Below are 144,179 nucleotides of genomic sequence, written 5' to 3' on the forward strand. Positions count from 1 at the left end.
GAACACTGGCCTCTGTATAGTCTATGTGAGAAAGCTGAAGGGATATGGCATATGGCATAATTTAGCTGCCTGAGGTGAGAGAGAAGAGACATAGCAGTTTGAGCTGCTGCTGCTGCTGCTGCTGCTGAGTCACTTCAGTCTTGTCTGACTCTGTGTGACCCCATGGACTGCAGCCTACCAGGCTCCTCCACCCGTGGGATTCTCCAGGCAAGAGTACTGGAGTGGGGTGCCATTGCCTTCTCCAGTGTGAGCTAAAATTCACTGTAGCCACATTAGCTTAACATAGCTAGTAGTAGAAAATAGTTTTCCTACACCTTCTCTTTGGTAAAGGAAAAGGTACACTGTTCAACCAATGACCCAGTTGATTTGAGCTGCCAGAGGAAATGACTAATCTCCTGTGTTAAGGGTCTATGGGATCCTGACATTCTCCAGAGGCCTGGAGCTACTAAAAACAAAGAAGTGGGTTATACTATCACAAGATTGAGAGGTCTGCTTTCTCTAGCCAAGTTTATTGAGAGGATCAACTCCTTTACAACTCTGAGTTTAGTTCAGTTCACTCACTCAGGCGTGTCCAACTCTTTTGGAACTCCATGAATTGCAGCACGTCAGGCCTCCCTGTCCATCACCAACTACCAAAGTTTACCCAAACTCATGTCCATTGACTTGGTGATGCCATAGAACCATCTCATCCTCTGTTGTCCCCTCTTCTCCTCCCCTCAATATTTCCCAGCATCAGGGTCTTTTCAAATAATTCTGCTCTTCGCATCAGGTGGCCAGAGTATTGGAATTTCAGCTTCATCATCAGTCCTTCGGATGAACACCCAGGACTGATCTCCTTTATGATGGACTGGTTGGATCTCCTTGCAGTCCAAGGGACTCTCAAGAGTTTTATCCAACACCACAGTTCAAAAGCATCAATTTTTCAGCGCTCAGTTTTCTTTATAGTCCAACTCTCACATCCATATATGACTAATGGAAAAACCGTAGCCTTGACTAGACAGATCTTTGTTGGCAAAGTAATGTCTCTGCTCTTTAATATGTTATCTAGGTTGGTCATAACTTTCCTTCCAAGGAGTAAGTGTCTTTTAATTTCATGGCTGCAATCACCTTCTGCAGTTATTCTGGAGCCCCAAAAATAAAGTCAGCCACTGTTTCCACTGTTTCCCCATCTATTTGCCATGAAGTGATGGGACCAGATGCCATAATCTTAGTTTTCTGAATGTTGAGCTTTAAGCCAACTTTTTCACTCTCCTCTTTCACTTTCATAAAGAGGTTCTTTAGTTCTTCACTTTCTGCCATAAGAGTGGTGTCATCTGCATATTGATATTTTTCCTGGCAACCTTGATTCCAGCTTGTGCCTCTTCCAGCCCAGCGTTTCTCATGATGTACTCTGCATATAAGTTAAATAAGCAGGGTGACAATATACAGCTTTGACGTACTCCTTTTCCTGTTTGGAACCAGTCTGTTGTTCCACGTTCAGTTCTAAATGTTGCTTCCTGACCTGTATACAGGTTTCTCAAGAGGCCGGTCAGGGGGTCTGGTATTCCCATCTCTTGAAGAGTTTTCCATAGTTTATTGTGATCCACACAGTCAAAGGCTTTGGCATAGTCAATAAAGCAGAAATAAATGTTTTGCTGGAACTCTCTTGCTTTTTCCATGATCCAGTGGATGTTGGCAATTTGATCTCTAGTTCCTCTGCCTTTTCTAAAACCAGCTTAAACATCTGGAAGTTCATGGTTCACGTATTGCTGAAGCCTGGCTTGGAGAATTTTGAGCATTATTTTACTAGCGTGTGAGATGAGTGCTATTGTGTGGTAGTTTGAGCATTCTTTGGCATTGCCTTTCTTTGGGATTGGAATGAAAACTGACCTTTTCCAGTCCTGTGACCACTGCTGAGTTTTCCAAATTTCCTGGCATATTGAGTGCAGCACTTTCACAGCATCATCTTTCAGGGTTTGGAATAGCTCAACTGGAATTCCATCACCTCCACTGGCTTTGTTCATAGTGATGTTCTCTAAGGCCCCCTTGACTTCAGATTCCAGGATGTCTGGTTCTAGGTGAGTAATCACACCACCGTGATTATCTGGGTTGTGAACATCTTTTTTGTATAGTTCTTCTGTGTATTCTTGCCACCTTTTCTTAATATCTTCTGCTTCTGTTAGGTCCATACCATTTCTGTCCTTTATGGAGCCTATCTTTGCATGAAATGTTCCCTTGGTATCTCTAATTTTCTTGAAGAGATCTCTAGTCTTTCCCAATGTATTATTTTCCTCTATTTCTTTGCGTTGATCACTGAGGAAGTCTTTCTTATCTCTCTTTGTGGCTAGTTCATGAGAATTAAAAGTAGTTTTCTATTTTTGTCTACATGCAGACATGAATGCACAAAGACAAGGAAACATGAAGAAAAGAACAATTACATTTTTTAAAAGACCCTTTCCAAGAAAGTGATCCTAAAAGTGGCCCTACTGAAATGGAGATACATGATTTACCAGACAGAGAATCTCTTTAACTATCATGAAGACGGTCAAGGTAGTTGAAGAACAACACATGAACAAAGTGGCTATTTTATTCTTTGAAGAGTACCAAACAGAAATCATGAAGTCAAAACACAATAATTGAATTGAAAATTTCTCTAGGTCAAAATAGCAGACTAAACAAATATAAGAACAAATTACAGAGTTTGAAAAAAGGATATCTGAAATAATTTAGTAAATGGAACAAAAAGAAAAAAGAGTGAAAAGTTGTACCAAAAGTCTAAGATTTATGGAAAGTACTAATATCACATGGGCCACATACGCATTCTGTGGATCACCAAAGGAGAAAATGCAAGTGATGATCTAAAAGATTTCTCAAAGAAAAACTGGCTGAAAAAATCCTCAAGTCTGTGCAAGCAACTGGACATTCAGAACTAGGAAACAAAAATATCGCAAATAAGGTGATCCCAAAGAAATCCACCACAAGGCACATTACAATCAAATTAACAGAAGTCAAAGAAAGAGCTTTTTCTTCAAGTATAGTTGATTTACAATATTATGTTAGTTTCAGGTATACAATATAGAGATTCAATATTTTATAGATTATACTTCATTTAAATCTTTATGAAAATATTGACTATATTCTCCATCTGTATAATATACCCTTGTTGTTTATTTATTTTATACATACTGTTCTGTATCTTTTAATCCCCTACTCCTATATTTCCCTTTCCTTTCCTCACTGGTAACCACTAATTTGGTCTCTGTATCTGTGAAAATGTTTCTATTCTGTAATATACATTTTTTTTCTATTTCACATATAACTGATAACATATAGAATTGATCTTTGCATTATTTCACTGAACATACTATTCTTTATGGTCAACTACATAATTGCAAACAGCAGAATTTCATTCTTTTTCATGACATATATAAAACTCAGCCATTAAATGTATATGTGTATGTATGTAAAATTCATCTGTTGATGGACACTTAGGTGACTGCCACATGTATGCTATTAAAAATAATGCTGCTATGAACACTAGCTTCATGTATTTTTTCATATTATTGTTTTTGTTTTCTTCAGATATATACCAATTGTTGGATCATATAGAAATTTTATTGTTAGTTTTTTGAAAAACCTCTGTAATTTTTTCCATAGTGGTTGCACCCGTTTGCATTCCCAGAATTGTATTAAGGTTTTCTTTTCTCCATATCCTTGCCAATTTTTGTTATTTGTGTTAGTATTCATGATAGCCATTCTAACAAGTGTGAAGTGATAATCTCATTATTATTTTGACTTACATTTCTCTGTAGCTCAGCTGGTAAAGAATCTGCCTGTAATGCAGGAGACCCCGGTTCAATTTCTGGGCTGGGAAGATTCCCTGGAGAAGGGATAGTCTACCCATTCCAGTATTCTTGGGCTTCCCTGGTGGCTCAGATGGTAAAGAATCCACCTACAATGTGGGAGACCTGGGTTTGATCCCTGGGTTAGGAAGATCCCCTGGAGGAGGTCATGGCAACCCACTCTAGTATTCTAGCCAGGAGAATCCCCATGGACAGAGGAGCCTGGCGGGCTATAGTCCATGGGTCACAAAGAGTCGAACATGACTGAGCAAATAAGCACAGCACAGCATTCCATTGTGCACATATACCACATCTTTTTTTATAAACTCAGTTCTTGATGGCCACTTTGGTTGCTTTGATTTCTTGGCATAATCTCACATTTTTCATTTTTAACCATTCTACTAGCTTATTTAAGTTGTTTGTCAACAGCATTTATCATATATTTGCCTTTACCCGTGGAATTTTCTCTTCCTATATTTCCTAAAATTCTTTCAGTCTTTTCTTTTTCAATAAAGAAGACATTTTAACATTTCTTGTATGGTTGGCTTAATACTTATCAACGCTTCTAGGTTTTGCTTGTTGGAGATATTTTTATTTCTTCTTCAATGCTGAATGATAGCTTGGCTTGGAAGAGTATCTTAGGCTATAGCTTTTTACTTTCAGCACTTTAAATATATTATACTACTTCCTCTGGCCTGCAAAGTTTCTTCAGAATAATCAGCTTATAATAGATTTATGTGGATTCCCTCATATGAAATTCCTTATTTTTCTATTGCTACCTTTAATATTCTACTGTGATCTTAAATTTTGCCATTTTAAATATTATATGTATTGGTTTGGTTCTCTTTGGGTTCATCTTATTTGAGACTCTCTGTACTTCCCAAATCTAGATATCTGTTTCCTTCTTCAGGTTCAGCAAGTGTTCAGCCATAATTTCATTAAATACGTTTTTTTTTTTTTGACCACTTTCTTGCTCTCTTCTGCTGCTAGGTCCACTAGAACACAAATGTTAGTCAACTTGATGTTGTCACAGAGCTCCCTTAAGCTACTCATATTTTTAAATTTTATTTGCATTTTTTTATTGTTTTAACTGGGCTATTTCCATTATTCTTTCATATCCACTTAAGCATTATCCTTTATCACTAATCTGCTGCTAATTCTCCTCCAGTGTATTTTTCATTTCAGTTATTATATACTTCAGTTAAGATTTTAAAATATATTTTATAGTTCCTTATTAAAGTTTCCATGGTGTTCATCTATTCCTTTCTGCACTTTAGTTAGATATCTCGTTATGATTGCTTTGAACTCTACCAGGTAAACTATTTGTTTCCTTTCCATTAGAGATTTATTGAGGTTTTTGCTGTTGTTCTTTTGTTTGAAACAAATTCTTCTAACATCTCATTTTGCTTAATTTTCTCTGTCTCTATGACAGAGAAAATTAAGGTAAAGCAATTACCTATTAGGTAAAGCAATTACCTATCCCAAGCTTGAAGGTGGTTTCTTGTGTGGGAATGTCCCTATGAAGTCTGTGAATGTCCAGTGGCTTTGCTGGGAGAACTGGATCTGAAGTGAGCATGGACTGTGTCTTCTCCTGGAGTATGAGGTCAGCCACTCCATTGGTGGGATGTAGGATGGAGTTGGTGGGACAAGAGCCAGAGCCGGGGTGAGCAACGGCTTGTCCAGTTCTCAATGGCTATCACTACCCTATCAGGTCCAGAACTGTAGCCTAAGGAGGTGGTACAGAGCCTTGAGAAACTGGGTTTCTCCTGCATTTGATGGCAGTCAGTATTTTGGGACAGGACCAAGGCCTGAGAGCTTGGGGCTATATTTCTGTGCTGGTTTTTCCCCAGTGTGCATGCCTTGGTTAGCAACTCTTTTCCCCAGTGTGGTTAGTGACTTGTTAGTGACTTTACCCCACTTTTTCCCCAGTGTGCATGCCTTGGGTAGTGACGTCTTCATGACTTTTTCCCCACTTTTCCCCCAGTGTGCTCGCCTTGGGTAGTGACTTGTTAGTGACTTTTCCCCCCACTTTTTCTCCTTTGTGCTTGCCTTGATTAGTGACTAAGTATTGGTGGAGGAGTTGGTGCCACGGCACAGAGCTGACCCTGCCCTCTCCCAATATGGAAAAGGATGTGCACTTTGGTGATAGTGTTCTCTTCCCTGGACGTAACTTCACTCCTCCTGGAGTGACTGCAGAGATATATGAGTTGACAATGGCTCAGTTGCAGGCTCAGTGTCCAAGTCACCTCCCATCCCTCCAAGTGTGCACACTTTTGTTAGCGATGGTATCCTCCCTTTTAGTGGGCAGCAACCACAGGAGCATGAGAGGCTGGGGCAGGAGCTCAGTTAGGGCTGGGGAAGAGGGGATGCTGGGATGGTAATTGCCAGCTCGATGGAGTCGCAGGCAGTTTTCAATCTGCTGCTTCCGTGAGCAGGTCTGGCACATGCTCTTCAAGAGCAAGGTCTCAGTTACTTGCAGTACTCAGGTAAATCTCCACTGGTTTTCAAGCCAGAAAGGGGGCTTATTTCCTGCTGTTAAACCCCAGGACTGGTGTGCCTAAACTCTGGCCCCAAATCCTTGCTCCTCCTGGGGCATTTTGCAGCTTGTGATGTCCCTTTCCTCTTCTCTATCCCAGGTGAGAAGTATAGATCCCATCCATATAATTTCTCTCCCCTTCCTGCCAGACTCCATACAGATCATTCTTTATAACCTTGGTTGTAGAACAGCTGTTCTGCTTTTGCCCAAGTAGATGTCAGCAAGAGTTTCTCTATATGTAGTGGTAATATGTTGTATTCCTAAGGAGGGGTGAGCTCAGCATCCTACCAACCTGCCATCTAGAGCTCCCTCCTCATTTTTGTAGTTTAGATTGTTGTAGGCAATCTCCATGCAGAGGATAAGGCTCAGGAGAAAATTTAAATTATTTTCTGGTCTTTCTGAGCATGTATCATTCCAAGTACATGCATGGGGACTTTCTCATTTTCTCTATATAGGCTTCTTGCTTTTTTTTTTTTAATATTTTACTGCATATCATTTTTTTTTTACTTTACAATATTGTATTGGTTTTGCCACACATCGAGGGGGTTCAGGATTGGGAACACGTGTACACCCGTGGCGGATGCATGTTGATGTATGGCTTCTTGCTTTTTAAAAGTCCTATCTTTAATGTCTGGCTCATGAAAGACCAAAAAGAGAAAATAATGATGACAGGGCAAAGTGTGTTGGCCTTTAAATTCCCTGGAAGTCACTTCAGCTGGATTAGGAGCAGCTTGTAGCCACGGTGGAGAGGTGCACAGACAGTGGCTGCTCCCCCTGTGCCTGCAAATCTGGTTCAGAAGCAACAATCAGTAATCAGAGCACAGACACTGGATATGGGAGGGGAAAGGTCCTACTTTCCCGACTTGGGCTCCATAAGCTCTATGGAAGCTTCTCCTGGACATTTGCATGCCTGACATCCATGGAGAAAATATTTAAATTATCCCTTGACACATCACACTGAGGATTTTTAAGGTAGCATTTTTGCCTTTAAAAAAAAATTTTAAAGCAACATCTTTTCCAGTAAAGACAGTGCAAAAATTTGTGTATTCACAAAATATTTCCTTCAAGATGTCGTTATACTGTCAGCTGCACTTTGAAGTTTAGTAATTTAAAATCTGTATGGAAGTACTAGGGGGCTTCCCTGGTGGCTGAGACACTAAAGAATCCACTACGATGCAGGTTTGATTCCTGGGTCAGGAAGAACCTCTGGAGAAGGGAATCGCAACCCACTCCAGTATTCTTGCCTGGAGAATCCCATGAAGAGAGGAGTCTGGTGGGCTATAGTCCATGAAGTTGCAAAGAGTCAGACATGACTGAGCAACTAAGCACACACAAGGAAATATTAATAGATATGAAGGTCCACAAGAACAAAAATGATTTAATTGTTCCCAGGTTCTCCAGCTCTGTTGGTTTAACTGACAAAAATCAAATAAATTTGTGTCCTATCCAATGAAACACCATTAAGCATCATAGTATTTCTAGGGTCCTATAAAAAGGAAAGCAATGTCATAGGTAGGATCTTTCATTATCCATCAGTTTACTGTCTAAATTTCTTCTTCCTAACTTGAGTTTCAAATGCCCTTAGTTATTTTATCACCTCTAGCTTCCCTCTTTCTCCCTTGTTCCAACTGTGACCATAGCATTTTCACCATTATTTCCCAATGCACTTCTACTTTATAGTCATGCACATTACAACTTTATCAAAGATTTATGGACCATGAAATACACATACAGTTCTATGTAGAAGGACAGATTTTCAGAATAAAATTTGTTTCCTACATTTCGTGACCACTTTCCACAAACAGCCTCTTATTTTTTGGCTGTGCATTGCTGAAGTATGTCCTAATGACATGATTCTGGATTCCTTTCTCACCACCCATGTTCTGTCCTTTTAATTAAAACAAACAAACAAACAAACAAAACACTTTCAAACACCTCAAATTCAGTTCTCTTAATTTTTCAGAATAAGTAACACCCTATTTGAGTCAATCATCTCAACAATATACTAGTCCAAAAGGCATTCCTTTCCCACCCAAAAAAAACCATGAAACACTTTGGCTAAACTAAAAAATAACAAAAGCAACACATAGCATGAAGGAAATTCATATATCTCTCTTGAAAAAATAACAGTCAATCTTCAAATTAAAAATATTTTCTCATAGTATGGTCTTAATGAAACAAATAGAATAGACTAAAGTGAATGTAAGTACAGAAGTCATAGACTTGAAATTAGAAGGCTAACAGTTAAGTCTAGATTTTTTTATGAAGCTGTGACATTAAATCATTAACTATTCTGAACTTCATTTTACCATCTGTGAAATAAATATATTTATATGATCTGACATGTAATAGTTTCACTGTAAAAAGTAAAAAGAAAACACTTGCCAAAAGCTAGATGCAAATATTTAGAGATGCAAACTGAATTATAGTCTAAGCCTTTATAGAAACTTCAATCTCTGGCATTTAAAGGAGGCATAGTCTTCTCAGTCAGCAAATGGAAAGACAAGAGTGAAACAGTATCTAATTCATGCTTCTGACAGCAAGTGGAGGATAAGCACAACTCCAGTAGAATAATGTTGCAATAGTGCTATCTAGTTCATTTTGATCACTGATCTCTTATTATATCAAAGGTATCTCAAATTTGATCACTTGGAGACCATTTTCTTTTTCTAGTAAAAATTAAAAGTTGGAAATGACAATAAAAAATAACAAATATACTACATATCCCTTTTAAAGTTATCAATAAACAGTTAAAAAAAATGTGAAAAAAGATTGTATGCAAATAGGGAAAAAGAAATCCCAGACTAAAAAACTGGAAATATAGTATGGAGAAAACTCAAATTTTCTTAATCATGTTAAGAGAAAAAATATATAGGAATAAGGCTGAAACTAAAAGCAATTAATCACACAGAATCTCCTTGTCCTGTAACTATATGCACAGACATTATTTCTGATCAAAACTTTCCCATTCTCAAAGTTTTTCTCAGAGCAAGCTTAACATCTTTGTTCCTCAAGCTGTAAATTAAAGGATTCATCATGGGAACCACATTGGTGTAAAAGACAGAGGATATTTTCCCATCATCCACAGACACAGAAGATGGTTTGAGATACATAAATGCACTTGATCCAAAGAACAGAGAAACAGCAATGATGTGGGAACTGCAGGTTCTGAAGGCTTTGGACCTGCCCTCTGTGGACTTGATGTGGAAGATGTTGGTGAGGATGAGACCATAAGAGACAAAGATGGTGAGACTGGGCACAATGATGTTGATGCCTCCCACAATGAACACTTCCAGCTCAATGATGTGGGTATTTGTGCATGAGAGCTGGAGCAGAGGGTGGATGTCACACAAATAATGGTTGATGGTGTTTGCATCACAGAAGGTCAGTCTCAGCATGCATGTAATAAGGGTCGTGGCATCCAAAACTGCCATCAAGTAGGAACCAAGCATAAGGCTGGAACACACTTTAGGGGACATGGCAATGTTATAAAATAATGGGTTACAGATGGCCACATAGCGATCATAGGCCATTGATGTCAGCACATAACATTCGGAAATGCCAAAAAAACTGAAAAAGTAAAGCTGGGTCATGCACCCTATGTAAGAAATAATCTTCTTCTTTGATATGATGTTAATCAGCATTTTGGGTGTAAACACAGAAGAATAACAGAGATCTATGAAGGACAAGTTAGAGAGGAAAAAGTACATGGGGGTGTGTAGGTGTGAACTCAGCCCAATAAGGATGATCAAGCTCAAATTTCCCATCACAGTGACCATATACATTACTAGAAACAGGAAGAAGAGGGGAAGCTGGAGATCTGGTTGGTCTCTTAATCCCATCAAAATAAACTGAGTCATGAAAGAGCCATTACCCAGAGCCATTCTTCCCTAAAGGAATCTGAGAGCATAGGAGAAAAGGGTCACATAGAGGAAAAACAGTTTTGCATAACATCTCCTATACAAGATAGTGTATGTGCTGGGATGACTATGAGTACCCTATCTTGCACTCATGGAACTTCCTTATCAGTATCATAGAAATGAGTTTCAGAAACTTTCCCTTATAAACTTTTTAAACTAAGTAGCAAAAAGCATTAAAAGTTAGCCTATGGAGTGAAGGGAACTACATATGCAAAGATAAGTATTAGAAAAAATTGAAGGATTATGAAAAAGAATTTTGAATGCGAACAGAATTTTTATTGCCTCTTCTCACAATTTCTTCATTCACTTGACCTTCCCCTCACCAGTAAATTTAGAGGCAGTAATCCCAAAAGCCTAATGCTCATCTGCAATGCAGATAAGACTTTACAGGGTAGGAACCAAGAAGATTATCTCTACATTAAAAAAAAAAAAGGCAGTGGTGGGGGGAGGGGACCACAGTCTAAGAGGGGTTAAGTTAATTCACCATGTCACAAAGTAAAACTTATAAATCTAGAAGAATGAATGTTCCATCCATGGAGAGGGAACTTAATGATAAACTGCATCACCTGTGTCCCTTAGTAATTTTAACATTCCCTGCTCTCTCTTCAAACAGATTTTCTGGCAAGATTCAGCTGAATCTCAGGACAGCAAAAACAGGAAATGAACTATCATATCAGAGGTCCTCATTCTCCATCTCCAACAAAGGAAACATGAATATAAATGGAGTTCAGAAACTCACCCTCTTTTAAGACAGAATATCCCCAGGGTTTCTTCTGATTGTTTTTAATCCCCCTAGTCCTTGAAGGGTAATTTCAGGTTCTGAGGCTTTGATTTCTTTGATTCTAACAAAATGTCACCTGTAATTAATTTCTGATATGCCCTCGAAAGCTTTCCTGAACTACAGATCATAATCTTGATTATGATTTTGAGTCCTATCAAACTGCAAAAAACAATAAACAGCCTCTATTATTATCATTTTAGCCATACAGTAAGCCATAAAATATTTAATGTGAGTGTAATGGTATAACACACTCAGTTATAGATGGCAGCAGCTTGTTCAGTCTCTTCCCCAGGGAACAGTTTCTACATGTAATAGGAACTAAGGGGATTGTATTTAAAATCCTTATAGACTCAATCTTTTACTCAAGTTTTCCCTTCACTGTAGAGATTTTCATCATCCAAGGAAGACCCAAAATTAACTTTCATTTCCCATCAGCAAGATGGCAAAACAGGAAATGCTAGAATCTCCTTCTCTGCGTGAACACATGGACTCAAAAGCAATTTATGTACAGATTCCCTTTGTAAGAAATCCAAAACTAGGTTAAGAGGATCCTGCACACAGTTCAAGTATGATACCAGTCATGTTGAATCTATTAAAAAAATTCAAGATACATCTTGCCATGTAGCTATGGTGGTTCAGAACCATGTGACTGGGACAAAATCACCAGTTCCCAGATTCTCCCTAGGAAGAGAAAGAGGTGCACAATACATCCAAAGCCCCAGCTTTCCTAGGGGCCATCCACAAGATTGACTTCTGTATAGCCTGTGTCAGAAAACTGAAGGGACATGGGATATGACAGACTTTAGCTACCTGAGGTAAGAGAAGAGAGATAGCAGTTTGGTCTAGAATTCACTATAAACCCTCCCCCTGACTTAACACAGCTAGCAGAATACATTTTTCCTACAGCTTCTCCTTGGTGAAGGAAAAGATACCTGGGGGCTGCTTGAGGAATTGATCCTAGTCTCCTTTGTTTTAGGAGCCTGATGGGACCCTGACATTCTCTAGATACCTGGGAGCTTCTAAAAAAAGGCAAGTGGATTGTACTATCACCAGATTGAGAGGCCCACTTTTTCTAGCCAGGCTTATTAATGTCAGTCTTCTCCAGTACAAGGCCAGTTCATGAAGAGTAAAATATGTTGGTAGTTTGCCTATGTGCAGACACGAACACAGAAAGTCAAGGAAAAAGGAAAGGAAGTCCAATTAACACACCCCTGCCCTTTACAAGAAAGTGACACTACAAAGTGGCCCTAATGAAATTAAAATATACGATTTACCTGAGAAAGGGTTCATTTAACTGTCATAAAGATGCTCACTCTAGTCTCCTGTAAAGCAGGAGACACAGGTTCGATTCCTGGGTCGGAAAGATCCTCTGGAGAAGGAAATGGCAGCCCACTCCACTATTCTTGCCTGGAGAATCCCATGGACAGAGGTGCCTGGCAGGCTACAGTCAATGGGATCGCAAAAATGAGAAATGACTTAGAGACTAAACCACCACCTAGTCACAGAATAATACATGAACAAAGTGAGAATTTCAGCCTTAAAGAGTAACACACAGAAATAATGAATCAAAAAGCACAATAATTGCACTGAAAAATTCACTAGATGGTCAAAGCAGAAGATTAAATAAAGGAAAGGACTGTATAATTTGAAAAAAGGACATTTGATATAATTTAGTAAATGGAGCAAAAATAAAATAAAACATACTGTTGAAACTCTAAGGAATTTATGGGAAGTATCACATGGACCATATAGGCACTACCAAGATCCCAGAAGGACAAAAATATGAGAAATGATCTAAAAGCTTTCTCAAAGAAAAACTGACTAAAAAGTCCCCAAATCTGTCAAAGGATATGGATATCCAGAACCAGGACACAATAAGGATATCAAATACAATAATTTCAAAGACATCCACAGCCAGACACATTACAATCAAGTTACCAGAAGTCAGACAGGAAAAAAAAAAATTTTTTTCCTGAAATATAGTCGATTTACAGTATTACATTAATTTCAGGTATACAAATATAAATGATTCAATTTTTTTATAGATTATACTCCACTTGAAGCTATTATAAAACATTGGCTACATTCTTCACCTGTATAATATATCCTGGTTGTTTATTCATTTTATACATACTGGTCTATATCTCTTTAATCACCTGCTCCTGCATTGACCCTCACTGCTTTCCTCTCCCCACCAGTATCAATACTTTGGGCTCTGTATCTGTGAGATTGTTTCTGTTTGGTTATATTCATTTTTTCTTTTATTTTTTATATTCCACATTTAAGTGATAACATACAGTATTATATTTCTTTGTCTTATTTCACTAAATATAATATTCTCTTCTGCTGCTGCTGCTGCTAAGTCGCTTCAGTCGTGTCCGACTCTGTGCGACCCCAGAGACGGCAGCCCACCAGGCTTCCCCGTCCCTGGGATTCTCCAGGCAAGAACACTAGAGTGGGTTGCCATTTCCTTCTCCAATGCATGAAAGTAAAAAGTGAAAGTGAAGTCCCTCAGTCCTGGCCGACTCCTAGCGACCCCATAGACTGCAACCTACCAGGCTCCTCCATCCATGGGATTTTCCAGGCAAGAGTACTGGAGTGGGTTGCCATTGCCTTCTCACATAATATTCTCTAGGAACAATCATATATTTGCAAATGGCAGAATCCCATTCTTTTTAATGGCTGGGTAACATAGTGTACCTGGGATTCCCAGGTGGTGCTAGTGGTAAACAACCTGCCTTTCAATTTAGGAAACATAAGAGACATGGGTTTGATCTCTAGGTTTGGAAGATCCCTTGGAGCAGGGCACAGCAACCCACTCCAGTATTCTTGCCTGGAGAATCCCATGTACAGTGGAGCTAGGCAGGCTACAGTTCATAGGGTTGCAAAGAGTCGGACATGACCAAAGCAACTTTGCACCTATACATGCAATATACTGAACATATCACTGACCATTAAATATGTATATAATATATTTTTAATCTATTTAATCTTTGTTACTGAAAATAATTTTGCTATGAACACTCAGTGACATTAATCTTTTCTGACTACTCTTTTCACTTTCTTCAGATATGTACCCAATTTTGGGGTCATATGGTAGTTTTATTTTTAGTTTATTCAGGAACCTCTATACTTTTTTCCATAGTGGTTCCCCCTTTATATTCCCTCCAGCAGTGTACAGGGGGGTTTCCTTTTCTCCACATTCTAACAACATCTGATATTTGTGGGGGTTTTTTGACCCCTTTAAAAAGTGTGAAGTAATATCTCATTGTTCTGATTTGCATTTAAAAAGTATGAAGTAATATCTTCTAAAAAGTATGAAGTAATATCTCATTGTTCTGATTTGCATTTCTCTAATAATTAGTGATGGTTGAGCATCTTCTCATGTGTCTGTTGTTACCTGTGTATCTTCTTTGGAAAATTGTCTATTCAGTTCTTTTGTCCATTTTTTGATTGGGTTGTTTGGGGTTTTTTTGATACTGAGTTGCATGAGCTGTTTATATATTTTGGATATTAACTCCTTTTGGTTATATCATTTGCAAATTTATCTCCCATTTGGTAGATAGCTTTTTCATTTTGTTGATGATCTTTACAGTGCAAAACCTTTTAACTTTAATTAGGTCCCATTCATTCATTTTTGCTTTTATTTCTTTTGCCTTACGAGACAAATTCAAAAAAATAAAAATAAAAAGGTTTATGCAGGAAGAGATTTCCATATGTTATCTAGGAGTTTTATGGTTTTAGATCTTACACTTAGGCCTTTAAATAATTTTCAGCTTATCTTTCTATGTAGTGTGAGGAAATGTTCATCAGTTCAGTCACTCAGTCTTGTCCGACTCTTTGTGACCCCATGAATTGCAGTACACCAGGCCTCCCTGTCCATCACCAACTCCTGGAGTTCACTCAGACTCACACCTATTGAGTCAGTGATGCCATCCAGCCATCTCATCCTCTGTCATCCCCTTCTCCTCCTGCCCCCAATCCCTCCCAGCATCAGAGTCTTTTCCAATGAGTCAACTCTTTGCATGAGGTGGCCAAAGTACTGGATCTTCAGCTTTAGCATCATTCCTTCCAAAGAACACCCAGGACTGATCTCCTTCAGAATGGACTGGTTGGATCTCCTTGCAGTCCAAGGGACTCTCAAGAGTCTTCTCCAACATCACAGTTCAAAAGCATGAATTCTTCGGTGCTCAGCTTTCTTCACAGTCCAACTCTCACATCTATACATGATTACTGGAAAAACCATAGCCTTGACTAGATGGACCTTTGTTGGCAAAGTAATGTCTCTGCTTTTGAATATACTATCTAGAAGTAAGCATCTTTTAATTTCATGGCTGCAATCACCATCTGCAGTGATTTTCAAGCCTAAAAAAATGAAGTCTGACACTGTTTCCACTGTTTCCCCATCTGTTTGCCATGAAGTGATGGGACCAGATGCCATGATCTTCGTTTTCTGAATGTTGAGCTTTAAGCCAACTTTTTCACTCTCCACTTTCACTTTCATCAAGAGGCTTTTGAGTTCCTCTTCACTTTCTGCCATAAAGGTGGTGTCATCTGCATATCTGAGGTGATTGATATTTCTCCTGGCAATCTTGATTCCAGCTTGTGCTTCTTCCAGCCCAGCATTTCTCATGATGTACTCTGCATAGAAGTTAAATAAGCAGGGTGACAATATACAGTCTTGACATACTCCTTTTCCTGTTTGGAACCAGTCTGTTGTTCCATGTCCAGTTCTAACTGTTGCTTCCTGACCTGCATATAGGTTTCTCAAGAGGCAGGTCAGGTGCTCTGGTATTCCCATCTCTTTCAGAATTTTCCACAGTTTATTGTGATCCACACAGTCAAAGACTTTGGCATAGTCAATAAAGCAGAAATAGATGTTTTTCTGGAACTGTTCATATCTCATTGTTTTATATCCATCTGTCCACTTCTCCCAGAACCACTTACTGAAGGGACTGTCATATCTTCACTGTATATTTGTATCTCCTTTGTCACAGATTAATGGATCAAAGGAATGTGGGTTTATTTCTTAATTACCTATTCTGTTCCACTTATCTATTATTTGTTTTTTGTGCCTGGGCCATGCTGTTTTGATTGTTGTAGCTTTATGGTATAATCTGAAGTCTGGGCATGTGATACATCCACCTTTGTTATTTTTTTCTCAATATTGCTTTGGATAATTGGGGTCTCCTGTGATTCCATATAAATTTTAGGATGATGAGTTCTACTTTTGTTGGAAATGCCATGGGTATTTTCTTAGGAATTGCATTAAAACTGTAGATTGCTACAGACTTTTAACAATATTGATTCTTCCAATCCATAAACACAGGATATCTTTCAATTTAATTGTTTTAAAATTTTCAGAGTATAGGTTTTTCACTTCTTTGACTAAGTAAGTTTATTCTTAGGTATTTTATTCATTTTGATGCATCATTAAACAAGACTGTTTTCCTGCTATCTCTTCCTGATAGTTCATTATTACTGTACAGAAAAATAGCATATTTCAGTATATCAACCTTATATCCTTCAATGATACTGAATTTGTTTATTAGTTCTAATAGTTTTTTTGGTGGAGACATTAGGTTTTTTTTATATATAGTATTATGTCAAATGCAAAGAGGGACAATGTTACTTCTTCCCTTCCAATTTGGGTGATTTTATTTCTTTTTCTTGTATGATTGCTGTGGCTAGGACCTGCAATACTATGTAAAATAGAAATGGTGAGAGTGGGCATCCATATCTTGTTCCTGACTTTAAAGGAAAGTCTTTCAGTTTTTCATTGTTGAATACGATGGTATCTGTGGGTTTCTCATACATGGCCTTTATTAACTTATATTTTCTCTATACAAACATTGATAAGAAATTTTATCATGATTGGATGTTGCTGCTGCTGCTGCTGCTAGGTCGCTTCAGTCGTGTCCGATTCTGTGTGACCCCAGAGATGGCAGCCCACCAGGCTCCCGCATCCCTGGGATTCTCCAAGCAAGAACACTGGAGGGGATTGCCTTTGCCTTCTCCAGATTGGATGTTAAATTTCATCAAAAATGTTTGCATCTATGTTGATATCATTTGATTTTTATTCTTCCTTTTCTTAATGTTCAGTTCAGTTCAGTCGCTCAGTCGTGTCCGACTCTTTGCGACCCCATGAATTGCAGCAGGCCAGGCCTTTCTGTCCATCACCAACTCCTGGAGTTCACTCAGACTCACGTCCATCAAGTCAGTGATGCCATCCAGCCATCTCATCCTCTGTCATCCCCTTCTTCTCCTGCCCCCAATCCCTCCCAGCATCAGAGTCTCTTCCAATGAGTCAACTCTTCGCATGAGGTGGCCAAAGTACTGGAGTTTCAGCTTTAGCATCATTCCTTCCAAAGAAATTCCAGGGCTGATCTCCTTCAGAATGGACTGGTTGGATCTCCTTGCAGTCCAAGGGACTCTCAAGAGTCTTCTCTAACACCACAGTTCTTAATATAATGCAACCCATTAACTGATTTCTGGATATTGAATCATCCTTGCAGTCCTGGAATTAATCCCACTTGGTCATGATTTATGATCCATTGCTTTAGTTTAAGAATATTTTGTTGAATATTTTTTGGATCTATATTACTCAGAAACATTGGCCTGTAATATTCTTTTTCTTGTAGTGTCTTCCCATGGTTTTGGAATTGGGAGATGCTGGCCTTGTTGAATGAACCTGGGAGTGTTCCCTGTTCTTCAATATTTTGGAATAGTTTGAGAAGTTAGGTATTAGCTCTTCTTTATATGCTTGATAGAACCCCCATTTGAATCTGTCCAATCCTAAACTTTTTTCCTTTTTTCCTGGCATTTTTTTTAAATTACAAATTCAAAATTAGCAATCAGTTGGTTCAGATTGCCTCTTTCTTCCTGATTCAGTCTCCAGAGTTTGTATGCTTCAAAATGTTGTCCATTTTTCTAGGCTGCTGAATTGCTAGCATATAACTGCTTTTTGTATATATACCTTTATGATTTGGGGTATCTCTGTTGTTGGTTGTTATTTCTATTTCATTTTCTCATTTTACTTGGATGCTCTCTCTTTTTTTCTTGATGAGCCTGGGTAAAAGTTTATTAAATTTTTTATCTTTTAAAAAAACAACTCTTGGTTTCATTGCTTTTTATATATTTTTATAAAATATATAATTTTTATATATTTTATAAAATTTATATATTTTTATAAAATATTATATATATTTTTATAAAATATATAATTTATTTATATATTTTATAAAAAATCTAATTTATTTAGTCTCTGAATTTTATTATTTCCTTCCTTCCACTGACTTTGAACTTTATTTGTTCTTTTTTTCTAATTTCTAGGTTGTGGTCTGAGATTCTTCTTCATTTTAAGGCATACGTGTATAGCTATAAACTTACCCCCTTAGAACTGCTTTTGGTATATCCAAAGAATGCAAAAAAAAAAGTTGCATTTTTATTTGCATTTGTCTCAAAGTATTTTCTGATTTCCTATTTTATTTATTCTTTGACCCATTAGGTTTTTTAGTAGCAGGTTGTTTAGCCTACATGTGTTTGTGGTTTTCCCATTTTTCTTCCTGTAGTTTCATACTGGGGAGCTCGAAATAGATGTTTGATATAATTTTTATCCTCTTAAATTTGTTAAGATTTGTCCTGAGGCTTAGTATGTGATGTATCCTGGAGAAAGTTCCATAGGTACTTGAAGATAGGGTGTGACTTCCCCTGAAGTGTGATGGCAGCCACTGCATTGGTGGGATGTAGGACTGGAGTTGGTGGGGTTAGAGCCAGAGCCAGGGGTGAGCAAGAGCTTCAGTTCTCAGTGGCTTTCACCACCCTATCAGGGGCAGGGTGCAGCCTGAGTTGCTGGGAAAAAAAGCCTTGAGAAACTGGGTTTCTCCTGTCTGTATGGCAGCCTCTGATTTATTCTGGGACAGGACCAAGCCCTGAGAACTTGGGGCTGTGCTTCTGGGCTGGTTTCTCTTTTTCCCCAGTGTGTATGTCTCAGTGAGATTCTGGGCAGGACTGGGGGGTTGGTGCCATACCACTGAACTGGCCCTGCTCCCTCCTAAGTACACAGAGGGATGTACACTCTGCTAATAATGTTCCCTTCTCTGGAGCTAACTTCACTCCAGCTGGAGTGTGTGCAGAGACATATGAGTTGACAATGGCTCAGTTGCAGGACCAGTGTCCAAGTCATCTCTGTTGTGTCTAACAGTGCACACTTTCTTTAGCAATGGTGGCCTCCCAATTAGTGGGCAGCAGCCACAGGAACAAGAGGGACTGGAGCAGAAGCTCAGTTAAGGCTTGATAGGAGTGTTGGAGTGGTCCCTACCAGCTGCCCAGAGTCCCAGGCAGTTTTCAGTCTGCTGTCTCCATGCTGTGACTGCTGATGAACAGTTCTGGTGCATACCCTTCAAGAGCAGTGTCTCAGTTTCTTACAAATTCAGGTAAACCTCCACTGGTTGTCAAACCAGATAAAGCAGCTCATTTTCCTGTTAAACCCCAGGGCTGGTGTGCCTAAAATCTGGACCGAAATCTTTCCTCCTCTAGGAGGATTTCCCAGCCTGTGATATCCCCTTCTTCTTCTCTGTCCCAGGCTAGGGGTATGTGCTCTGACCTGATGACTTCCCTCCCCTTCCTGCAGAGTCCATGTGGATCATTCATTACAGCCTTGGTTGTAGAACAGCTGTTCTGCTCTCAGATCAGATCAGTCGCTCAGTCGTGTCTGACTCTTTGCGAGCCCATGAATCGCAGCACGCCAGGCATCCCTGTCGATCTTGCTAGTGCCTAGGTTAATATCAGCAAGAGGCTCCATATGTAGTTGTACTTTGGTGTGTTCCTAAAGAGGAGTGAGCTTAGCATCCTGCCACTCCACCATTTTGATCTCCTTTCTTGTTTTTTATACTTTCAATTGTTAAAGGCTACCTCTGTGTGGAAGATGAGGCTTAGGTAAAAATTTAGGTTCTTCACTGTCTTTCTGAGTCTGCCTTATGTACAAGCATGGTATACAGCATGGGGACTTTCTAATTATCTCTGGATGTGCTTCTTGCTTTTTAAAAGCCTTGGTCTTTGTGTCTGACTCCCACAAGACAAAAAAGAGAAAAATAAAGATGAGAAGGATAAAGGGTTCAGTTCAGTCGCTCAGTCATGTCCGACTCTTTGCGACCCCATGAATCGCAGCACGCCAGGCCTCCCTGTCCATCACCAACTCCCGAAGTTCACTCAGACTCAGGTCCATCGAGTCAGCGATGCCATCCAGCCATCTCCTCCTCTGTTGTCACCTTCTCCTCCTGCCCCCAATCCTTCCCAACATCAGAGTCTTTTCCAACAAGTCAACTCTTCGCATGAGGTGGCCAAAGTACTGGAGTTTCAGCTTTAGTATCATTCCTTCCAAAGAACACCCAGGACTGATCTCCTTCAGAATGGACTGGTTGGATCTCCTTGCAGTCCAAGGGACTCTCAAGAGTCTTCTCCAACACCACAATTCAAAAGCATCAACCCAGCAATCCCACTGCTGGGCATACACACTGAGGAAACCAGAATTGAAAGAGACACATGTACCCCAATGTTCATCGCAGCACTGTTTATAATAGCCAGGACATGGAAGCAACCTAGATGTCCATCAGCAGATGAATGGATAAGAAAGCTGTGGTATGTATACACAATGGAATATTACGCAGTCATTAAAAAGAATACATATGAATCAGTTCTGATGAGGTGGATGAAACTGGAGCCTATTATACAGAGTGAAGTAAGCCAGAAAGAAAAACACCAATACAGTATACTAATGCATATATATGGAATTTAGGAAGATGGTAACGATAACCCTGTATGAGAGACCACAAAAGAGACACAGATGTATAGAACAGTCTTTTGGACTCTGTGGGAGAGGGAAAGGGTGGGATGATTTGGGAGAATGGCATTGAAACATGTATAATATCATATATGAAATGAATCACCAGTCCAGGTTCGATGCATGATACTGGATGCTTGGGGCTGGTGCACTGGGACGACCCAGAGGGATGGTATGGGGAGGCAGGAGGGAGGGGGGTTCAGAATGGGGAACACGTGTATACCTGTGGTGGATTCATGTTGATGTATGGCAAAACCAATACAATATTGTAAAGTAATTAACCTTCAATTAAAATAAATAAATTTATATTTTAAAAAAAGCATTAATTCTTCTGCGCTCAGCTTTCTTCACAGTCCAACTCTCACATCCATACGTGATCACTGGAAAAACCATAGCCTTGACTAGATGGACCTTTGTTGGCAAAGTAATGTTTCTCCTTTTAAATATGCTCTCTAGGTTGGTCATAACTTTTCTTCCAAGGAGTAAGCATCTTTTAATTTCATGGTACTGGCCTTTAAATCCCCTGGAAATCACTTCAGCTGTATCAGGAGAGAATTATAGCCATGGTGGGGAGGTGAACCAACAATGGCTGCTTCCCCTGTGTCTGCATGTCTGATTCAGAAGCAACAATTAGTAATCAGGGAACAGACATGAGATATTTGAGGGGAAAAGCCCTATTTTCTCACTCAGGCTACTGTAAGCTTTGTGGAAGCTTCTCCTGAACATGTGCATGCCTACCAGCCATGCAGAAAATATTTACATTATCTTTTGACACATTATACTGAGGACTTTTAAGATAGAACATTTAACTAAGAAAAATAATAGTTCAGCATCCTTTTCATTAAAGATAGGGCCAAAATTTGTGTATTCACAAAATATTTCTTTCAAGATGTCATTATACTGCCAGCTGAACTTTGAGGTTTAGTAACTTAAAATATTTATGGAAGTACACAAAATCAAGAGTGATTTAGTTGTTCCCAGGGCCTTAAGCTCTGTTTGCTTAACTTTGTTAAGTATCAAATAACTTAAGCTGGTGTCCTTCCAGAGAAACCCTGTGATAATGGATTAGGTAGTCACTCCTTTCTCAAGGGGATCTTCTCAAACCAGGGACTGAACCTAGTCTCTTGCACTGGCAGGCAGATTCTTTACCCTCTGAGACATCAGGGAAGCCTGAAACCCTGTGAGCTCTGAATGTTTCTAGGACCTTCCAGAAAGAAGAGGAGAGTAACAGGTAGGGGCTTTAATTATCCACCATTTTACTCTCTAAATTTAATCTTTCTAACTTGAATTCAAATTATTCTTTTTTTTTTTTTTCAAATTATTCTTAACTATTTTATTACTTGTAGCTGCTGCCTTCTTTCTACCTGGTTCCAAATGTGACCACAGTGTTTTCACCATCATTTTCCCAAAGCAGTACTAATTTACAGTCACGTACTTTATAGTTTTACCAAAAATGTGAAGACATTTACAGTCCTATACAGAAAGGATACAGTTTCAGAATAAAATTTTCCCTAAGCCTCATGAACACTTCTTACACATGGTCTCTTTTTTGTTGACCATGTGCCTTGCTGAGATCTGTCCTAATGACATGATTCTGGGCTCCTTTCTCACCCAGGTCCTATTCTTTTAATAACAGATACTTTCAAACATCCCAAATTCAGTTTTCTTAATTTTGCATAAAAAGTAACCTCCTAGTTTGAGTCAATCATCTCACCAATATATGAGCCCAAAATGCCTTCCTTTCCCAACCAAAGAAACCAGTGGAACTCTTTGCTAAACAAGCAAGCGTCAACAAAAAGTTAACACATGGCATGAAAGAAATTCTGTAATAAATAATAGTCAAGCTACAAGTTTAAAATATTTTCTCAAAGTACAGTCTTACTGAAACTTATAGAACAGAATGAATTTGATATAAGCAGTTTACAAATTAGTAGACTTGAAATGAGAAGGCTAACAGTTTAGTCTAAATTTTTTTTTTTAAAGCTGTGACTTTAAATCATTAACCGTTCTGAACTTCTGTTTTTTACTCCAATATGGTTCCTTTGCTGAATCCCTTAATCTACAGTTTGAGGAACAAAGATGTTAAACTTGCTCTGAGAAAAACCCTGTCTAGATGGTTTTGATCAGGTTTTACTATTGATGAAATAAATATATTTATATGATGTGGGTGTACTGGTTTAACTGCACAAAAGTAAAAAGAAAATACTTGCCAAAAACTTGATTTAAAATATTTACAGACATAAAATGAATTATAGTCAAAGCTGTTTTAGAAACTTCAGTATCTGGCATTTAAAGGAAACATTTTTTCATAGTCAGAGAATGGATACATGGGAATAGAAATCAGAGATTAGGATGCATGCTTCTAAAAGCAAGTGGCAGATAAGCACAACTCCAATGAAACAGTGCTACTCTAGTGTTATCTAGGTGATTTTCTTCATTTGTTGCTCATTATATCAGAGGTATCTCAAGTTTAAGCACTTGAAGACCATTTTCTTTTTCCAGTAAAAACTAAAGTTTTAAATCACAAAAAAAGCACAGATAACATTTCTAATTTAATGTTATTATTAAATAGGAAAAATGGGGGAGGGGTAGGATATTGTGTAAATAGTTAGAAAAAAGAAGTTCCAGATAGAAAAATTGGAAGCAAATTATTGAGAAAGGGCACACATTTTCTTAATCCTTTTATTTAAAAAAAAGGACAATAAGGCTGAAACTAAAGATATTTAATTAATTTTTAATTAACACAGAATCTCCTTGTCATATCAATAACTGCACAGAAGCATACTCTCTGATCAAAACCATCTAGACAGGGTTTTTCTCAGAGCAAGTTTAACATCTTTGTTCCTCAAACTGTAGATTAAGGGATTCAGCAAAGGAACCATACTGGAGTAAAAAACAGAAGAGATTTTTCCTTCGTCCATAGACACAGCAGAAGATGGTTTGAGATACACAAATGCACTTGATCCAAAGAAGAGAGAAACAGCAATGACGTGGGAACTGCAGGTGCCAAAGGCTTTGGATCTGCCCTCTTTGGAGCTGATTTGAAGATGTTGGAGAGGATGAAAACATAAGAGACAAAGATGGTGATACTGGGCACAATGGCATTGAACCCTGCTGTAATGAAATCTACCAGCTCATTGACGTAGGTGCTTGTGCAGGAGAGCTTGAGCAGAGGCATGATATCACACATATAATGGTTGATGGTGTTTGCCTCACAGAAGGTCAGTCTCAGCATGCATTCAGTGAGAACCATGGCACCAGCAAATGCCATGAAGTATGAAACAAGCATAAGGCTGGAACACACTTTAGGGGACATGGCAACATTATACAAAAGTGGGTTACAGATGGCCACATAGCGATCATAGGCCATTGAGGTCAGCACATAGCATTCCGAAATGACAAAAAATTTAAGAAAATAGAGCTGGGTCATTCACCCCATGTAAGAAATAATATTCTTCTTTGATATGACGTTAATCAGCATTTTGGGTGTAAACAGAGAAGAGTAACACAGATCTATGAAGGGCAAGTTAAAGAGGAAAAAGTACATAGGAGTATATAAGTGTGAATTCAGCCCAATAAGGATTAACAAGCCCAAATTTCCCATCACAGTGACCATATACATTACTAGAAAGAGGAAGAAGAGTGGGAGCTGGAGATCTGGTTGGTCTGTTAATCCCAACAAAATGAACTGAGTCACGGAAGAGCCATTTCCTGGAGCCATTCTTCTCTAAGTAAATCTGTGAGCACAGGAGAAAAGGTTGACATAGAGGAAAAACAGCTTTTCTCACAGCAATTCTTCTCGCATAGTGATGTTTGCACAGGGAATGACTAAAACTATCCAAAACTTGACCCATAGAATTTCTTTACCATTACCATGGAGATGCGAAACAAGAGTTTTCCCTTCTAAGGTGTTATAAACTAAGCAGCAAAAAATCACCAAAGTTTAACCTACAGAGTGAAGGGAACAGCTGCCATATGCAAACATAACTGTTGTGGGGGGGAAGGGGGTGGGGGAGGGAAAAGAAGTTTGAACAAGACAGAATTTTCCTTCTCTCATCTCACCATTTCTTCTTCATGCACTTGGACCCACCCCTCACAAGTAAATTTAACCCTGTGGACCAGAGTCCACTAGGCTCCTCTGTCCATGGGGATTCTCCAGGCAAGAATACTGGAGTGGGTTGCCATTCCCTCCTTCAGAGGATCTTCCCAAACCAGGGATCGAACCACTATCTCTCAGTCTCCTGCATTGACAGGCAGGTTCTTCACCACTAATGCCACCTGGGAAGCCCAAAATTGAAGGCAGCAACCCTCATAGCCTAATGCTTTTCTCTAATGAAGATTAAATCTGATGGAGTAGGAGTCAAAGAAACTGTCTTATATAAGATGCTTGGTCTTCATCTCAAACAAAGAAAGGACAAATATAAATGGAATTCAGAAACTCACCCTCCATAATCCAGAAAATCCAAATTCTTTCTTATTAGTTCTATACCCCTGATACAGGAAGGTCAATTTCAGATTCATAGGCTTTGGTTTCTTTGATTCTAAGAAAATGCCACATGCAATTAATCTCTGATATTTCCTGGAAAGTATATTCAAAATTATAGATCATCATCTTGGGTAGTTTCCACTCTATCAAGGAGCAGAAAGCAATAATGGCCTCTATTAATATCATTCTTGCCACACAGTAAGTCACAAAAGATATATTGTGAGTGTAGAGGTATAATGTACTCTGATATAAAAAGGGCAGCAGCTTCCTCAGTCTCTTCCCCTAGGGAACAGTTTCTGGTGTAGTAGGTAACTAAGGGGATTGTATTTACACCTAGACCACAATATGTCTTTTGTTCATTATACAATCAATATTTGATTCAAGTTTTTCCTTCACTGCAGAGATTGTTAACCCTCCAAGGACAAGCCAAAATTGACAACCATTTCCCATTAGCGACATGCAGAAGACCAAGCCCTAGAATCTCCTCCTCTGTATGACCACACTGATTCAAAAACAATTCCTGTACAAATTCCCTTCGTAAGAAAGCCAAAACTTAGTTAAAAGGATCCTGCACACAGTTTGAGCATGATACCAGTTATGTTGAAGTTGTTAAAAATTTCAAAATAAACTCTTGCCATATACCTATGGTGGTCCAGAAGCACATGACTGGGACAAACTTCCCCCAGTTCCCAGACCTTCCTGGGGAGAGAAAGACATGTACAACACATTCAAAGCCCCAGTTTCTCTAGGGGCTGTTCTGAAGACTGGCTTCAGGATAGCCTGTGCCAGAAAGCTTAGGGGACATAAGGTATGGCATAGTTTATCTGCCTGAGGTGAGAGAAAGAACCGAGATAGCAGTCTGGGCTAGAATTCACCTCCCCTTGGCTTAACACAGCTAGCTGTAGAAAATACTTCTCCTACAGCTTCTCCTTGATTAAGGAAAATGTGCTCTGTGCATCCAATGACCCAATTTATCTGGGGGCTGCTTGAGGAATTGACTTTAGTCTCCTTTGTTTTAAGAGCCTGATGGGATCCTGCTGCTTCTGCTGCTAAGTCGCTTCAGGCGTGTCCAACTCTGTGTGACCCCATGGACTGCAGTCCACCAGGCTCCTCTGTCCATGGAATTTTCCAGGCAAGAGTACTGGAGTGGGGTGCCCTTGCCAAATACCTGAGAGCCACTAAAAACAAAGTGGATTGTACTTTTACAAAGTTAAAGAGGTTTGCTTCTTCTAGCCAGGCTTAATGATGTGGGTCTTCTCTAGTACAAAGCGAGTTCATGAGGACTAAAACAGGTTGCTATTTGTCTATATATAGACACAAATGCAGAAAGTCAAGGTAAAATAAAGGAAAGTCCAATTACATTAAAAAAAAAAAGTCTTTCCAAAAGAGCCTAAAAAGTGGCCCTAATGAAATGGATACATGATTTACATGACAGAGATTTCATTTAACTGCCATAAAGATGCTCATTGTAGTCACAGAACAATACATGAACAAAGTGAGAAAGCGTTATGAATACCAAGCAGAACATTCTTTATGAATCTTTATGAATCCAAAAACACAATAACTGAATGGAATAATTCACTAAAAATTCAAAACAGCAGACTAAACAAACTGAGGAAAGGAGTCTAAAATTTGGAGGAAAAAAGAATTTGAAATAATTCAGTAAATGGAGGAAAAATAAAAAAGAATTAAAAATAGTGGGTAAAGTCTAAGGGATTTATGAAAAATGTCACCTGGACCATATAGGAATTATAGAGATTCAGAAGAAGAAAGTGAGAAATGAAGCAAAATGTTTCTTGAAGAAAAATTGGCTGAAAAATCCCTGCATCTGTGCAAGGAAAAGTATATCCAGAACCAGGAAACAAAAAGGATCCCAAAGAAATCACCAGAAAAACATACTTTATAATCAAGTTATAAGAAATCAAAGAGAATTTTTTTTATTGAAGTGTAGTTGATTTACAGCATGTTGTAAGTTTCAGATGCACAATATAGTGATTCAATATTTTTATAGATTATACTCCATTTAAAGCTATATTAAAATACTGACTGATTCTCCATCCATATATCTTTATTTTATACATACTGATCTGTATCTCTTAATCCCCTCCTTCCTTTACTGTCTCTCACCTCTTCCCTCTCCCCACTGATAACCACTACTTTGATCTCAGTATCTGTGAGATTGTTTTTGTCCTATTATATTAACTTTTTCCTTTTTATTTTTTATATTCCATATATAAGTGGTAACACAATATTGGTAATTCTCTGTCTGCCCTATTTCACTAAAAAATATTCTCTAGGACTAACCACATTATTGCAAATGGTGGGATTTCATTATTTTTATTGGCTGAGTTATATATTATGCATATTAATATATACATATATAGCCCAGCTTTAAAAATATTATATATGATACTTTGTCATTAAATATATATATGTGTATACATATATATACACATGTGTGTGTATATATATGTATGTATATATACATTTTTGCTGTTATTCGGTCACTAAGGGCATATCTGACTCTGCAACCCCATGGACTGCAACACACCAGGCTTCCTTGTACTTCACTATCTCACGGAGTTTGCTTAAACTCATGTCCATTGAATCAGTTATGTCATCCAACCATCTCATCCTCTGTCACTCACTTCTTCTCCTGCCCTCAATATTTTCCAGCATCAGGGTCTTTTCCAATGAGTGGGTTCTTTGTATTGGGTAGACAAAGTATTGGAGCTTCAGCCTTCCAATGAATATTCCAGGTTGATTTCCTTTAAGATCAACTGGTTTGATCTCCTTGCTGTCCAAGGGACTCTCAAGAGTCTTCTCCATTACCACAGTTAAAAAGCATCAATTCTCCTAGATCATTACCATTAAAGCTCATCACTTACTTTAGGTTCTCTTTTGATGTATATTATATGGGTTTGAACAAATTTATAATGACATATATCCACCATTATAGTATTATAAGGAGTAGTGTCATTGTCTAAGAATTAATCTGTGCTCTGCCTATGGATCCTTCTCTCCCCTGGCAACTAAGGATGTTTTTACTGTCTCCATAGTTTTGCCTTTTTCAAAATGGTATATAGTTGGAGTCATATAGTATGTAGCCTTTTCAGATTGACTTCTTTCATTTAGTAATATGAATTAAGTTTCCTCCAGTCATTTCATAGCTTGATGGCTCATTTCTTTACAGTGCTGTATAATATAACTGTCTGGATGTGCCACAGTTTATTTATCCACTCACCTTCTGAGGGGTATTTTATTAGCTTCTAGGTTTAAGGGATTATGAATAAATCTTCTATAAAGATCCATGTGCAGGTTTTTATGTGGATATAAGTTTTCAATTCATTTGGGTAAATTCCAAGAAGTGTAATTGCTGGATCTCATGGTAAAAGTAGGATCAGTTTTGTAAGAAATTGCCAAACTGACTTCCAAAGTGGCTGTACCATTCAGAATTCCCATCACCCATGAATGAGAGTTCCTGTAGTTCCACATTCTCTCCAGGACTTCATGTTGCTTATATTCCAGATTTCAGCCATTCTAATATGGTGTACTAGTATCTCATTTATTAAAAAGTATCTCATTTTATTAAATCATGATTGATTTATAATGTTCTGTTAATTTCTGTTGAATAGCAAAGTGATTCAGTTATACATATCTCTGTATATATATTCTTTTTCATATTCTTTTCCATTATAGTTTATTATAGGACAGCAACTGAAGTTCCCTGAGCTATACAGTAGGGCCTTGTCTATCCATTTCCTATATAATAGATTGCACATGCTAATACCAAACTTTCAATCTATCCATCTCCAACCACCACTCCCTTCCCCTGGCAACCATGAATTTGTTCTTTATATCTGTGTGGTTCTATTTCATTGTTGCTTTCATTTGCATTTTCTTGATGCCATATGATGTTGAGCATCTTTTCACATGCTTATTTGTCAATTGTTTATCTTTTTGGTTAGATATCTGTTAAGGTCTTTGACTCATTTATAAATAGTCTTGTTTTCTATTGTATAGCACATGGAACTCTGCTCAATGTTATGTGCCACCAGGATGGGCGGGGGGTTAGAGGGAGAATGGGAACATGTATATATGTGACTCAGTCCCTTGGCCATTCACCTGAAACTACCACAACACTGTTAACCAGCTATACGCCGATACAAAACAAAAATTTGAAAAAAATAAAGAAAGCATCAAGTACTTGGAAGGATCTAGAGAATTTTATGGTTAGTGAAATATCTCATATAGAAACATAGAATAAGGTACCAGTTATATGGGAATCTAAAATATAAAACAAACAAAGGAAAAAAAACTACAGGTGACCAGCAGGGAGAGGAGCAAGATGGGGGTACAGGATTAAGAAATAAAAATTACTATGTATAAGGCAGATAAGCAACAAGGAGTTACTTTATAGCACAGGGAATTATACAATTACCTTGTAATAATTTTAATGGAATATAATCTGTAACAATACTGAAACACTATGTTGTACACCTGAAAATAATGTTGTAAATCAACTATATTTCAATAAAAATGCATTTAAAAAATAAATTCTAGCGTGAAAAGATGTTTGTAGTTAGAAAATTATAATAAAAGAGTCTTGGACAAACCAAAAGGAGTTAATACTATATTTTGAGTGGCCTGATGTAAGATTTCAGGCACAGGAATCAAGGGAGGTAAATTGAACTGGCAAGAGAACATTTAGAATGAAAGACCTATATAGCTATCTAATCTTATCTAAATAATTTATTTCCAAAATATTTTGTATACAATATTTACATGATTCTGTGTACTCTTAAAGTATTTCTACCAAGTATTTAATTAAGAAAACTAGTACTCTTGCCTGGAAAATCCCATGGACGGAGGAGCCTGGTAGGCTGTAGTCCATGGGGTCGCTAACAGTCGGACACAACTGATTGACTTCACTTTCACTTTTCACTTTCATGCATTGGAGAAGGAAATGGCAACCCACTCCAGTATTCTTGCCTGGAGAATCCCAGGGACAGGGGAGCCTGGTGGGCTGCCGTCTATGGGATCGCACAGAGTCGGACACGACTGAAGCGACTTAGCAGCAGCAGCAGCAAGAACTCACAAAGCTATATGTCATCACAGTTTTTAATTATAGATAGGTCTATTTATACAAATAATTCTTCAAGTAAAAAGACAATCAGCAAAATCAATGACAGCACCAAATTCACTCACACTAATTTGACTAAATAAGCTATTTCAAAACTTATCTATCTCATAACGTTTAGCTAGATTTTTTACAACAAATATACATAGGGGAAAATATAGCTATAAGTACTGAATCAACTATGTTGGAAATATTTTATGACCTCAGTAGATATTAAGTCGAATGTTTAATTATTTATTAAACTATAAATGAATATTCAGGGAACATCTAGTAAGTCTGTTATGTTTGATGATAAAAAAGAAAAATAGGTATTTTCAACCTTTATCATATTAACATAATTATCTAAAAACTGAAAATATTCTTATATTTAAAGATGAATTATGATGATTTTATCTACTAGATAACATTTCCAAATAAAATCATCAAAATTCTAATGTAAATGTGTGCTTGTTTGTGGAATTTAATTTTTCTATCAGGTTTTATGAATGAAATATCAATTACTGATCAAAAATTCTCTTTTAACCTATTTTATTGAAGTGTAGTTATGTACAATATTATATGAGTTACAGATGTCCAATATAGTGATTCACAATTCTTAGAGGTTATATTCCATTTACAGTTATTATAAAAATACTGGTTATATCTCCTGTGTTGTACAATATATCCTTAAAGCTTATTTTATACATAATAGTTTATACCTCTTAATCACCTATCCTTTTATTATCTCTTTATTAATATCTCTTCCCACTTCCTTTTCCCCACAGATAAACATAAATTTGTTCTCTACATCAATGAGTCTATATCTCTTTAACTGTATTCACTAATTTTTTACAGTTTTCTGATTTCACATATAAGTAATATCATCTTTATCTTTTTTGCCTGACTTAAACCACTTAGCATAATACCCTCCAAGACCATTGATGTTGCTGTAAATGGGAATTTTTCATTCTTTTGATGGATGAGTAATATTCCATTGTATATATTTGCCACATCTTATCCCTTCAATTTGTTGATGGAGATTTAGGATACTCCCATATCATGGCAACTGTAAATAATGCTGCACTGAATATTGGGGTACAAATATCTTTTTGAATTAATGCTTTCATATTTTTAAGATATATATACAGAAGTGGAATTACTGGACATTTGGTATTTCTATTTCTAGTTTTCTGAGGTAACTCCACACTGGAAAATTCCCACTTTCAAGCTCATTCAGAAACAACTCTCCAGAAGTTCTCTCTGGCCCTTCACAGTTTTTTCTTTTCTTCCATTTTTTTCACAAGATGAACAGTGGCTGCAAAAACTGTCTCTGCAATTTTAGCTGTGTGATTCTGAGCAAGTCACAGAACTGTTTCCTCAACAAAAAAAAATCAGATAAGGAGATTTATTTTTTAGACCATTTGTAAAATTCTATAACACATTATTTTCTACCAATTTAAATTTTCCTCTAATAGAGGGAAGGAGTCAAATTTATGAACTAAAAGAGTAAATATCAACAAGACAATGTTTCTGCCAAATACTTTTGTTTTCTTTTGAAAAGTGGGAAACACATCTTTCTTTGCAAAGGGGAAGCCCTCTTACATAGTTAGACAATGAATCCTGACCTTATGTTTGATAACATACTCTGTAGTCAAATATACCACTGTGCAACTTTTAATCACAATTACAATCCACTGATAGGCAAGTTGAGAACAATTTCAATTATATTTATGACAACACATCAATTGACCAATAAACTAAAAACAGGCATTTTTATTCGTGTGAATTGAGAAAGGTAGATAGAATAGTTTAACTTATTCATTCTCAAGTACCCTCAAGAATAAAAGAATTATGGTTCAACAAATTATTCAATTTCATTATCTATTTTTTTTTAATGTGGCACCTAAAATACAGAACAGGAGCTATTACTAAAAGAAAATCCAGAAAATTTTTGGGAATTTTTACATCTTTACCATGTCCACATTTTTGTCATTACTTGTCTGTGTTGATGGAGTGGTAAGTAACGACAGCGCTGATACAGGAAAGGGCTCTAAGTAATGAAAGCAAGAAAGAAAAGAATTGGTCAGACTGCATACTACTCTATGGCGTACCTTGCATGAGCTGACACACAAGGGAAATAGGAGTGTTATCATCAGATGGGAAAGGTTATTGGTCCCTACTCTCCAAATGCTATGGGATCACTTAGGGCTGAGGATGATTCTCCAGTCAAATAGGCCCACAGTGTTACATTATGTGGCAAGAGAAGAATAGGCATCAGACATTAGACACGAATCCTGTCAAGAAGACATGAGGAAGACAAGGGAAAATGTGAAAAAAGAACGAGCAGGAAAACAAGAAAGACAACCAAGAAAAGGTGGCCTAAATGGTTTGGTTCAGTTTGTAATTCTCTTCAAGGTTTTCTTCACAGCAATTTTGACATCCTTGTTCCTGAGGCTATATGAGAGGGTTCAGCACGGGTACCACATTGGTGGAAAAGAGTGAGAAAAAGTTTCCCTCTTCCACAAACCCAGAGGATGATGGTTTGACAGTGAGCAGCCCAAATCCATAAAATAGACCAACTGTTGTAATATGGGAAAACAAGCGCTCAAGGCTTTGGATCAACCTTTAGATGATGGTATATGGAGAATATTAGAAAGAATCAAAGTGTAAGAAATAAAGATAATGAGGCTAGACACTATTACAACCGTCCCCACAACAGCAGAAACTAAAATCCTATTGGCATAAATGCCGCTGCAGGTGAGCTGTAGAAGTGGGAAGATGTCACACATGAAATGGTTGATGATGCTGGAATCACAAAAGTTCAGCCTCATCATGTACCCTGTGTGGACCATGGCTCCAGGAAACCCCATCACATACGAACCAGACATCAGCAGAGAACACACCTGAGGGGACACGGCCACTGTGGGCAGCAAGGACTTACAGATGGCCACATAGCGATCATAGGCCATGGCTGTCAACACATAGCACTCAGAGCTGACAAAAAAGCAGAAGAAAAATACCTGAGACACACATTCTGTAAAGGAGATAGCATATTCTCAAAAATAAAGCTCATTAGCATTTTGAGGGTAAAGATAGATGAGTAATGAAGATAAATAAAAGAGAGATTGAAGACAAAAAAGTACATGGGGTTGTGCAGGTGTGAATTTAGACAAATTAGATTCATTAAGCACAAATTGTCCACCACAATGATCATGTAGTTCATCAGAAACAGGAAAAACAGAGGTAGCTGGAGTTTAGGTTGTTCTGCCAATCCCATAAGGATAAACTCAGTCACAGAGGAGGCATTTTCCATATTCATTTACTACACAGTCGTGATCTGTAGGAACAGGGGCAGAAACTCAGATTCACAATGGACCTTCACGGACTTTCCCTGTTTCCCGAGTGAGAGCTGAATCTTTTTATAACCACGGCGTAGTCTAAAGAGACTCATCAAAGCATCCAAGCTACAAGACTTGTAATCACTATTCCCGCAGATTCCTCATTTTCTTCTTTCTGTCCTTACTCCTCTTGTTTGTCTCTGTGCTTAAAAAATACTGGTAGACTCCCAGTGTCTCTGCACATCATTCTTCCTCTCTTCAGGCTTTGTTCAGGATCAGGGCTGAAAAGAACAATAAATAGGTGGTGTTCCTCAGAACCCTCAATTTATACAGTCTGAAGTTTGAAAGGAATTGAGACCAAGGTGATTCAACCCTCACCTTCTATTTCCTCCATGCCTCACTGACACTGAACCGTAGGACTCCTTCTACCCTATGATCCTTAGAAGGTCAAAGTTTCTCCTAAGGAAGAAAACAGTACCCATCACTGTGGTCATCAGTCTTCAACAAGCTAAGGGAACAGGCCATAATTTTTATATGAGAATTCTCCCAGAAGGTTTTCTTCACTTGCAAGGACAATATCCACCTTCAGTTCAGCTCAGTTCAATTGCTCAGTCATGTCTGACTCTGCAACCACATGGACTGCAGAAACCCAGGCCTCCCTGTCCATCACCAAATCCCGGAGTTTACCCAAAATCATGTCCATTAAGTCGGTGATGCCATCCAGCCATCTCATCCTCTGTTGTCCCCTTCTTATCCTGCCCTCAATCTTTCCCAGTATCAAGGTCTTTTCAAATGAGTCAGCTCTTTGCATCAGGTGGCCAAAGTATTGGAGTTTCAGCTTCAACATCAGTCCTTACAATGAACACCCAGGACTGTTCTCCTTTAAGATGGACTGGTTGGATCTCCTTGCAGTCCATGGGACTCTCAAGAGTCTTCTCTAGCACCACAGTTAAAAAGCATCAATTCTTTGGCACTCAGATTTCTTTAGTGTCCAATTCTCACACCCATACATGACTACTGGAAAAACCATAGCCTTGACTAGATGGACCTTGGTTGGCAAAGTAATATCTCTGCTTTTTAATACACTATCAAGGTTGGTCATAAGTTTTCTTCCAAGGAGCAAGTGTCTTTTTTTTTTTTTTATTTATTTAATTGGAGGCTAATTACTTTACAATATTGTATTGGTTTTGCCATATATCAACATGAATCCGCCATGGGTGTACACGTGTTCCCAATCCTGAATCCCCCCTTTCACTTCCCTCCCCATACCATCCCCCTGGGTCATCCCAGTGCACCAGCCCCAAACATCCTATACCCTGCATTAAAAGTGGACTGGTTATTCATTTCTTATATGATATTATACATGTTTCAAGTGTCTTTTAATTTCATGGCTGCAGTCACAATCTGCAGTGATTTTGGAGCGCAAAAAAATAAAGTCAGCCACTGTTTCCCCATCTATTTCCCATGAAGTGATGGGACCAGATGCCATGATCTTAGTTTTCTGAATGTTGAGCTTTAGGCCAACTTTTTCACTTTCCTCTCTCACTTTAATCAAGAAGCTCTTTAGTCTTCTTCACTTTCTGGCATAAAGGTGGTGTCATCTGCATATCTGAGGTGATTGATATTTCTCCTGGCAATCTTGATTCCAGCTTGTGCTTCTTCCAGCCCAGTGTTTCTCATGATGTGGACTTTGCATGTAAGTTAAATAATCAGGGTGACAATATACAGCCTTGACGTACTCCTTTTCCTATTTGGAACCAGTCTGGTGTTCCATGTCCAGTTCTAACTGTTGCTTCCTGGCCTGCATACAGGTTTCTCAAGAGGCAGGTCAGGTGCTCTGGTATTCCCATCTCTTTCAGAATTTTCCAGTTTATTGTGATCCACACAGTCAAAGGCTTTGGCACAGTCAATAAAGCAGAAATAGATGTTTTTCTGGAACTCCTGCTTTTTCGATGATCCAGCAGATGTTGGCAATTTGATCTCTGGTTCCTCTGCCTTTTCTAAAACCAGCTTGAACATCTGGAAGTTCACAGTTCATGTATTGCTGAAGCCTGGCTTGGAGAATTTTGAGCATTACTTTACTAGTGTGTGAGATGAGTGCAGTTGTGCGGTAGTTTGAGCATTCTTTGGCATTGCCTTTCTTTCAGATTGGAATGAAAACGGACCTTTCCCAGTCCTGTGGCCACTGCTGAGTTCTCCAAATTTGCTGGCATATTGAGTACAGCACTTTCACAGCATCATCTTTCAGGATTTGAAATAGCTCAACTGGAATTCCATCACCTCCACTAGCTTTATTCATAGTGATGCCTCCTAAGGCCCACTTGACTTCACATTCCAGGATGTCTGGCTCTAGGTGAGTGATCACACCATTGTGATTATCTGGGTCATGAAGATCTTTTTTGTACAGTTCTTGTGTATTCTTGACACCTCTTCTTAATATCTTCTGCTTCTGTTAGGTCCATACCATTTCTGTCCTTTATTGAGCCCATCTTTGAATGAAATATTCCTTTGGTATCTCTAATTTCCTTGAAGAGATCTCTAGTCTTTATCATTCTATTATTTTCCTCCATTTCTTTCCACTGATCACTGAGGAAGGCTTTCTTATCTCTCCTTACTATTCTTTGGAACTCTACATTCAAATGGGTATGTCTGTCTGTCCTTTTCTCCTTTGCTTTTCACTTCCTTTCTTTTCACAGCTATTTGTAAGGCCTCCTCAGACAGCCATTTTGCTTTTTTGCATTTCTTTTTCTTGGACATGGTCTTGCTCCCTGTGTCCTATACAATGTCATTAACCTCCAACCATAGTTCATCAGGCACTCTATCAGATCCCGTCCTTTGAATATTTCTCACTTCCACTGTATAATCATAAGGGATTTGATTTAGGTCATACCTGAATGGTCTAGTGGTTTTCTCCACTTTCTTCAATTTAAGTCTGAATTTGACAATAAGGAGTTCATGATCTGAGCCACAGTCAGCTCCTGGTCTTGTTTTTGCTGACTGTATAATGCTTCTCCATCTCTGGCTACAAAGAATATAATCAATCTGATTTCAGTGTTGGCCATCCAGTGATGTCCATGTGTAGAGTCTTCTCTTGTGTTTTGGAAGAGGGTGTTTGCTATGATCAGTTCGTTCTCTTGACAAAACTCTATTAGCCTTTGCCCTGCTTCATTCTGTACTCTAAGGCCAAATTTGCCTGTTACTCTAGATGTTTCTTGACTTCCTACTTTTGCATTCCAGGCCCCTATAATGAAAAGGAGAACTTTTTTGGGTGTTAGTTCTAAAAGGTCCTATAGGTCTTCATAGAACCGTACAACATCAGCTCCTTCAGCGTTATTGGTTGGGGCACAGACTTGGATTACTGTGATATTGAATGGTTTGCCTTGGAAAGGAACAGAGGTCATTCTGTCATTTTTGAGATTGCATCCAAGTACTGCATTTCGGACTCTTTTGTTGACTATGATGGCTACTCCATTTCTTCCAAGGGATTCCTGCCCACAGTAGTAGATATAATGGTCATCTGAATTAAATTCACCCACTCTAGTCCATTTTAGTTCGCTGATTCCTAGAATGTTGACATTCACTCTTGCCATCTCCTGTTTGACCACTTCCAATTTGCCTTGATTCATGGACCTAACATTCCAGGTTCCTATGAAATATTGCTCTTTACAGCATCGGACATTGCTTCTATCACCAGTCACATCCACAGCTGGGTATTGTTTTTGCTTTGGCTCTGTCCCTTCATTCTTTCTGGTGTTATTTCTCCACTGATCTCCAGCAGCATATTGGGCACCTACCAACCTGGGGAGTTCATCTTTCAGTGTCCTATCTTTTTGCCTTTTCATACTGTTCATATCCAACTTAATGAGCTCCAAAATAATCAGTCGACTAAAGTAGAATTCATTTCATACCCTGTAGTTCTGGGGAAATTGATTAGGAGCACAGAAAATAATTCTCTCCCTCGTGATTTCCTTTCAAGTTAAATAAGCCCACTGACAGTAGAAATTAATGGGTTTTTTTTCCATTCTGTGTCACAGATCTTTTGAGATACAATACACTACTCAGTTTACAATTTTAAAATAAGTATTCTCCTTAATCCCCGAGGCAGAGGAATGTGTGTTCCAATATTTACTTTTTTTATCATCTCTTGGAGTCTATGTCCAGTTCCTAAAACAAAAGAATAGCTGGGGCATTGTTGCTTTACCATGTAGTGTTGGCTTCCAGGTACAGTATTGCAAATCAATAATAATTATATATTTATCCTCCCTCTTGAGCCTCCCTCTCCCCATCATCCCACCCATCCAGGTTGTCCCAGAGTGCCAATCTGGGCAGTGTTCATATAGTGCTATGTAGCAGCTTCTCACCATCTACCCATTTTACATATGATAGGGTATATATGTCAATCCTATTCTCTCAATTAGTCCCAACCTCTTTTCCCCTTTTGGTTCACAAGTTTTTTCTCTACATCAGTGTCTCCATTCCTTCCTTGTAAATAGGTTCATCAGTACTAGATTCCATATGGAATCTAGAAAAGCTATATTTTATATACTGTTATATATATACATATATATACATATAACATATATACTGTTATATATATACATATATATACATATAACATATATACTGTTATATATATACTATATATGTATATATATAGTATATATATCTATGTGTGTATGTGTGTGTATGTGTGTGTGTGTTAATCCTGGTAGCTCAGCTGGTAAAGAATCTGCCTGCAATGCAGGAGACCCCTGTTTGATTTCTGGGTCAGGAAGTTCCCCTGGAGAAGGGATATGCTACCCACTACAGTATTGTTGCCTGGAGAATCCCCATGGACAGAGGATCCTGGTGGGCTACAGTCTATGGGGACACAAACAGTTGGACAAGACTGAGCAACTAAGCACAGCACACATACAGTATTTGTTTCTCTCTTTCTGACTTACTTCACTCTGTATAATTGGCCCTAGGTTCATCCAGCTCACTAGAACTGACTCAAATGTGTTCCTTTTTATGGCTGAGTAATATTTCAGTGTATATATGTACCACAACTTCTTTATCCATATACCTGTCTGGAACAGTTAGGTTGCTTCTGTGTCCTGACTATTGTAAATAGTGCTACAATAAAATTGGGGTAAATGTGTCTTTTTCAATTATGGTTTTCTCAGGATATATGCCCAGTAGTTGGACTGATGAGTCAGTGGTAAAGAACCTGCCTGCCTGCCAATGCAGGAGACATAGATGCAGTTTCAATCCCTGGGTCTGGAAGATACCCTGAAGGAGGACATAGCAACCCATTCCAGTGTTCTTGCCTGGCGAATCCAAAGGACAGAGGGACCTGGTGGGCTACAGTTCATAAGGTCACAGAAAGTCAGACACAACTGAAGTGACTTAGCTTGCTTGAATCCATAAGGTTGTTTTATTCCCAGTTTTTTAAGAAATCTCCATACTGTTCTCCATAGTGGCTATATTAATTTATGTTCCCACCAACTATGCAAGAGGTTTTCCTTTACTCCATATGCTCTCTAGCAATTATTCTTTGTAGATTTTGATAATGGTCATTCTGACTGGTGTGAGGTGATATCTTACTGTAGTTTTGACGTGCATATCTCTAATAATGAGCTACGTTGAGTATTTTTTTCATGAGTTTATCAGCCACCTGTATGTCTTCTTTGGAGGAATGTCTATTTAGGTCTTCTGCCCATTTTTTGGTTGGGTTGTATATTTTTCTGAGAGTGAGTTGTATGAGTTGCTTGCGTATTTTGAAGATTAATCTTTTGTCAGTTGTCTTATTTGCAATATTTTCTCCCATTCTGAGGGTTGTCTTTTCATTTTGTTTATATTTTTCTTTGCTGTGCAAAAGCTTTTTCATGCTTAGCTGTTCAGTCATGCCTGACTCTTTGCAACCCCATAGACTGTAGCCTGGTCTGGAGTCCTCCAGGCTCCACTCCATGGGACTTTCCAAGCAAGAATACCAGAGTGGGGTGCCATTTCCTTCTCCAGGGATCTTCCCGGCCCAGGGGTCAAACTTGCATCTTCTTCCATGTCTCCTACATTGTAGGCAGGTTCTTTACCCGCTGAGCCATTCGGGAAGCCCTAGTTTAATCCTATTTTTTAATTTTATTTTTATTTCCATTACTCTAGGTGGTGGGTCAAAGAGGATCTTGCTGTGATTTATGTCAGAGTGTTCTGCCTACATTTTCAGAGTTTATAGTTTCTGACCTTACATTTAGGTCTTTAAGTTTATTTTTGTGTATGGTGTTAGGAAGTGTTCTAATTTAATTTTTACATGTAGCTGTCCAGTTTTCCCATCACCACTTATTGAATAAGCTTTCTTTTCTCCACTGTATAGTATATTCTTGCCTCTTCTGTCAAAGATAAGGTGCCCATAGGTGTGTCGGTTTATCTCTGTGCTTTCTATCTTGATCCATTGGTCTATATTTCTCTTTTTGTGCCAGTACCATACTGTCTTGATTACTCTGGCTTTGTAGTATGTTATGAAGGCAGGAAGGTTGATTCTCCAGTTCTATTTTTCTTTCTTGAGATTACTTTGGCTATTTGAGGTCTTTTGTGTTTCCATAAACTTGTGAAATTTTTTTGTTCTAGTTCTGGAAAAATGTCATTGGTAATTTGATCAGATTGCATTGACTCTAAAGGCTGCTTTAGGCAGTACATTAACGCTCACAATATTGACTTTTCCAATCCAAGAACATGATACATCTCTTCATCTGCTTTGTGTTTTCATCAGTATCTTGTAGTTTTCTGCATACAGGTCTTTGGTCTACTTAGGTAGGTTTATTCTGAGATATTTTATTCTTTTAGTTGCGATGGTGAGTGGGATTTTTTTTTTCCTTAATTTTTCTTTCTGATTTTTTGTTATTAGTGTATAAGAATGCAAGGGATTTGGGGGCATTGATTTTGCATCCTGTGACTTTACTAAATTTATTGATTAGCTCTAGTAATTTTCTGATGGTATCTTTAGGGTTTTCTATGTACAGTATATCATCTGCAAAGAGTGAGAGTGTTACTTCTTCTTTTCCAGTGTAGATTTCTTTTATTTCTTTTTCTTCTCTGATTTCCATGGGTGGACTTCCAAAACTTTGTTGAATAACAGTGGTGAAAATGGCTATTAATTGTAATTGTCTTGTCTTGTTCCTAATCTTAGAAGAAATGTTTTCAGTTTTCTACCAGTGAGAATAATGTTTGCTGTTTTTTACATATTACTTTTTAAAGAACTTTATGAAGTCATTTTAAGAGAGAAAAACAAATCAAAGGGGGAATCCATTATCCCACAACCACCACCACCAAAAAAGAAAAGAAAAACCCTCAACATTAAAATAATAATTGCATATGTATTATTAGATATTTCAGATGTAACAGAAGTATCTGGGGAAGTCTCCAGTTTCAAAAGTTGTTTACTAGTAAGCAATCCCTGCTGGATCTTCCCCATCGGCTCCTTCAGATCCCCACCTCATCCTTCTGCAACTTTCTCTGGACCCCTCCCTGAAGGTTGGCTTTTGTGGGCTACATCAGTGGCTTCCTGATTACCTGGTGTCTACTTGGGAACTGTCAGGGGAGGCACTAGCTGAGAGGGAAGAAGGGAGAGGCAAATTACACGCATGGGACTAAGACATACAAACTACTAGGGAAAACAGATAAGCAAAAAGAATATATTGTATAGTAATTATGACTATTAATTGTGATAATTTTTAACAGAGTACAGCATATAAAAGTAACAACATATCATGCTGTACACATGAAATTAATATGACTATGTAAATCAACTGTGAAAGTGAAAATGAAGTCACTCAGTCGTGTCCGACTCTTCACAACCCCATGGACTGAAGCCCACCAGGTTCCTCCATCCATGAGATTCTCCAGGCAAGAGTACTGGAGTGGCTTGCCATTTCCCCAGGGATCAAAGCCGGGTCTCCCATATTGTAAGCAGACTCTTTACCATCTGAGCCACCAGTTTGGGCAACGAAGTGAGGGAAGACAGAATATTTGCTAAAGGACTATTGTCCAGCTCCTAAGTATACATCTAAGGGACTGCACCAAGTTAGGCATATTTCCATGTGCTTATTGGCCATTTACACATGCCATTTACACACATGGATTTGTCTTTCAAATGATTTGCAAATATATGAAACTGTATTTTATCATTGAAATATATTTTAGTTATCAAATTGCCATGTATTTTGGATACAATAAATTTATCAAATCTATGCACTGCAAATATTTTTCTAGTATATGGTTTGCTTATGAATATTTTTGATAGGTATTCTAATTTTAATGAAGTTTACCTTTTTTCTCCTCTTTGGGATCTCCTGTTTACTAGAATATGTCTAAGAAATCTAGGCCTACATGAAGACATTTTCCTATGTTTTTTTAGACACATTCAAGTTTTGTGTCTATTGTTTTGATCCACTTTAAATTAATTTTTGTGTATGTTGTTAAATAGAGATCAAGTTTAATAGTTTTCTCATGAAAGTTAATATTTCCAAGCATCAGGTTCTTAGTTTTTCTTTCTCTCTGGAACTGGCTTATTACTTGGTTAAAAAACAATTAACTGTACAGATGAGGATCTTTTCTGAATCTTCTATTTTATCTGTTATTCATTCATCTGTTTTATAACAAGAAACTCAGTCTTTATTTGAACATTACACTAAGCTTTAAAATCAGTAAGTTCTTTGTGTCACTTAAAGTTCTCCAAGGAGCAAAGGCCAAGAAATATTAGATTTGCAAGACATTTATTACTTCCCTGATAGCTCAGTTGGTAAAGAATCTGCCTGCAATGCAGGAGACCCTGGTTCAATTCCTGGGTCAGAAAGATCTACTGGAGAAGGGATAGGCTACCTACTCCCATATTCTTGGGCTTCCCTTGTGGCTCAGCTGGTAAAGAATCTGACCGGAATGTGGGAGACCTGGGTTCGATCCCTGGGCTGGGAAGGTCCCCTGGAGAAGGGAGCAGTTACCCATTCCAGCATTGTGGCCTGGAGAATTCCAGGGATTACATAGTTCATGGGGTCTCAAAGAGTCAGACACGACTGAGGGACTTTCACTTTCTTTCACTTTCAAGACACTTATTATAAAAAAGTCAATGAAGGCTAAAATAGGCAGCTGAAAATCCATGAGAAAGGCCTTCAGACCTCAATGAAAATCTGACATATAAGAAAGGAGACAGAGAAGGAAAATCCCAGGCCACAGTGCAGTTCTATAATTCTCATTAATAATGATAGAAAGTCCCTAACCAAAAACTGTCTATCGGGAGATACATGTATAATATATAACATATAAAATGGCCAGCTCCTGTGTGACCCACCAAGCTAAACTGTTGGCTGAGGACATCTCAGAGTAAGCATGGACCCTGCCTGAACATTGGTGGATCCAAAGCAGTATAAGCTATAGACAGTGACTGATGCTCCCTACAGCTACTTATCTTGACTGGGAGCTGAGCATCATGTCTAGAGCTGTGAAAGTCCACCCTCAAAAAAATAAATGATACCCCAAAGTTCTTTCTGATTTATTTAGTTACTAGTATTTGTATTTATTATAATATTCCCTTAATTATTATTTATAACAATAAAATTTATTATTGTTGTTACTCAAACAAGATAACACAATTTAACAAGTATTTTTTATCCTGCAAATACATCTGATATTCTAAATATACAAGCTGAAAAGGCACTGGAGAAATAGGAAACTTACAGAAAACAGCATCTACTTTAAATCTGTTAATTACCTTATCAGTGAGACAAGGTGCTACAATCAAATGTTGAAATCCTAACGCCCCAATGATGATGATATTAAAAGAAGGGACCCTTAGGAGGTATTTAAGTCATGAGGATGGAACCCTCACAATTGAGATTAGTGCATTGTAAAAGACATTTCACAGAAATCACTAGCCCCTTCCACCAAGTAAGCATATAATGAGAAAGGTGTAGCCCAGAAATGTGCCCTCACTCATTTATGCTGTTACTCTGATCCTAGACTTCCAACATTCAGAACTGTGAGAAATAAATTTCTGTTGTTTATAAGTCATTGAATCTGTGGTATTTTGTTACACTACCCTGAATGCACTGAAACAGGCTTAAATAAGCTCAAGAACCATTGAAAGGAATATAGTTTATTATCATTAGCATATGACTTTTTTCATGATAAATCTCATTAGATGAATAAAACAATGTCTAACATATTTCTCCTAACTTAATGTGCAATTTTTCCTTTAAAGTGATAACAGACTCTGCAGTAAGAAATATATGCTCTTTTTCAAAATATTTTATGTCATTTTATATAATAATGAATGCAAGTTTTATAATAAAGCAGCCAGTGCCCTTACTGGGATCCTAAGGTACATGTGTATTATTCCTTTAATTGTATTCTGTTAACGCCATCTTTGGCAATAAAAGACGGAACTACATATATTCTCTTTAATATTACATGACCTGGGCTGATGGAGGCTCTCAAAAACAGGCGATACTATGGTACAGATTTTGCAATTTGCCAAGGGCATAAGAAAGGACAAAACTAAAAAGTAAGTTGACAAGAAACAGAACAAAAGGAAAAGATCAGAGACTATGATAACACTTTAAGTTATATACTAGTTTGTATTAAGACAATTTATTGAATCCTGTTGCCTATACCAGCAATATTATCAACAAGCATGAGAATGCTTCTGTAGTATTTGGCACTTCTGTGTTTAGATAGGCAAAGTGTAATTTTAAATTTCTATGATTTATACTTCATCACATTTGTACAGAGTAGGAGTAACACAGAAGATAGAAGTATAAAAAATTGTATTTAAAAAAGTCAGCATATTTCTTCCTTTTATAAACAAGGTACTATTCACTAAACTGATATGAGGTACAAGAAATACAGGGGACAAATATGAGATAAGACCAGCAATGAGGAAGTAATAAGACAAGTCTATTATTCCAAATACAACACAATCTGTGGAAGCAACATGGTGATAAACAAAGAATCTTCTTGAAAAACAATAAAAACTAATAAAAACTTGAGTTGTTTTATAATATTGCCACTTCAAATTAGAACATGGTTCTCCTCTGGGTTTTTTTTTTTTTAATTTAAATTTATTTATTTTAATTGGAGGCTAATTACTTTACAATATTGTATTGTTTTTCCCATACATCAACATGAATCTGCCACAGGTGTACACGTGCTCCCCATCCTGAACCCCCCTCGCACCTCCCTCCCCGTACCATCCCTCTGGGTCATCCCAGTGCACCAGCCCCAAGCCTCCTGTATCCTGCATCAAATATGGACTGGCAATTCATTTCTTATATGATATTATACATGTTTCAATGCCATTCTCCCAAATCATCCCCCACTCTCCCTCTCCCACAGAGTCCAAAAGTCTGTTGGGTTTTAAACAGGGATTTCCTCAGTGTCACTTTGATATCCTTGTTCCTCAAACTATAAATCAAAGGATTGAGCATGGGCACCACATTAGTATAAAAAATAGAAGAAATTTTTCCCAGGTCCATAGATTCAGGAGAAGAATATTTAAGGTACATGAATGCTGCTGAACCAAAAAAAAGAAAAAGAGCAATCACATGGGAACTACAGGTACTAAAGGCTTTCAATCTTCCTTGAGAAGATTTGATATGAAGAATGCTAGTAAGGATGAAGATGTAAGAAATTAGGATGGTGAAACTGGGTACTGTGATGTTAATACCCACGACAATGAGAACTACCACCTCATTGATATAGATGCTGGTACAAGAGAGTTGGAGGAGTGGGAGGATGTCACACAAGTAATGGTTGATGACATTCACATTGCAGAAGGTTAGTCTAAGCATGCACCCTGTGTGAGCAGACGCCCCAGCAAACCCCATCACATATGCAGCCAAAGAGAGCACCAGACAGACCTGATGGGACATGGAGACCTTATACAGCAAGGGATTACAGATGGCCACATAGCGATCATAGGCCATTGAGGTCAACATATAGCACTCAGAGATGACAAAAAAGAGAAAGAAAAACAGCTGAGTCATGCACCCTACATATGAGATGGTATTCTCCCTGAACACAAAGTTCATCAGCATCTTGGGGGTGAAAACAGAAGAGTAACAGAGATCAATGAAGGACAGGTTGAAGAGGAAATAGTACATGGGGGTGTGGAGGTGAGAATTTAGACCAATAAGAATGATCAAGCCCAGGTTGCCCACCATGGTGACAACATAGATCATTAGAAACAGGTGAAAGAGGGGTTGCTGGAGCTCTGGACGGTCTGTTAATCCAGCAAGAATAAATTCAGTCACTAAGGAGTCATTTCTAGCCAGCATTCTATTCTCAACTTCAGAAATCTGTGAGAACAGAAGAAAATTTCATTAGCAGGGAAAACAGCTCTTTCCTTACAGAATCACTTTTATACATGTTTTATTTATGAGACACCGTCTCAGACTGGCAGAAATCATGTAAGTCCTCCTCTGCTTCATAGTGTCTGGAGGCACGCACATCTCAACATTTAAATCACTATTTTTTATTAAATTTATTTATTTTTAATTGAAGGATAATTGCTTTACAATATTGCATTGTTATCTACCAAACATCAACATGAATCAGCCATAGGTTTACCCATGCCCCCTCCCATGTCTTTTGCTTTCATGAGTTGTATGGGACAAATCATGGCTCTAACTTTATTTTTACTAAAAGATAGAGGGATGGGGTGGAGAAGGCAATGGCACCCCACTCTAGTACTCTTGCCTGGAAAATCCCATGGACGGAGGAGCCTGGTAGGTTGCAGTTCATGGGGTCACTGAGAGTCAGACACGACTGAGCGACTTCACTTTCACTTTTCACTTTCATGCATTGGAAAAGGAAATGGCAACCTACTCCAGTGTTCTTGCCTAAAGAATCCCAGGGATGGGGGAGCCTGGTGGGCTTCTGTCTATGGGGTTGCACAGAGTCGGACACAACTGAAGCAACTTAGCAGCAGCAGCAGAGGGAGGGGGTGGCTGAGGAAGAAATCTACCTGTTGATGAGTTTCAGTGGTGGGAATGTATTCCCATCTCTCTAACCTATTCATCTGACCAGCCATTTTTTCATTCCTACTCAAGTTTCCATCACTCTATTAGATATCTCAGTTTCCCTATGATGACCTTCAAGAAAGAGAGAATTCCTATAGAGCAGAGGCCACACCAATATTCTGCTTCCTGGAAGAAGGTTGTTAACAGTCTATAGGATTTACAGACACTTTACTACAAGATATTATAAGCTCAATAATTGGTAACAGGTATGCAGGAGAACCTTGGTGGCCTAAACTTTATACTTAACCATATACTCTACTGTTTCTACACATTTTCCTGCTCTATTCCATCCTAGAGGAACAGAGGATGAATAAAGTACAAGGTGGATGTACTTTACCATGTTTTGTAAGATGGCATGAAAGAGAAATAAATTAATTTGGGTGCTGATTAAATTAGCCATTAAGTTAGTGAAACAAACCAAGCTGTATTCTTATTATGACATATAAAGTTGTATGATACATATATTTCAACAAAAAAATTTTAGGAGAAAAATATTTTCTTCCTCTGATATTGCTATGTTCTGGATTTGTCACTTGGAACTGCTATAGTTCCCCTGTTACCAGAACGAGGACAAAGCCAACACAGAGGATATGCTCAGAACAATACAAGCAGTTGAGTCAGAGATCCAGACCTTGGAGTTTCTTGTTATTCAATATAAATACTTTTCCTCATTTTTTAGCGACAAGAGAAAAAGAAACCTGGTTAACTCACATTCCTTCCATTGAGGGAACTCAGAGCCAAGGGAGCTTCATATGTGTTTCACCTCCACTCTTCTGGAAGAGCTGGCTTTGGAGATGTCGACGCTAAGCAGATACAGTCACAGAATCTTCTCCCTGTGTTGGCAAAAGAGTCAGAGCACTGATATGACAGTCTGAATGACAGGAGTTAGTCTAAGGTTCAGGTTAAAGTTGTACCTATAAATCTATTAGGAGACTGTAAAGGGAAACCATAGACTTGGCAGCTACATCACCATGTTATAGAGCACATGGCATTTGCTTAAGGCTTGTAATTTTTTTTATATCTGATTAGAAATCCAGGGGTAAGTCTCCCCTAAGACATTCCCATTGTGATACACTCTGCAGGCAAGAAATTGGTGCCTATTTTTACACCCTAATCATGATAGTAAATGTTAGTTTTCCTTCAGGGAACGTACATCCCCTGGGACAGAAAAAGATCCTCTCTATGCTTCATAAAAATGAAAATAATTAATGTCACTTAAAATTTCATTAACTGTCATTCCAGGTAACATATTAATTTTTGTAAAAATTTATAAACACTTCAGTAAAGGTTATTTGCTTTGTAAAATAGATTGTATCTTTAAATATTTATGAACATTTTATAGACATATAGTAAAAGGATATTTTTATTGCTTTTAGACATTATTGTTTCAGTAAAATGCTATTAGGTATAATTCTAATCCAACATTTAGTTTGGGCTGTTCTGACTCAGTATGTCTTTGCTTTTAATAAATTAAATCTATAAGAAAATCAGGGGCTTCCCTGGTAGATCAGCTGGTAAAGAATCTGCCTGGAATCCAGGAGACCCTGGCTCAATTTCTGGGTCAGAAAGATCCCCTGGAGAAGAGATAGGCTGCCCACTCCAGTATTCTTGGGCTTCCTTGGTGGCTCAGACAATAAAGAATCCACCTGCAATGTGGGAGACCTGGGTTCAATCCCTGAGTTGGGAAGATCTCCTGGAGGAGGGCATAGCAACCCACTCCAATATTCTTGCTTGGAGAATCCCCATGGACAGAGCAGCCTGGAGGGCTACAGTCCATGGAGTCACAAAGTATCGGACATGACTGAGTGACTAAGCATAGAGCACGTAAGAAAATCACTGTTCAAAGACTTCTATTTTTTTTAATATAAATTTATTTAAATTGGAAGCTAATTACTTTACAATATTGTATTGGTTTTGCCATACATCAACATGAATCCACCACAGGTATACATGTGTTTTATTTCAAGAAAATATGACTTTAGAATTCCTAGATATGTATTACAGAGAAAGCAATGGCACCCCACTCCAGTACTCTTGCCTGGAAAATCCCATGGATGGAGGAGCCTGGTGGGCTGCAGTCCATGGGGTCGTGAAGAGTCGGACATGACTGAGCGACTTCACTTTCACTTTTCACTTTCATGCATTGGTGAAGGAAATGGCAACCCACTCCAGCGTTCTTGCCTGGAGAATCCCAGGGACGGGGGAGCCTGGTGGGCTGCCGTCTATGGGGTCACACAGAGTCGGACACGACTGAAGCGACTTAACAGCAGCAGCAGGTATGTATTAACTTCTATGTGTGCTTCTGAGATTGCAGCTAACATTTATTTTGAAATAAATATAGATTCACAGGGTGTTGCTAAAATAATGTAGAGTCCCTTGAACTCCATCTAGCTTCCTATCATGATGACATCTTTCACAATTGCTGTGTAATAGTAAAGCCAGGAAACGGACACTGGTTTAGTAATGGTAACAAGACTTCAGGACTGCAGACAGTGAGGTTTTAGCAGTTTTATATGCACTGAGTGTTTGCATTGTGTGTGTGTACATGTGTGTAGATCTATGCAATTTGATCCTTTGTATATATTTATGTAGCAACACCACGACTGGATACAGAACTGTTTCACTGCCTTTAGAAATTCTTATACTACTCTTTTATAGTCACACCCATCCCCTTCCACCTTCATCTCTGTTTTCTCCATCTCCATCTCTTTCATCTCCACCTAGACAGTCATTTGGTGGATAATAAATGAAATCAAACAATATGCAATCTCTGATACTGGCTTTTTTCACTAGTCATGATGCCTTTAATATTCATCCCATTTGTTGCATGTATCAATAGCCATTTCCTTTCCTGTTGAGTAGCATTCCATTTTTACAATTTAAGTTTACTCCACCTTCAGTAGTAATTTAAATATTACTATATTCTTGTATTTATACAAAAGTAAATCTGTTTTATTTATGGAAAATGTTTTGGGCGCAGAGGCTAGAAATCACAGTCAAAGCTGGTTCTTCTCTGAATCCTCTTTAAGCCAATCTGAGTCAAGGCTCTCATTCTTCCTTCTCTAAGAATAAAGACTGAGACATCCAGATTTTTAGCAGGTTTTTAATAACCGGTCAAAGACAAGGGGAAAGCAAGGAATGCCCTTCCACTACACTTTGTGAGAGTGTACAGCATCATTACCAGTCATAAGCAAGTTCGTCAGGAAAAGGCATTTGGTTATAACAAAATTTCTATTATCTAAATTTATTATCATTCATTCAATCCCAGTACACATGTGATTGTTTCAGAATTGCAAATCAATACCAGTGTGAGAAACACATTTACCGTCTGGAGTACAGTGCTTGTGTACAGTTTTCTTTTCCCCCTTTTCTCCTTACAATGTACAGTCAAATAAGTAGGTGACACCATCAAAGAAAGAATTTACAGATACACAAAAGAGAAAGTCTACCATGAATCCTATGATGCTAGATTAGAGTCACAGATAACATGTTTCTATTAAATGTGTATTAAGATTCATTGTTATTCAGTCACTAAGTCATATCTGACTCTTTGAAACCCCAAAGACTTGCAGCACACCATAGGAGCCACAGTTTTAGGGGACTGCCACATTTTCTTGGATTTTACCTTCAAAACACCCCAGCAGGTTCTCACAGTGAAGATCTGAGAAAGAACCACCTTGGCTGTCACAGGGAAGGGAAAGACTAATATTTGTAATAATTACTAATAACAAATAGTACTAATTATTGATAACAAATACTACTAATTATTAGTAACAAATAGTACCAGCAAATAGTACAAAAAAGTTCCACTTAGAACACCCTTTTCCTCAAAGTCTTACTCAGTGCAACTTGGACATCTTTGTTTCTCAAACTGTAGATGAAAGGATTCACCATTGGCCCCACAATGGTGTAAAAAACTGTGGACACTTTATCTTCATCCAGAGACCCAGCAGGAAAAGGCTTGAGATACATGAATGCAGATGATCCAAAGAAAAGAGAAACCACAATTATGTGGGAGCTGCAGGTACTGAAGGCTTTGGACCTGCCCTCTGCAGAACGGATGTGGCGGATGTTGGAGAGGATCGAGGTGTAAGAAACGGAGACGGTGACACTGGGCACTATGACACTGACACCCACCACGATGAAAACCACCAGCTCATTGATGGAGGTGCTTGTGCAGGAGAGCTGGAGGAGAGGAGGGATGTCACACATGTAGTGATTGATGATGTTTCCATCACAGAAGGAGAGTCGCAGCATGCACCCAGTGTGGGCCATGGCACCCCCAAGCCCCATCGCATATACACCCACTGTCAGCATGAGGCAGACCTGATGGGACATGGAGACCTTGTAGAGCAGGGGCTTACAGATGGCCACATATCGGTCATAGGCCATTGATGTCAAAATAAAGCACTCATCAATAACAAAGAAGGAGAAGAAGAAGAGCTGAGTCATGCACTCTGCATAAGAGATGATGTTCTGGCTTACAAAACTCATCAGCATTTTAGGGGTAATGACAGAGGAGTGGCAGAGATCAATGAAGGAAAGGTTGAAGAGAAAGTAGTACATGGGAGTTTGCAGGTGAGGGTTCAGACCAATAAGAATAATCAAGCCAACGTTCCCCACCACAGTGACTGCATAAACTGCTAAGAAAATGAAAAAGAGAGGCAGCTGGAGTTCTGGCTGCTGTGTTAAACCCAGCAGGATAAACTCAGTCACTGAAGAGTCATTCCCTGTAGCCATTCTTCCCTAGGACATACCTGGGGAAGAGGACAGAGCGTAACATTAAAATGAGTACCCCCTCTCTCCACCCAACACCACTCTAATGAGAGAGACCCAGAATGCGAGAAGGAACCCCGACCCACCCCTCTGTGCCTTTGTTTTCTCTTCTGTATAAAGGCTGAGGGAATTTTTAAAGATGGATATCAAAAACACTAATGGGCAAGTTCTACAGGGATAAGATTCAGTAACCCCGTGTCCTCATGACAGCAGCATCTCTGCTCCACTTCTGCTCTGACAGTTTACCAGGCCCACCCAATGATTAGTGGTCATCTCAGCAGAGAGAAGACGTGTCATTTCAGGGAGTCCCAGGCTTCCACAGATGAGGTTTGGAAGACAAGTAACAGGACAGATAAAATTCAACACTCACCTCATGAGGACCTGTCCTGCTGGATTAATTGAGCTCAGAGAAATAAAGTCACTTTCATCCTTCCCAAATGTCACATAGAGGACTTCTACAAGCTCTCAGAAAGGTCCTAATGTCTCTCCTTGCTAAATCCAGCACAGAATCAGAACAAAACTCAGATCTGGATCCATTTTGGAAGCTTCCAAATGACAAAATCAAGGTCAGCTCACCTTATTAACTCTTCTCCATTATTTGCATGGAAGGCCAAGTGGCTCTGATGAATTTTGAGGGAGAACAATCTAAAACAGAGTTTCCTATTGTTTTGTTTTCAGTGAGTTTTAGACTAATGAAGCCAGAGCACAGACCTCAGTAGCTCTAGTTCTAACATGCCACGAGTTACAGGTCATGATTTCTGATGGTGGCTCTGCAGAGTGTCCTCTCCAGACTAGAGGGTGGAAATAGCATCTGCTGGTGCCCAGGGGGCCACCTGCTAATATGACCCACGGGTTTTTATGAATTGGGAAATCCTAGGAACCTGATTAAAAATTAAAAGAACTATGTTTTCTTAGTGTTTTCCCCAGAGGTCAGACTTTGAGGCAAAAAGAAATTACCTACTTCGTATATTCAGCCTAGTTCATGATAACAACACTGACTTATTGTAAGTATACCATTTTACAGACCTTTTAGTTTCTTATAAAATATGAAATATCCCCAAATAGAAAAGCAGAATCTCCCCTGCATCCACGTGGTTTCTTTCTAGAATCTATCACTATATGAAATACTATACATTTATTCATTCCTTGCATGTTCCCACCACACATAAACACACATTTATCTACTCACAAACGTTTGAATCTAAGCTATATTTTTTTTCTATTTTCTTCAGTTATTTCTGCAACACTTCAGAGCAATACTTGGCACATAATAGGCACCCAACAAATATTTGTATAATAAAAGAATAAAGGAATGAGGATCCCTTTCCCATCTTTCCTGGAACCTATGTTGGACACTACAACAAAATTCTTGCCCTGCAGGCAAAGGTTTATGTAGTACTGGTGTTTTTCTTTGCAGACCTTAGTGTGTGACAGGAAAGACATCAGTAAGGCATGTAAGGTCGCTGCTAAACTCTTAGATGTCATCTAAGAGCACTTCAGATCAAAGCTGCTGAATTCAGAGAAAATAATATAATTTTCATCTTCCCTGAATGTCACAAAGAGGATTTCCACAAATTCTCAGAAATGTCTCAATGTCTCTTTCTGACAGCATAGATCAAAAGGCAGATTTGGGTCAATAGAAGGTTTCAAATGCCAAAATCAAAGTCAGCTCACTCTTGGAAGCCATTAGGAACCATTCGAGATTTTTATTTCTCTTTTTGACATAGGATTGAAATCATCCAAGTGCAAGCTTAGAAAGATTAATATGGCAATGGCTGGTAGAATGGCCTGGTGTAAGAGAGACTAGAGACAAGGTGACTCACAAGAGGCAATTAAAATGATCAATGAATGCTAAAAATGCCCTGAATTAACTGTGCTACTGTGAATAATTCCAAGAAACGAACACATGCAAGAGATACTGAAAGGAAAGTCAGTAGAGCTTCTCACAAATGGGATAGAAATAGACAAAAATCCCAATGATATTAGCCTAGGTACTAGGTTAAACTATGATGTTACTACAAACAGAAAATTCAGAAAGAATAGGAATGTTCACAAACATTATGCATTCAGTTGTGAACATGCTGACCTTGAGTTCCTAGCTGGACAAGCAAGTAGAAGTATGGGAACCCACTGCAGTATTTTTGCCTGAAAAATCCCATGAACAGAGAAACCTGGTGGGTTACATAGTCCATGGGGTCACAAAGAGTTGGACACAATTGAGCAACTAAAAAGAAGTATACAACCCAAATAAGGCTAAATAATGTTCAAGAGGAAGACCAGAATCTGATAAAAAGATCTGGGGACCATTCCCACAGAGGTTAAAGTCATGGAGTCGGGCAAACTCAATAAGAAAGAATAAAGAGAGCAGAGACAAAAGAAAAATATTTGGAAAATCTTTTGTATGGATTACACATAGGATAATTGAAAACCCAATCATTACTAAAATGAGTCCCAACTATTATTACCAAATCCTTAGAAATAACAAGAGTACCAAAAATTACTCAAGACAAAATTGAAATGTGTCCCACAAGATAAACATTTTTGAGCTTAGTCTTGATGAGGACCTTAGAGATTCATTAAAACATGTTTTTTCTATGAAAATGTTAGAAGTTTTATTAAGGTGATTCAGGAAACAGAAACACTCCCTCCAAGTTTATATTACATGAAGTCACATTACAAGAAAGTTTATGGCAAAGTGCTAAGCTAAAGTTAAAGGTCATTCTTTCATCTTTAACACAACCAGTGTAAATACAGGCAGAGAAATGATTGTAGAGATACTCAGCTTATTTCTAAAATTGCAAAACTAACTCATTACCCTCCTTTCTTCTATCTACATAATGGTCACAGTAGCCTGATTTAGTTATAACAAAATGTGTCAAACAGTTATCCTTTTCACTGAGCTATATCTTTTGCTAATTCCTGGTTTGTTTTCTTAACTCAAGCCCAATATGTTCTAACTTAACAAAGTCAGCAGTAAATTAAGTTTCATACTATACTATCATGCTGCTGCTGCTGCTAAGTCGCTTCAGTCGTGTCCGACTCTGTGCAACCCCATAGACGGCAGCCCACCAGGCTCCCCTGTCCCTGGGATTCTCCAGGCAAGAACTCTGGAGTGGGTTGCCATTTCCTTCTCCAATGCATGAAAGTGAAAAGTGAAAGTGAAGTCGCTCTGTTGTGCCTGACTCTTAATGACCCCATGGACTGCAGCCTACCAGGCTCCTCCGTCCATGGGATTTTCCAGGCAAGAGTACTGGAGTGGGTTGCCATTGCAAGGTGCATAAAATGTAAATCTTTTTTTAACTAAATAGGATTTTAATTTGCAGTATTACGTCACACTGAGCTAAGCTGCTGCAAACATCCAGAATCATTGGCAACCTAGATGTCCATCAGCAGATGAATGGATAAGAAAACTGTAGTACATATACACAATGGAGTATTACTCAGCCATTAAAAAGAATAAATTTGAATAAGTTCTAATGAGGTGGATGAAACTGGAGCCTATTATACAGAGTGAAGTAAGCCAGAAAGAAAAACACCAGTACAGTATACTAACACATATATATGGAATTTAGAAAGATGGTAATGATAACCCTGTGTGTGAGACAGCAAAAGAGACACAGATGTATAGAACAGTCTTTTGGACTCTGTGGGAGAGGGAGAGGGTGGGATGATTTGGGAGGATGGCATTGAAACATGTATAATATCATATGTGAAATGAATCGCCAGTCCAGGCTCGATGCATGATACCGGATGCTTGGGGCTGGTGCACTGGGATGACCCAGAGGGATGGTACAGGGAGGGAGTCAGGAGGGGGATTCAGCATGGGGAACATGTGTACACCCGTGGCAGATTCATGTTGATGTATGGCAAAACCAATACAATATTGTAAAGTAATTAGCCTCCAATTAAAATAAATAAATTTATATTTAAAAAAAAAGAAAATTAAATCTACAAGTGCCAGAAAGGAAATGGGAAGGCAGAATCTATTTCAGCAGATCTGAGGTGGGGTTCTAGATTCTGATTTTTTTTTTAAAGGTGTAAAGTCTGATCTAAATTCATGTTTTTGCATAGGGACATCTGGTCTTTCTAGCACCAATTGTTATGAAGACTATCATTTCTCCATTGATTGCTTTTGCTCTTTTGTCAAAGGTCAGTTGACTATATTGTGTAGGTCTACTTCCAGATTCTTTTAATCCACTGTCTTTTCCTTCAACACCACACTGACTTGTTGTCTATAGTTTTATAGGGAGTCTTGGGCTTCCCAGGTGGCACTAGTGGTAAAGAACCCGACTGCCAATGCAGGAGACAAAAATAGACACAGGTTCATTCGCTGGGTGGGGAAGATCCCCTGTAGGAGAGCATGGCAACCCACTCCAGTATTCTTGCCTGGAAAATTCCATGGACAGAGAGCTTGATGGTCCTCAGTCCATAGGGTCCCAAAGAGTCTGACACGGCTGAACTGAATTAACATGCACACACATATAGAATCTTAAAATTGGACAGTCTCTCTCCTGTAACTTTGTTCTCATTCAGTACTGTATCTGATATTCTGGGTCTTTGCCTTTCTATATAAACTTTAGAATCAGTTCCTTTTTTTATTTCTTGATTTTGTTTATTTGGTTGCTCCAGGTCTTAGTTGCTGCATCGTTGTTGCTCAGTTGCTAAGTTGTGTCCAATTCTTTTGTGACCCCGTGCACTGTACCCCACCAGACTCCTCTGTTCATGGGATTACCCAGGCAAGAGTACTGGAAAGGGTTGCCATTTCCTTCTCCAGGGGATCTTCCCACCTTTGCGAGGGAGCAAACTCGCATGCGTTGCAGGCAGATTCTTTACCACTGAGTCACCTTTTGTTCATTTGTTTGTTTAGTAGTTCATGCTGTCAATTTTGAGGGATTGTCTACAGAGATAATCATATCATCTGAGAACATAGGCAGCCATATTTCTTGTTTTCCAGGATGTATTTTAAAGACTGTTTAAAGTTATCATTCCAAGATACAGGCTCAAATATTAATATGTTTGAAAAAATGTACCTCAGCATCCTTTGTCCTAAGAAAAATCAAATCAAAATTATAATGAGATACCACTGCATATACACCAAAATGGCTAAAATTAATAAGACTCTCTACACCAAGTGTACATTTGGATGTGGCACTCCTGGAGCTCTCGTATGCTGCTGTTAGAAGAGAAAAATTGGACAGATACTTTAGAAAGCAAACTGATATTGTCTAATAAAGTTGCACACATAGGCAGCATCTGATCCAGACATTCCACCACTGTTATCAGTTCAGTTCAGTTCAGTCACTCAGTCGTGTCTGACTCTTTGCAACCCCATGAATCGCAGCAGGCCAGGTCTCCCTGTCCATCACCAACTCCCAGAGTTCACCCAGACTCATGTCCATCAAGTCAGTAATGCCATCCAGCCATCTCATCCTCTGTCGACCCTTCTCCTCCTGCCCCCAATCCCTCCCAGCATCAGAGACTTTTCAAATGAGTCAACTCTTCGCATGAGGTGGCGAAAGTACTGGAGTTTCAGCTACAGCATCATTCCCTCCAAGGAAATCCCAGGGCTGATCGCCTTAAGAATGGACTGGTTGAATCTCCTTGCAGTCCAAGGGACTCTCAAGAGTCTTCTCCAACACCACAGTTCAAAAGAATCAATTCTTCAGCGCTCAGCTTTCTTCAAAGTCCAACTCTTACATCCATACATGACCACTGGAAAAACCATAGCCTTGACTAGACGAACCTTTGTTGGCAAAATAATGTCGCTGGTTTTCATATGGTATCTAGGCTGGTCATAACTTTTCTTCCAAGGAGTAAGCATCTTTTAATTTCATGGCTGCAGTCATCATCTGCAGTGATTTTGGAGCCCAAAAAAATAAAGTCTGACACTGTTTCCCCATCTATTTCCCACGAAGTGATGGGACCAGATGCCATGATCTTCGTTTTCTAAATGTTGATCTTTAAGCCAACTTTTTCACTCTTCACTTTCACTTTCATCAAGAGGCTTTTTAGTTCTTCTTCACTTTCTGCCATAAGGGTGGTGTCATCTGCATATCTGAGGTTATTGATATCTCTCCAGGCAATCTTGATTCCAGTTTGTGCTTCTTCCAGCCCAGGGTTTCTCATGATGTACTCTGCATATAAGTTAAATAAGCAGGGTAACAATATACATCCTTGACGTACTCCTTTTCCTATTTGGAACCAGTCTGTTGTTCCATGTCCAGTTCTAACTGTTGCTTCCTGACCTGCATACAGGTTTCTCAAGAGGTAGGTCAGGTAGTCTGGTATTCCCATCTCTTTCAGAATTTTCCACAGTTTATTGTGATCCACACAGTCAAAGGCTTTGGCATAGTCAATAAAGCAGAAATAAATGTTTTTTTCTGGAACTTTCTTGATTTTTCCATGATCCAGCGGATGTTGGCAATTTGATCTCTGGTCCCTCTGCCTTTTCTAAAACCAGCATGAACATCTGGAAGTTCACAGTTCATGTATTGCTGAAGCCTGGCTTGGAGAATTTTGAGCATTACTTTACTAGTGTGTGAGATGAGTGCAATTGTGCAGTAGTTTGAGCATTCTTTGGCATTGCCTTTCTTTAGGATTGGAATGAAAACTGACCTATTCCAGTCCTGTGGCCACTGCTGAGTTTTCCAAATTTGCTGGCATATTGAGTGCAGCACTTTCACAGCATCATCTTTCAGGATTTGAAATAGCTCAACTGGAATTTCATCATCTCCACTAGCTTTGTTCGTAGTGATGCTTTCTAAGGCCCACTTGACTTCACATTCTAGGATGTCTGGCTCTAGGTCAGTGATCACACCATCGTTATTATCTTGGTCATGAAGATCTTTTTTGTACAGTTCTTCTGTGTATTTATACCACCTCTTCTTAATATCTTCTGCTTCTGTTAGGTCCATACCATTTCTGTCCTTTATCGAGCCCATCTTTGCATGAAATGTTCCTTTGGTATCTCTAATTGTCTTGAAGAGATCTCTAGTCTTTCGCATTCTGTTGCTTTTCTCTATTTCTTTTCATTGATCGCTGAAGAAGGCTTTCTTATCTCTTCTTGCTATTCTTTGGAACTCTGCATTCGGATGCTTATATATTTCCTTTTCTCCTTTGCTTTTTGCTTCTCTTCTTTTCACAGCTATTTGTAAGGCCTCCCCAGGCAGCCGTTTTGCTTTTTTGCATTTCTTTTCCATGGGGATGGTCTTGATCTCTATCTCCTGTACAATGTCACAAACCTCCGTCCATAGTTCATCAGGCACTCTATCTATCAGATCTAGGCCCTTAAATCTATTTCTCACTTCCACTGTATAATCATAAGGAATTTGATTTAGGTCATACCTGAATGGTCTAGTGGTTTTCCTTACTTTCTTCAATTTAAGTCTGAATTTGGCAATAAGGAGTTCATGATCTGAGCCACAGTCAGTTCCTGGTCTTGTTTTTGTTGACTGTATAGAGCTTCTCCATCTTTGGCTGCAAAGAATATAATCAATCTGATTTCAGTGTTGACCATCCAGTGATGTCCATGTGTAGAATCTTCTCTTGTGTTGTTGGAAGAGGGTGTTTGCTATGACCAGTGCATTTTCTTGGCAAAACTCTATTAGTCTTTGCCCTGCTTCATTCCGTATTCCAAGACTAAATTTGCCTGTTACTCCAGGTGTTTCTTGACTTCCTACTTTTGCATTCCAGTCCCCTAAAATGAAAAGGACATCTTTTTTGGGTGTTAGTTCTAAAAGGTCTTGTAGGTCTTCATAGAACCGTTCAACATCAGCTTCTTCAGCGTTACTGGTTGGGACATAGACTTGGATTATTGTGATATTGAATGGCTTGCCTTGGAAACAAACAGAGATCATTCTGTCGTTTTTGAGATTGCATCCAAGTACTGCATTTTGGACTCTTTTGTTGACCATGATGGCGACTCCATTTCTTCTAAGGGATTCCTGCCCGCAGTAGTAGATATAATGGTCATCTGAGTTAAATTCACCCATTCCAGTCCATTTTAGCTTGCTGATTCCTAGAATGTCGACATTCACTCTTGCCATCTCTTGTTTGACCACTTCCAATTTGCCTTGATTCATGGACCTAACATTCCAGGTTCCTATGCAATATTGCTCTTTACCGCATCAGACCTTGCTTCTATCACCAGTCACATCCAAAACTGGGTATTGTTTTTGCTTTGGCTCCATCCCTTCATTCTTTCTGGAGTTATTTCTCCACTGATCTCCAGTAGCACATTGGGCACCTACTGACCTGGGGAGTTCCTCTTTCAGTATCCTATCATTTTGCCTTTTCATATTGTTCATGGGGTTCTCAAGGCAAGAATACTGAATACAGTATTCTTACCACTCTTATACATCCAGAAAAACTAGTGCATGTAAAAAAAAATATATTTGTACAAGAATGTTTACTGAGGTTTTACTTTATTAGCCAAATTTCCATCAAGGAAATGAAATTATAGAAAATACATTCAATAAGATATTTCTCACGAAAAAAAAATGCTCTATCACATGTGCCAATGTGGTTGAAATACAAAAATCATTATGTTGAACAAAGACAGAAGACCTAAAAAGAGTATAAACAGTATGATTTTATTTGTAAGATTTTTGTTGTTGTTGTTGGTACAAGGAATAATGACTTTATTCAGGAAGCCAGCCGACCAAGGAGATGATGGACTAGTGTTCCAAAGAACCATTTTACCTGAATTAGAATTCAGGCTTTTTTTTTTTTTTGTACTAATAGGAGAGGAGCTGTGACTGGTTGTTGCAGACTCCTTGATTCTTTTTTTTTTTATATAAATTTATTTAATTGGAAGCTAATTACAATATTGTATTGGTTTTGCCATACATTGACATGAATCCTCATGGGTGTACATGTGTTCCCCATCCTGAACCCCCCTCCCACCTCCCTCACCATCCTCTCCTTCTGGGTCATCCCAGTGCACCAGCCCCAAGCATATCCTGTATCATGCATCAAACCTGGACTGGCGATAGGTTTCACATATGACAATATTCATGTTTCAATGTCATTCTCCCAAATCATCCCACCTTTGCCCTCTCCCACAGAGTCCAAAAGACTGTTCTATACATCTGTGTCTCTTCTGCTGTCTCGCATACAGGGTTATCGTTACCATCTTCCTAAATTCCATATATATGCATTAGTATACTGTATTGGTGTTTTTCTTTCTGGCTTACTTCACTCTGTATAATAGGCTCCAGTTTCACTCACCTCATTAGAACTGATTCAAATGTATTCTTTTGATGGCTGAGTAATACTCCATTATGTATATGTACCACAGCTTTCTTATCCATTCGTCTGCAGATGGACATCTAGGTTGCTTCCATGTCCTGGCTATTATAAAAAGTGCTGCGATGAACATTGGGATACACGTGTCTCTTTCCCTTCTGGTTTCCTCAGTGTGTATGCCCAGCAGTGGGATTGCTGGGTCATATGGCAGTTCTATTTCCAGTTTTTTAAGGAATCTCCACACTGTTCTCCATAGTGGCTGTACTAGTTTCTATTCCCACCAACAGTGTTAAGAGAGCTCCCTTTTCTCCACACCCTCTCCAGCTTTTATTGCTTGTAGACTTTTGGATCATAGCCATTCTGACTGGCGTGAAATGGTACCTCATTGTGGTCTTGATTTGCATTTCTCTGATAATGAGTGACGTTGAGCATCTTTTCATATGTTTGTTAGCCATCTGTATGTCTTCTTTGGAGAAATGTCTATTTATTTCTTTGGCCCATTTTGTTATTTTGTTGTGTATTTTTCTGGAATTGAATTGTATGAACAACTTGTATATTTTTGAGATTAGTTCTTTTTCAGTTGCTTCATTTGCTATTATTTTCTCCCATTCTGAAGGCTGTCTTTTCTCCTTGCTTAGAGTTTGCTTTGTTGTGCAGAAGCTTTTAAATTTAATTAGGTCCCATTTGTTTATTTTTGCTTTTATTTCCAATATTCTTGGAGGTGGGTCATAGAGGATCCTGCTGTGATGTATGTCAGAGAGTGTTTTGCCTACGTTCTCCTCTAGGAGTTTTATAGTTTCTGGTCTTATGTTTAGATCTTTAATTCATTTTGAGTTTATTTTTGTGTATGGTGTTAGAAAGTGTTCTAGTTTCATTCTTTTACAAGTGGTTGACCAGTTTTCCCAGCACCACTTGTTAAAGAGATTGTCTTTAATCCATTGTATATTCTTGCCTCCTTTGTCAAAGATAAGGTGTCCGTATGTGCGTGGATTTATCTCTGGGCCTTCTATTTTGTTCCATTGATCAATATTTCTGTCTTTGTGCCAGTACCCTACTGTCTTGATAACTGTGGCTTTGTAATAGAACCTGAAGTCAGGTAGGTTGATTGCTCCAGTTCCAGTCTTCTTTCTCAAGATAGCTTTGGCTATTCAAGGTTTTCTGTATTTCCATACAAATTGTGAAATTATTTGTTCTAGCTCTGTGAAAAATACCGTTGGTAGCTTGATAGGGATTGCATTGAATCTATAAATTGCTTTGGGTAGTATACTCATTTTCACTATATTGATTCTTCCAATCCATGAACATGGTATATTTCTCCATCTATTAGTGTCCTCTTTGATTTCTTTCACCAGTGTTTTATAGTTTTCTCTATATAGGTCTTTAGTTTCTTTAAGTAGATATATTCCTAAGTATTTTATTCTTTCCATTGCAATGGTGAATGGAATTGTTTCCTTAATTTCTCTTTCTGTTTTCTCATTATTAATGTATAGGAATGCAAGGGATTTCTGTGTGTTGATTTTATATCCTGCAACCTTACTATAGTCATTGACTAGTTCTAGTAATTTTCTGGTGGAGTCTTTAGGGTTTTCTATGTAGAGGATCATGTCATCTGCTAATAGTGAGAGTTTTACTTCTTCTTTTCCAATTTGGAATCCTTTTATTTCTTTTTCTGCTCTGATTGCTGTGGCCAAAACTTCCAAAACTATGTTGAATAGTAATGGTGAAAGTGGGCACCCTTGTCTTGTTCCTGACTTTAGAGGAAATGCTTTCATTTTTTCACCATTGAGGATAATGTTTGCTGTGGGTTTGTCATATATAGCTTTTATTATGTTGAGGTATGTTCCTTCTATTCCTGCTTTCTGGAGAGTTTTGATCATAAATGGATGTTGAATTTTGTCAAAGGCTTTCTCTGCATCTATTGAGATAATCATATGGTTTTTATTTTTCCATTTGTTAATGTGGTGTATTACATTGATTGATTTGTGGATATTGAAGAATCCTTGCATCCCTGGGATAAAGCCCACTTGGTCATGGTGTATGATCTTTTTAATGTGTTGTTGGATTCTGATTGCTAGAATTTTGTTAAGGATTTTTGCATCTATGTTCATCAGTGATATTGGCCTGTAGTTTTCTTTTTTGTGTGGGATCTTTGTCAGGTTTTGGTATTAGGGTGATGGTGGCCTCATAGAATGAGTTTGGAAGTTTACCTTCCTCTGCAATTTTCCGGAAGAGTTTGAGCAGGATAGGTGTTAGCTCTTCTCTAAATTTTTGGTAGAATTCAGCTGTGAAGCCGTCTGGACCTGGGCTTTTGTTTGCTGGAAGATTTTTGATTACAGTTTCAATTTCCGTGCTTGTGATGGGTCTGTTAAGATTTTCTATTTCTTCCTGGTCCAGTTTTAGAAAGTTGTACTTTTCTAAGAATTTGTCCATTTCTTCCACGTTGTCCATTTTATTGGCATATAATTGTTGATAGTAGTCTCTTATGATCCTTTGTATTTCTGTGTTGTCTGTTGTGATCGCTCCATTTTCATTTCTAATTTTATTGATTTGATTTTTCTCCCTTTGTTTCTTGATGAGTCTGGCTAATGGTTTGTCAATTTTATTTATCCTTTCAAAGAACCAGCTTTTGGCTTTGTTGATTTTTGCTATGGTCTCTTTTGTTTCTTTTCCATTTATTTCTGCCCTAATTTTTAAGATATCTTTCCTTCTACTAACCCTGGGGTTCTTCATTTCTTCCTTTTCTAGTTGCTTTAGGTGTAAGGTTAGGTTATTTATTTGACTTTTTTCTTGTTTCTTGAGGTATGCCTGTTTGCTATGAACTTTCCCCTTAGGACTGCTTTTAAAGTGTCCCATAGGTTTTGGGTTGTTGTGTTTTCATTTTCATTCGTTTCTATGCAAATTTTGATTTCTTTTTTGATTTCTTCTGTGATTTGTTGGTTATTCAGCAGCGTGTTGTTCAGCCTCAATATGCTGGAATTTTTAATAGTTTTTCTCCTGTAATTGCGATCTAATCTTACTGCATTGTGGTCAGAAAAGATGCTTGGAATGATTTCTATTTTTTTTTTTAATTTACCAGGGCTAGATTTATGGCCCAGGATGTGATCTATCCTGGAGAAGGTTCCATGTGCACTTGAGAAAAAGGTGAAATTCATTGTTTTGGGATGAAATGTCCTATAGATATCAATTAAGTCTAACTGGTCTATTGTATCATTTAAAGTTTGTGTTTCCTTGTTAATTTTCTGTTTAGTTGATCTATCCATAGGTGTGAGTGGGGTATTAAAGTCTCCCACTATTATTGTGTTATTGTTAATTTCTCCTTTCATACTTGTTAGCACTTGTCTTACATACTGCGGTGCTCCCGTGTTGGGTGCATATATATTTATAATTGTTATATCTTCTTCGATTGATCCTTTGATCATTATGTAGTGACCATCTTTGTCTCTTTTCACAGCCTTTGTTTTAAAGTCTATTTTATCTGATATAAATATTGCTACTCCTGCTTTCTTTTGGTCCCTATTTGCATGGAAAATCTTTTTCCAGCCCTTCACTTTCAGTCTGTATGTGTCCCCTCTTTTGAGGTGGGTCTCTTGTAGACAACATATGTAGGGGTCTTGTTTTTGTATCCATTCAGCCAGTCTTTGTCTTTTGGTTGGGGCATTCAACCCATTTACGTTTAAGGTAATTACTGATAAGTATGATCCCGTTGCCATTTACTTTATTGTTTTGGGTTCGATTTTATACACCATTTTTGTGGTTCCTGTCTAGAGAAGATCCTTTAGTATTTGTTGGAGAGCTGGTTTGGTGGTGCTGAATTCTCTCAGCTTTTGCTTGTCTGAAAAGCTTTTGATTTCTCCTTCATACTTGAATGAGATCCTTGCTGGGTACAATAATCTGGGCTGTAGGTTATTTTCTTTCATCATTTTAAGTATGTCTTGCCATTCCCTCCTGGCTTGAAGAGTTTCTATTGAAAGATCAGCTGTTAGCCTTATGGGCATTCCCTTGTGTGTTATTTGTTGTTTTTCCCTTGCTGCTTTTAATATTTGTTCTTTGTGTTTGATCTTTGTTAATTTGATTACTATGTGTCTTGGGGTGTTTTGCCTTGGGTTTATCCTGTTTAGGACTCTCTGGGTTTCTTGGACTTGGGTGATTATTTCCTTCCCCATTTTAGGGAAGTTTTCAACTATTATCTCCTCAAGTATTTTCTCATGGTCTTTCTTTTTGTCTTCTTCTTCTGGGACCCCTATGATTCGAATGTTGTAGCGTTGAATATTGTCCTGGAGGTCTCTGAGATTGTCCTCATTTCTTTTAATTCGTTTTTCTTTTATCCTCTCTGATGCATTTATTTCTACCATTTTATCTTCTAATTCACTAATCCTATCTTCTGCCTCTGTTATTCTACTATTTCTTGCCTCCAGAGTATTTTTAATTTCATTTATTGCGTTATTCATTATATATTGACTCTCTTTTATTTCTTCTAGGTCCTTGTTAAACCTTTCTTGCATCTTCTCAATCCTTGCCTCCAGGCTATTTATCTGTGATTCCATTTTGATTTCAAGATTTTGGATCAATTTCACTATCATTATTCGGAATTCTTTATCAGGTAGATTCCCTATCTCTTCCTCTTTTGTTTGGTTTGGTGGGCATTTATCCTGTTCCTTTATCTGCTGGATATTCCTCTGTCTCTTCATCTTGTTTAAATTGCTGAGTTTGGGGTGTCCTTTCTGTATTCTGGCAGTTTGTGGAGTTCTCTTTATTGTGGCATTTCCTCACTCTGTGTGGGTTTCTACAGGTGGCTTGTCAAGGTTTCTTGGTTAGGGAAGCTTGTGTCGGTGTTATGGTGGGTGGAGCGGTATTTCTTCTCTCTGGAGTGCAATGGAGTGTCCAGTAATGAGTTATGAGATGTCTATGGTTTTGGGGTGACTTTGGGCTGCCTGTATCTTGGAGCTCAGGGCTGTGTTCCTTTGTTGCTGGAGAATTTGCTTGGTATGTCTTGCCCTGGAACTTGTTGGCCCTTGTGTGGTGCTTGGTTTCAGTGCAGGTATGGAGGCATTTGATGAGCTCCTGTCATTTAATGTTCCTTGGAGTCAGGAGTTCCCTGGAGTCAGGGTTTGGACTTAAGCCTCCTGCTTCCAGTTATCGGTCTTATTTTTACAGTAGTTTCAAAGCTTCTCCTTCTATACAGCACCATTGATAAAACATCCACATTAAAGATGAAAAGCTTCTCTACCGTGAGGGTCACCCAGAGAGGTTCACAACGTTACATGGAGAAGAGAAGAGGGAGTAGGGAGTTAGAGGTGGCCCGAATGAGATGAGGTGGAATCAACAGAGGAGAGAGTAGGCTAGCCAGTAATCTCTTCCTTATGTGCACTCCACAACTGGACTGCTCAGAGTTGTTCATGGAGTTATACAGAGAAGAGAAGAAGGAGGAAGGTGACGGAGGTGGCCAGGAGGATAAAAGGGGGGGATGAAAAGGAGGGAGACAGATCCAGCCAGTAATCAGTTCCCTAAGTGTTCTCCACTGTCTGGAACATACAGAAATTCCCAGAGTTGGGTAGAGTAGAGAGGGGTTAGGGAGGAGACACAGGCGACCTGGTGGAGAAAAAGGAGAGTCCAAAGGGAGAGAGAGCAGTCAAGCCAGTAATCTTGCTCCCTAGTGAAAATGGGTACTGAAGATTGGGTTCTTAAAGGTACAAAATTGGTAACAAATACATAAAAGCAAAAATTAAAAATCTAGAGCAGAGTTTGGAATTTCAAAAATACAATGTTAAAGAAAGGAAGAAGGAAAAGAAAGAGAGAAAAAATGAACAAAAACAAACAAGGTTGCGAAAATTATTAAGAAAATTTAGGTACAAAATTGATAACTAATACCAAAAAGCAAAAGTTAAAAATCTAGAGTAGAGTTTGGAATTTCAAAAATACAATGTTAAAAAAAGAAGAAGAAAAAGAGAGAGAGAGAAAAAAAACAAACAAGAACAAACAAAGTTGCATAAATTATAAAGAAAATACAGGTACAATATTGATAACAAGTACCAAAAAGCATAAATTAAAATCTAGAGTAGAGTTTGGAATTTCAGATATACAATGTTATTTAAAAGAAGAAGAGAAATAAACAGAGAAAAAGAAAAAGAAAAAAAAAGGGGGGGTCACAGAAATTATAAAAAATAAAAACTATAGGTACAAAATTGATAACAAATACCAAAAAGCTAAAATTAAAAATCTAGAGTAGAGTTTGGAATTTCAAAAATACAATGTTAAAGAAAAGAAGGAAAAAAAAAGGTCAAAAAAATTATAAATATATATATATATATGAAGTTTGCTTTAAAAAAAAATAGGGTCTTTTTTTTTTTGCAAAGTAATCGGTTATAAAAGTGAAAATTAAAGGAATAATAGAGGACTTAAATTTTTTTTAATTAAAAAAAGAAAGAATGATCGTAAAAATAGTAAAAATATATCTAGGACTTTCTCTGGTTTTGTTGTGAGTATTTTGGGTTCAGTTCATTTTTGGCTAGTTCCTTGGTCCAACTTATATTTCTCAAGATCTTTAGGCCCCTTCCTATGTAGTTGGTACTAACCACAGGGTTTTAATCTATTGCCTGTAACTTCCAAGGTGGTTCCCTCTGTTATAGCTTCTTCTGTTTGCTGGTCTCTTCAGTGTCTGGTTTCCGCCCTGACACAAAGGGGGTGGTGGGGGACACTTTTTTTTTTTTTTTTTTAGGCTCACTTGTTCAGTCGCGCTGAGGGGAGGTAGGGAGGGATGCTGCAAACAAATAACACTGGCGTGTGCTCGCAGTGCCTCAGCCACACTGGGTCTGCCCCCATTCACGGTGCGTGTAGCCTCCCTGCCCACACTGCTCAGGCTCTAGGTTCCTCCGCCAGGAACCCTCCGTGCCCGGCCCTGGGCTGCCTGCACCTCCCAGGTCCAAGCCACTCAGGTGCAGGAACTCGGGTAGTCCTCAGAGGCGCAGACTCAGTTGGGCCTGCGTTTTGTGCCCTTCCCAGGTCCGAGCAGCTCAGGTGATGAGGTGTTTGGCGAGCGCGATTGCTGTGACTTGTCGCCTCCCCGCCTTTCATTTATCTAGGTGTGCAACCGGCGCACCTTCTCAGGCAGATGTTGACCGTCCAGACCCCCAAGAAGTTTTAGTTAGCAAAGACGCCTGCTTACAGTTTTATAGATAATGTCTCTCTGGGGCTGTGATTGCCCCCTTCCTGCTCTGGCTGCCTGTCACCAGAGGGGGATGGTCTGCAGCCGGCTATCTCTGTTCAGTCCTTTGTTCCGTGCGCGGGCCTGGCGGTGTCTTTTTTTTTTTTTTTTTTAAACTTTACATAACTGTATTAGTTTTGCCAAATATCAAAATGAATCCGCCACAGGTATACATGTGTTCCCCATCCTGAGCCCTCCTCCCTCCTCCCTCCCCATTCCATCCCTCTGGGTCGTCCCAGTGCACCAGCCCCAATCATCCAGTATCGTGCATCGAACCTGGACTGGCAACTCATTTCATACATGATATTTTACATGTTTCAATGCCATTCTCCCAAATCATCCCACCCTCTCCCTCTCTCACAGAGTCCATAAGACTGTTCTATACATCAGTGTCTCTTTTGCTGTCTCGTACACAGGGTTATTGTTACCATCTTTCTAAATTCCATATATATGCGTTAGTATACTGTATTGGTGTTTTTCTTTCTGGCTTACTTCACTCTGTATAATAGGCTCCAGTTTCATCCACCTCATTACAACTGATTCAAATGTATTCTTTTTAATGGCTGAATAATACTCTATTGTGTATATGTACCACTGCTTTCTTATCCATTCATCTGCTGATGGACATCTAGGTTGCTTCCATGTCCTGGCTATTATAAACAGTGCTGCGATGAACATTGGGGTACACGTGTCTCTTTACCTTCTGGTTTCCTCAGTGTGTATGCCCAGCAGTGGGATTGCTGGATCATAAGGCAGGTCTATTTCCAGTTTTTTAAGGAATCTCCACACTGTTCTCCATAGTGGCTGTACTAGTTTGCATTCCCACCAACAGTGTAAGAGGGTTCCCTTTTCTCCACACCCTATCCAGCATTTATTACTTGTAGACTTTTGGATTGCAGCCATTCTGACTGGTGTGAAATGGTACCTCATTGTGGTTTTGATTTGCATTTCTCTGATAATGAGTGATGTTGAGCATCTTTTCATGTCTTTGTTAGCCATCTGTATGTCTTCTTTGGAGAAATGTCTATTTAGTTCTTTGGCCCATTTTTTGATTGGGTCATTTATTTTTCTGGAGTTGAGCTGTAGGAGTTGCTTGTATATTCTCGAGATTAGTTGTGTGTCAGTTGCTTCATTTGCTATTATCTTCTCCCATTCTGAAGGCTGTCTTTTCACCTTGCTAATAGTTTCCTTTGATGTGCAGAAGCTTTTAAGGTTAATTAGGTCCCATTTGTTTAGTTTTGCTTTTATTTCCAATATTCTGGGAGGTGGGTCATAGAGGATCCTGCTGTGATGTATGTCAGAGAGTGTTTTGCCTATGTTCTCCTCTAGGAGTTTTATAGTTTCTGGTCTTATGTTCAGATCTTTAATCCATTTTGAGTTTATTTTTGTGTATGGTGTTAGAAAGTGCTCTAGTTTCATTCTTTTACAAGTGGTTGACCAGAGTTCCCAGCACCACTTGTTAAAGAGATTGTCTTTAATCCATTGTATATTCTTGCCTCCTTTGTCAAAGATAAGGTGTCCTATGTGAGTGGATTTATCTCTGGGCTTTCTATTTTGTTCCATTGATCTATATTTCTGTCTTTGTGCCAGTACCATACTGTCTTGATAACTGTGGCTTTGTAGTAGAGCCTGAAGTCAGGTAGGTTGATTCCTCCAGTTCCATTCTTCTTTCTCAAGATCGCTTTGGCTATTCGAGGTTTTTTGTTTTTCCATACAAATTGTGAAATTATTTGTTCTAGCTCTGTGAAGAATGCTGTTGGTAGCTTGATAGGGATTGCATTGAATCTATAGATTGCTTTGGGTAGTATACTCATTTTCACTATATTGATTCTTCCAATCCATGAGCATGGTATATTTCTCCATCTGTTAGTGTCCTCTTTGATTTCTTTCACCAGTGTTTTATAGTTTTCTATATATAGGTCTTTAGATTCTTTAGGTAGATATATTCCTAAGTATTTTATTCTTTCCGTTGCAATGGTGAATGGAATTGTTTCCTTAATTTCTCTTTCTGTTTTCTCATTATTAGTGTATAGGAATGCAAGGGATTTCTGTGTGTTGATTTTATATCCTGCAACTTTACTATAGTCATTGATTAGTTCTAGTAGTTTTCTGGTGGAGTCTTTAGGGTTTTCTATATAGAGGATCATGTCATCTGCCTGGCGGTGTCTTAGGTTAGGGCTGGCTTTTTGCGTGGTAGATATCCCACAGTCTGGTTTGTTAGCCCAAATTATTTCGCTCAGATAGCACTCAGGGTATTGAGGCCAGATCTTTACTCTAAGCGATGCAGCTCGTGCCGCACCTCCCTGCCCAGCCCCCGCTTGCTAGTGGCGTGTGCAGGCGTCTGCGCTGCTTCTCCGCTGGGGGAGTTACCGTAGGGCTCGCAATGTGCAGGTTTTAATTGTTTATTTATTTTTCCTCCCTGTTATGTTGCCCTCTGTGCTTCCAAGGCTCGGCACAGACTCGGCAGTGAGAAGGTTTCCTGGTGTTTGGAAACTTCTCTCTTTTTAAGACTCCCTTCCCGGGAAGGAACTCCGTCCCTCCCCCTTTTGTCTCTTTTTTTGTCTTTTATATTTTTTCCTACCTCTTTTCAAAGACTTGGGTTGCTTTTCTGGGTGCCTGATGTCCTCTGCTGGCATTCAGAAGTTGTTTTGTGGAATTTACTCAGCGTTTAAATGTTCTTTTGATGAATTTGTGGGGGAGAAACTGTTCTTCCCGTCCTACTCCTCCGCCATCTTAGCTCCTCCTCCCGGTTCAGTAGTCTTATACAGGATTTGGCTTGGGTGTTTCCATAAAGGATATTCCGACTTATATTGAATCCATATCCCAAACCTGAGGAAATTCAATGAAGTTGACATAAAGTAAGAAACCCTAGAAAAAGAAATAATCAGAATCAACTGGGACATTAATTTCTTCCCATTTAAGCGTGTGCTCCATAAGCTCTGCCAGTTGTCATTGTTTGCATTTCTATCACCAAGAGTGACAGTCAAGCTTGTCTCCTTAAAAAAAAAAAAATTACTACAAATAATTTTAGTTTAAAGATATGGCAACCTTCATGTTTAACAGCAAATCCGACTGAAAACTATCTTAAAACCAAGCATGCAAAAAGCAGGAAAACTCAATCCAATGAGGAAAAATTTCAATCTCTAGAAACATGCTAAAAATAACACATATCTTAAAGTTAATAGACAAGAAAAAAGAGCTGTTATTAATATATGCTATGCTGCCAAGTCGCTTCAGTCGTGTCCGACTCTGTGTGGCCCCACAGACTGCAGCCTACCAGGCTTCTCCATCCATGGGATTCTCCAGGCAAGAACACTGGAGTGGGTTGCCATTTCCTTCTCCAATGCATGAAAGTGAAAGGTGAAGTCACTCAGTCGTGTCTGACTCTTAGGGACCCCATGGACTGCAGCCTACCAGGCTCCTCCATCCATGGGATTTTCCAGGCAACAGTACTGGAGTGGGGTGCCATTGTCTTCTCCCAATATATGCTATACATTCAAGGAAAAATTTGCATGTTAAGGAAAGACACAAAGATATGGGGGCGGGGGGAACAAAACTGATTTCCTTGATCTGAAAAATACAATGTATGAAATGGAAAAATGTGCCAAATCAAAAAAAAAATACATAATCCCAAAATAATCATGAGAAAAACACTAGAAATCCCAATTGAGGGATATTCTATAAAATGTTGCTCTTGTTGTTTAGTCGCTGTCTTATCTGACTCTTTAGTGACCCCATGGACTGTAGCTCACCAGGCTTCTCTGTCCATGAGATTTTTCAGGCAAGAATACTGGAGTGGGTTGCCATTTCCTTCTCCAGGGGAACTTCCTGACCTAGAGATGGAACCTGCATCTCCTGCCCATGTCTCCTGCATTGCAGGCAGGTTCTTTTACTGCTGAGCCACCAGGGAAGCCCATTCTACAAAATACCTAATACTCTTCAAAACTGTTAAACTCATCCAAAACATGGGAGGTCTGAGAAAACGTAACAGCCAAGAGGAACCCAAAGAGACATAATTAATCAATGCACTGCAGTATTCTGAATGGGATCTTAGGATGGAAAAAGAACATTAGGTAAAAACTAAGAAAATCAGGATAAAGTACGGACTTTAATAATAATGTATCACTACTGGTTCATTAACTGATGAATGTATCACACTGCTAAGCCATAAGGGCAGCCCGATGTAAGATAGCAAGAGGAACCAGACTCTGTACTACATTAACAATTTTTCTGTAAATTTAAAACAATTCCAAAATAAAAATGTGTGTAAAAATAAATGTGTTGAATGGAGTTAACACCACATCAGAAGAAATGATGAGCTGATGGGTAAACTTAAAGAAGAGCAATAGAAACTACCCAAAATTAAATCCAGAGAGAAAAAAAAGAACAACAAAAATATGAACACGGCATCAATGAGCCCTAAGACATCAAGCAACCTCGTATGTTTGTAATTGGAGTCTCAGACCACAAGGAGGAGGAGTGGGAGAAAAATGCTTGAAGACATAACAGCTGAAGACATTCACCTAAAGTATACAGTGAACACCCCCTGACCACCTAATCTAATTTGAGAACAAAGTTGACTACATAACCTATTTAACAATTGTCATTTCTGATATCGTTGGGCTAGGTTATTGGATCTACCACCTACTCAAAACCAGCTAAAAATACTGAAAAAAATATTCTATTTTATAACTGGCTTTTGATCACATAAATTTTGGATTATTTATTAATTGTAAATGCATGTTTTAGGAACTATTTAGGGCCATATTTGATGGTAAAGTCAGAAAAGTTGGTATATTCATTATATGCTGCTGCTGTTGCTAAGTCACTTCAGTCGTGTCCAACTCTGTGCAACCCCATGGACGGCAGCCCACCAGGCTTCCCCGTCCCTGGCATTCTTCAGGCAAGAACACTGGAGTGGGTTACCATTTCCTTCTCCAATGCATGAAAGTGAAAAGTGAAAGTGAAGTCATTCAGTCGTGTCCGACTCTTAGCAGCCCCATGGACTACAGCCCACCAGGCTCCTCTGTCCGTGGGATTTTCCAGGCAGGAGTACTGGAGTGGGGTGCCATTACCTTCTCCCATTATATGTTATAGTAAACTAAAATAATCAAAAAACCAAAAACATCTCTTTAGTGAAATGTATGGTTTTTTATTAAATAAGAAACCCAAATAAAATATATTCATAATTCTAAATAAAAACTTGTACTTGCCTCCAGAATATAATTTTTTTGTATCAGGCTTTGTACTTGAAATAGTCATTTGAAATTCTTGATCAATAGTTTTTAATTTCTTTTATAACCATCAATGAGAACCTTTATATGTGTAAGAGACAGAGTTTAAATGATTCTTGCCACCATTGAAAACTTTGCCATCAAAATCATATTTAAATAATGCAAGTTATTTTCTTTTTACTTACAAATTTAATGTTCAACAAATTTAGAACTAATTTCATTTTTTCATTTCCAATATTTCAAAATAACAAGTCTAGTTTTCAGAAGGCTTATGCATTATTGGAGCAATCACACGGCATCTAGTTTCAGTTCAGTCACTCAGTCATGTCCGACTCTTTGCAACCCCATGAATCGCAGCACGCCAGGCCTCCCTGTCCATCACCAACTCCCGGAGTTCACTCAGACTCACATCCATAGAGTCAGTGATGCCATCAAGCCATCTCATCCTCTGTCGTCCCCTTCTCCTCCTGCCCCCAATCCCTCCCAGCATCAGAGTCTTTTCCAATGAGTCAACTCTTCGCATGAGGTGGCCAAAGTACTGGAGTTTCAGCTTTAGCATCATTCCTTCCAAAGAAATCCCAGGGCTGATCTCCTTCAGAATGGACTGGTTGGATCTCCTTGTAGTCCAAGGAACTCTCAAGAGTCTTCTCCAACACCACAGTTCAAAAGCATCAATTCTTTGGCGCTCAGCTTTTAGATGCCATGAAAAGGACAAATTGGCTGGAGATAGATGGAAGTATCCAACATGGGGAGACAAAGACTGGGGCACCTACTTGGAGATGGAATCCCAAGCATCAGGATTCTCTGCCCAGCCTCCCACCACCATAAGCTGAGCACCACAAGTCTGAGCACCTGAAACAAACACCTCCAGCAGCTCTGTGGAACTCCTGACTACAATAGGCACTGTCCCCTTTGTGTGTGACTGTCGTAGCTGGTGACCAGGTGGTGGAGTACCTCTTTGGTTGAGCTGTTGAGATAGAGCAGAGAATGCCTCACTTGGCTGACCATGCTTGTCACTGACCAGAGTATGGTATATGCCACCACATCAGACACACTCTATTCTTACCCTTCTGAGAGCATCTATCTAGCATATACTTTAGGCTCTGTTCATCTAGGGATTCCACATGAATAAAACAAACATTTTTTCCCCAAAAAAATAGTATGCATGAAGCATATACAGAAGGACAATAAAGCCATATATGACATACTTGTATCTTCAAGAAATTCATCAATTTACAGACATAATACTTCCAAATATCTTAAAGGTATCTTTAAAATGCTTAATATATTGAAATAATTTTTACATCAAATTCTATAGTTATAATTATTTCCAAAACACTACATTTAAAGCTTTAAACATTTTAGTTTTATATGAATTGTGGTTTTAATATTTTTAAATGATCATTTTAGACAGGCTGATCTACAGAATATAAAGTCATCCTGCAAAATAAGCCTGCTGATTCACAGACCGGGCCAGGCATTTGCTGACTCATACTTCCAGCAGCGTCTTCTGGGCACTTGGATATCACATTCAGACTGCAAGCCATGTGTCATGCCTGCAACTATATTTTGCCTAGATAAACCAACATACTCCCCCAAAAGTGTGTGAAACTGGTAAGCCACAAATATACACGGCCTTTTATTTGGCTGGACAGGGCCAACCACTCATAGAAGTGCGTCTCTCCCCCCATGTCCCTTGTGGTTCAGCTGGTAAAGAATCATTTTGATATTTGGCAAATCTAATACAGTTATGTAAAGTTTAAAAACAAAATAAAATTAAAACAAAAAAAACAAAAAAAAAAAAAAACAAACAAACAAAAAAAAAAAAAAAAAAAGAATCTGCCTGTAATGTGGGAGACCTGGGTTCGATCCCTGGGGTTGGGAGAAGGAGGCTACTCATGCCAGTATTCTGGCCTGGAGAATTGCATGGACATGCAGTCCATGGGGTCACAAAGAATCGGACACAACAGAGCAAGTTTCACTTTCACTTTGGACTTCCCTGGTGGCTCAGACAGTAAAGCGTCTGTCTACAATGTGAGAGACCTGGGTTCGATCCCTGGGTTGGGAGGAAATGGCAACCCACTTCAGTACTCTTGCCTTGAAAATCCCATGGACGGAGGAGCTTGGCGCAGGCTACCATCCATGTGGTCACAAAGAGTCAGGCACGACTGAGCGACTTCACTTTCACTACAACCTCTCCCATGCAGTGAAAATAGGACTACCAGAATACCTAGATTTAACCTTACCAATTCAGTAACTACAAAGAGAAAAGCCTGTTTAAAACAATTTTGGCAGAAAAGACTATAGCCAAATAACTGTTGCTGATTAATCATTGTCATCAAGGTTAGACTGGATATGTTTTGTGAGAGGGTCAAGTCAGTCCAACACAATCACATAAAATGTGTTCCATTTCAAATTCCAGTCAAAAAATATAGCATACTACACACTTCCTACAGAGGACATTTTTTTAAAAGAGAATTGAATATATAGACACAGAGTATGAGAAGCAGCAGGGGAAAATATAAAGACTAATATCCTATTAAAAAATAAATACTACTTCCAGGACTGATGGAACAAAAAGAAAGACTAAGAAGTGTTACCAAATTCTAGAATCTCAGAGGAGAAGCTCTACAGGATTGGTGCTTGGATTAATGGAGGGTGTGAAGATGCCCCACAGCTGGTGCCTGGACCTCCGAAATAGAGACTCCACCAAGAGGTTGCAAGATCTAACATGGAGGGAGACCCTGAAGAAAACCTGACTAGTGCTTGAGCCACTCAAGGGGCAAAAGTCTGGACAATGATGTGAGGGGCCATAGTACCGCTGGTAAGGGACTGTTGGACAGCTATCTACCATATCTAAGGGGTGCACCAAGTTAAGCACATTCCCATGGGCTTATTGGCCATTTGCACGTTCCTTTAGGATATGCCTTTCAAATCATTTGAGAACATATGATATGGTCTTTTTATCACTGAGACAAATTTTATTTAAATTGTTACATATCCTAGTTATAATACCTTTATCACACATATGTATTGCAAATATTCTTCCAATCTGCAGCCTGCCTCTAAATATTTTTTTGATACATAGATGCTCTAATTTAAATGAAACTCATTTTTTTTTCTTTTAGGTTTAGTGTTTTCCAGAATATGTGCAAGAAATTTGTGCCTACATTAACATATTTTCTATGTTTTCTTCTAGAAGCTTCAAATGACAGTTTTATGTATACAGTTTTGATCCATTTAAAATTAATTTTGTGTATGATGTGAGGTAGAAATCAAAGTTTACTTTTCCTCATGATTAATTAGCATTTTCAGCATCAATTGCTTAATTTGTCTTTGCCTCCAGGTTAACATAGTTGCTTGGTTAAAAATCAATAAACTATGTAAGTAAGGATCTGTTTCTAAATAGTCTGTGTGTCCCATGGATTTATTTGTCTATATTTATAACAAAACCAATCTGTTTTGATTACCATATCCTAAAACTAAGTTTTAAAATCAGTTAGTGTTATATGTTATTTTGAGTTCTCCAAGAAATAGATGCTAAGAAATGATTAGACTTCCAAGACATTTACTGTGGTAAGTGTCTGTGAAAGATAAAATGGGAAGGAGTGGGTGTCAGCGAAAAAGTTTTCAGACCAGGATGAAAGTGTGACACCTACGAAAGGAGAGTGGGAAGGAAGAATTTGGTAGAAAAAGCTCAGATTACAGTGTGGTTCAAAAAAAAAATCTCAAATAGTATGATAAGAAATCCCTAAGCAAAGACTGCTTATCAGAAGATATCTATGTTACAAAGATAATGGCCAGCTCCATTATGACCCACCATACTAAGTCAATGGCTGAGAATATCTTAGAGGAAACATGGACTCTACCTAAACACTATGTTGAATCCAAGGGAATATCAGTTACAGACAATGATGCACCCCACAAATGGTTCTGCTGAAAAGGGATTAGCAGCACTTATCCATGGCTGCCACATTTCACTCCCCAAAAGAAATTAAATCCCAAAGTTTTTTCTGATTTCTTATTATTGTAATTATTATAATCTATTATTATGTATAACATTTTACTTATTTATAACATTTTATTTATTAATAAATAAATTTATTAATGTTATCCAAACAAGATAATCCAATTAACAAGAATTTTGTGACCCACCACTACATATGATACTCTACATATATGAATGGGAAAACTATAGGGAGAAACATCTAGGTAAATGTATTTATTATCTCATTGGTGAAACAACATTTAAGTAATTTCAGAAAATGTTGATATAGTTTATCGTATTAATACACACCTTTGATAATACTTCAGTGGATAAGTGAAACATGGCTAAAATGTTTTTCCTAACATTACGTGTAGTATTTTCCTAATGTGATGATGAAATTTACAGTAAAACTATATGCCTTTTTCAAAATATTTTGTGTCAAGTAGATAGTAATAAATACAAATTTGATAACAAACTGCCCATCATACTTATTGGGATCCTGATATACACATGTATTATTCCTCTAATTACCCTTTCTTAATGCTATGTTTGACAATAAATGGTAGGATTGCATGTATTCTCTTGAGCACTAAATGCATTTGCCTGATAGAGGTTCTCAGAAGCAGGTGGCAGGTGAAACAGATTTTTGTTACTTTCAAAGAGAACAAGAAAAGCAAGATCAAAGGAAAAGTGTTACAAAAAATAGAACAAAATATCATATATGAAACGAATCACCAATCCAGGTTGGATGCAGGATACAGGATACTTGGGGCTGGTGCACTGGGATGACCCAGAGGGATGGTACAGGGAGGGAGGTGGGAGGGGGGTTCAGGATGGGGAACACATGTACACCCGTGGCAGATTCATGTTGATGTATGGCAAAATCAATACAATATTGTAAAATAATTAGCCTCCAATTAAAATAAACAAATTTATACTAAAAAATAGAACAGAATGACATCAGGTGGACCTGTTTCTACATTAAGCTGTTTACAATTTGCAATGAAGACATTTCTTTAAATCCCTCTGACTATCATTTCGGTTCAGCCACTCAGTCATGTCCAACTCTTTGTGACCCCGTGGACTGCAAGCTTCCCTGTCCACCACCAACTCCTGGGGCTTGCTCAAACTCATGTTCATCGAGTCGCTGATGTCATCCAACTGTCATCCTCTGTCATCCCCTTCTCCTCCTGCCTTAAATTTTGCCCAGCATCAGGGTCTTTTCTAATGAGTCAGTCCTTCACATCAGGTGGCCAAAGTACTGGAGTTTCAGCTTCAGCATCAGTCCTTCCAATGAATATTCAGGACTAATTTCTTTTATGATTGACTGGTTTGAATTGCTTGCAGTCCAAGGGACTCAAGAGTCTTCTCCAACATCACAGTTCAAAAGCAAAAATTCTTTGGAGCTCAGCTTTCTTTATGCTCCAACTCTCACATCCACACATGACTACGGGAAAAACCATAGCTTTGACTAGATGGACCTTTGTCAGCAAAGTAATGTCTCTGATTTTTAATATACTGTCTAGGTTGGTCATAGCTTTTCTTCCAAGGAGCAAGCATCTTTTAATTTCATGGCTTTAGTCACCATCTGCAGTGACTTGGGACCCCATGCCATTGTTTCCATTGTTTCCCCATCTATTTGTCAAGAAGTGATGGAACCCAAAGCCATGATCTTATTTTTTAGAATGTTGAGTTTTAAGCCAGCTTTTTCACTCACCTTTTTCACTTTCATCAAGAGGCTCTTTAGTTCCTCTTCACTTTCTGTCATAAGGGTGGTGTCGATTATGTATCTGAGGTTATTGGTATTTCTCTCAGCAATCTTGATTCCAGCTTGTGCTTCATGCAGCCTGGCATTGCATGATGTACTCTGCATAGAAGTTAAATAATCAGGGTGACAATATACAGCTTTGACATAGTCCTTTCCCAATTTGGAACCAGTCCATTGTTCCATGTCCGGTTCTAACTATTGCTTCTGGATCTGCAGACAGATTTCTCAGGAGGCAGGTCATGTGTTCTGGTATTCCCATCTCTTGAAGAATTTTCCACAGTTTATTGTGATTGACACACTCAATGGTTTTAGGGTAGTCAATGAAGCAGAAGTAAATGTTTTTCTCGAACTCTCTTGCTTTTTCTGTGATCCAACGGATGTTGGCAATTTGATCTCTGGTTCTTCTGCCTTTTCTAAATCCAGCTTGAATATCTGGGAGTTCTCAGTTCATTTACTGTTGAAGCACAGCTTGTAGAATTTTGAGCATTACTTTACTGGCGTGTAAGATGAGTGCAATCATGTGGTAGTTTGAGCATTCTTTGGCATTGCCTTTCTTTGGGATTGGAATGAAAACACCTTTTCCATTCCTGTGGGCACTGCTGAGTTTTCCACATTTGCTGGCATATTAAGTGCAGCACTTTTAATAGCATCATCTTTTAGGATTTAAAATAGCTCAGCTGGAATTCCATCACCTCCACTAGCTTTGTTTGTAGTGATGCTTCCTAAGGCCCACTTGACTTCTCATTCCATGATATCTGGTTCTAGGTGAGTGATCATACCATTGTGGTTATCTGGGTTATGAAGATCTTTTTTGTATAGTTCTTTTGTGTATTCTTGCCACCTCTTCTTAATATTTTCTGCTTCTGTTAGGTCCATACCATTTCTGTTCTTTATTGAGCCCATATTTGCATGAAATGTTCCCTTGGTATCTCTAATTTTCTTGAAGGGATCTCTAGTCTTTCCCTTTCTGTTTTTCTCCTCTATTCCTTTTCATTGATCGCTGAGGAAGGCCTTCTGACTATACCAGTAACAATATTGTTTCATAAAAGAATTATTCTGTAGTGTTTGGCACTTTTGTGTCTAGACCAGAAAACTCTAAGTTTATCTTTATGTATTTAAGAAACACCACACTTGTTCAATTTGGAATAGCCCATTAGTCAAAGGTAGTTTGAAAAAAATCAATTCATATTTTCCTTTTATAAAGATGCCATTAGTTGTTTACTAAAACTGTTACAAGTTACAAGAGATATGTAGGAATGAGACAAGAACAGCTACAAGAAAAATGATAAGACAAGTCTATTATACCACACATAATATAATCCGTAGAGGTAATGCAATTTTGAACAAATCTCATGATAGATAATAAAAATTAAGTACAAAATTAAATGTCTTTACATTATTGTTGTTACTAATTAGAACATGTTTATCCTCTGGATTTTAAATACGAATCTCCTCAGTGCAACTTTTACATCTTTGTTTCTCAAACTATAAATCAAAGGATTGAGCATGGGCACCACATTAGTATAGAAGACAGAAGAAATTTTTCCCTGCTCCATAGAACTGGGAGAAGAATATTTAAGGTACATGAATGCCGCTGAACCAAAAAAAAGAGAAAGAGCAATCATGTGGGAGCTACAGGTACTAAAGGCTTTCGATCTTCCTTGAGAAGATTTGATATGAAGAATGTTGGTGAGGATGAAGAGGTAAGAAATTAGGATGGTGAAACTGGGTACTGTGATGTTAATACCCACGACAATGAGAACTACCACCTCATTGACATAGGTGCTGGTACAAGAGAGTTGGAGGAGTGGGAGGATGTCACACAAGTAATGGTTGATGACATTCACATTGCAGAAGGTTAGTCTAAGCATGCACCCTGTGTGTGCAGACGCTCCAGCAAACCCCATCACATATGCAGCCAAAGAGAGCACCAAACAGACCTGATGGGACATGGAGACCGTATACAGCAAGGGGTTACAGATGGCCACATAACGATCATAGGCCATTGAGGTCAACATATAGCACTCAGAGATGACAAAAAAGAGAAAGAAAAACAGCTGAGTCATGCACCCCACATACGAGATGGTATTCTCCCTGAACATAAAGTTCATCAGCATCTTGGGGGTGAAAACAGAAGAGTAACAGAGATCAATGAAGGACAGGTTGAAGAGGAAATAGTACATGGGGGTGTGGAGGTGAGAATTTAGACCAATAAGAATGATCAAGCCCAGGTTGCTCACCATGGTGACAACAAATATCACTAGAAATAGGTGAAAGAGGGGTTGCTGGAGCTCTGAACGGTCTGTTAATCCAGCAAGAATAAATTCAGTCACTAAGGAGTCATTTCTAGCCAGCATTCTCAACTTCAGAAATCTGTGAGAACAGAATAAAATTTCATTAGTAGGGAACACAGCTCTGTCCTTTACAAACTCACTTTTACATGAGCTTTATTTATGAAAAAGAATCTCACTCTGGCAGAAATCATGTAAACACTTCTTTGCCTCATAATGTCTTGAAGCCACACATTTCCCAACATTTAAATCACTGTCTTTTGAATGAACTGCATGTGACAAACAACTACTCTATCTTCACTAGAAAACAGAGGGATACAGTAGCTGAGAAACGAGCTTACTTGCTGATGGGCTTCAGCAGTGGGAAGGTATCCCCAGTTCTCCCCATATTCATCTGATTTACCACTTCCTACTTTCTACTCATGTTTCCATCATCCTACTACACACTGTAGGTTCCTTCAAAAAGGGATTCCTACAGGGAAAATACCATGCAGATATTCTGCAACCAGGAAGTCTCTCATAGTCTTTAAAGTTTCAGATACTTAAAGAATCCAGGAAGTAAAAAATTGGTAACAGATATTGAGGTGAACCTCTGAAATTTTATACTTAACCATACATTTCAGGGTTTCCACACACTGCCCTCCTCTGTTCTGTCCTAGTTGCACAGAGACTGAATAAAGGAATTTGGATGTTCTTTCCCAGGTTTTGTAGGATGGCAAGAATGAGAAAATAATGAATTTGAGTGCTGATTAAGTTAGTTGTTAAGTTTCTGAAAACACTTCAAGCTGCATACTTACTAGCAAAGGATACCTTGTTATATCTCAGTGAAAAGGATAACTGTTTGACACATTTTGTTATAACTAAATAAGGCTACTGTGACCATTAAGTAGATAGGAGAAAGGAAGGTAATGAGTTAGTTCTGCAGTGTAAGAATAAGTTGAGTATCTCCACACTCATTCTCTGCCTGTATTTATACTGGTTGTATTAAAGATGAAAGAATGATCTTTAACTCTAGCTTGGTACCTTGCCTAAACTTTACTGTTTAGGCAACTGTAATGTTGACTTCATGTAATATAAACTTAAAGGGAGTGTTTTTGTTTCCTGTATCACCTAAATAAGAGTTCTTAACATTTTCATAGAAAACACATTTTAATGAATCTCTAAGGTCCTCATCAAGACTAATCCCAAAAATGTCAATTTGTTGTTGTTCAGTAACCAAGGCATGTCTGACTCTTTGTGTACAGTACATCTCAATTAAAAAAAATTTAGGGAAAAAACCAAATCTCTTCTGATATTGCTATGTTCTGGATTTGTCACTTGGAACTGCTATAATTCTCTTGCTACCAGAATGAAGATAAAGCCAACACAGAGGGTATGCTGAGAACAATATAGGCAGTAGAGTCAGAGCTACTGACTTTGGACTTTTGGGTTATTCAATATAAATACTTTCTTCATTTTCAGAGGAATTTAGCAAAATACAGAATCTTGGTTAATTCACTCTCCATCCATTGACAGAACTCGGTGCTGACCCTTTATGCATGTTTCACCTCCAATGTCTTGGAAGAAGAACTGGCCTAGGGGATATCAAAGCCGAGCGGATGTACCCACAGAATCTTCTTCCTTCACAGGCAAAGAATCATGGCATAAATCTCACAGTCTCAATGTTCCAAGAGTCAGTCTATGATTTAGATCAAACTTGTAGCTATAAATTTACCAAGAGATTTTGAAAGGAAACCACAGGCAGACATCTGAATCATCATGTCATACAGCACATAGCATTTGCTTAAGGTTTATAATTCTTTTGAACCTGATTAGAAATCAAGGTACAGGTGCCCCCAGGGACCTTCCCATCATGATAAACTCTGCAGGGAAGAAATCAGTGTGTACACCCTAACTGTGACAGTAAATGTTAATTTCCCATCACAGATTATACATTCCCCAGAGCACAACAGAAATGATTCTCTGCCCTCCCTTATAAAGATGCAAATGATTAATGTCATTGAAAATTCACTAATTATAATTCTAGGCAACATTAGTTTTAAGAATTTTAGTTCATAAAGATATACAAACATTTAAGGAAAGATTATTTACTATGGCCCTTTACAAACTCCCTGGTGGCTCAGCTGGTAAAGAATCTGCCTGCAATGTGAGAGAATTGGGTTTGATCCCTGGGTTGGGAAGATCCCCTGGAGAAGGGAAGGGCTACCCACTCCAGAATTCTGGCCTACAGAATTCCATGGACTGTATAGTCCATGGGATCGCAAAGAGTCGGACACAACTGAGCCACTTTCACTTACAATAATTGAATCTCTTTAAATAATCAGCTTATGAAAATGTTATAGACATAAACCAAAGGATTTTTAATTGATTTCAGAGGTTATTGTTTAATAAATCATTATTTACTATAAGAATAATCCCATGGAAATTTACTTTAAGATATTCTGATTCAATATGTGTTTGATAGATTAAAATTAAATCTAGGAGAAAAATCCCTGTAAATAAGCCTCATCATAAAGAAGTATGACTAAAATTCCCATGTATGTATTAGCTTACAGTTATACTTGTGAGACCATGGAGAAGGAAATGGCAACCCACTACAGTATTCTTGCCTGGAGAATCCCATGGGCCGAGGAGCCTGGTGGGCTACAATCCATGGGGTCACAAAGAGTTGGGCATGACTGAGTGACTAAAACACACACACACACACACACACACAAGCTGTGAGAAGAAATTTTTATTTAGAAATTATTATTGAGTCCCACAAAATTTCAAAAATATTGGATAAATTTCCTTGAAATCCACCCAACTTCCTACCACAGCAACTGTAGTATAAAAGCAAAACTATAGACTCTATTTAGCTTTGAGAAATTTTATATGCAGCACATGTTTCTGTCTGACCTATGTGATTTGATCTCTTTTATAGATTCATGTAGCTACCACCACAATCACACACAGAACTCATTTACTAACATAAAGGAACTCCCTTACATTACCCCTTTACAGTCACACCTATCCCCTCCCACCTTCATCTCTGTCTTCTAAAAACCACTAACTTACTTGTTCTTCATCTCTATAGGTGGGTTGTTAAGACAACAAATGAAACTATACAATATATAACTTCTAATATTGGCCTTTTCCCCTAAGCATGATGCTCTTAAGTCCATCCTAGTTGTATCAACAGCTTGTCCTTTTATTGCTGAGTGATATTCCATTTTATACAACCCACATTTATTCAAACTTCTGTAGTAAGTTAAAAATTACTAGGTTCTTGTTTAATGCAAAGCTAAATCTGTTTTATTTATGGAAAGTGTTTCAGGGGCAGGGGATATAAGATGTTCAGACTGGTTCTTCTTGTAATATTCTTTTTTAAATAAGGTTTATGGTGGCCTAATTTAGATACAATAACATGCTCTCATTTTAAGAATACAGTTCAACAACTTTCAAAAGAATACAGTTACATTAAAGACCACCATGGTCAAGATCTAGAGCATTTCCATCACCCCCTGAAGTTCCCTTATCCTCGTTAACAATCCATCCCATCATTTTTAATCATGGAAGAATGTTGAAAGTTCTCAAATGTTTTTCCTGCAGCTACTGAAATGTTATATGATTTTTATCTTTCATTCTATTAATCTGGTATAGCACATTTACTGATTAGTGTATGTTGAACCACTCTTGCATTCCATGGTTAAATCCCACTTGATTACAGGGCATGATTTTTTAATGTGCTATTGAACTGGACTGTCAGAATTCTGTTGAGAATTTTTGCATCTATATTCATCAGAGACATCGGCTTGTAGTTTTCTTTTCTTATAGTGTCTTTACCTGATGTTGGTGAAAGGATAACTCTGGTTGTAAAACAGTTTTGAGAGTGTTCTCTTTCTCCCACTTGGGAAAAGTTTGAGAGGTTTTGGCATTTATTCTTATTTAAACATTTGACAGGTGGGAAAGGAGTAACTTCATAGTGTTTCACCAGTAATACCATTTATTTTCTGGTCCTGGGGTTTTCTTTGTTGGGAGGTTTCTGATTATTGATTCAATCTCCTTACTTGTTATTGATCTGTTTAGATTTTTTCTGTTTCTTCGTAATTCAGTCTTGGTAGACTGTTTCTAAGAATTTATCCATGTCTTCTAGGCTATTCAATTTGTTTGAGTATAACTGTTCATAATAATCTGATCCTTTGTATTATTGTGGTATCAGCTGTAATGTTTCCTCTTCATCATGGTATCATTACCATCTTTGTCTCATTACAATTGTTGAGCTAAAGTTTATTTTGTCTGATATAAGTATGGTTACTGCTGTTGTTTTCTGGTTTCCACTTGCATAGAACACCGTTTCTCATTCCCTCACTTTCAGTCTGTGTGTGTCCTTAAAGCTGAAGTAAGTCTCTTGTGGGAAGCACATAATTGAGTCTGATTTTTTTGTTTTGTTTTAATCCATCCAGCAACTCTACTTCTTTTGATTGCAAAATTTAAGTCACTTACAATTAAAATAATGATTGACAAGTAAGGAATAATGCCCACTTAATTGTTCTCTTGTGTGGATCACAATAAACTGTGGAAAATTCTTCAAGAGATGGGAATACCAGACCACCTGATCTGCCTCTTGAGAAATCTGCATGCAGGTCAGGAAGCAACAGTTAGAACTGGACATGGAACAACAGACTGGTTCCAATAGGAAAAGGAGTACGTCAAGGCTGTATATTGTCACCCTGTTTATTTAACTTATATGCAGAGTACATCATGAGAAATGGTGGACAGGAAAAAACACAAGCTGGAATCAAGATTGCTGGGAGAAATATCAATAACCTCAGATATGCAGATGACACCACCCTTATGGCAGAAAGTGAAGAGGAACTACACAGCCTCTTGATGAAAGTGAAAGTGAAGAGTGAAAAAGTTGGCTTAAAGCTCAACATTCAGAAAACGAAGATCATGGCATCCGGTCCCATCACTTCATGGCAAATAGATGGGGAAACAGTGGAAACAGGGTCAGACTTTATTTTTCTGGGCTCCAAAATAACTGCAGATGGTGACTGCAGCCATGAAATTAAAAGACACTTACTCCTTGGAAGGAAAGCTATGACCAATCTAGATAGCATATTCAAAAGCAGAGACATTACTTTGCCAACAAAGGTTCATCTAGTCAAGGCTATGGTTTTTCCAGTGGTCATGTATGGATGTGAGAGTTGGACTGTGAAGAAGGCTGAGCACCGAAGAATTGATGCTTTTGAACTGTGGTGTTGGAGAAGACTCTTGAGAGTCCCCTGGACTGCAAGGAGATCCAACCAGTCCATTCTGAAGGAGATGAGCCCTGGGATTTCTTTGGAAGGAATGATGCTCAAGCTGAAACTCCAGTACTTTGGCCACCTCATGCGAAAAGTTGACTCATTGGAAAAGACTCTGATGCTGGGAGGGATTGGGGGCAGGAGGAGAAGGGGACAACAGAGGATGAGATGGCTGGAGTGAACTGGCTGAATGAGTCTGAGTGAACTCCGGGAGTTGATGATGGACAGGGAGGCCTGGCGTGCTGCGATTCATGGGGTCGCAAAGAGTCAGACACGACTGAGCGACTGATCTGATCTGATCTGATCTGAATTGTTCTCTGGCTGTTTTGTAACTCCCTTTTTCTTTTCTTTCTTTCTTGCTGTCTTCTTTTATGATTTCATGATTTTCTATAATGGTATGTTCTTATTCCCTTCTCTTTATTCTTTTGTATTAATATAGTCTTTTGTTTTGTGATTACCATGAGACTTACATAAGATATCCTACAGATATAACTCTTAAGGTGATAACACTTTGATAACACACAAAAACACTATGAAGTTACTCCTTTCCCACATTTTATGTTTTGATGTCACAATTTACCTCTTTTTATATTGTGTACCCATTAGCAAGTTACTGTAGTTATAGCTATTTTTAAATAGTTCTGTCCTTTAACATTTACTAGAGTTGGCTGGTTAACACATCACCATCTTACAGTATGTATTCTGAATTTGACTTTATATTTATATTTGCCAATATGTTGCATACTTTCTTATGTTTCATGTTACTAATTAGTGTCCTCTTGTTTCAGCTTGAAGAACTCCTTTCAGTAACTCTTATAAAGTCAAGTGCTAATTAATTCTCTCAGATGTTCTTTGGGAAAATCTTTATCTCACCTTCATTTTTGAAAGATAACTTTGCTGGGTAAAGTATTCTTGATTGGCAGGGCAGTTTTTTCAGCATTTTGAGTATACTGTCTCACTCTATTCAATCTCCTGGCAGTCTAAGAAGGGCTCCTTTGTTTTTCCTCTGGATTTTTCTTAAATTCTTTTATTTCAGACTGCTTAATTATGTGTCTTAGAGAAGATCATTTTGAGTTGAAACATTGGGGTGACCTATTAATAAGTTGGATGTCCAAATATCTCCCCATATTTGGGAAGTTCTTATCCATTATTCCTTTAAGAATGCTTTCCATTCTCCATTCTTCTTCCTCTGGGACTCTAATACTGTCTACAATATTCCTCTTGATGGCATCCCACATTTCACATAAATTTTCTTCACTCTTTTTCATTTTTTTCCTTTGTTCTCTACTTACTGCATAATTTCAAATGTCCTATCTTCTACCTCACAGACTCATAGTTCTGCTTGATCTAATCCACTGCTGCTCTTATCACATTTTTTCACTTCATTCACTGCATTATTAAGCTCCAAGATTTCTTTTTCTTTCTTATGATGTCTATCTGTATCTCTTTATTAAGCTTATCATTTTGTTTTCTGTTTTCATGATTTCACTGTACCGTCTTTCTCTGTTTTCCTGTGGCTCACTGGGCTTCCTTAAAACAACTATTTTGAATTCTTCATCAGACAAATCACATATCTCCATTTCCTTGAACTCTGTCTCTAGAAAATTACTGTGGCCTTTGTTGATGTCATGTTACACTGATTTTTCAAATTCCTTTAATACTTTTTTAATATCTTCAAAACTGATCAGTCACATGCCTCTGGTCCTTCTGACTAGCTTCAGGAGAGAATCACCTTCTGGCAGTCCTGCTAGTAAGTCTGAAGCTTTCTCAGATCTTTTTTACATGATACCTGCTCTACATTTCCTCATTTAAATTTATAGCAGAACTCTTATACTTATATGCTTTCTTTCAACCCTGCAAAGCTAGGTCAGTTGCTGATAGCCTCCTTTGTGCTTTCCCTAGGGTGGTGCTGCATGCTCAAGTCTGTGGTTGTCCCCAGGCCTGCATAGCTGGGCCAGAGTTTGAGTTGGTCTTATAATTAGTCAAAGACAGGATATGTCCCACTATTAACTTTCTGTGAAAATGCACATCATCACTTGTGTGCAACAAAATGTGCAGAATCACACTTTAGGAGATGTCTTACGCTGCAAGATGTGGGAAGATGAGGATAAGAGGCTCTCAAGACCTTGACTGGGCTCCCAGTAAATGGTCTGTCTCTCCATGGGTCCACTGCTTGTTACAGTTCTCCTTTAGCAACAGGTCTGGAATGGTCATCCCAAAACAGTGACACACCAGGCTACATGAAAGCAAATTGGCAGCAAGCACACTAAGGTCAAAAAACACTTAAGTTCATCTAGCACCCACTGAGCTTTTCCACCTGAACAAAACTCCCTGCTGTCACCACTCCCACCAAGTGAGCAGTGGCATTGTTGAACAAGGAGCTTTCAGAGAGCAAAAGTGCCCCCAAGCCCCACCACCCTCCCTTCTCCATGCTGGGAGACAGAACTGTGGCTTTGGCTCAGTGGCCTTGTTTCTTAAATTTTTTTTCCTGAGATTTCTTATAACTAAAATTAAAAACAAAAGTCTATTCATAATGAAATAGCAGAAACAGTATTTTCACAGTACTAGCACCTACATGGCCAGGGTGTGTGTGGGGCAGGGGGCGCTTTCTAAACATTTTGTACCAAAGGTATCATTCCAAATCAAAGTTATCCTCTAGAGCTGAAGAAAAAAAAAAAAAAAAAACACAAGAAAGGTAAGAGGACAGATTTTTCAGGTTGGTTACAAAGAGGAAAGGCTCCAAAAACAGGATGGAGTTGGGGTCTGCCAGGCACCTGTAAAAGCAAGGACCACTGCCACCTCATGCGGTGCCCATGAGGTGCCCATGAGGACTCTCCTAGTAGTGTGCTGGGGCTCAGCAGCTGTCATTCTTGCCTTCACCTATTCAACAACAAGCGCTCCACATTCAGCCCCTTTCCAGGCATGGCTGGGGATGGTATCTGTGTGCCTGTGGGGCATGCCAGGGACTCTTCATGGGCAGGGACATCATCTATTTAGACCAGGTTTGATTATGTGCAAAACCTAATGTATACACTCCTCACAACATGCTGGCCAGAGCCTTGGGGGAGGAGTCGGCCAGGTTTCTTCATTTGGCCTGGACAGGGCAACCCCTTAAGGAGCCCCTGCCCCCTTGTCAATGACCAGTCCTATTGCACTTCCCAAGAAAGGCATTTTTTAATCTGGCTCCACCCCTCCCTCAAAAACTGCCTGAAACAAGCTCTGCTTCCTCACAGCAAAAGGATTAGCCATCAGGAAAGGAAATTAAAAACAACTGCTTCTAGGAAGGAACGCTATGACAAACCTAGACAGTGTGTTAAAAAGCAAAGACATCATTTTGCCAACAAAGTTCTGTATAGTCAAGGCTATGGTCTTTATAGTAGTCATGAACGATTCTGAGAGCCTGACCATAAAGAAGGCAGAGGGCCCAAGAATTGATGCTTTCAAACTGTGGTACTAGAGAACATTCTCACTGAGAGTCCCTTGAATAACAAGGAGATAAAACCTATCAATCTTAAAGGAAATCAACCCTGACTACTCACTGGAAAGCCTGATACTGAAACCAATACTTTGGCCACCTGATGCAAAAAGCAAACTCACTTGAAAAAACCCTAATGCTGGGAAAAATTGAAGGCAGAAGGAGAAATGGGTGACAGAGGATGAGATGGTTGGTTGGCATCACTGATGCAATGGACATGAACTTGAGCAAACTCCAGAAGATGCTGGGGGACAGTGAGGCCTTGCCACCTGCAGTCCATGGGGTCACAGAAGAGTCAGACACATAACTTGGCAACTGAACAACAAGAAAGAAAGGTGCCTGCAGGCAGGCGGGTAGGCAGTGTGGAAATGGGAACACAAGCATGACAGGAAGTGAGTCTCCATCTGCCTAAAATGCAAGTGGGAGAGAAAGGGCCTGAGGAGGTGGGAAGTCCCAATACAGAGGATGGTGGCTGCTAGAGACAGCAAAGACGCAAAGAGTGAAGAAGCTGTAGAGCCAGGAAATTATGAGCACAGGGAAATCCTGAGAACACAGAAAACTCAAGGGAGGAGGCCTTAAGAAAATGGGGAAACTGAAGTACAGAAAGGTGACCCCTATAAAATGGTGGACTGAGGCACAAACAGGTGGGACCCTGAAGTGAAAGATGGCCCAAAAGAGGGCCTGAAGCCCAAAGACATGGTGGAGGCACACGTGTGAGAACGAGAGGCGGAGAGCCCAGACACTGGGGTGTGAGAAGAGACCAGAGTTGGGGAAGCAAGACCTGGGACAGTGAGGGCCCAGACCCCCGAGACCAGAAAGGCCAAGGTCAAGGGCAGGGCATCCACTGGGCGGGCCCCAAGGGGAGCCGTGGTCTGGCTATGCTCAGCGGCTTCCAGGATCTTGCACGTGAACTCACTCACCTGACGGTCCCCCGTGTCCTCCTCAGCCACATCCTCTGGCCGGCCGGGGCCTTGCGCCTCCATTTTGCAGAATCTCCCAGATGCTGTGGGCGGGCTTCTCGTGCGCATGCTCCGCTCAACACCACATAAGGGTCCTCCCAGCCATGGGCGGCTCAGCTGGCCTGGGATCCCCAGACTCCAAAGCAAAAGATGCACCTTTGTCCTTGTGGGACACGTCAGGGGCCAGGCTGCCAGCAGCTGGTGGGCGGCCTAGCTTGAGGCTGCTGTAGGCCATGGCGGATGGCACTGGCTGCTGATCTGCCCCAGTGGCTTCTGTGCCGTCCATCTCGCAATTGCTACCGTACAAGGCCTTGGTGGTGGCCCAGGCCACACGTGCCCATAGCCCCCCCCCCCCCCCCCACCCCTACTTGTCTCCTTTGGAAGTCTTCTTGGGGGTCACTCCTGTCCAGCCGGCCACCCGGAGTCCTCAGGCTGCTTCCCTTAGGGCCCAGCCCATGCCAGAGACCAGGGAGCTCTCACTCAGGACTGAGCCAGGCCTCCAGCTGCTTCCTGCACCGTCCAAGTCTTCGGAGGCTCTCCAGGGAAAATAAGAGTGAGGCTGCCCCTATGCTAAGACACAGGTCTCCGGGGGAGGCTGCGGTGGGGCCTTGGGACTGCTTCTTGAGTTTTGGGAGGTTGTGATGGAGCCCCCTTGGCTCTCACGCCATGTTGAGCTGCGGCAGGCCTAAAGCTGAAGCAGCGGTGGTGACTGGTGGGTGGAGTCGAGCGGATGGAGCATGTGTCCCTTACTTCCCGCAATATTATTCATCATAAGCTAATCAGCCGGGGAAAGGCATTTGAATACAACAAGATTTTTACTATCTATCATTTATTATTGTTCCGTCAATCCCAGTACATATGGAATAAGGTTTCAGAATTGCAAACACTGTGAGAAACGAATTCAGCAACTAGAGTACAGTATCTAAACACAATTCTTTTTATCTTTAACCTTAAAATATCCGGTCAAAATTTGGCACTGGGAGGAGTCCTTTGTAAAATATCACAGACTCCCTTTATTCTTACATGAACTTAAACACTTTTTGAAGCATCAGTATTTCTCATATTGTTGTGTGCATTGGTTGATTTCCAGAATGTTGGAATCATTGTGTTTGCCAATTTTGTCCAAGTTTATAGATGTGCTGTGGAGATTTGCTGACCTGCCCACTCAGCTATAACTGGACATTCCGCTGAAAAAGATCCTTTTAATTTGACTTACCTATTGTTTTCCAAAAATATGAACTGTATTCGCAACTTCTGATATTTTTTGGTGGAAAAATCCAATTTTGGGTGGAAAAATCCAAACTCATTTGTTGCAAATGAATTTATGTTACATGAAACAGAACTTTTGGGGAAAACCACTAGTGACATTGTTTGCCAAAGAAGAAACTAGAGCCTTCTCATTTGAGAAGTGAGGTACAAAGATTACACAAATTTCAGTGATTGGTTCACTGAGAATTAAAACTCCCTAAAATCTTATATTGCAAAGTTTATTCATATTTCTAACTTCGAATTTAACCCATTTGACAGCTAAGTGTTTTGTCAGTTCATACTCTGGCTTACATATGTGAGGAGAAAATACTGTATTGGAGTTAATGTGGATAAACAGTAGGAAGTGACTCTAATTCACTGCTGTATGTCAACTGTATCTCAATAAAAGTAGAAAAAATTACTAGCTCTTTTAAATAGAGTTAATTAAAAGAAGATGGGAATTCAGATCATTGGTTTGAGATTATAAAACCAGGATTGGCAAACAAAGCATCTTACAGATGTGGACACCAACTTGGTAGACAGAGGTTCTGCAAGAGTGGGGCAAGCCAAAGGAATAGCATCTGTACTGGTACTGACAAAGGATGTTCACCCAGTTCTGAGCAGTTGGCCACAGTTATATCATGTAATGTAGTTGTGAATATGTTTTGCCCTCACTGTCAGGAGAACAATGGGAGTCAATGGTTCTACTCCCTGAAGTTCAGACTTGTGGGAAAGCATTTAAAGGAAGAGACTATCAAGTCAGATGGTCTGAAATTTAAATCCAGATTGAGTCTCCACTTTCTAATTGTGAGATTTTAGACAATTTATGTGACCTCTTTCACCCTTGGTATCCACATCTGTAACATGAGAGTAATTGTCCTTTGAATTAAATTACTTATTACATGTAAAATAATGAAACACTGCCTGAATCATAGAAAGAGTCTGACAAGTATTTGCTCTCCTTCTGCTCATTCCTGTTCACCAGTATGTATCACCTGAACCTGTCCCCCACTTGCCTCCTGAACAATTCTGTTTTATGTCTATTTATGTACCTCAAGTTAAAGTGCCCCAAACTGCATTCAACATTTACTTGTGATTCTCAATGCTGCTCCTACACTGGTCATTATTTTCTAAGGTTTTTTCACCCCTAGGCAACAAGCTAAATTCATAACTAAATGTAAACATATTCTTCTCACTCAAATTTATCCAACCTCCAGTCTCAGAGAACATATCTCTTTGAAACCCTGGTCTGGCCTTCCCTCTCAGGTACATTGATTTGATAAGCTTCTTGTCTAAAGTTTAAATTACTCTAATAAGGATAGGTTGCCCACTCCAGTATTCTTGGGTTTCCCTGGTGGCTCAGACAGTAAAGAATCTGCCTGCAAAGTGAGAGACCTGTGTTTGATCCCTGGGCTGGGAAGATCCCCTGGAGAAGGAAATGGCAACCCACTCCAGTATTCTTGCCTGAAGAATCCCATGGACGGAGGAGCCTGGTGGGCTACAGTCCATGAGGTCACAAAGAGTCAAACATGACATGACTGAACGACTAAACACGCAATAGTTTCCAGTGTGAGTTCCTATAGAATCTTTTTTACCTCACTCTCACCACACACACATACACACCCACACTCTGTTTATTGCAATATGGTTATAACTAAAATTTTAAGTAAATATTGGCAGTTAACATTATTAAGACAATTTTAAATACTATTTACAGAGGTACATCAAATGTAATTATTGCTTTCACTTGATTTGTTGTTTTCCTTGAACGGAATATTTTTAGGTGCTTTCATTTGCTTAATAGTCTATAGATTTCTCTGATTTATCCCTTTTGTACAGATCTCCTTTCAGTATATTCAGCTGTAGCTATATGATGTTAGCTGCTGTTCTTAAAATGTTGCCTTCCTTAAGAAGTCTTTCTGAGAAATTCATGATCCACTCAAGTGTTGATAGACTGTCCTCTTACTTTAGTGAAAATCTAACATCTTGAGATCCCTGTTCACCATCTTTCTGAGGATTCTCTTCACCTCTTATGTATGTTAGATCTTCTGTTTTCTGCATCCCATATTTTCCTGTTTCTTGGTTTCTTCATTTTTTTAATGAACTTTATTTTTTAGGACAGTTTTAGATTTATAGAGAAAATTGAGTATAGTACAAAGGATTCCCATATACTTCAAACTATTTCCCCAATTATTAACATTAACATCTTACAATGTGTTTGTTACAATTAGCAAGCCAGTGTTGTTATGTTATCATTAGCTAAAGTCCATACTATACACAGATTTCCTTACTATTTACTTAATGTCCTTTTTCAGTTCCAGGATCTCATCAAAGTTACGTTACATTTAGTTGGTGTGCCTCTTTAGACTCCTCTTGACTATGTCAGTGTTTTTCCTCATTTTTGATAGCACAAATGCTCCATTAATTTCCTTAGAAAGGGTGCATGGAATGCAAACTTTAGAGACATTGCATTTCTGAAATTTCTTTAGTTTTGGCTTCCTGTTTTTTTCATAATTTAGTAAGGTATGAAATTCTAGTTTAAATATAACTTTTTCTCAGCATTTTGAAGCCATTGAACCCCTGTGTTTAATTGGAATGCATTGAATCTCTAGATCGGTTTTGGGGGAAATGGAAATGTTAACAACATCAGATCTTCCAATCCACAAACATGGTGTATCTCTCTTTATTTGTAAACTTTTTATTTCTCAGATCAAGGTTCTGAAGTTTTCAGTTTAGAGGTTTGTACATCTGTTGTTAAATTTATTCCTAAGTTTTATGCTATTGTAAATGGTATTTTTATTAATTTCATTTTCCAAATATTTGTTGCTAGCATTTAGAAATGCAGTCAATTTATGTTTAATGACCTTATATCTTGAGATCTTGGTACATCTGCTTATTCTAATATTTTTATTTTGTGGATTTTCTACATTAATAATCATATTTTCTAAGAATAATGCTAATTTATCTTCTTTTTCAGCCTGATATCATTTTATTTGATTTTAATGTCTAATTTCACTAACTAAGCTCTTCACCAAATATAGAGAAAAGAGGACATTCTTCGCTTGTTTCCAATCTTACAGGGAAAGCTTTCAATTTTTACCATTAATTATGCTAGATTTTTTAATAAATTCCCTTTGCTAAATTGAGAGAATTCTTTTCTGTTCCTGTTTTTCTGAGATTTTTATGATAAATGGATATTTTTTACCATATGCTTTTTCAGTATCTACTTATCTGATGACACTGTTTTCTCCTTTAGTCTGTTAATATTGTGAATTATATTGAATGGTTTTCAGAGGTATAACCAACCTTGATTTCTTGTGCAGAACCCCACTTAATTATAAAGAATTATCATTTTTATAGAACACAATATTAGATTAGTAATATTGTATAAGTGATTTTGCACTTATGTTTATGAGGAATATTGGTATATATTTTCCTTGTAATTCTATGTCTTATTTGGATATCCAGGTTATGCTGCCTCATAAAATATGTTTGAAAAATGTTTTCTCTTTATCTCTCTTCTGAAAGAATTTGCATACACTTGGTATTATTTCTTCTTTTCATGTATGATAGAATTAACCTGTGAAGCCATTAGGCTTGTGAGCACAAGATGTGAGCACATGTGTGTGAAGGATTACTTACTAATTCAATTTGTTTAATAGATAAACAATTTTTCACATAATCTCTTTTGACCTAGTAATTCTTTACATTCTTTCAGCTTTTCAATTTTATAAGGAAAAAGTCTATATTTTGTATGACAGTATAGTTATTTCCAACAAGATGGTTGGCTTGAATAAAGTAGCCACGATATTTCCAGTAACAGATCTAGTAATCTTCTGAATATTTACTTTTTCTGAAATAACACAAATCTAAATGATGAATGGTGTTTTTAACAAACTAAAATTTAAAAAGTATTTTTGAGTTCACTGAGAAGTGAACCACCTCTGCCATGCCATGTCGTGCTAAGTCACTTCAATTGTATCCAACTTTGTGTGACCCTATGAACTGTAGCCCACCAGACTCCTTTGTCCATGGGATTCTCCAGGCAGGAATACTGGAGTGGATTGCCATTCCCTTCTCCAAGACATGTATCCATTCTCCCCCAAACTCTCCTATCATCCAGACTGCCACATCTCTAAATCAATACAATATACCTTTTTAAAATATGCAAATATCTTAAAAATATTATTTTTGAGAAGACTTTCAGGAAACCAAAAAAAAAAAAATAGCAAATGCCTAGACCTGCACCTTCCAAAAATTCTGGTAAAAGCAATACAGAACAAGAACAAGCAAAACTCCATAAAAAACAATATTCACAGCATAATCCAAAGTCAAAGAAAATGCTCACACTTCAAAATAACTGTAAATTAAGAAAGGAAAAGCAAATCCCAGGTAACAGTTTCTCTAACTTCTACAATGGAAGCTTCAAGCTTTTCCAAGTGATCAAGAGCAGGTGGAAAAAGCTGTTGGGAAGATGAAAGTGTTTTGGTTGTGGTAGATCTAATTTGATCCAAAGCCACAGTCAGAAAGAAAAAGTTAACACTTCTTCTTTTTTTTTCTAAATGTGGAAAGAAAAATGTGTCATGAGAGATCACAGCAAGATATACAGGAAGGGAATAGAAACGATATGCAATCTGAAGTGTTACCTCTTGGTACCTCAAGAGAAGAAAAAATTAAAATTATGAAAATAATATGTGTGGAGTAAAGAAATAAAAGACACATCAGATCAGATCAGATCAGTCGCTCAGTCGTGTCCAAGTCTTTGCGACCCCATGAATCGCAGCATGCCAGGCCTCCCTGTCCATCACCAACTCCCGGAGTTCACTCAGACTCACGTCCATCGAGTCGGTGATGCCATCCAGCCATCTCATCCTCTGTCGTCCCCTTCTCCTCCTGCACCCAATCCCTCCCAGCATCAGAGTCTTTTCCAATGAGTCAACTCTTCGCATGAGGTGGCCAAAGTACTGGAGTTTCAGCTTTAGTATCATTCCTTCCAAAGAAATCCCAGGGCTGATCTCCTTCAGAATGGACTGGTTGGATCTCCTTGCAGTCCAAGGGACTCTCAAGAGTCTTCTCCAACACCACAGTTCAAAAGCATCAATTCTTTGGCACTCAGCCTTCTTCACAGTCCAACTCTCACATCCATACATGACCACAGGAAAAACCATAGCCTTGACTAGACGAACCTTTGTTGGCAAAGTAATGTCTCTGCTTTTGAATATGCTGTCTAGGTTGGTCATAACTTTCCTTCCAAGGAGTAAGCGTCTTTTTATTTCATGGCTGCAGTCATCATCTGCAGTGATTTTGGAGCCCAAAAAAATAAAGTCTGACACCGTTTCCACTGTTTCCCCATCTATTTCCCATGAAATGATGGGACCGGATGCCATGATCTTTGTTTTCTGAATGTTGAGCTTTAAGCCAACTTTTCACTCTCCACTTTCACTCTCATCAAGAGGCTTTTGAGTTCCTCTTCACTTTCTGCCATAAGGGTGGTGTCATCTGCATATCTGAGGTGATTGATATTTCTCCTGGCAATCTTGATTCCAGCTTGTGTTTCTTCCAGTCCAGTGTTTCTCATAATGTACTCTGCATATAAGTTAAATAAACAGGGTGACAATATACAGCCTTGACGTACTCCTTTTCCTGTTTGGAAACAGTCTGTTGTTCCACGTCCAGTTCTAACTGTTGCTTCCTCACCTGCATACAAATTTCTCAAGAGGCAGATCAGGTGGTCTGGTATTCCCATCTCTTTCAGAATTTTCCATAGTTTATTGTGATCCACACAGTCAAAGGCTTTGGCATAGTCAATAAAGCAGAAATAAATGCTTTTCTGGAACTCTCTTGCTTTTTCCATGATCCAGCAGATGTTGACAATTTGATCTCTGGTTCCTCTGCCTTTTCTAAAACCAGCTTGAACATCAGGAAGTTCACGGTTCACATATTGCTGAAGCCTGGCTTGGAGAATTTTGAGCATTACTTTACTAGCGTGTGAGATGAGTGCAATTGTGCGGTAGTTTGAGCATTCTTTGGCATTGCCGACACATAGCATAGCATAAACCTCTATGTTATAATGGTCTTAAAAATAAAAATCTTAAAGATTGAAACAAGGAAAAGAAGAAAAGCAAAATCAAGCAAGGAGTGAGAGTCCTCACTGGGTTGGTCTCTCTCCAATCACTTTGTGAGAACGATACTCTCTTGAAACCTCACCCAGAATTATTCAATTGAGGATGAGATCATTATCTTGGTGTTGGTCATGTTTGAAAGATGCATCTCTTTTAACAGAATACTAAAATTAAAACTATGGATAGTGAACAGCAGATAGTGAGTCTCTTCCTTTCTCTTTATTTCTTTTCCTTATTTTGGACTTTAAAAGCTCAAAATACCTGTTGGGTAATCTTGGGTAAAGGGCAATAATGTTCATGCCTGCCACATATTGACACAGGAAGTTATCAAAGCAGGTACCTATATAAGAGCTACATAATTTCATGTGATCTGAGTATATGGTGGAAAATATAGACAGAACACTGTCTGACATAAATTGTTGCAGTTTCTTCTTCAATCCATCTCCCAGAGCCATGGAAATAAAAACAAAATAAACAAATGGAACCTACTTAAACTCAAAAACCTTTGCACAATAGAGGAAAAAATTTTTAAAAATGAAAAGACAACAGAGAGATAGGGAGAAAATATTTGCAAATGATGTGACTGATGAGGGATTAGTCTCCAAAATTTACAAACCGTTTACGATGCATAAAAGCACCAAAACAAATAACCCAGTCAACAAAGGACAGAAGACCTAAGTGGACATTTCTCCAAAGAAGACATACAGAAGGCCAAGAGTCACATGACAGGATGTTCAACATCAACTCATTATTGCTGTTGTTGTTCAGTTGCTCAGCCGTATCCGACTCTTTGCCACCCAATGGACTGCAGCGCGCCAGGCTTCCCTATCCATCACCAACTCCTGGAGTTTGCTCAAACTCATGCCAATTGAGTCGGTGCTGCCATCCAACCATTTTGTCCTCTGTCAGCCCCTTCTCCTGCTTTCAATCTTGCCCAGCATCAGGGTCTTTTGTAATGAGTCAGTTCTTCACATCAGGTGGCCAAAGTATTGGATCTTCAGCTTCAGCATCAGCCTTTCCAATGAATATTCAGGAGTGATTTTTTTTAGGATTCACTGGTTTGATATTCTTGCAGTCCAAGGAACTCTGATGAGTCTTCTCCAACACCACAGTTCAAAAGCATCAATTCTTCATTGCTCACCCTTCTTTATGGTCCAACTCTCACATCCATACATGCTTACTAGAAAAACCATAGCTTTGACTATACAGATCTTTGTTGGCAAAGTAATGTCTCTGCTTTTTAATATACTGTCTAGGTTGGTCATAGCTTTTCTTCCAAGGAGCAAGAATCTTTTAATTTCATGGCTTCAGTCACCATCTGCAGTGATTTCAGAGCCCCAAAAAATAGTCTGTCACTGTTTACACTGTTTCCCCATCTATTTGCAAAGAAGTAATGGGACCAGATGCCATGATCTTTTTTTTTTTTTAATTTTTTTTAATTTTATTTTATTTTTAAACTTTACACAACTGTATTAGTTTTGCCAAATATCAAAATGAATCCACCACAGGTATACATGTGACATGATCTTTTTTTGAATGTTGAGTTTTAAGCCAACATTTTTACTCTTCTCTTTCACCTTCATCAAGAGGCTCATTAGTTCCTCTTTGCTTTCTGCCATAAGTGTGGTATCAGCTACATATCTGAGGTTATTGATATTTCTCCCAGCTACCTTGATTCCAGCTTGTGCTTCATGCAGCCCAGCATTTAGCATGATGTACTCTGCATAGAAGTTAAATAAGCAGGGTGATAATATTCACCCTTGATGTATTCCTTTCCCAGTTTGTAACCAGTCTGTTGTTCCATGTCTGGTTCTAACTGTTGCTTCTTGACCTGCATGCAGTTTTCTCAGGAGGCAGGTGAGATGGCCTGGTATTCCCATCTCTTTAAGAATTTTCCATAGTTTGTTATGATCCACACAGTCAAAGGCTTTAGCATAGTCAATTAAGCAGAAGTAGGTGTTTTTCTGATATTCTCTTGCTTTTTCTGTGATCCAACAGACTTTGGCAATTGATCTCTGGTTCCTCTGCCTTTTCTAAATCCAGCTTGAACATCTGGGAGTTTTGGTTCACATACTGTTGAAGCCTAGCTTGGAGAATTTTGACCATCACTTTGCTAACATGTGAAATGAGTGCAGTTGTGTAGTAGTTTGAACATTCTTTTGGCTCTGCCTTTCTTTGGGATTGGAATGAAAACTGACCTTTTCCTGTCCTGTGGCCACTGCTGAGTTTTAAAAATTTGCTTTCATATTGAGTGCAGCACTTCAACATCATCATCTTTTAGGATTTGAAATAGCTCAGCTGGAGTTTCTGGAGAAGGCAATGGCACCCCACTCCAGTACTCTTGCCTGGAAAATCCCATGGATGGAGGAGCCTGGTAGGCTGTAGTCCATGGGGTCGCCGAGAGTCGGACACGACTGAGTGACTTCACTTTCACTTTTCACTTTCATGCATTGGAGAAGGAAATGGCAGCCCACTCTGGTGTTCTTGCCTGAAGAATCCCAGGGACGGGGGAGCCTGGTGGGCTGCCATTTATGGGGTCGCACAGAGTCGGACACGACTGAAGTGACTTAGCAGCAGCTGGAATTTCATCACCTCCACTAGCTTTGTTTGTAGTGATGCTTCCTAAGACCCACTTGACTTCAAATCAAAACTACAATAAGATCACCTCACACCAGTCAGAATGGCCATCATCAAAAAGGCTACAAACTATAAATGCTAGAGAGGGTGTGGAGAGAAGAGAACTCGCCTACACTGTTGGAGGGAATGTAAATTGGTGTAACCACTAGGGAGAACAATATGGAAGTTCCATAAGAAACTAAACATAGATATACCATATGATTCAACAATGCCACTCCTGGGCATATATCCAGAGAAAAACATAGTTTTTAAAATGATACATATGCCACAGTGTTCATTTCAGCACAGTTTACAGTAGCCAAGACAAGGAAGCAACTTAAATGTCCATTGACAGAGGAATGAATCAACAAGATGTGATACATATATGCAATAAAATATTGCTCAGCCATAAAGAAGAATGAAATAATGCCATTTGCAACAACATCAATGGACCTGAAGATCATCATATTAAGTAAAGTAAGCCAGACAGAGAAAGACAGATATCATATAATACTGCTTATAGGCAGAATATAAAAACAAATGATACATACAAACTTACTTACAAAATGGAAAGAACCTCATAGACTTAGAGAATGAACTTATGGTTACCAGGAATGAAGGGCTGGAGGGAGCGACAGATTGGAAGCTTAGGGCTGAGATTTACACACTGCTACATTTAAAATAGATAACCAACAAGGACCTGCTGTATACCACAGGGAACTCTGCTCACTACTCTGTAATAACCTGAATGGGAAAAGAATTCTAAAAAGAATAGATGCATGTATATGTATAACTGAATCACTCTGCTATACACCTGAAACTAACATTGTTAGTCAACCATACTTTATCTTTGGAGGATAAGATGGAGAGGACCAGACACTTTTTACTTGATATATGTCTCAATCATCTGTGGTTTCAAAAATAAGCACATATTACTTTATAATTAAGGCATCAGTAAAAGTAGTAAAAATTAATTTCAAGATGCTCCTGTGATACTGTTTCTCAAATATATCTAAATAAATTTAAATATGTCTCAATTAAAATTTTTAAAAAGGATTCAGTATTCCATTTACTGCCATACTTAAGACAAGAGGGCCACATGATGATAAATGCAGGCAGCCTATGCAAACTGAGAGAGACCCGCAGCTGACAGTCAACAAGAAAATGAAGCTCTCAGTTCTGAAACCACAGAAATTGAGTCCTTCCAACATCCTGAATGAGTTTGGAAAAAAATTCTCTGTAGAGTCCCCAGAAGAAAATGCAAAGCCCTGCCTACACCCTGATTTTAGCCTGAGCAGAGAATCCAGCCATGCCATACCAGACTTTTAATTTATGGAATAACTGGGTATTTAAGTCACTACAGTTTATGGTAATTTATTATACATCAATAAATTCTTAATGTGAACTGATACTTGGAGAAGAACATTAAATCCCAAAGGCACCAATATCAACTTATTGATGAAGTATGTAAACACAGGCTCAATAATTTTTTCCCTAAGGAGCCTGATCAAACTTTGATCCTAAATGAGGCTCATTTTCCAAGCTTCCAAACAGGTTGCTGAGATCCACAGAGAATGAGATGCATTCACATTATCAGCCAGATGATGGTTTGGAGACAGAAAGCAGTTGCATTTGCCTGGTCCTGAAGACATTATATGTAAATCCACAAATAGATGGATGTTGCTTTCTCCATTGTCTGAACCTTTGTATCCTTCAGGCCAGGGCAAGGATAAGAACACTTATGGCCTAAGAGACCTCCAGGTAGAAGGAAATTGCACAGCAAGTCTTCTCTGTTCTGATGTTTTCATTCCCACCACTACTAAAGTGGAGAGGTGTGGGAAGCCACCTGCCCTTCTTAAACAATTCATTGTGATTTTGAGGTAAGATTGGATAAAGGGAATAGGTAGAAATGCAGAATCATATGGGGACAATCTCAGCATGTTCACTAAGTCTGGTGCTGACTTTCTAAAGGGTAAGAGGAAGAGACCCTGATGCTGGGAAAGACTGAAGACAAAAGGAGAAGGGGATGACAGAGGATGAGATGGTTAGATAATATCACCAACTCATTGGAGATGAATTTGAGCAAACTCCGGGATATAGTGTTGAATAGAGGAGCCTAGTGTGCTGCAATCCATGAAGTCGCAAAGAGTCGGAGATGACTTGGCAGCTGAACAACAAACAAACAAATAACAAGAAGGAGAGAGTGAGTTGAGCAGTGAGCACAGTGGGTATCACACTGACTTCTTTGTCTAGGCTTCAGGAATTTCCATAGGAAGTGGTCCCAAGTACCACTCTGGACTCCTTTCCTCTCTTGCTGTATGGCTTTGGCCATCCTAGTTATATCTTCAAAATATCGTTTCTTTATGTCTCCAATGTGAACATTGCTTTAGGCCCCTGCTAGTCAGTCAAGAGGAGGTGAGGAGTTGCAGCTGAGATTTGAAAACATGAAAAGACAGTTGTGAGAAGAAAGTTGAAAGATAGGGAGTCATCGCTCGCTGTCCCAGCAGTCAGAGTTGAGCCCTGGTGGAACAAGTCTTCAGCCTAGAAACAAAGGATCTAAATCCCTCCCTGATGTAACATTCTTTTCTTATTTCCTCACAGATCACACCACTGTCAATAATGGTTGTGGGAAATGATTCTTCAGTAACTGAGTTCATCCTGGTGGGATTTACAGACCTCACTCAACTCCAGTTACCCCTCTTCTTACTCTTCTTAGTGAACTATATGGTCACTGTGGTAGGGAATTTGAGCTTAATTAATCTGATATACCTGAATGCTCATCTTCATACTCCCATGTATTTCTTCATCTTCAATCTGTCCTTCATAGATCTCTGCCACTCCTTGGTCATTACCCCTAAACTGCTGATGAGCTTTGTGTCAGAGAACACCATCTCCTTTGAAGGATGTATGGCTCAACTGTTTTTTTTCTGTTTCTTTGTCCACTCTGAATGCTATGTGTTGACAGCCATGGCCTATGATCGCTATGTGGCCATCTGTAAGCCCCTTTGGTACACAGTCACTATGTCCCCTCAGGTCTGTTCTCTGCTCATGTTTGGTTCATATGCAATGGGGTTGGCTGGTGCCATGGTCCACACAGGGGACATGGTGAGATTGTCCTTTTGTGATTCCAGCATCATCAATCATTACATGTGTGACATCTTCCCCCTCCTCCAGCTGTCCTGCAGCCGCACTGATGCCAGTGAGCTAGTGGAGTCCGTTGTTGTGAGCACAGTTGTAATAATGTCTAGCTTCATCATTTTTGTTTCTTATGCTTTTATCCTCTCCAATATCCTCCACATCTCATCAGCTCAGGGTTGGTCCAAAGCCTTCAGTACTTGTGGCTCCCACATAATAACTATTGCCCTCTTCTATGGTTCTGGGTTGTTCACACACCTCAAGACCTCTTCAGATGGTTCCATTGACCAGCAGAAGTTCTTATCAGTATTTTATACCAATATAGTCCCCATGTTGAACCCCCTCATCTATAGTCTAAGGAATAAGGATGTCAGACTTGCAGTGAAGAAAACCCTGAGGAGAGGTGCAAACCAAGCAGAACCAGATGTGTGTGTGTGTGTACCCATGCTTTGTGTATGTGTGAATGTGTTTTTCCATAATTTTCTTCAGAACAAAGTTTTTGCCTGAGATCCTTTTTGCTCTCTAATCGTGCCATTTAAACTCGCAAATATTACTGAGTCTCGTGATTGTTCCCAGATCCGTGCTTACTCACTGAATGAGCTTTATCCTTAACAGTGGACTCAGTTTTATTCCTCCTCTTTTTGAGACCACCTTGCACTTTGCCTTTCCATATCCTTTTCATATATCATCATGAATGTGGAATGTTGACTGATAAGGCCACCCCTCTTTGCTTTCCCTGAAAACAATCTTAATATGGACCTGTGTTTAACCATTTTAGGAATTTCTACTGTATAAGTTATAAATTTTCTAGAATTTCAGAGCTCTTTTAGTCATGTTTTCTATTATACTGCATTTTCAGACTCAGCAAAGCTTAAGTGGTATCTGTGAAATATTTAGGATTAGTCAACAGGGATCACAAGTATTCACTTATAAGGTTAAGTATGAAATGTGTTAGTACCAAGTAGGAGCTGAGAGAAATGAACCTAGTTACTTTAAAGCTAACTTAGTCTGACTTATTATAATAGTAATAGCATCAAGGATATGATATATGTGTATATATGCATGTATTGTGCATGCTCAGTCACTGTATCTGACTCATAATTTTGTTTACACCTCTACCTCATCAAATAGAATTTGACCATCTACTGTTTATTCCTTTCTCCTACACGTGGTTAGACTAGAATCTGACAAAAATAAGTACTGATGAAATTAATAGCTTGAACTTGTTTGATACAGGCTTTCTCTAAAACAAACTAGGAACTTCCCTGGCAGTCCAGTGGTTAAGATTCTGTGTTTCTACTCCAGAGGGTGCAGGTTTGATCCTTGGTTGGGGAACAAAGATCCCTCATGCTGTGCAAAACAAACTAAAAGTTTATGTTTGTAAAAACTTTCCTTTTTTTTCCAGAAATGAGTTTTCTTAAAATCTGTGGCTATAAATCTTCAAAATTGAAAAAAGGTCTATTTTGATACAATAGAAAAAAATGCCATTCTGTTGTCAGTTTGAAGTACAGCCTGTTGCATTTCTGATAAAGCAGGTCTAGCGATGATGGAATCCCTCAGCTTTTGCTTATTCCTGAGTCTATTTTAACATAGGTATCTTTCAAACTGACTAATGCTTCAAGTAACCAGTACTCCTATTTAGAAAGTAACATGTTCCTCCTGAAGAATTTAGATTCCTTTTGGAAAAAAGAACTGCTTGGTTTGGTTACAACATAAATTAGGTAAAGTATGCAATTTTACCTTCAGAAACTTAAGATAAAATAGGGATGTGTGTACTACTTATCATATATATGAAATTTAAAACCTATCTCCAAAATGCAACCTATGTCTACATTAGCTGTTGTTGTTTAGTCACCACGTCGTAGCCCACCAGGCTCCTCTGTCCATGGGATTTCCCAGGCAAGAATACTGGAATGGTTTGCCATTTCCTTCTCTAGGGGATCTTCCCTACACAGGGATAGAACCGTGTCTCCTGCATTGGCAGGCAGATTCTTTACCACTGAGCCACCGGGAAACCCCATGCCTAAGTTAGTAGAAGATAATAAAACCAAGTAAATAAATTAGCTGTGCCTTCAAAGCTACTGTGACATTTTTGGAACACAGAATATATTGGTAAGTGGAGAAAACCCTCCTATACCACTGTTCCAGTCTGAAATGTTTGCTTTTAGGCAGGCTAACTGCACATTGTCATCCTGTGAATTTACTAGTCTTCTGAATTTACTCTTTCCTAAATCCTAAGGCTTACTCATCCTCTAGTTGTGACTCAGGAAATGGTACCTCTAAGATAAAAGGCAGATTAAATCAGAGGGCACATAGAATGCTACCGTCTCTGTAAAATCAATAGGATAATATATAGCAAATATATAGTATTAATTTTTAATACACCTATGTAAAAATTTTTGTACAAATGCCCAAAAATGTATTTGATCAGTCTCTTTCTGATAGATAACTAGGTTAATCCAAGTCTTTTGTTATTACCTGAAAAATTGAAATTAATAAACCAATACATAAATTGATAGTCATGTGTAAAAAAATTTAGAGTGCATTTATTAAGCCTAATACATACACACACACACATATATATATATGACTATTTAATGACTATTGTCCAGTTGCCCTAATGGAATATATTTCTTTTAGTGTGTTAAATTGCTTCTTGGTACAAATACCTCCTTCTATACTTTTTTTCATGATGCTGGGGCTAAGCTTCTGGATATTATTTTTCTACTTTGCCAGCTAGCTTACTGTTTGGTTCCCCCAGTATCCAATACTGCTGCCAGAGATAAAAAACATCTTGAAAATATGAGGACAGATTGAAACAAGTTAAAGGAAAATGACCTGAATTTTCTTGGCATCAGTTTAATCACATGCAAAGAAAAAACAGCAAGTGTTCCACTCCCAAATGTCATATTGAATATTATGTAAATAAACCACTAGCTGGAGTTGAAAATATAAGTTCACTGTTTCAATAAATATGAGAAAACAAATGTGTAGGCATGTATCTTGGAGGATAAGCTTCCATTCACTGTCATGTTGGTAAGATTCACTGCCCAGCTTCCTACTATCAAATCCATGTAGGAGAGAAACACCTCCCCTCTGTCTCTGGGCTCACAGAAAAGAGGCACACTGACCTAGTTGTATGCTTCCACCTGAGAAATTAACCTAAATGGGAATGATGTGAATGCAGTGAGACAGTTGGGAACTATTTTGGTGGCTGCAGCAGTATCCAGGGCCCATGTCAGTTGTAAAGAGCAGGGGTGTGGCATTGTGTCAAGACTGTTGCTGCTGAAATATGCCCTGCCCCTGGCCTCCAGGTTGCCTTGGTTCTGCCTTTTCTCCAAGTGTAGTTTTACAGTCTCACACCAACTGCCTACAACCTCAGTGTTCTTTTTATAAATTCCTAGGGTCACTTGCTTATCAACATAAACCCTGAGAATGGTATTTTCCCCTGCATTCATACATGCCAAATCATGGAAAAACTGGCAAGAAGTATGTACAGTATATGAAAAGTTAAACTGTGAAAACTGGCTTTAAGGTGTTCTGATTCATAAGTAATAATCAAAAATGATAGTTTTTATAACCTCCTCTGTACCTCACTTATCAAAAGAGGAACTTCCAGCTTCCTTCTCTGGCAAGTAACAATATCATCTTTCCCAATAATGAGTCTTTTTCATGTAACATAAACCTCATCTGCTACAATTTTGGGGTTTTGCCACTAGAAACTGTTAGAGATGAGTTACATGCAAATGTTTCTTATATTAAAAACTATGAGGAAGAGAGTATCAAAAAGACAATTCACCTGGATTGTCTAACTTAACCTACTTTCAAATCATATTCTCAGGATGTTTGGTGATAGCACTGTGGCAGTTTGGTGCTCAGTGAAATTCAGCATAATGTTGGCTTAACTCACTATGGACTGTGGAGCCCACAATGTTTATTTAGGATTAATTATAGAATAGAAGAAAATCAACAAAACAGCAAGAACTCATTGCTCATTGGCTCTCAGCTCCACACTCTTCTCTCCTGTATATTTCCCAGGTTAGAAACTTGTTGCATACATATTAAAAACACCCCTGACATCTTGATACAACGGCAAACAATTTAAACATGCCCTTTGCCCTGGAAGTTCTGATAGTCTGTGGTGGAACCTGACAAACACTTAGAGCCACAGGATAATAGGTACATTGGTACCCAAGCATTTAAGATTGCTTAAGAGGCTGGGAGACTTAATGAAAAAAGTAATGTTCAAACAGAGAACAGAAGAAGGAAATGAGTTAACAAAAGTAGAAGTGTGTATTGTTGGATGAAAAGTGTGGGAACAGGACAAGGAGAGCATATTCAAGAAAGAAAAGCATGAAAATGACAAAGTATGAAGCACTCCAGGGAGAGCATAAGCATGAAGTGGAATTTATATGGCAATTACAAATTAGGATTGAAAGGAAATACAATAAAATGTTAACAGCAATTCATTTGGGATGATGTCTAAGGTGTGGCCTAGAATTTAGGGTAAGGATCTACTCAGTTGCAGCAGAAGCTGTAATATAGTCAGGTGCCCAAAACTTAGGCTGGGCATCAATAGAAGAAGCTAGGGTAAATTGCAGCAGGCCAAAGAGGATGAAGACAGAGATTTAACATAAACCCCCCGAATATTGAGTTTAGGAATAGGGCTAATATCTCTGATTTATGGGCATAAATACCCGTGTTGCCCATTTTGGCTTACTTTCAGCTCAGAAGCTGAAACCAACCTGGATGAGATGAGGCCAGGGTGTGTGTCATACCCGAGCTCACAGCCCCTATTGAGGAAGAGGAATTTCCTCACAGAGCCGGACAGTTAGCAGTGACCACTCCAGGCTTGTAGTGAGGAAGGAGAGTTTATTGAAAATAAATAAACAGACTTCTGACATAGACATCAGAAGGGGGTAAAAAAATACCACCCTCATCCCCCCCCACCCCCACCCCCGGCCACAGTCATGGTTAACTTGAGCAGAGCTTTATATACCTTCTAGTCTGCTACTAACAATAGATTAAAAGAATGCTTCAAGGTTGTAAAAGTTTTACCAGACCCCTTTCCCAGGGCATACATCTTGAGATAACATCAGCACAAGATTGACCAAAAGGAACAAGTTCCTGTTAAGGAGGAAAGAACATGCCTTTGAGCAAGGTATATTATAAATTGGACGAGGCCTGCTACAGAATGTATACTTCCCTAAGGACCTTGGACTACTTATCAACCTGCCTAAAGAATGCTATCTATCAAAATGAATATAGATGACAGCAGAAGACAAACCTCAGAACTTGAGACTGTGTGTTACAGTAAACCATGGAGAGATGCCTCCCTCTCCAGGGTTGCTGCTGCTGCTACTGCTAAGTCTCTTCAGTCGTGTCCGACTCTGTGCGACCCCATAGACGGCAACCCACCAGGTTCCCCCATCCCTGGGATTCTCCAGGCAAGAACACTGGAGTGGGTTGCCATTTCCTTCTCCAATGCATGAAAGTGAAAAGTGAAAGTGAAGTCGCTCAGTCGTGTCCAACTCATAGCGACCCCATGGACTGCAGCCTCCCAAGCTCCCCCGTCCATGGGATTTTCCAGGCAAGAGTACTGGAGTGGGGTGCCATTGCCTTCTCCGTCTCCAGGGTTACTAGCCTGAAAAACTCATGCTGTTTTCGCTACACCTCTGTTATTTAGAAATAGAACACTAAATGAATTCACTGCTCTGATCTTTCTTGCAATGATGATTTTCCTAAATAATTAGTGGTAATAGTCATTGATTGATTAATTCAATCATTCTACAAAAAAATTTTGAACACCTATCATAGTAGATGCTACATGTGACATATAATACAGAACAAAACAGAGTTCCTTACATTCATGAACTCACACTATGGTGAGGAATTGTAGTTATGAAATATCCTGTTTCTCTAATTATGTGAAACAGAAAATAGATCAAAATATGATTAAGAAAAGTCAGTCCATGAAGGAAGCAATTTGGTTTCACTCAGATAAAAGTGACCCTTTTTCATTTGTGATTAATATTGCTTCTTTTTTAAAGGAGAGAAGATTTTGTGTTTTCTGGGTTTTTTTGTTGTTGTTGTTGTTTTTGTTTTAGTATCACCTAATCTGGGAAAGACTAGACATCTCTTCAAGAAAATTAGAGATACCAAGGGAACATTTCATGCAAAGATGGGCTTGATAAAGGACAGAAATGATATGAACTTAACAGAAGCAGAAGATATTAAGAAGAGGTGGCAAGAATACACAGAAGAACTGTACAAAAAAGATCTTCATGACCCAGATAATCACGATTGTGTGATCACTCACCTAGAACCAGACATCCTGGAATGTGAAGTCAAGTGGGCCTTAGAAAGCATCACTACGAACAAAACTAGTGGAGGTGATGGAATTCCAGTTGAGCTATTTCAAATCCTGAAAGATGATGCCGTGAAAGTGCTGCACTCAATATGCCAGCAAATTTGGAACACTTAGCAGTGGCCACAGGACTGGAAAAGGTCAGTTTTCATTCCAATCCCAAAAAAGGCAATGCCAAAGAATGCTCAAACTACTGTACAATAGCACTCATCTCACATGCTAGTAAAGTAATGCTCAAAATTCTCCAAGTGAGGCTTCAGCAGTACATGAACCGTAAAGTTCCAGATGTTTAAGCTGGTTTTAGAAAAGGCAGAGGAACCAGAGATCAAATTGCCAACATCCACTGGATCATTGAAAAAGCAAGAGAGTTCCAGAAAAAACATTTATTTCTGCTTTATTGACTATGCCAAAGCCTTTGACTGTGTGGATCACAATAAACTGTGGAAAATTCTTCAAGAGATGGGAATACCAGACCACCTGACTTGCCTCTAGAGAAATCAATATGCAGGTCAGGAGGCAGCAGTTAGAACTGGACATGGAACAACAGACTGGTTCCAAATAGGAAAAGGAGTACGTCAAGGCTGTATATTGTCACCCTGTTCATTTAACTTATATGCAGAGTACATCATGAGAAACGCTGGGCTGGAAGAAGCACAAGCTGGATTCAAGATTGCCGGGAGAAATATCAATCACCTCAGATATGCAGATGACACCACCTTTATGGCAGAAAGTGAAGAGGAACTCAAAAGCCTCTTGATGAAGGTGAAAGAGGAGAGTGAAAAAGTTGGCTTAAAACTCAACATTCAGAAAACGAAGATCTGGCATCTGGTCCCATCACTTCATGGGAAATAGATGGGGAAACAGTGGAAACCGTGTCAGACTTTATTTTGGGGGCCTCCAAAATCACTGCAGATGGTGATTGCAGCCATGAAATTAAAAGATGCTTACTCCTTGGAAGGAAAGTTATGACCAACCTAGATAGCATATTGAAAAGCAGACATTACTTTGCCAATAAAGGTCCATCTAGTCAAGGCTATGGTTTTTCCAGTGGTCATGTATGGATGTGAGAGTTGGACTGTGAAGAAAGCTGAGCACCGAAGAATTGATGCTTTTGAACTGTGGTGTTGGAGAAGACTCTTGAGAGTCCCTTGGACTGCAAGGAGATCCAACCCGTCCATTCTGAACGAGATCAGTCCTGGGTGTTCTTTGAAAGGAATGATGCTAAAGCTGAAACTCCAGTACTTTGGCCACCTCATGCGAAGAGCTGACTCATTGGAAAAGACTCTGATGCTGGGAGGGATTGGTGGCAGGAGGAGCAGGGGACAACAGGGGCTGAGATGGCTGGATGGCATCACTGACTCGATGGATGTGAGTCTGAGTGAACTCTGGGAGTTGGTGATGGACAGGGAGGCCTGGTGTGCTGCGATTCGTGGGGTCGCAAAGAGTCGGACATGACTGAGCGATTGAACTGAACTAAACTGAACTGAATCTTTCCCAAGTATAATCAGAATTACAATTGTAATTACAAATGAAAAGCACCTAATAATTTATTTCATTATGAAAGTTAATGGTAATGGGTGTTTGCCCTATGGAGTTCATGGTGGGGTTTTCTCTGACTTACAGTCTCCTAATAACCATAGAAGAGGAAAAATAAACTCTTAGCTAAGATCACCAAGAAAACCTGCTTGGAAGATTTTGATCTTACAGCACCTGTTTCTGAAACTTTCTCTTCTAAGTAAGATAGACAGTTGGAGGTTAAGACAAAAACCCAATAATATTAAACTCATTTAACTGGCTTAAAGAATACAGATGAGGGGGAAACCTTTCAGATCTAGGGCTAAGCATAGATTTTTAAGACTTGGCATCAAAAGCAGTCTGTAAAAGGAAAAACTTGCAAATTTAAACTCACCAAAATTAAATGGTTTGGCTCAGTCAAATACCCTGTTCAAAAGATAAAAAGAAAGGGAGATAGAGATAAAATATTTGCAAGCATAAAATCTCACAAAAATATCAAGATTATATATTTTAAAAAATGCTCAAAATGTAAAGAAGTAGAAAATGTGAAAAAGATATGAATAGACATTTCACTGAAGGTGAGGACGGTCTTAAAGATGTTGAGCATTATCAGTTCAGTTCAGTTCAGTTGCTCAGTCGTGTCCGACTCTTTGCAACCCCATGAACCGCAGCACGCCAGGCCTCCCTGCCCATCACCAACTCCCAGAGTCCACCCAAACCCATATCCATCGAGTCAGTGATGCCATCCAACCATCTCATCCTCTGTCATCCCCTTCTCCTCCTGCCCTCAATCTTTCCCAGCATCGGGGTCTTTTCAAATGAGTCAGCTCTTCGCATCAGGTGGCCAAAGTATTGGAGCTTCAGCTTCAACATCAGCCCTTCCAATGATACAATTAAAACCACAATGAAATAGCATTGCATATTTATCAGAATGACTAAAATGAAAAACAATGACAGCACCAAATGCTGACAGTGATACAGGAAAACTGAAACAATCATAAATTCAGGGTAGGAATATAAAATGTTAAAATCATTCTGGAAAACAATTTGTTAGTTCCTTCTAAAACTGAACATGTGACTACCTAGCAGTTACAACCTTGGGGATGCACCCCAAAGCAAGGAAAACTTATCTTCACACAGAAATGTGGATGAACTATTGACACAGGTAATATTTGAGATGAATTTCAAGGGAATTACACTAAGTGAAAAGAGTTAGTCTCAAAATGTTACATATTGTATTGTTCCATTTAAATGATATTAATTAAGTGAAAAGTAATATAGATAGCAGACTAGTGGCTTAAGGGCTAGAGTTAAAAGCTGGGAATGAAGTTTAAGGAGGAAGATAAACATAACAAATTAAGAACATCACAAGAGATCTTTGTGGTGATAAATCTGTATATTGAAATACTGAGGTATTGAACATACAAACTTATATATGTGACAAAACTTGTATAGAACTATATATATACACATATATGAATGAATCAAAGTAAGACTGAGAAGTCTGAATAAGATCAATGCATTGTATCAGTGTCAATATCCTGGTTGTACTGCTATATTATAGTCTTAAGGTGTTACTATACAGCATCCCTGTATTACTTTAATAACTGCATATGAATCTACTATTTTAAAAGGTTTAATTTTTAAAAAGATAAAAGATACAGGGTTTTATCTCAGAAATAGAAATTAAATCATTTAAGGGAATCTTTTAAATTATATTCTCCTTGAAACTAAAATCTTAAGATATCACCCATTTAGATTAATTTTTTTATTATCTTGAATGTAACTCCAGATGAACAATATCAATGTAATCAACATTGTAGGGCTCCCCTGGTAGCTCAGCTGATAAAGAATCTGCCTGCAATTCAGGAGACCCTGGTTTGATTCCTGAGTCAGGAAAATCCCCTGGAGAAGGTATAGGCTACCCACTCCAGTGTTCTTGTGGCTTCCCTGGTGGCCCAGATGGTAAAGAATCCACCTGCAATGTGGAAGACCTGAGTTTGATCCCTGGGTTTGGAAGATACCCTGGAGAAGGGAACAGCTACCCACTCCAGTGTACTTGCCTGGAGAATTCCATGAACAGAGAGGCCTAGTAGACTACAGTGAGGTCACAAAGAGTCAGACATGACTGAGCAACATTGACTTCACTCAGGCAACACTGTACATACTTGAATAGCTTTCTTAAGTTTTAGTCTGTCCTTCACACATATTGTTATAGGGCATCCTATGTGCATGTTGCTCCTATCTGAATACATTTAACCACAAATAAAGCTACCCAAATACACTAGGGGATTCTAAAGATTCAAGATGGGCCCACTGGGAAGATGGCTGAGCACCAAAATCACAACTATTGAACAACCATTGAGGAAGACCCTTGAACCCACCAAAAAATAGCCCACATCCAAAGACAAAGGAGAAGCTGCAACAAGACAGGAGGAGGGATGCAATCATGATAAAATCAAATCCTGTACCTTCTGGGTCCAGCAGCCCACAAACTGGAGAACAGTTATACCACCAGAGTTTCTCACTATTGTGAAGGTCCTGAAGCCCACATCAGTTTTTCTCTTACATAGCCTCATCCACCAGAGGGCAGACAATAGAAGCAAGAATTACAATCCTCTCACTGCCAGAATGAAAATCACAATCACAGAAAGTTAATCAAAATGAGAATGCAGAGGATTATGTCCCAGATGAAGGAACAAGATAAAAACCCAGAAAAACAACTAAATGAAGGGGAGATAGGCAACCTTCCAGAAAAGAATTCAGAATAATGATAGTGACAATGATCCATGATCTCAGAAAAAGAATGGAGGCAAAGACTGAGAAGATGCAAGAAATATTTAATAAAGCCCTAGAAGAAATAAAGAACAAAACAAACAGAGATGAGCAATACAATAACTGAATTGAAAACTACACTAGAAGGAATCAACAGCAGAATAACTGAGACAGAAGAATGGATAAGTGACCTGGAATACAGGATGGTGGAAATTACTGCCATGGAACAGAATAAAGAAAAACAATGAAAAGAACTGAAAACAACCTGAGAAACCTCTGGTAAAACACTAAACGGGCCAACATTCACATTATAGGAGGTCTCAGAGGAAGAAGAGAGAAAGGATCCAAGAAAATATTTGAAGTAGTAGTAGCTGAAACCTTCCCTAACATGGGAAAGGAAACAGTCAACCAAGTCCAGGAAGTGCAGAGAGTCCCAGGCAAGATAAACTCAAGGAAGAACATCTCAAGACACATAATAATCAAATTGACAAAAATTTAAGACAAAGATAAAATATTAAAAGCAACAAGGGAAAAATAGCAAATAACATACAAGGGAACTCCATAAGGTTAACTTCTCAGGAGAAATTCTACAAGCCAGAAGGTGGCAAGATATATATATATTTAAAGTGATGAAAAGGAAGAACCTACAACCAAGAATACTCTATCCAGCAAGGCTCTCATTCAAATTTGATGGAGAAATCAAAAGCTTTCCAGACAAGCAAAAGTTGAGAGAATTCACCAGATGAGCTTTACAACAAATGCCAAAGGAACTTCTATAAATAGGAAATACAAGAGAAGGAAAAGATCTACAAAAACAAACTCAGAACAATTAAGAGAGTGGTAATATGATCATACATATCAATAATTACCTTAAATGTTAAATGGATTAAATGCACCAACCAAAAGACCTAGACTGGCTGCGTTGGTACAAAAACAAGACCTGTATATGTGCTATCTACAAGAGACCCACCTCAGACCTAGGGACATACACAGATTGAAAATATAGGGATGGGAGAAGTTGTTCCACACAAATGGAAATCAAAAGAAAGCTGGAATAGCAATACTCATATCAGACAAAATAGACTTTAAAACAAAGACTGTTATAAGAGACAAAAAAAGAACTCTACATAATGATCAAGGGATCAATCCAAGAGAAGACATAACAATTGTAAATATATATGCATCTGACATAGGAGCACCTCAATATGTAAGGCAAATTCTAACAACCATAATGGGACAAATTAATGGTAACACAATAATATTGGGGGACTTTGACACCCCACTTTCATCAATGGACAGATCATCCATACAGATAACTAATAAGGAAGCACGGGTCTTAAATGACCCTTTAGGCAAGTTGGACTTAATTGATACTTATAGAGCATCTCATCCAAAAGCAGCAAACTACACATTCTCAAGTGCACATGGAACATTCTCCAGGATTGACCACATACTGGGCCACAGGCAAGCCTTAATAAATTTAAGAAATTTGAAATCATATCAAGCATCTTTTCCGATCACAACTCAATGAGATAAGAAATAAACTATAAGAAAAAAAAACTATAAAAACACAAATACGTGGCAGCCAATCAATATGCTACTAAACAACCAGTGGATCACTGAAGTAATCAAAGAGGAAATCAGAAAATACCTATCTGGGATTTTTTGGTTGTTGTTGGAAAGTGCAATGGTCCAAAACCTATTGGTTGCAGCAAAAGCAGTTCTAAGTGGGAAGTTTATAGAAATACAATCTTATCTCAAGAAACAAGAAAAATCTCAAATAAACAACTTAACCTAACATATAAAACAACAAGATAAAGAAGGAAAAACAAAACCTAAAGTTAGTAGAAGGAAAGAAATTATAAGGATCAGAGCAGAAATAAAGAGACAAAAAATAATTGCAAAGATCAATGAAACTAAAAGCTAGTTCTTTGAAAAGAAATAAAATTGATAAACCTTTAGCCAGACTCATCAAGAAAAAATTGGAGAAGACATAAATCAATAAAATGGGAAATGAAAAAAGAGAAGTTACAAATGACCACAGAATTACAAAGGATCGTGAGGCTACTGCAACCAACTGTATGCCCAGCAAATGGACACCCTGGAATGAATGGACAAATTCTTAGAAAGGTACAGTCTCCCAACACTGAACCAGGAAGAAACAGAAAATATGAACAGACCAATCACAAACACTGAAATTGAAATGGATTAAAAAGCTCCCAACAAACAAGTCCAGGACCTGATGGCTTCACAGGTGAATTCTGTCAAACATTTTGGGGAAGAGTTAATCCCCATCCTTTCGAGACTGTTTCAGAAAATTGCAGAGGAAGGAAAACTTCCAAACTCATTCTATAAGGCCACCATCATCCTGATACCAAAACCAGACAGAGACATCACACGAAAAAAGATGCAGGCCAATATCACTGATGAACATAGATGCAAAAATCCTCAACAAAATACCAGCAATCTGAATTCAACAATACATTAGAAAGAGCATACGTCGTGATGAAATGGGATTCATCCCAGGGATGCAAGAATTTTTCAGTGTCCACAAACCAATCAGTGTGATACACCACATCAACAAATCGAAGAATTTATTGGATATGTGAAAAAAGAAAAAAAAAATTAAAGTGGCCACCATTCAGAGCAGCAGATGAGTGTGGGGGATGGGAAACAAGGTACCAAGGAAGTGGAATTCTGTGTCAGGGGCTGGTAACAGCCTTGGAGAATGTGGCTGTGCTCCCATAGGCTGGACTATGAGCTCTAGTGAGCGAAGACAGCAGAGAGAAGGTTGCAGGAAGGAGTAGTGTGCTGCCAGTGAGACCACTGGTTCCTGAGCACACCAAGACCTTTCCAGAGACTTCCTGAAGCTCTTGTGGAAATTTCACAGGAGTTGAGTTCCAGCATTAGCTAGTGGAAGTACAAGTAGGTGAAAATGATCTCTTTTAATGAATCATTATTAGTTTTGCAATCTTAGAATCAGAGGTTGTCTAGTACAACTGGCCCCATTCGTGGTAAAATACCTTTTAAGACATTTCTGGCAAATGGTCATTCAGCTTCTTCCTAGTTATTTCTAGTCACAATCACTTGGAAGAAGAGCCAATCAGATTATAAATATCATGAATTTGACAAAATCCCAGCTCTATTAAATGAGTGCAAACCACCTGCAAAACCCACAAACCCTTTAAAATTTGCAAAGCAGTAAAACAATAGTTACTTTTAATTTACAGAATATTAAGTTCCTATAGGAAGAAGGATTCTAATAAAAAAATTCATAACACTCTTCTTGCCCTCTAGAAATAAATTAACTTGGAGAGGAGACAGATATTTCAAGCACATTGCTGTTAGAGGACCAATAGGTACAGGATTTTTATGGCAAAACCACTACAATATTGTAAAGTAGCCTCCAATTAAAATAAATAAATTTATATTAAAAAATTAAAAAATATTTATATTTGGTTTACAAAAAGTTGTATAAATTTTAATTACAATTGTCATAAATTTCTTAGTGTGGTTTTTAAATACAAAAAAAAGAAAAAGCCAAATCAGTGCAAGAATGGAGACACAACTCACAAGAAAAACTTTTAAACACTGAACCAAGTAGTTCATTTAAGCAACCACCAGGCTGTGCTGGTGACTCAGTGAAGTTGTTTTTTAAAAAAGCAAATTTTGCTTAAAATTTATATTCTGCATCTTCTGAGGCCCTGATGTCTAACCAGAGATTTTACATAACTTCTTATATAAAATTTTCAGTTCATTATTGAAACAAAAACTTTTTTAAATGATGTTTTTAGAGAAAAATTAAAAATTAAATTAAGCAGGTTGAATATATTCAATTTGCAAAAGTTACTGGACACTTACTATGTTGTGTAAGATATGTGTGAGACATGATAATCACAATGTAAATAACATACACAAATATTAACTAATTATTCCAGTGTAATAAATATATAGAATCTAAACTCCAAGTATTTTTTATTTTCTTTTGTTCACTGCTCTATCGCTAGTACCTGGAATATAGTAGGAGTACAGTAAAAAGTTATATATACAGTGTCATGAACATAAAAACTAGTTTTAAATATTCAGCAATATAATTTATGTTATGTAAAGCAGTATGTGTAAACCATTTGATAAAAATTTAAATTTTACAAATCCCAAGACACTGATATATACCTCTTAGTGAAAGTGTTTGTCGCTCAGTCATTTCTGATTCTTTGAGACCCCATGGACTGTAGCCCTCCAGGCTCCACTGTCCACAGAATTCTCCAGGCAAGAATATTGGAGTGGGTTGCCATTCCCTTCTCCAGGGAATCTTCTCGATACAGGGATCAAACCTGGGCCTCCTGCACAGCAGGCAGATTATTTACCATCCTACAGGGAAGCCTATAAGGAGTAAACTTCTTTGCCATTTTTTGGTATAAATGGTGTCAAGAGGATAAATTCTATCTTTTGTGTATTCTCACCAGAATATTTTATATCACTAAACTGTATTATGACATTATTTGTATATATTTTACTTTCAGTATTCAAAATCATGTGACAACAATTTTTTTTTTTTTTACTATACACAATGTCCCTGAAGATTCTGATGTATTACCAGAATGAGGTTGACCCATCCTCCAAGAGAGTTATTGTTGAAAACAAAGCAAGGTTAAATATTCTCTTGTAGCTGACTTTTTCCATCCAGCCCTGGAAGCGAACTTTTTAAGAACATGTACAAGTTTCTACTTTGGAATCTAAACCAAAGTAAACTATATTTGGGGCACCAACACTGACTGTCTCCTCTCTTTCATGCTGACTTAGAACCACTTAGAACCATTTCTCCAGATTGTTCGCTCTCTGTTCCTCTCAGATTTCTCTATTTCATATTCCTTTTTTTTTTTTTTTTCACATTCTTTTCTAGAAGCCCATGTTTATTGGTGCAGAAAAGCACAGGAGTTGGAGCCAAGTAAAGTGGAGTTTAAAATAGGATCTGCTACATTCTGGTGACCTTCAGCAGATTCTTAACTCAGAAATTCAGTTTACTCATGTGTTTTAGCCAGGAGAATACACATTATTTCTACCTTTGAAAAAGATTAAAAACAAGTGGAAGTTGCATGGAAAAGTATTCAGTTCACTATTAGGAAGCTTCTCTGCCACATTTCTTTCATTTTTCAAAGAGGAATAAAAGATCTTCATTTGCACTAGGGAGCTGTTTTGCCCAATTAAGAAAACAAAGAAATTTTATGCTGCAGGTAACTCTTTGGTCCTTGAACAATACACTATGATTCTTGCTTTTAAAATTATGGAACCCAGAATAAATGTCCAGAACTTGGAAAAAGAAAATAAAAAGAGTTATAAATTGAAATCAATAAGACAGTGAAATGTTACATTTTACCTAATATAGCATGAGATTCTCAGGGCTAAGAAAGAAATTTGACATATGAAATGTCTCTGTGAATTTATTCCAAAGAGGGCAAACAGTTTGATGAACATTATATATATAGCTAGAAATAAAAGTGGAATACCCCCAATAGGGTTCTTAGTCCTAGCTGAGAGAGAGACAGAGAACAGTCCAAACTTCAGATTGCTCCTGTAAAGACCTATTTTTTGACGTGATTTTAGTCAACATTATATGATGATGATTTTTTTAATAGATATCTTCTCAGCATCTGCAGAGTTGATCATAAGAGTTTTCTCTTTAGTTCTATTAACAAATATTAGTAGATATCGTAATACTGAACCATTCATGTACCCATGTGAAAAACTCTGCTTTGATATTATGAACCTCTATTTTTTCTCTTGCTGAAGTATCTACTAATATTTTATTTGGGATGTTTGTATTCATATTCAAAAATGAGATTGGTCCTTTTTTGTATGCAATTTTGTAGACTTTGGCATTGGTGTTACACTTATAAAAACTATTTTGAAATGTTTCTTCTTTTTTTAGGCTTTAGATTAGTTTAAATACTATTGGAATTATTTGTTCTTTGGTGAATTCTCCTGTGAAACCACTTGTGAGTGGTAATTTTTGTAATATAACTCTTGACAAGTTTATTTTATGGAATTGGACTCTTCAGGTTTCCTATATGTTCCAGCATTATTTTCCTAGAAAATGGACTATTTTATCCAAGCCTTTTAATCCATTTGAATAGAACAAAACAAAATAGTTTGGATTTTTTTTATTTCCTCTATTTCTTTTTATTATTTTATTTTTTAACTTTACAATATTGTATTGGTTTTGCCATATATCAAAATGAATCCACCACAGGTATACATGTGTTCGCCATCCTGAACCTTCCTCCGTCCTCCCTCCCCATACCATCCCTCTGGGTCGTCCCAGTGCACCAGCCCCAAGCATCCAGTGTCATGCATCGAACCTGGACTGGCAACTCATTCCATATATGATATTATACATGTTTCAATGCCATTCTCCCAAATCATCCCACCCTCTCCCTCTCCCACAGAGTCCAAAAGACTATTCTATACATCAGTGTCTCTTTTGCTGTCTCGTATACAGGGTTATTGTTACCATCTTTCTAAATTCCATATATATGCGTTAGTATATTGTATTGGTGTTTTGCTTTCTGGCTTACTTCACTCTGTATAATAGGCTCCAGTTTCATCCACCTCATTAGAACTGATTCAAATGTATTCTTTTAATGGCTGAGTAATACTCCATTTGTTAAATTTAGTACTTGCCCTCCCTTTTTTTCCTAAATTTAGAATAAATAGCAGAAGATGTATCAGTTTTGCAAAGAAAAGCTATTAATTTATTGATTCATTTTCTATTAATAATTCAATATGTTAAACTATTTTCCTACCCTCTATTTTTATTAATTTTATGATTTTTCCTGATTAAGTGCTTAGTTTATTTTCATTGTTCTATTTATTACACAGTATTTAAAGTTACACTTTATATTCCTGTTTTAACAGTACACATATCCCCTGAGTTGTGAAATGTTGCAAAGTTTCATATCCATTTTCTAGATGCTTTATCATTTTGCATTTTTCTCTTACCTATAAGTACCTTTAAAGATAGCTTTTAATATTCAAGTAATAGAGAACTTTTGTTTTCTTAATTACTTAAGTAATTAAGCTTAATTACACAGTTAGAGAAGGAAATGGCAACCCACTCCGGTATTCTTGCCTGGAGAATCCCATGGACGGAGGAACCTCCTAGGCTACAGTCCATGAAAGAGGCGGACACAACTGAGCGACTTCACTTTACTAGAGGACATTATCTGGACTCTTTCTAACACATAACATTTATTGAGGTTTGCTTTTGTGACCAAATACCTATTCATTTATGTGGCTGTCTTGACTTCTTAATAAGAAGGTGTGGTTCTAGTTTCTCAGAAACAGAACTACACATATACCTGTACACATACACATGTTTTATATATTTATCATGTAAATTTTTTTCTGTTTTTCAGTCAGTTTGTTTTATCATGAACTGAGAAAGGTAACTTAAAGTTTCCCTCCATTAGTGCATTTATTTCTTCTTACCAGTCCTGCTGTTTTTTTATTTAGGACATAGAGAGTCACAACTCTCAAGTATACATTGTAAACTTTACGCTTAACATTATTAAGGGGGCTTACTAGTTTTGGCCTGACTTCCATTCTAACTGATACCCAAACTATTTGTTCATTTGTTTGCATTGACTTAATATATCTTTGGCCACTGTCTTATTTTCCATCTTTCTGAATCACTTGGCTTTAGCTAGGTTTTTGTATGTAACACGGATTCGTATTTTACTTTATAGTCCAGCCTAATACTTTTTTAACTAATAAGGAGGTTAGGACATTTACATTTATGTATATATGTTCACTTTAGTTCTGTCATAATATTTTATGTTATAATATCTCATTTTTTATTTACATTAAGTAACTATATAATTTGCCTTTCTTCTTCCTTATGTTTATTAAATTTTGATACTTAGAAAAGCTTGTATTTTTTGTGATGGTACATGCTTTTATAATAACTATAAAATTCCCTTACTGTGTCTATTAATTCCCCATTATAATTAATGATGCAACTAATACATTTCCTCTTCTTTTTCCCTCTGCTCCTTTTTCTCCACCATCAAGTTTTAGCCAAAAATAAATACTCTTTAATATCTGTTTTACACTATTAAATATACTTATTCTTTACTGATTGTCAGCTTGTTAAGTACTCTTGTCCTGCCTCCAAGGAGATGTCAGAGTGTTCTAATTAGGGAAATGTTCTAATTAGGATTCTCAGTTTTTAGAAAGTAGTATCAATCAAACCCTCCTTAGCTTATTTATTAATTAGGGCATGCAGTTGTGCATATTAACGGGGAAAAAAGACAGTTTCAAGTCCTAATGATCCCATTTAAGTGAAATCTTGAATTCTCCACCTGTAACTTAGTGAGAATTTAGTGGATATATGTTGAACCCATAACTGTTTGGATTAATCTTAAAAGGTAAGAAAGTCGTCTTGCTTTTCTGTGAAATTACAGATTTCCTAGCCTAATTTTTCTTGCCATATTTCCCTGTGCTGTACTTGGTCACTTAGTCATGTCCAACTCTTTGTGACCCCATAGACTGTAACCTGCCAGGCTCCTCTGTCCATGGGATTTTCCAGGCAAGAATACTGGAGTGGGTAGCTGTTCCCTTCTCCAGGGCATCTTCCCAACCCAGGAATCGAACCCGGGGCCTCCTGCATTGCAGGCGGATTCTTTACCAGCTGAGCTACCAGGGAAACTGGTCATATTTCTCTATTAGCTGTCAATGAGTCCTTCTGACCATGCCCCTATTTGAGTTGCATTTTCATGTACTCTCAGTAACTTTGTTCTTAGTATGGTTTTGAATGGCAGCAAAATATATCCTACCCAAATATACCATGCTGGTATTAAGGATTATTTTAAACAAGACTATTGAGAAAAAGTAGATGTAAAAAAATCTTTCCCTCTTTACCTAAAATCAGGACATAAATGTGTAAATGTGTTCCTTTCCCTTCTTTCCCAGAAGAGACAGAAGTTAATCACTGGCAAAAACTCTAGACTCTTCTAAGCCCAAAGACCTCACCAGCAGAACCTACATTAAAAACATTACTCAGTAGACCTGGTCTTCCATTAGTTTTCCTCATATATTTATCAATACCTTCCCACAGTTTGCCACCCCAGAAGCTCAAAGCCCTTTTCCTTTACCTTGTAACTTCTCTACAAATTTATTGTTCTTTGTTAAAATACTATTTAAGCCCAAGTTCCAACCACCCCTTGGAGTCAGTTACTCCTCGAGTACCTCTGTGTGTGTGCCCAGCACACATGTTAATGTTAATTCACTTCTGTTCATTTTTCTCTTGTTAATCTCTTTCATCATTCTAATTTTAGTGCTCTAGTCTTTAGTGCGCTAGTCGATGAACTTGAGATGGATAGAAGAAAGTTTATATTCCTCCCCTACAGTTTCTAATAACCATGCAAGTCAAGAGGGAGTGTCTCAGAGCGTAAGAAAATAAGAGCTTCAGTTACCAGAGGTCCCTTTATACTAAAAGCACACAAAGATAATCACAATGTAAGAGATTAGCAATATTAATAACTCAGTCTCTTCCCATATGAAATCTTACTATTGAGGGCAAGTACAAGGAGACAAAGGAGGATCGAAATACCATTACATCTTTATTAATAGCAAAACTGATTAAGGAAATCAGTGTCAGGACTTGCACCTGCCTCTCAGAACCTGGACCCTAGCTTCACCCAGTAAGGGACAGGAGGAGAAGGTAGAAATGCAATATCACATATCTGGCTTGTACTTTCTAAGAGTTTGCCTTAATTAAGTACAAACAAGACAGTGATGAAGAGATAATGGGTACAGTTCCGTCAATGACCAACTCATCAGTCTTTTTCAGTCTTATCTGTCAAGTTAATCTGTCATTTTCTCATAGAGTGAACTAAGTAAGGAAGCGATAATAGGAATGGAAAGTGCTCACTTCTGACCTGCTCCCTCCTCGGAGTGGTAGAGATTGCTGACTGCCTACCCAGTAGCGATTTACTCTCTTAATTAATAACAAAATCCTAAGTTTTTTCCCTGGGTGGCAATTTTCTGAATTGAATGCCAAGTTTCCCAGTTTACCGTGTAAGTAGGTGTGGTTTGTGAGATGTCAGTAAAAGCACCCTTTGCCCTCCTTTGCCCCTTTGTCTTCTAGCAGCCGTGTGGAAACCATGATGCATGCACTAGAATGAAGTCACTACTGAGAAGAGAAGAAAGAGAAACTAAGTCCTTGAGGACTCACTCCACCATATCTGCCCTGGACTGCCTACCTCAAGATGCCTTTTATTTTAGAGAAAAATAAACCCTCATATGCATAAACCACTGCAGTCAGACTTATGTTATCAGTAGCTGAAGCAGTTAGTAAATGGTGGATTTCATTTATGGACATATAAGGGGAGAGAGGGTGATGTTTATCTAATACATGGGCTGGGGCTTAGCACTATCCTGTCATCACTGCCCCAGTCTCCACCTGAAAGTTCTTCCTGGACTTGGCGTCTGTCACTCATCTCTGTATTTTCCTACTTATTTAGAGTGTAGGAGAATGTGTAGATATCAAGAACAGTTTATTCTTCTCTGTTCTCCAAAACTGTCACTATCTAATTGTTACCTAATTCTGTTTGGTATCTGACAATACTTTTATATTGCCAACTACAATTAATTATAGCTTATAAACATAGATCTAAACCAGAGTTACGGATTTAAGATCAAGCATGTGATTGTTGGAACCATGGGAGCTGGAGAGATGTCCAAGGAAGAACCCAAAAGAGTAGACCAAAGAGTGAACCCAGAGGAATCCTGACTTTAACAATGTTTCCCAAAGAGAAAGTTTTACTTGCTGAAAGTCAAATTGTCATGATGTCATGAGGTGACAGAATTTTGGTATTGTGGCAGAGGGACATCCTTTAAGACACCTATCAGAGCATCAAATCATATTTTTCACTTACTGTTAAGTGCAAGTCCCCAAGCTTATTCCTATTTGTTGACCATTTAATAACCAACAGTTCCTCATCACCAGCCTAAAAGGCTATGCAAGATGATATTTGGCAAAACTAATACAATTTTGTAAAGTTTAAAAATAAAATAAAATTTAAAAAAAATAAAGATGACCTATCCTTAGTTTGTGACAGAGGTGAAGATCTTCATAATTTATAAAATGTTGTCTTTTCTGGGGGAGCAATAAATGGCTTGTACTGGCTGTTACAGAAACCAGGAAGAGTACCTCTGAGTTTTTTGTCATTTCAGATCTTCAGTGACAAAGGAATCTAAGCCAGTGTCTCATTAAGTACTTATACCTTCACCTCCAGTCACCTCAGTGCAAATATGGGATGCATGTAAAGAAAATTATTCTTAGGCTTTAATGAACTTATCTCCTAAATATCCCTTTCCACTCACATCCTTATGGTTCTGATACATTCCTTATTTCCACTCATTTATACCAATGGTAATTTTTTCCTTAATGCATATCAAATTTTATTTATTCTTATCCTTCCTTATTCTTGACTCTTACTAATATATCCCCAGGTCTCCACATGCCTAGATGTAGACAGTCCTCAGCTAAGTCCAGAAGACTGACTAAAATAACTTTGGTGGGAATGCAAACTAGTACAGCCACTATGGAGAACAGCGTGGAGATTCCTTAAAAAACTGGAAATAGAACTGCCATATGACCCAGCAATCCCACTGCTGGGTATACACACCAAGGAAACCAGAATTGAAAGAGACACGTGTACCCCAATGCTCATCACAGCACTGTTTATAATAGCCAGGACATGGAAGCAACCTAGATGTCCATCAGCAGATGAATGGATAAGAAAGCTGTGGTACATATACACAATGGAGTATTACTCAGCTATTAAAAAGAATGCATTTGAATCAGTTCTAATGAGGTGGATGAAACTGGAGCCTATTATACAGAGTGAAGTAAGCCAGAAAGAAAAACACCAATACAGTATACTAACGCATATATATAGAATTTAGAAAGATGGTAATGACAACCCTGTATGTGAGACAGCAAAAGAGACACAGGTGTATAGAACAGTCTTTTGAACTCTGTGGGAGAGGGAGGTGGGGGATGATTTGGGAGAATGGCATTAAAACAAGTATAATATCATTTAAAAAAATAAATAAAATAAATTTTAAAAAATAAATAAAATAATTGGATAATCTCAAAAAAAAATAAAATAAAATCTTATTACAAAATTAAAAAAAAAAAGTCAGTCCTGAGCATTAACACAATTTCAGTGAGTTAATACATGTTGTTGTTCAGTCACTAAGTCATGTTCAACTCTTTACCACCCCATGGACTAAAGTGCACCAGCCTTCTCTTTCCTCCACTATCTCCCACAGTTTGTTCAAATACATATCCATTGATTCGGTGATGATATATAACCATCTTATCCTCTGCCACTACCTTCTCCTTTTGCCTTCAATCTCTCCTAGCATCAGGATATTTTCCAATGAGTCAGCTCTTCAAATCAGTTGGCCAAAGAATTGGAGCTTCAGCGATCATCCTTCCAATGAATATTTAGGGTTGATTTCTGTCAGGACTGACTGTCTTGATCTCCTCACAGTCCAAAGAATAGCAATATCAAAGAATGTTCAAACTACTGTACAACTGTGCTCATTTCACATGATAGCAAAGTTATGCTCAAAATCCTTCAAGGTAGGCTTGAGTAGTACATGAACCAAGAACTTCCAGATGTAAAAATTGGGTTGAGAAAAGGCAGAGGAAGCAGAGATCAAATTGCCAATATTTGTTGGATCATAGAGAAAGGAGTTCCAGAAAAACATCTTTTTCTGCTTTGTTGACTCTGTTAAAGCCTTTGACTGTGTGAATCATGACAAACTATGGAAAATCCTTAAAAAGATGGGAGTACCAGACCACCTTACCTGTCTCCTTAGAAACTTGTATGCAGAACAAGAAGCAATGGTTAGAACCAAACATGGAACTGGCTCAAAATTGGAAAAGGAGTATATCAAGGCTGTACATTGTCATCCTGCTTATTTAACATATATGCAGAGTACATCACTTGAAATGCTGGGCTGGATGAAGCTCAAGCTGGAATCAAGATTGCCTGGAGAAATATCAACAATCTCAGATATGCAGATGGTACCATCCTATTGGTAGAAAGTAAACAGGAACTAAAAAATCTCTTGATAAGGGTGAAAGAAGAGAATGAAAAAGCTGGATTGAAACTCAGCATTCAAAAAATTAAGATCTGGCATCTGATCCCATCACTCCATGGCAAATAGAAGAGGAAAAATTGGAACCAGTGACAGACTTTATTTTCTTGGGCTCCAAAATAACTGAAATGGTGACTGCAGCCATGAAATTAAAAGACTTTTGCTCCTTGGGAGGAAAGCTATGACAAATCTAGACAGCATATTAAAGAGACATCGCTTTGCCAACAAATGTCTGTATAGTCAAAGCTGTGGTTTCTCCAGTAGTAATATGTGTGAGGGCTTTCCTGGTGGTTCAGATGGTAAAGAATCTGCCTGCAATGCTAGAGAATCTGCCAGCAATGCAGGAGACATGTGTTCGATCCCTGGGTTAGGAAGATCCACTGGAGGAGGGCATGGCAATCCACTCCAGTATTCTTGTCCTGGAGAATCCCCATGGACACAGGATCCTGGTGGGCTACAGTCCATGGGGTCTCAAAGAGTTGGACGTGACTGAGCAACTAGTTCAGTTCAGTTCAGTTGCTCAGTAATGTATGAGTCTTTGTGACACCATGGACTGCAGCACACCAGGCTTAACTGTCCATGGCCAACTGCCAGAGCTTGCTCAAACTCATGTCCACTGAGTCAGTGATGCCATCCAACTATCTCATCCTCTGTTGTCCCCTTATCCCCCTGCCTTCAATGTTTCCCAGCATCAGGGTCTTTACAAATAAGTCAGTTCTTTGCATCAGGTGGCCAAAGTATTGGAGTTTCAGCTTCAGCATCAGTCCTTCCAATGAATTTTCAAGACTGATTTCCTTTAGGATGGACTAGTTGGATCTCCTTGCATTCCAGGGGACTCTCAAGAGTCTTCTCCAACACCACAGTTCAAAAGCATCAATTCTTTGGCACTAAGCTTTCTTTATGGTCCAACTCTCACATCCATACATGACTACTAGAAAAACCATAGTTTTGACTAGATGGACCTTTGTTGGCAAAGTAACGTCTCTGCTTCTTAAAGCTGTCTAGGTTTGTCATAGCTTTTCTTCCAAGGAGCAAGCGTCTTTTAATTTCATGGCTGCAGTCACCATCTGCAGTGATTTTGGAGTCCAGAAAAATAAACTCGGTCACTGTTTCCACTGTTTCCCCATCTACTTGCCATGAAGTGATGGGACCAGATGCCATGATCTTCGTTTTCTGAATGTTGAATTTTAAGCCAACTTTTTCACTCTCCTCTTTCACTTTCATCAAGAGGCTCTTTAGTTCTTCTGCACTTTCTGTCATAAGGGTGGTGTCATCTGCCTATCTGATGTTATTGATATTTCTTCCTGCAATCTCGATTCCAGCTTGTGCTTCCTCCAACCCAGCATTTCGCATGATGTACTCTGCACAGAATTTAAATAAGCAGCATGACAATATACAGCCTTGATGTACTCCTTTCCCAATTTGGAACCAGTCTGTTGTTCCATGTCCAGTTCTAACTATTGCTTCTTGACTGCATACAGATTTCTCAGGAGGCAGGTCAGGTGGTCTGGTATGCCCATCTCTTGAAGAATTTTCCAGTTTGTTGTGATCCACACAGTCAAAAGCTTTGGCATACTCAGTAAAGCAGAAGTAGATATTTTTCTGGAACTCTCCTGCTTTTTCGATGATCCAACAGATATTGGCAATTTGATCTCTTGTTCCTCTCCCTTTTCTAAATCTAGCTTGAACATCTGGAAGTTCACAGTTCACATACTATTGAAGTCTGGCTTGGAAAATTTTGAGCATTACTTTGCTAGCGTGTGAAATGAGTGCAATTGTGTGGTAGTTTGAACATTATTTGGCATTTCCTTTCTTTAGAACTGGAATGAAGACTGACCTTTTCTAGTCCTGCAGCCACTGCTGAGTTTTCCAAATTTGCTGACATATTGAGTGCAGCACTTTCACAGCATCATCTTTTAGGATTTGAAATAGCTCAACTGGAATTCCATCACCTCCACTAGCTTTGGTCATAGTGATGCTTCCTAAGGCCCGCTTGACTTCACATTCCAGGATGTCTGGCCCTAGGTGAGTGATCACACCATTGTGGTTATCTGGGACATGAAGATCTTTTTTGTATAGTTCTGTGTATTCTTGCCACCTTTTCTTAATATCTTCTGCTTCTGTTAGGTCCATTCCATTTTGTCCTTTGTTGTGTCCATCTTTGCATGAAATGTTCCCTTGGTATCTCTAATTCTCTTAAAGAGATCTCTAGTCTTTCCCACTCTATTGTTTTCCTCTATTTCTTTGCATTGATCGCTGAGGAAGGCTTTCTTATCTCTCCTTGCTATTCTTTGGAACTCTGCATTCAAATGGGTATATCTATCCTTTTCTCCTTTGCCTTTAGCTTCTCTTATTCTCTCAGCTATTTGTAAGGCTTCCTCAAACAACCATTTTGCCTTTTTGCATTTCTTTTCTTGGGGATGGTCTTGATCACTGCCTCCTGTACAACGTCATAAACCTCCATCCATAGTTCTTCAGGCACTCTGTCTATCATATCTAATCCCTTGAATCTATTTGTCTCTTCCAGTGTATAATGGTAAGGGATTTGATTTAGGTCATACCTAAATGGTCTTGTGGTTTTCCCTACTTTCTTCAATTTAAGTCTGATAATTGCAGTAAGGAGTTCATGATGTGAGCTGCAGTCAGCTCCCAGTCTTGTTCTTGCTGACTGTATGGAACTTCTCCATCTTTGGCTGCAGAGAATATAATCAATCTGATTTTGGTATTGACCATCTGGTTATCTCCATGTGCACAATATGTGTAAAGCACCTTAAACAGTGCCCAGACATGGAGAAAATAAGTTTTATTTCACATCCCTTCCTTAGTTTCATGCTGAAGATGCTTCTCTTTGCTGTTCTTGGCTCCATCTCAGAGCCTTGCTTCTGGCCATGACCTGGAACACTTGAACTACCTTTCCTCTTAGTATGATGCTGCCACTGGAGCAGATGTCAGCAGAGAGGTAAATGTGAAGAAGGTCTTATTTCTCTTTGTTTACTCATTTCTCATGCTGCTATACACTGTGCAACTATCCAGTTTTATGGATGAGTTGGAAAATTATGAGCAAAGTAAAATATATAGACTGAGTACTTTATGTGACACTCCCCACTTCCAAAAGTACTAAGTGCTCTTTGCAGATAGTCTCCTCATGGACACCCCAAGTTCCAGACTACACAGAGAGGACCCCATTCTTCTGACCCTTCCACAAGTCTCAGTCCTCCAGCCTCCCATGTGGGTTAGTTTGACCCTAAGTTCAGCTTCATTCCAGCACACAAGGAACTTTATGAGGTTGTACTCCTCACAACCTGAGCTATCCATTGTAGAATAGGGGAGTCTTCAACAGAGTAGTACAGAGCACTCTTTGGCACTCAAAACTGGGGTTCCTTTCAAGTCTTCCTGCAAGTGGAAAATGTAATGTGACTCCTCTTTCTTCCTGATTCTCTAGTAATTAACTGTAACACACGTACACACACACACACACACACACACACACACACACACAGTCTCAGAGGCAATAAAATCTAAATCTACTGTAAAGAATAAAAGAATTGTCCTAAATGTCTATAATATGCACAGTACCTCCAGGGCAGGGTAGAGGTTAGCAGTTAACATGTTGTAAATCCATGGAATTTCTCTCTTATTATTTCGCTTTCAGACTTAGACCCCAAAGCCCAAGGATTTGGCCCAGTTATAAACCACCTACCCCATGGTTACTAAGCCATGGCCTAAGAGTTTTGAAACTTTGAAAAGAAAGATTCAGGTTTGATTTATCTTACATTTCAGGCCATATAAACAGCTCTTAGATGAGGCTTTCTCTTATACGGATGTGGATGTATCTGAAAGAGATGATTTACATTTCTCCTAGCCAAGCAAACCTTTCTAGGAGTTGGAAGGCTATCTTACTTATCACCCAAGTTATAGCTACCTTTCATCTTTGGTAAGCCTGTTCTCATAACTGAAGAAAAATAAATTCATTCTCCAGGATTTTTATACAACCACCTTCCCCATCTCCCAGCCAGAAAAGTTGCTTGAACAAACCCATTTAGCCTACCAAGAAAAGGATGGAAGGCATACAGTCTCATCTTACTCATCTCTTGGACCTAATATAGAGTCCAATAAACAATAGGCACCTAATAGATGCTAACTTGCATGCCGTGAACCAGTTGAAATAGTATAAACAAAAAGAGTACAAGTAAGATATTTGCAATTTTTTTAAGTAGAGAGAAGACCTCACTTAAAAAAGAAAGACTAAGAGTCCTCCACATGTAGATAAAATATTCTTGAGCATGATGCTTACCAATAAGTGACTGATGCGAACAGAACCATTTCAGAAGAGAACTGTCTTCAGGGTTTTTCTCAGAGCAAGTTTAACATCCTTATTCCTCAGACTGTAGATCAAAGGGTTAAGCATGGGAACCACATTGGTGTAGAAGACTGAGGCAAATTTACCCTGGTCCTTTGATCCAGGAAAGGAGGTTGTTAAATAGGTGAATGCCCCTGACCCAAAGAACAGAGCCACAGCGACTACATGGGAGCCACATGTGCTGAAGGCTTTGGACCTGCCCTCAGCGGAAGGAATACGGAGGATACTGGAGAGAATCAGAGCATATGAGATGAAGATACTGATACTGGATATTGTGATGACCCCTCCAACAACAATAAAAAACACCAGCTCATTGATGTGAGTGCTGGTGCAGGAGAGCTGCAAGAGGGGGAGAACTTCACACAGATAGTGGTGGACGATGTTGGAATCACAGAAGCTCAGTCTCAGCATGCTTCCGGTGTGGGCCATGGCCCCAGCAAACCCTATCATGTACGAACCAAGCATCATCAGCGAACAGACCTGAGGGGACATGGCGACAGTGTACAGCAGAGGATGGCAAATAGCCACAAAGCGATCATAAGCCATTGATACCAACATGTAGCACTCAGAACTGACAAAGAAACAGAAGAAAAATAGTTGTGTCATGCATCCCACATAAGAAATGATATTTTCTGTTATGAAATCAATTAGCATTTTGGGGGTAAACACACAAGAATAACAGAAATCTATAAAAGACAAGTTGAAGAGGAAAAAGTACATTGGAGTATGAAGGCTAGAATTCAGCACAATTAAGGTGATCAAGCCCAAGTTGCCCACCACCGTGGACACATAGATCCCTAAGAACAGGAGGAAGAGGGGGAGCTGAAGCTCTGATCGTTCTGATAACCCCACGAGGATGAACTCAGTCACTGAGGAGCTGTTTACCAGAGCCATTCTCTTCTGGGGAGCTGTCTGTGGAAACAAGGGATAAAATGTTTCAAATGATTATAGTCACAAGCATAGCTGATGGAAAAAAGTCTAGAAGATAAGCCAGTGCATGAATGCCCTCCTTTTTGCCTTTCTTCTCTCATCTATATGCCCTCCCCCCACCCCGGCCCTGCCAAGCTATTGACAATGTGTCTGTGACTACATCTTAGCTCCCCTGGGCTGATCATGAATCCAGGCTTGAGTCTGTTAGCATGGGCAGCAAGAATTCTGTCTGCACTCAGGAGATCAGGAGATGGAGCACCTGAGCTGGCTGCCCAGCGACTCTCAGAAAGACCTTCCAAGAGCCAGGAGTACAACCTGAACCCACTGTGCCTCAGACTCTGAGAGACAGTCTCTCCTCTCCCACACTGTCTCCATTCACCCTGCCACCCCCTCCCAACCACATAAGAGGTCCCCAACTGAGAGGAAGCCAAAAGTTGTCCCCTCTCTCTGCACCTCCTGCCTTCCTCCTTTTAGTCCCTTCACTGCATTTGACACCAGAATCAGTTTCAAGAGTAAAGAGGGGATCAGTACTTCTCAGACCCCTTGATTGTGAATTTAAAAGAAAGCCATAAGGAAAAATGGGAGTCAGACATTCACCTTCCTCCTCTGGGCCCTTCAGTCCTGGGCATTAAGCAATCTCTTTCCATTAGCTCAAAGGAGAAAATGGTGTTAGTGCATAAAGCATACAGCCTCATATTTTAACTCTTCTGATTCTCTAGGTGCTGAGAATCAGAGCTTTTTACAGACCCCAGTCTCCAAGGTGCTCTAGGAATAGACCAAGATTTCTGTTGGTGGATTTTCCCAGATGGTAAATATCAACTTTAGGAGAAAAAAAAAAAAGAGCAACACTCATTTTCACCAGAACCCCAGCTGGTATATCATGGAGAACTTTGGGCTACTTGATCTCAGGGATCTGATTAGATACGGTCTCAATCCCTAGGTAATTTCTCAAAGTTATGTCCCTACAGGGAAGAAATTGGACTGTCTTTGTTTACAACCTGGATGATGATGTTTACCTAGCATCTTGGGCCTCAGGTGTTCACTCAAACTTCTCCTAAACTCTGAGGGTTTCATGCTGTTTAGTGCTGAATTGAGGTGGGTGGGGGGCTCAGATTTTCTATCCTTTGTTAAATCTTGGGGCTTACACTTGACATTAAGGGAGGATGATCCCATACTTATTTTAACCACTATTTCCAAATTTGTAAAGGGAGATTTGAGAATAGGACCAAAAAAAGTTAGGTCAGACTTGTAGGTGGTATGAAAAGCACCTCTGACAAAATGTTTCTAGCACCATGAGCTGCTCAGAACAGTGGAGACAGTCCACCACCACAGTCTCAAGCACCACCTACCCTCAGCTCTACCAAGCGCTATAGACTGGCTTTCACGATAAATGAGACTAAGGTACCACTTCTGCAAAGAAACACTCACACATGCGCTCACACCCACATACACACACACACCTTCACAAACTTACTCTATGGATGTTTGCAGGCCAAGGCATTAACAGGAGATGTACCTAAAGGTTTTAATTCTGTCATCTTTCAGATGGCAAAATTGTTCTCCATGTCATCTGCTACATGAATATTCTAAGAAATTTTCAAAGATATGTGAGCAACTGCATTTGTAAGTTTCCACTGAGGATGCCTAAAATAATCCTAGATTGCTTGGAACATTCCTGATGTACATCCATTATCCCTGTATAATTATTAATAGCAAACCTTCTCACTCTCAAAAGTGTCTGGATTTGGGTAACAAATTATATGGTCACCCTACTAAAAAGAGCATAAGCAACTATTCAAATCCTCCTGCTCCTGCTGTCTCCTACTGACTTCTCTCCACTTTCTGACTAAGACAGTCTCTGTCTTTCACTCTCTCTTACCCTAAGAGTTCTCTTTCACTGAACCTGCTCTTCCTGGCCAACCAGTACCTTCTTGTCAGTAGATTTTGGCTTAAAAATGAGAAGGGCATTAACTGCAAGCTATTTCCAATTTATACCTAGGCCAAAAAACCTAAAGCAAATAAATTTAAACTTCGTCTACCCACCTAACATAGGTGAAAGAGGAATAGGGAGTGAAGAATTATTTGGGAACAAGGAATAAAATATTGGTGGAATTCTACATTATAATCATTGGTACAATAGTAGAACATTGTATATTGCTGTACATGATGCAATAAATTGATTAGTAGTATTTAACAAATTTGAATATACATTTTGACCCAGCAATTATACACTTAGATATATACCAAATAAAAATAAGTGCATATGTATACCTAAAAACATGTCAAGAAGGTTCATGAAAGTTAAATAAATGTCACTAGCCTATTATGGAGCAAAAGAAGCCAAGACAAAAGAGTGCATACTTTAAGATTTGATTCACATGAAGTCCAAAAGCACGAAAACTGATCTTCTATAAACGGGAGTAAATCAAGAGGAAAAAGAATTAATGCATATAAAGCAACTTCAGAGTCCTGGCCTTATGCTGGGTGTTTCCTATGTAATACTGTGTTTATAACAACTATACAGTGTGCGTCTGTGGCAGGTTATTCTTTCTAAAGATGGCATTCCAGCACATGCACACATGCGTACACGTGCACACACACATATATACATACATCTTACATCCTACATGCTCTTAATACAATAGAAGGAAAGCTGTCTTCCAATAAAGAGATGGTGTCTATGCTTTCTAACCTTGCATCTAGGCAGGGACTTGGGATTTCTCAAACCAAGAATATGGCAGAAGTGATGCTATGTGACTCAGCCATGGAAGAATACAGCTTTCCCTTCACTGTCTGTCCCTCTCTCTCATTCTCCCTTCCTCCATCCTTCTTCCTTCTTCCCCCTTCCCTCTTCCTCTCTCCTTAATCTTATTCCCCTTCTGTCATCCCCAGCCTCTCACTTACATTGGAACATCTGGCTTTGTCTCCAGACAAACCACAAAGCAGAAAGTTTATGGTCATTTATCCAGTGCTGAGGAGGAGCAGAAGCCCTCTGGACTTCCCTAGTGGCTCAGATGGTAAAGAATCGGCCCGCAATGTGGGAGACCTGGGTTCAGTCCCTGAATTGGGAAGGTCCCCTGGAGAAGGGAAAGGCTATTCACTCCAGTATTCTTGCCTGGAGAATTATATGAACAAAGGAACCTGACCGGCTACAATCCATGGGATCACAAAGAGCCAGACATGACTGGGCGACTAACACTCACTTTTTTTTTTTTTTTTTTTCAGAAGCCCTCTAGAGATTGCATACTGCATCAGGATGCATACTCAAGGGAAATTGCCAGGACAGTTCCTAGTGCAGGACTGGATTCTGTTTCCCCTTCACTACTCAGAGAAACTTTTTTCCAGTTCCATATTTAGATGATGTTTCTGAGGTTTATTTTTATGAAGAAAATAGATATTTCTCTTTAGTACATAATTTCTTACCCACTGCATTTCTCCCTCTTAAATAACAGTTTTGCAGATATGTGGCAATGGCTCAGCAATGAACGAATAAGGAAGAATCATCTCTGTTCATCAGAGTAGAAGTCAGTGTATTCACTTTTTTATTTTTATTAAGACTAGCTATTTCTAGCAATCTTGCAAACTTTATATTCAGAAAAATCTCTACTATGGCAAACTAAGAATTCAGAATAAAATATAAAAGTCATCTATTTGTTGATATTTGAGGGGGCAGATACTAAGTGAATTCATGTGAGAGCAAAGAGAATAATCCAGAGGGGTGCACAAGCACTGGACCTGGGGTTTGTCCTTGGGGAGCTAGTCGATTCCCTGTGGCCCAGATTTGAAGTTTAATTGGGTTGCCTATGCAGGACACAGGAGATAAAGCCAGGGAATCAAGCAGGTTGGGAGTTTGGTGCCATTATTGACTCATAATACTGGATCCCATAGGGAAGCATCTCCCATGGCTTAATTAGAGAAAGAAAAAAGTTCACATAGGAAGAGGGCAGAGATATGTATCTGTCCTGGCCTTGGCTCTAAAAGGGCAGAAAAAGAGAGAAAATATCCCCTGAAAAGTTCTAACTACCTCTGTGTTTTAGGCAGAAAATCCATATTACATATATAACAAAAAAAAACTTTCTTGGGAAAATACAATTTAAATCAAAATATCAAAGGATTTCCCATGATAAATACCCAAGGATCATAAACTCTTAGTGAAAATTACTAAACAAACACAAAATAAGCCACCCACTTGATAATCACCATAAATGAAAAATCACAATCTATAGAATCAGATCTGCAAAATTATTATGTTTATCAGGGGCAGAATACAAAATAAATATATTTGATGTATTCAAAAGGGGAAAAAATGAAAGTATAACAAAGGAAAAATCACATATTTTTAAAGACTTTAAACTTTATTTATTGACTACACTGTGCAGCTTGTGGGATTTTAGTTCTCCAACCACAGAATTCCCTCCAACAGAGCTTTTAGAAATAAAACATGATTGTTGAAATGAGGAATCCTTTGAATATGTTAAACAGCCTGTTAGACACAGGTGAAGAAAAACTAAGTAACTTGGATCGTAAAAATTATCCAGAAGTCAGCCTCAACTAGGGAGAAGGAGGGAATAGCTATCATTTACAAATAAAACATCGGAGAAGGCAATGGCACCCCACTCCAGTACTGTTGCCCAGAAAATCCCATGGATGGAGGAGCCTGGTAGGCTGCAATCCATGGTGTCGCTAAGAGTCGGACATGACTGAGCAACTTCACTTTCACTTTTCACTTTCATGCTTTGGAGAAGGAAATGGCAAACCACTCCAGTGTTCTTGCCTGGAGAATCCCAGGGATGGGAGAGCCTGGTGGGCTGCTGTCTATGGGGTCACACAGAGTCGGACACGACTGAAGTGACTTAGCAGTAGCAATAGCAACAAATAAAACATAAGAAATGTAGATATATAGAGCACATCTACCACATTCTAGACCCTGTGTTTGTCACTAAAAATAAAGCAATAGTGGAAACATGTAGTCCCTTTTCTTTCAAATAGGTAATTTCAATGGAGAAAATAAACGACTGCTTCTAATTGAGTCTAATAATTAATTAACTTTAATACTCAATTGGAAATACAGTAAGTGTGCCAGAAAGAAGTTATGGGTTGCTATGAAACCATTTAAAGGGGGGGGGGAGGGGGGCGGTGGGGGCGGTGCTCTCCTGAATCTGGAGGGTCAGGGATGTCCTCCCTGAGGAAGTGAAATTCAGGTTTAAAACTCAAAAAGTAAATAGTGATGAAACTAGCTGTTCGTGACTGTCCAGCATTGGCTCTCCTGCATTTGGAAACCCTCCCTTGTGTGAGCCTTGGATGGAGTCAGAACTTGGCCTTTTTCTGTGAAATCTTGAGAACATAAGACCTGAGCTCAGCTCAGATATTCCCATGCTCTTTCTGTGACACAAAAAAGAGAAACAATTTATATTCTTTTTTGGCACAAAAAAAAAAAAAAAAAGACAAAAATCAGTCAATCGGTAACAAATGTCAGGTGTTGGTGGCCAACAGGAGCAGCCAGCTCAGCCTAACCAGACAGTTCTGAGGTGTGACTTGGCTGGGCTTCTACCACCTGGCTTCTCCTAGATGCTACCTGGCTCCAAAAACTGCTGTGAGTTTCTGTGAACCACCTCATTTCCTGACAACTCCCTTTTTTTGGAAGAAGTTAACCAGAATCAGTGTTCCATTTGTAGTTAAGAATGCTGGCTGACAGAATAGTGACTGGAGATTAAGGAGAGGGGTGGCAGGGACTGGAGGTAGGGAAACCATTCCAAGCTGTAGGACAACTTTCTCATATCCCTGTGATGAAGGCAGACACACTTGCCAAAATCACCTTTTAAAAGGGTGTAACAAAGTCTCCCTCAGTGTTTTTCTCTATTTTGAATGATTTTTCCCCTTCCAGGGAACTGTTGTGTGGATGCAGTTTAAAGGATAAAATGAACAAACTGCAGATTTCAGAGACCATGCTTCATAATCCTACATAAAGTTTTTTAAACCTTCAATTGTCCAAGGACTCCTCTTTTCTCTAATAATGAATAATAAGCTCCTTTTATAGGCAGACAGAAATGCATTTAATTGTCTGACCAGCTTTTTTAATGTTTTGTGGACCATAAAAGCAATAGCAAATAATAATAATAAGGATTATGTTTAACATCTAAGGAAGGTAATGGCACAAAAATTATTTTTATTAGTGATTAAATTGCTAGTGTGTGTTTAAATTGGTCATTATTTTTATAAGGTTCTATTTTTCATGGTTTCTATGTTCCCTTATTTGCCTTTGTGATTCTGTGTAAAATCAATACAGAATAGCTTTGGAATAGCTTTTTGTGTACCTTGTAAAACTCAGAAAATAATTTACTCTTAAAAATTGCATTTGAATCAGTTCTAATGAGGTGGATGAAACTGGAGCCTATTATACAGAGTGAAGTAAGCCAGAAAGAAAAACACCAATACAGTATACTAATGCATATATATGGAATTTAGAAAGATGGTAATGATAACCCTGTATGCGAGACAGCAAAAGAGACACAGATGTATAGAACAGTCTTTTGGACTCTGTGGGGGAGGGCGAGGGCGGGATGATTTGGGAGAATGGCATTGAAACATGTAAATTATCACATGTGAAACGAATCGCCAGTCCAGTTTCGATGCATGATACAGGGTGCTCCGGGCTGGTGCACTGGCATGACCCAGACGGATGGGATGGGGAGGGAAGTGGGAGGGGGTTCAGGATGGGGAACACGTGTACACCCATGGCGGATGCATGTTGATGTATGGCAAAAACAATACAATATTGTAAAATAAATAAATAAATAAAATGAGATTGAAAAAAAATCACTTATAGAGTATTATAGAAAGTGTGTCTTTGGTTTGGCAACAGATCTTTATTCAAAAACAACTTCCAGTCATTACATGTAATTATGGAAATACAGGCTTCCCAGGTGGCATTAGTGGTAAAGAACCCACCTGCCAATGCAGGAGACACAGACTTGGGTTCAACACCTGGGTTGGGAAGACCCCCTGGAGGAGGGCTTGGCAACCCATTCCTGTATTCTTGCCTGGAGAATCCCATGGACAGAGGAGACTGGCAGGCTACAGTCCATGGGGTCGCAGAGTCAGACATGACTGAAGCAACTTACCTCACACACATGCATGAAGATGCACAATCTGCTTTATGATGTGGTTTTAGAAATGCATTGCTATTAGTCTTGACTGATAAGTAGAACTTAATCAAGAGAGAAAATCAGGAGGATGTTCTGGGCAAAGAGAACCACAAAAGGAAATATTAAAAGTCATATGGAGGGAAAGAAAAAAAAAAGCATTTGAAATTTGGGAAATGGAAAATGACATTGAAACTTGAATCATTGCATACATGGCAGAGAGGGGTGAGATGTAGTTGGGGTAGATTAATGATGGTGGTAAATTAAATCCTGCTTCCCTCTCTGACTCGAGAATCAATTGAGAAGTTAGACACAGAAGTCAGGGGGCGAAAAAATGCCAGCTTTATTCCTGATAAAGTTAATTAGAAGACCGAGCTTGGATGTACATCTACAGTAGGACCTTATAACTCCCTCACTGCACACCAGAGACTAAATTTATGAATCCAGGTCTAAACTGAGCTGGACAACAGTTGGTGTTCTCAACAAAGGAGAAGGGTTGCAGATGGAGGAGATGAACAGAGATTCTGAGAATGTGCATGTCTTAACTAGAAATGAGGAGAGAGGCCTTACAAAGGGGGCTGGGCCACCCTGAACCACATTATAAGTTAATTTTCCTAATTTCTGATCAGTCCTGTAAACCATTCACTCCCTTGGAGTGAAGTAGGGGCAAATAAGGAGGAAGAGAAAGGGTTGCTTCTTCATTTACCTGTATAGGACAGAGAGTCTTCTCCCTACTAGGAAGGTGAAGCCTCAAAGAAGCTAGAATCACATTTGGGGTGGAAACTTGTTAGCACCAGAGTTTGTAGTTGATGGTGAGCAAAAGGGGAGAGCTGACGTCTCCAAAGTTGCTTCTGACTTTTGGTAAAGAGTGTAGGAGAAGGATGGGCTGGAGACCAGCGAAACCTGAACTCAGGTGGTGGGAGGAAAGTGCAGAATGTCACGCATGAGAAAGAGTCAAAGAGAAAGCTGATCTTAGAATTTTAGAAAAGGAAATTTAGAATCCTCAGATGAACACATCACTGTTTAAAAAAAAAAAAAAAAAAAAACTCTTTGCAAAGAAGGAAACAATGTTGTCCTGTGCAGCCAACAGAAACATTTTACATCATTCCACTGATCTTACAACTCCTAATATAATGAGGATAGCCATTAAAAATCATGATTTTAAAATATGTTTAGTCACATGAAGAGCTGTTTACATTGTGTTACAGTATGAGAAAAAAAGTTATAAAATCAAATGATTTGACCACATGTGTTGTTATGTTTGTGGATATATATGTGTGTGTTGTTTTTGCAAACCAATTTAAGTCATCATAGGTACACAACACAAATTTCTGAAAGAATAAACACCCAAATCCTAAGAGTAACTAGTTATCTCTTGGTGGTAGGATCATAGATTTTTTAATCTTTTGCTTACTGATACTTTTACGTATTCTTACAACACTCAAGCATTGCTGCTGCAAATTTAAGAAAAATTATTTTTAAAAAATTAAAAACAAAGCACTGCATAATTTAGCATTTTAAGATCTCACTCAGGATTTGCTCAGCATTTATCTAGCACCTTCTGTATCTGCCCAGGCATTAAGCTGTCTGCATGTGTTAGATCACCTAACTAAGGTTGAGACTATAACCTCAAACATTTTCTGTATATTTGACTTCACAATCCATATCACTGTAGTCCAGCAGGTCTCACATATGCTTGTATTACTGACCCTATCAAATCAGTGCATTGGATAAGGAGAAAAGTCTTTGGAACTCTTCCTTCACATCTCTTTTTGGCAAATCGTTTCAAGTGAGAGTGAATGCGTGGACAAGTCCAGCTCTGAGGCAGCAAGACCTTGGACTTGGCACAAGGTGCATATACATGCATCACAGTTTCTTGCACCTGCAGACTGAGCCTCTGGAAGGCAGCAAGTGGCAGGAGTGTGAACACCAGAGTCAGCCAGTCTAAATTCAGTTCTTTCTTTCACCACTTACTATCTGTACAATCTATTCCAGGTAAGTTCTTAACATCTTTAAGCCTCAGTTTGCCCATTTATAAAGCAGAGCAAATCATCTCATATGTTGTAGGAAGTCTAAACGAGAACTTGTATAAAATGTTATTGATTTTGTTTGAAGAACGTGATCCCATGAATCTTGTGAGACTCTTGCCCACCTTCATTCTCAAATCACAGTCATTGCAAGATGCATGAAGAAGGAGGCAGAGAGACAAGGAGGTGTATCCTTGAGGATGCCAGATTGAATGGCATCTACAACCAAATTGTGGGGTCAAGTGTCTCAGGGCTGTTTTTTCTCCCACTCCAGGCCTGGCTCTTCCTTTTATGTGGTCTCACTGGTCACTGATCGAACCTGGGAAACTATTGTGTGCGCAAGTCAAACATGGTGAAAAATGACGCTAGGGAACCACCATGTTTGGGACACAGAGCATTGGCCTCTTCACAGAAAGCAAGTTTCATTTACACATACAAGGCGTCCTCAAAGAGCAAACATAAATGACTACAGAGACAACTGTTCTCCCATTAAACAGCTGCTTGCAGAATCACACTAAATAAAGTTCATTTCACCTAACACTCATATTTCAGTTTTAAACACCATTTGTCTCCACATAAAACCAGTGCTTGGGCTGGGAAAGAACAGGATAAGCCAGATTGTTTTGCCAGAAAATAATAAGGTGCTCAAACTCTAATGTAGATATATTGAAAGGTCATAAGGTCCAGTGTGAGGAGGGTTGCCCTGGACAAACCAGGGACAAATTGAGCATCAAAGGAAATAATGATGATAATGAATCATAACTCAGATAAAATTAGAATGTATGAGTCCATAATGATATAAATGAATGAATGAATGAACAAATACAGAAGAAATAAGGGTTCTTCCTGACAAAACTACAAAAGTTTGATGGAGTGAGAAACAAATAACAAAAGTTTGATGGAAGTAGAAGATCTCCATTTTACAACCATCAGAGTAATAGAATCAGGCAAGCACCATCAATGGATGTTAAAACTAGGGTGTAAAAGATTGAAAGGGAACATCACACTTCATAGTCTCAAAATATCTCCCCACAATTCACTTTTAATTACAAAGAGAAAAGTAGTAATCTTCTCCAATAAATTACCAAGAAACTTGCAAAGTTTCAAGAACTCTGTGTTATCAAATTGTCCCCAGATTGAGATTAAAGAAAAAGGAAGCTTTGCTCTGAGGAAATGGTGCTATGAAAAGTCAGCAAAGAATCAGGCTGTGATCTTGGTGACTCTTTTCTAAGTGTATTAATGTTCTGAACACAATCATTTGAGATTATGGTCTCCCTTACTCTGGGGAAAATGGAAACTTAATAAGTGAATGATTCATTTCTATATTGTACAAATTTTTCTTCAGCTTGCTGTCTCTGGCATATTAACTAAAATGGGGAATATGAAATGAATGCCCAACTGTTAAATTTCTCTCAAAGTCCTATGTTCAGTTGGATAGTGGCTTAGAATTTGCTGAAGGTATTCGTTTTATAGAAAACTATAAATTTTACTACTAGGAGGAGTATTAAGTGCTGGTTTGGGCTTCCCCTATGGCTCAGCAGTAAAGAATCTGTGTTTGATACAGGAGCCACAGGAGACTCAGGTTCAATCCTGGGTCAGGAAGAACCCCTGGAGAAGGGCATGGCAACCCACTCCAGTGTTCTTGCCTAGAG

The 144,179-nt window shown here is 38.6% G+C and overlaps 6 protein-coding genes and 2 pseudogenes across 7 annotated transcripts; 1 reads left to right on the forward strand and 7 right to left on the reverse strand.

Annotated features, from left to right (window-relative positions):
• Positions 1 to 9,311: 9,311 nt before the first annotated feature.
• On the reverse strand, positions 9,312 to 10,241 carry LOC102393978 (olfactory receptor 8B3-like). Its single transcript, XM_006046948.4, has one exon. It carries the CDS (start codon positions 10,239 to 10,241, stop codon positions 9,312 to 9,314), a length of 930 nt encoding a protein of 309 aa, XP_006047010.4.
• A 13,450-nt stretch (positions 10,242 to 23,691) lies between these two features.
• Positions 23,692 to 24,620, reverse strand: LOC102393652 (annotated as a pseudogene).
• Positions 24,621 to 32,897: 8,277 nt separating this feature from the next.
• LOC102392375 lies at positions 32,898 to 33,823 on the reverse strand (annotated as a pseudogene).
• Positions 33,824 to 41,383: 7,560 nt separating this feature from the next.
• LOC102393327 (olfactory receptor 8B3-like) lies at positions 41,384 to 46,150 on the reverse strand. Its single transcript, XM_006046947.3, has 2 exons — positions 45,202 to 46,150; positions 41,384 to 41,424 (listed from the first exon to the last, which is right to left on the reverse strand). Exons 1-2 carry the CDS (start codon positions 46,142 to 46,144, stop codon positions 41,384 to 41,386), a joined length of 984 nt encoding a protein of 327 aa, XP_006047009.3. The 5' UTR covers positions 46,145 to 46,150.
• Positions 46,151 to 50,698: 4,548 nt separating this feature from the next.
• LOC102393017 (olfactory receptor 8B3-like) lies at positions 50,699 to 51,641 on the reverse strand. The gene has a single exon (XM_025285209.2). It carries the CDS (start codon positions 51,626 to 51,628, stop codon positions 50,699 to 50,701), a length of 930 nt encoding a protein of 309 aa, XP_025140994.2. The 5' UTR covers positions 51,629 to 51,641.
• Positions 51,642 to 80,513: 28,872 nt separating this feature from the next.
• LOC102413145 (olfactory receptor 8B3) lies at positions 80,514 to 88,352 on the reverse strand. 2 transcript variants are annotated; one of them, XM_025285210.2, is made up of 2 exons: positions 88,342 to 88,352; positions 80,514 to 81,459 (listed from the first exon to the last, which is right to left on the reverse strand). In XM_025285210.2, the coding sequence occupies exon 2, from the start codon at positions 81,456 to 81,458 to the stop codon at positions 80,514 to 80,516; it is 945 nt and encodes a 314-aa protein (XP_025140995.2). In that variant the 5' UTR covers position 81,459; positions 88,342 to 88,352. The 2 variants fall into 2 exon arrangements, with proteins under 2 accessions (XP_025140995.2, XP_006057694.3); XM_006057632.3 differs by lacking the exon at positions 88,342 to 88,352 and having other exon boundaries at positions 80,514 to 81,571.
• Positions 88,353 to 103,719: 15,367 nt separating this feature from the next.
• Positions 103,720 to 104,742, forward strand: LOC102408856 (olfactory receptor 143-like). The gene is made up of 2 exons (XM_045165902.1): positions 103,720 to 104,661; positions 104,725 to 104,742. The coding sequence occupies exons 1-2, from the start codon at positions 103,720 to 103,722 to the stop codon at positions 104,740 to 104,742; spliced, it is 960 nt and encodes a 319-aa protein (XP_045021837.1).
• Positions 104,743 to 132,392: 27,650 nt separating this feature from the next.
• Positions 132,393 to 133,325, reverse strand: LOC102413475 (olfactory receptor 8B4-like). The gene has a single exon (XM_006057633.4). It carries the CDS (start codon positions 133,320 to 133,322, stop codon positions 132,393 to 132,395), a length of 930 nt encoding a protein of 309 aa, XP_006057695.4. The 5' UTR covers positions 133,323 to 133,325.
• Between the last annotated feature and the right edge of the window lie 10,854 nt (positions 133,326 to 144,179).

Source organism: Bubalus bubalis, chromosome 5 (genome assembly GCF_019923935.1).
Source record: "Bubalus bubalis isolate 160015118507 breed Murrah chromosome 5, NDDB_SH_1, whole genome shotgun sequence".
In the NCBI taxonomy this organism is placed as follows: Eukaryota; Metazoa; Chordata; class Mammalia; order Artiodactyla; family Bovidae; genus Bubalus; species Bubalus bubalis.

What these genes read in the sequence shown, in the direction of transcription:
- LOC102393978 (XM_006046948.4), bottom strand. Translation starts at nt 10,241, where the DNA reads ATGGCTCTGGGTAATGGCTCTTTCATGACTCAGTTTATTTTGATGGGA.
- LOC102393327 (XM_006046947.3), bottom strand. Translation starts at nt 46,144, where the DNA reads ATGCTGGCTAGAAATGACTCCTTAGTGACTGAATTTATTCTTGCTGGA. An exon ending in CCAACAGACTTTTGGACTCT is followed by an intron (nt 41,425 to 45,201) that starts GTGGGAGAGGGA and finishes CTTCCCTCTCAG; the next exon opens with CTAGTGCCTCCCCTGACAGT.
- LOC102393017 (XM_025285209.2), bottom strand. Translation starts at nt 51,628, where the DNA reads ATGGCTACAGGGAATGACTCTTCAGTGACTGAGTTTATCCTGCTGGGT.
- LOC102413145 (XM_025285210.2), bottom strand. Translation starts at nt 81,458, where the DNA reads ATGCTGGCTAGAAATGACTCCTTAGTGACTGAATTTATTCTTGCTGGA.
- LOC102408856 (XM_045165902.1), top strand. Translation starts at nt 103,720, where the DNA reads ATGGTTGTGGGAAATGATTCTTCAGTAACTGAGTTCATCCTGGTGGGA.
- LOC102413475 (XM_006057633.4), bottom strand. Translation starts at nt 133,322, where the DNA reads ATGGCTCTGGTAAACAGCTCCTCAGTGACTGAGTTCATCCTCGTGGGG.